Here is a 144,179-nt window from a genome sequence, read left to right as displayed (position 1 = left end):
GGGCATTGCTAGGGGTTTGGTAGTATGTTTTGGGTGCGGTTATTATGGCATTTTTACATTGTTTATTGTTAGGGCATCACTTTGGGATTGCAAGTGTGCTCTGGGTGGTAGATATGACATTTATAGGGTGTTGGTAGTTGTTAGGCATTGCTAGGGGTTTGGTAGGGTGTTCGGGGTGGTTGCTATGGGCATTTCTATTGTGTTTGTGGTTATCAGGGCATTGTCACAGGTTTGCTAGTGTGTTTCATGTGGTTGCTAGGCCATTGATAGGTGGTTGTTATGCAATTACAGGGCATTACTAGGATGTTGGTGGCATTAGGGCATGGCATTTGCTAATGTTTTCTAGGGGGTCACAAGGCCACTGTTAGCTGATTTCTATGGTTTCTGAGTGGTTGTTAGGGCATTACTAGGGGGTTGTAGTAGGTTTGGGTGGTTGCTAGGGTGTTTCTAGAGTGTTGGTGGCTATTAGGGCGGTGATTTTGCCAAGTAAGACATGTTTCTGGATCAACATCATTTGATGATCCTCGATCAACATTATTGTTCAAAAATATAGACTTAACCCAACCCCTACCCCTAAACCTAACCCTACCAATAATTTATTCCTAAAATCAGTGGGTAATGATAGCTGATAAGCAAGGGTGTAGAAGCACCTAACCTTGATTGTAAGCCTAAGACAGATATTTCCTGAAAATCTCAATTCTGATTGGTTGATTGGAATGTTGATCCAGGAACATGTTGTACTTGGTGAACGCTCACCTAGGGCATACTTACACAGCCAAGCAAGGTAGCTGACCGGTCTCTCAGCCTGACTAGCCCAAAAGTGCACAAAACTGCTCTCAGACAAACCTGTTTAGGCTGGGAGACCATCAAACAAGCAAACCATGTTAGGCGGGTGTTGTTCATTACATAGTGAAAGTAAAATCCATGGATGAATTAGCTTCCTCAGCTCTTATTTGCATGTGAGCACTTAGGAGCTGGTGGGTTTGTTCTCCAGGGACATATTTCACTGTGAGTGTTGATTTGTGTTATAATGTGTTTGCAGCCCCACAAGAGACATCAGCTAGTCCTTGCTGAGAAGATCAGAAACATGACCCATAATCTCGCACTTTAGCCACCTACAAGCCACGGCTAAGGCATACACTCCACCCACACAGCAAGGACATTTATCACTCCACAACTTTTCCAAAGGGACGATGAATAGATTTAATCTTTGTATATTCACCATTTGCTAATTCCCTTGTTCTACACGGTGTCACTCTACACTCACTATAATGATTTTTCTTTATTATCATCCAGCTTGTATGCCACCTCCACTTTAAGTGAATCTCACAAGGGTACTTTGAGACAAATTGCCAGACATCAAACAGCAATTAAAAGTTTTTATTGAGTTTTTAATTTTATGTTGATGGGAAATGTAGGAAGTTTATTATTGCTGCGTTCCATTCAATTCAGATGTGGGATATTTATACTTGAGATAGCTGACTTACAGGTATATAAAGAAACAAAATAGTTATGCTAGCATTTGTTTTGCAGGTACAGTTATCAGCAGGGAGGCCTCTGTAAACACTGGCTAAAAAGGGTTTTATTATCTTGAAATCTAGGGACTTTGACTCATTGATGCATTTTATTTGTTTAAAGGTTAATGATTATCAGTAATTGTGTACATCCTGAATTCCGCTTTCTTTCATGTGCCAAAATACAAAAAAAAAAAAAAAAAACTGGATGAGAAACTGGCACAACTTGGACCAAGTTGGAAATGTGAACAATAATAAAATAATAAAATAGCATAATGAGAATCCTCTCTGGTTCAAAATGACTGGAACACAACATAAGGGTTAAGAAATGTACAAAAATACAAAAGTAAAGTTATTACCTGCAGTGTTGCTTGCAATTTCAGAAGCATTTAGTAGAGCTGCGTGTGCTGTTGATTTTGACACATTTATTAGCGTGCAGTGCTAACAGGCCTGAAGCTCTTCACTGACCTGTTCTCCATAACACTCAGCAGTAGCCAGCAGCATTGGCGGCACGGATAAAAAGGCATAGTCTGGATAACCAGCTGTATGTTTTAGTCCAGTAACTGAACTATTTATAAACTTTCTACTAGAATCTACTGGCACCATTTTCTGTACTCCTTTTATCATTCAAAAGGAATCTTATAATAGTGTTAAGTGTATATCGCTTAAGGAAGACACAGTGAGTATCCATGTTTACTTTTGATTTCATATTCAGCTGCATTCCAGGAAGCAAATTAATTCAGACAGGAGAACAAATGTTGAAAAAGCATTCTTTCGAAAGGCAAAAAATACAGAAAGAAAGAACAGAGGTGGATTGAAAATTTAATCCCCAAAGAAATGGAAATGAATTTAATTCTTAGATCCTTTAGGTTTTCAATAAACAGACAAGGGAAAACCTGTCTTCAGTGGGATTTGGGATTAGAGACACCCTAATGGAGTGGTTGATTCAAGCAAGAAGAAATCATTGACTCCAGGTTTATCATCAATAAGAGACCTCAGCCACACATCACTGAGATGATAATGAAAGTAGCAGCTGAGGTGAAGATCTGTGAAAGGGCACTTTGTCTAAACAAATTCTTTTATGGATTTAACTTTATGAATAGCTTTATTGCACTGATGCTTAAAGACAAAGCAGATGCTGCTGAAGTCATTCATTGCACTGAGCAAATGTGTTGAAATTAACTAGGCTAATTAGATTAATAAACAAATCTATGAACAAAATGTGAGCAGTGCTTCCGGTGCAAAAACTGCCACCGCAGTGTTGGAATTTTCCACTGTTCAGTGCTTTTTTTAAAAATCACATCTCCTGATATTCTGGAGATAAGAGCTGGGCTTGTTAGGACATTTCTAGGTATTGACTTGTTAAGGCATTACTAGGGGTTTGTTAGTGTGTTTTGGGTGGTTGCTATGGCGTTTCTAAGGTATTGACAGACATTAAGGCATTACTAGGGGTTTGTTAGTGTGTTTTGGGTGGTTGCTATGGCGTTTCTAAGGTATTGACTCTTGTTAAGGCATTACTAGGGGCTTGTTAGTGTGTTTTGGGTGGTTGCTGTGGCGCTTCTAAGGTACTGACTCTTGTTAAGGCATTACTAGGGGTTTGTTAGTGTGTTTTGGGTGGTTGCTATGGCATTTCTAAGGTATTGACTCTTGTTAAGGCATTACTAGGGGTTTGTTAGTGTGTTTTGGGTGGTTGCTATGGCATTTCTAAGGTATTGACTCTTGTTAAGGCATTACTAGGGGTTTGTTAGTGTGTTTTGGGTGGTTGCTATGGCGTTTCTAAGGTATTGACTCTTGTTAAGGCATTACTAGGGGTTTGTTAGTGTGTTTTGGGTGGTTGCTATGGCGTTTCTAAGGTATTGTATGTGTCAAAATGCCAATTTTTGCAAGTATCCTCATAAACACAGTAATTCAGGTCTTAAGTGAAAGCAAACAGCTGAGAAAGAGCTGTACAGTATATTGGATCTGGGTAGCTCTTATAGTGACAGCAGTCTAATATTCCTGCTGTCTGTCATTCAAGTTAATCAAACAGCAAAAGAGAGAAAATCTCTCACTGCTCTTGACTAAATCACTTTTGTAACTTGAATAAGAAGAAAATTTAATTTACACAATGAAGAATATGTAGGTTTTATGCATTTGATTACTTTATAAAATGAAGCCTACAGTATGTAGCATTTCTTATTTATTTGTTCTACTGTATTTTTTTGTCCTATTGCTTAATTAGTTTCTTATTCTTATTTAATTGCTTATTGTTTACTTGTTTTCAGTGAGCTTGAGGTTTTTTTTTTTTTTTTTTCTTGTGATATTGACAATGGTGACAAGAATTATGAAATTGCTAAGGTATCAAAAATTGTCATATCATAAAGGCCTTATTTAAAGCAAAAAAAAATAACTATATTGTGATACATATCGTTACCGTGAAATAAAATTAATCATATTGTAAGATTTTGGTCATATCGCCCACCACTAGTTAGGGCTTTGCTAGTGTGTTCAAGATGTTGCTCTGCCATCAACAAGCAGTTGCTATGATCTGGGTGGTTGCCAAGCTATAGATAGGTGCTTGTTAGGACATTGCATGGGCGTTGGTAATGTGTGTTGGCTGGTTGCTAGGGCTTGATGGTCATTAGGACATCACAAGGGGTTTGCTAATATATCTTGGGTTCTACTCTACCCGGTCTGAGCGGGATTCAAATCAGCATTTTGGGCATAGGAGGCGTGCGTACTAACAAGGACACTAAAGGCCACAGAAACCGGTGTTTCCAGCTTGGGGAGGAGGCCATGCCAGCAAGGAAGCCAAAGACTGCTGCCTGCAGCGTCAGGCACTAGTGTACCTTTTGAGATCTGGGACTGAGGTTTAACTGCACAGCCCTTACTAGCTGGCCTCCAATACACTAGTGTCACTAGGATGTTGTTAGGCAACGTCCCTAGATATTTGTAGGGAGCGTTTTCAATAGAAGTGGAGACAATGTTATTAGTAAGCACCACTAATATGTCCTTCTTATATTTTCTTTTCCTCAGCAGTATTAACAGTGGCATTCCCTGTGGTGCTGTGCTCCCTGCAGGGCTCTCAGAACTGATGAAGGGGTATTAGCATAATTAGCTAAATGTTAGCTGCTAGCCAGAATGATTGTCCCCCAGTTTGGCCGACCAACAGCACCAGTCTCATACAGGCCAAAGGAACGATGAGACAATCTAGAGGAGATGTCGGGGGAGGGGAAGAAGGAGAAAGGAGGAATGGAGGGTTGCATATGGAAGACCTATGAAGGAATTGCTGGAAAGACACTAAAAACAGATAGAAAACGAGTAAGCAAGGAGGACATTGGTAAGGAATGAGTGATCAGAGCGATCAGATGAAGTCAGAGATACAGAGAGAGATTAAGACAGTCAACAGGGGAGAGGCCATCTGTACTCCGAATATCTGGAATTGGTTTTGGGTCTGGAATGTCAGAATAAAGTGTGAATATGGAATGCCTCTGTTTATACAGAGCTTGAGGGTTTTGATTTTATAACTGCATCACTACTTTAATCTCACAATGGGTTTTCGTTCAAAATCCCACAGGGATGCAGTAATCCGCGCATGGCTCCGAGATTTGAGTCTCTAAGCAAAGCTTTTTTCTCTCTATTTATAAATCTCTTAATCTGCACAAAGGGCCCTGTGAGACACACACAAACCAGAGCAGACATGTGTGTGATTCTGTGTATGTTGTGAATAGAGCAGTGTGTTAGCTCTACTTACACACACAGGACATTTGTGGTACACGCCACCTGGATTCAATAAGAAATGAGGGTCATTTGAGTCACAGGTCCTGCTCAAAAGTGGGATCAATAATTTTGTGCGTGTGCTTCCACTTGATGCTCAGAGACAGAAACTGATACATAAAAGCAGAATCAAGGTGACGTTTAGATAGGCCTTGAACTTTTGACCAGACCTAAAGCATTAAAGAGAGAAGCAAACTGAAACCATATCAAATGACAGAACTTTTTGAAATGCAGGTGAAAAATTTAATTATCTACAATTTAGTTGAAATTAATAAAGTAATATTTTGTATTTTATATTTACATTTTTTATTGAAAATGAAGTTCCCTCAAGATTAAACAATTAAAAAGGAAAGTGTTAGATCATTTAAAATAAGAAATGTAATAAAGAGCCGCAATTATGAGAAATTAAGCCATAATTGCAATAAAGTCCCATTATGATAAATATTATCACAATTATGAGATTTTTTTAATATATAAAGTTGCCATTATGAAAATGAAATTATGAATCTGCAATTCCAAGAAATAAAGATACAATTACGAAAAATAGTTATATATAGTACCAATTACAATTATGATAAAAAAAATCAAAATGACAAAAAATACAGGGTAATTACAATTACAATTTTTTAATATATAAAGTTGCCATTATGAAAATGAAATTAATATATAAAGTTGCCATTATGAAAATGAAATTATGATATGTAATCATAATGAACAGTATTAAATCAAATTGTGTGATATAAACGCCACAATTATGGTATTTTCACAATTATGTTTACGTCACAATTGCAAAATATATAGACATAATTATGATAAATACACCTATAATCCCAAGAAATAAAAACAAAATTATGAAAAATAAAGTTGCAAGATATACAGTTACAATTACAAGGTGGAAATATAAGAAATAAATCCGCAATCACTGGAAATAAGGTTGTAATTACAAGAAATATATTCATAATTATGAGAAACAAGATAAAGTATATTATATTGTAAAACACAATTATGAAAAATAATGTTGCATTTACAAGATATATTCATTGTGATATATAAACTCACATTGTGAGATTTAAAGTGCCCCTATTATGGATTTTTGCAAACTACCTTTCATGCAGTTTGTAACACAGCTCTAAGTGAATGAAAAGATCCTACAAAGTTTTAAATCTGAAAGTGCACCGTGTATAAAGTTGTTGTCTCTCAAAGGAATGAGTCGACTCTGAATCATTGAAACGAGTCGTTTTAAAAACTGACCAATCACCGCAGATCAGCGAGGGGTTTGGAAAAATGAATCGTTGAGCGAATCGTTTGGGAGTCGCTGAGCAAGTAAGGTAAAAAAATAAATGCATATTATAAGACAAATAAGGTAATTTTTGACCTTGCATGCATGTCAACCTGTTACTCATAATAGGGGCACTTTAAAGTCACACTTAGTATATAAAGATATAAAGGTGCAATTATGATAAACAAATTCATGATTATGAGAAATTGATTTAAGTTTAAAGTTGCAGTTGTAAGGTATAAAGCATTACAAGGCATACAAACTTACAGTAATGTGGCATTACCATTATTGCAGTCTTAGCTATGTGACATGCATTTTCTTGCAAATCAGTTCTGTAAAGAACATAAATGTTAATATAGGGTGATGCTCAGTCCATGGCTCATTGAAAGTGTTGCCAGTGGGCTGGGTTTCTCTGTCAGTTTGCAAAGCCTGAACAAGCTGTTGCATTTTTCCCCCCCAGACTAAGATCAGGACACATTTTGATCATTCTAGGCTAAAAATATCAATTTTTTCCCCCAACCCTTTGCACATATTAGCTTATGCTATCAGCTCAATATGCGATTTGACTGTCTGACTGAACAGATTACTCATTTTATATAACCATGTCAGAAGTGGTGAGATCAGTCTCATTGTCTAAGTAGCGAACAAGAGGAGTTAATATGCAGGCTTTTATTTACATGCGCATATACACATATGCTTTGATCATAAATGGTGCAAAAACAGTCATGTCCTACTATGTTGCAACTAACTTTTCAGTCCTAAAATGCGAACAAACTGCTCAATCATCCAGTTTTCACAAATATCATCCTGTGTTTCTTTGTCTATCAATTCTCTGCTACACAGAAAGCTGGCAAACATCTTGATCTTGTGTTTACAAGAAGTTGCCCCTCCCCTCCAGTCACTGTGACCCTTCATGTCGGCAATGTTTTAAATCAGTCCCACACTCTCTCCCACTCACCACCTGCCCTTTTCCTCCAGAGCCGTGAGAGAATTTCACATGCTCTCTTCATGTCTTCAACCATAACCTCACTTCTCTCTTATGAATGTGTAGGATTATGGTTTATACAAGGACTATAGATTATTACTGCTTTAGTTTCTTCCAAAGACTGACTTCCTCACTCAAATGTAAATATTCTGTCTCTATTGTAAGAAAAAAGTGATAATGAGAGACTCTTTGTTAGAATGCATGAGCTAACTCCCCCCAAAAAAACATCACAGGATGAACCTATTTTGAAAAATTCCATTTCAAATTTCCATTTCAAGTAGTACTATAAAAAAGTTTTTTTTTTTTAATTTACATGGTTTTCGCCCAAACCACACACACACACACGCACACACACACACACACACACACACACACACACACACACACACACACACACACACACACACACACACACACACACACACGCACACACACACAGAATAAATAAATAAATACAAAAAAGTCTGTGAAAAAATGTAGTATCGCTTGGTTTCTATATCAGCTGTGGGCCAATCCCATTCACAATGAATGCTCATTAGATTGAATAAGTGCTTCTCATGTATATGTAATATAAAATAAATGTACAAGGAGAGACTAATTGTCAATGTTTAGAACCAGAAATGTGACCCTGGACCACAAAACCAGTCTTAAGTCGCTGGGGTATATTTGTAGCAATAGCCAAAATACATTGTATGGGTCAAAATTATAGATTTTTCTTTTATGCCAAAAATCATTAGGATATAAATGAAGTAAAGATCATGTTCCATGAAAATATTTAGTACATTTCCTACTGTAAATATCTTAAAACTTAATTTTTGATAAGTAATATGCATTGCTAAGAACTTCATTTGGACAACTTTAAAGGCAATTTTCTTAATATTTTGATTTTGTTGCATCCTCAGATTCCAGATTTTCAAATATTGTATCTCAGCCTATCCTAACAAACCATACATCAATGGAAAGCTTATTTATTCAGCTTTCAGATGATGTACTAATATCAATTTTGAAAAATTGACCCAAAGAATGGCACCACTGAAAAAGGGTAACTGAGAGATTTGTTCGATTTCCAGGCTGGCAAATGTTTCACCAACCCCTAGCTGAGAATCACAGTAAAGTCTTTAGACTCCCTCCTGATATAATACAGAAGCCACATGCACCAGACTGCCCTTGGTGAAAGCCAAACCCAAAAACAACATTCAATTTCAGTGTAGTGCTCAGAATTCCAAATATTCCAAATCAATTCCATTTACTTCCTACACAGCAAATTTTCTTAAAGCATAAGTTGTCTTTCTCAAAACTACATCAGTACGTTACTTTTTCATTTAATGAACACATTGGCCAACTGACATCTCTACTTGGAAATTTGAGGATGTATTAATAATTTGTATCCATGTTTGAACAACACTGGAATGAAATGAGGGCAAGATTTTATACTTTAAACTAAAAATGGTGTCTTTTATATTTAGTCATGTTCAGGCATGGTGAGAGCAGTAGGTGGTTCCCCCCCAGAAGATTGATGGAGCTGACACACTCCCACCCCCTCACAGGACAACTTAAAGCAAGCAACACGGTAGACGCCAAGGATTGCAATGGTGGGGACTAGAAGCTTCAATAAGACCATTTCTGCACCCTTGGTTGCACTACTCGTCATGAATGTCCCCTTACAGTGTACTGGGTTAGATCCAAGTAGGTCTGCATTTAAAGTATACCCAAGGTTATGAATATACTGCGGTTCTCCTTGATTATACCATCCTCAATCCAGAACTAATTCCTGTCCGGAAGCAACTTCTAAAAATATTGCAAAGGACCAGAGCCTGAAGGGGATGCTGTCAAAGGTAATGGCATTCATAACTGGAATCTCATGATCCTGTATGTCCTACTTGGCATGAAAATGATATGGCCCAGATGGCCACCTTCTCTTTTGGTGCAACTATTACGAAATCCCCCTGTCGGACTATCAGCAACTTTTGCATACAACTTGGTGATATATTAAAAATTTAAAACAAGGGTTTCGACTGTGTTACCCAACATTCCGTGACAAAAGAGAAATATAAAGACTCCCATTTCTTTGAAAATATTGGTATATCAATGTCAGTGTGAACAAATGGATCATGCTTTAAGTGCCAAGAGGACACCAGTTTTCTGGATGTGTGAAAACTGTATTTGCTCACTGTACTTATCTCATCCACCATTGGGGAGCCCCTATCACATTCACTCAGATCAGGGTACAACGGAAGTAGGCATCTTAAGCAAATTTTTTGGAAGGCATCTTAAGCTAATGGACACTGACTGGTCATTCCATTCAGGTCAAGTAGAATGAATAGTCATTAAATAGAAACTGAAAAAAAAAAACCCACAAGGAGGGTATTCCTTGACCTTCTAACAACCCCATTGTCCTAGACATCATCAGGGTCACTACAGTTAAAGAAACACCAGTTTAAGTATGTGGGCACCACAAAAAGAATCCCTTGGGGGCAGGGGAAGGGGTCGGTATCACACTGCATGAATTTAGGCCCAATGTTTGTGGAAATCAATGACAAATACCCCAAACTGAAGGCAAATTAGTGCTTGTTCACGCAAGTGACAATCACATAGTGTGTTATCAAAGACATAGTCTGAGAAATGCACCGACGCCCATGAGATATTTGGCATGCTAAGGCCTGGGACACACTAGATGTTCAAATCGTATCTGATTTTAAAACAATGGGAGACCACAGACATGAAGACAGTTTTAACCATGAGATCAAATGGGACTAGAGAAGAAAAACATATGGAGGATAATCAACGTTGTCAACTATTTCTCCTAGCAAGCATTCTGTTAAACAAAATAGAAAAAAAAAATATGCGTGATGTTCTTTCTCGGCACTCTACTTTTGTAGAATGTTTGTGGCTGCCAAGTTTAAGCAACGAAAACATCAGTACGCGTGACTTCTGCAAGCAACCATTCTCTCCTTCATATTCTTCTTTGTTTATTTTTCATTGCAAATCAGTGTAGAGACAACTTGGATTGCAAGCTTTTTGCAGGCTGCCATTTTTGATCACGTGATTTTACATTATTACGCATTAATTCTCGCGCATGTTTGATTTTGAAACATAGTATGTAGACAATGCAGAGATGTCGGCAATTCTTTCTGTTGAGAAACTGTGTAAAGTGTGTCCCCTGTCCCCGATCCATTGTGTAGTGTGCACACAACAGTAACTAGTTGGAACCCCACACTGTCATGCTGTGTGAGAAAAGCAACAATCTGATGACTTTGAAAATCGTGTAGTGTGAACCCGGCATTACCCTGCTTACAACATATAAGGAGGTCTATAAACCCTGGAGAAAGTTTAATTTGCATTTTCAACAGTCCCAATCCTCCCCAACTTCAGTTTTACTCACGGACACTAAGTTCTTCTTTTTTAATCAACCTCTTGAGCCAAGAATGGCATGTGACTAATCATATGATTGTCTAAAGAAATTGTTTCTGGAACTGAGATGATTGCTAACGGATAGCTCCCTCCAGGTTTATTAGACCTCCTTAGTTAAGGGTAACTTCAAGAGCATCAGTCCTGATGCCTGAGGGGACAGTTGTCCAAGACAGATGTTAAAGATACCCAAGAGAACATTGGTCATTTTGGCCTCACATTTCTTTAAACCTGAAACCTGAAAGCTAAGCTACAACTGTATAGGAACCTCTGCAATTAACCAAAGCCTCGGGATTGGTGAAACACTGTGAGATTGTGAGAGGTTAAGGCTCAGGCCTGGTAACCGGAAGGTTACAGATTTCAGTCCTATTAGAAGTGTGTCATGAGTCATCACAGTTGTGCCCTTGAACACAACACTTAACCCCAAGTTGCTCCAGAAGGACTGTCCCTGTAATCTGTTGTGCTGTATTATGGCCATAGAATGTGACAGCAATGGAAATAAATTCCACTGCTCCTGGTTGTGCTGTGATAAATAAAGATTGTATTTGATTCATTCTTCCTAAATGATGCCCTTGTGGCTAGATAAGCACAATGCATGTGACACACAGCCTCAAAGAGGCATTTTTAATTTAAATAAAAGGAACATAAAACATTAAATAGAAAAAAAAAATGTCCAGAGAGAATCCCTTAACACTACCTTTTTGGATCTGCAAGAACACACAACCTGGACTTTAGGAACATCTGTTGACCTCGACTACACCCTTCTCTGCACTCTCCAACCTTAAATCACATACTATATACTCCCCATGGATACTTTATTTTAGGGATTTATGGTTATTTTATTTGTGAAGCCTCTCTTAGGCCTGCCAATGCATCTGTATTTTTTTTTTCCTCAGTCAGCCACAGCTCACTAAAAATCATTAAATTTCACAGCACTTCAGACCTAGATTCAGAGTTCCCACACCATATTAACAATGAATTTTCATGACTGTGTCATGATTTTTTAGCTGCTTGTGATGACTTGGCAAAGATTTTTTGAAGCTGGCATTAAACCCGACTGCACATCCATATTGTGACTTATGTTTGAGTGAAACAGATTATCAGAAAATATATATATTTATTTTTTTAAAGTAGGACAAAACTTTATTTTACCCATTGGGTATTGATTGGAGTGTTAAAAGTGAGCATTGCATATCGTAATGGAGGCAGATGAATGCAACTGGCTTAACTATAGCACAGCCTTGCATACGTCAGCAGAGAAATCAGTCATATCACAAAAATATTAAGTCATAACATTTATAGAAATATATAAATCTGCAAAGGTATATAAATATAAATGCATGGATGGATCTCAACCAGATATATATTAAGAAAATAACCAGTGTTACTTTTAATTTCATTCCAACTTTAAAATCATGTTACAGAGACTGCACTCACATACAACAATTTCAAGTCGATTAAATATTTTAGAGCCGACAACAGTAATAAAATTATTACTCAGAGTAGAAATATCAGTGGTCTTTTATTCATTTTAATGACTTTTAAATAATTACTTTCCAGGCCTAAAAATGACCATTTTCAAATTTTCTGATATTTGGAGGTCTCCAGTTGCTGGAACTGTGTATATTTTCTAAGAGGTTATCCAGGAATTAATCCAAACAAAATCTACTAAAAACTGATTACATAAAAACAAAAAAAACTTACTCTCTTATTATAACTATCAACAAATTGTCAAAGTATGGAACAAAAAAGTAATTATCATGCAGAAACACAACAAGATCCATATCACACCAAACGTCTCTCCCACTAGTGTCCTCCTCCTCTCCATCACTCCATTCCTATCCTCCTGCTCCCTCCCCTGCATCTCTCTATCCCTGTCCTCTGACAAGCCCAGACTGGGGAGACGCTCAGATTGGTGTGAAATCGATATTTAATGGGACCATGCGTGTATGTGTGTGTAGGATTGATGTTGTGTGTCTCAGAGGATTTTAGAGGCTAAGCGTATGTCAGGGGAGATATTTATTGTGCATGCGCGCGCGTACGTCGTTAAGCTCAGATTGGTGTGAAATTGTGGTTTAATGGACAGGAAATGGTGTGTGTTATTTTTGGAGCAGACCTCTCTCATCGCCTCAGAAACTAATGAGCCACAGTCTCTCCAGGAGACCAAATGCACACACACCAACAGCGAACGGTTACACACACCTCAAAACTACACACTCATTTATCATTTACAAACACAGACGTACAGCCAATCCCCCCCATCCCTTACTTATCTCGCACATATAAACACCAAAACAGCATTTTAGTAACAGTGTCAGTCTATGAAGACACATTCAATTTCTTAGACGCAAATATGCATTCTGTTACACATTTGTAAGTCAGATAAGTCAAGCGATTCACGCAGCATCATCCCACAATCTCGTGTTAACATGCAAGGATGAATCTGTATACATATGCAGGTAAGCAGGACACCCGAGTTGGACCAGGAGGTGTCAAACAAAATGTAGCTTTTCTGCTGCTTGGTTGTACAAGTCATGACAGTGAAAGAGAGAGAGAAAGAGAGAGAGAGAGAAAGAGAGAGAGAAAGAGAGAGAGAGAGAGAGAGAGATTTCCAGCTGGACCGTGGAATCTGGCATAGGACTAGACAGAATCAAGGTGACCCGATGCCACAGGGTGCAAGCACACAAACACACACAGAGTCACTCAAACTCATCTATTGACTTTGACAAAAAAAACAACACTCATATATATGCCAACCACCAGCTAAAAGTGGCATAATTTAAACAGTAATCTCTGACAAATTTATCAGTAAGCCTTAAACACAAACTAGGGCTGTGCAGAACTAAATAAAATCGCAATATGGCTTACTGTAGCATGATTATCAAATTGCAAAATCTGCGATGCAAATACATATGTGCATGTTTAGGCACTGTGTTCATTTACACACAAGCAGCTCATGATTCAGTGTGTTCAGCGTCTTAGAGCAGCTCAGTTGGTAGTAAATGCTGCTCTATGCAAACTCATCTCGGCCTGTGCTCTGAGTTTGGGTCATTTATAATGTGCATTTGGGAACACAACATGTGCCATCCATCTTTCCACACTTATCAACAAATGAGACATTTTTTGGGTTAGTATTGTAATTTTACTGTTGTATTGTAAAATAAAGAAAATAAAAATTAAAAAATATAAATTATTTTAAAAAATAAAATAAAAATTATTTTAAGTGAAATATAAAAAAAATATTTCTTTAGTTGAATACAGTAATTTTATTTAGTAATAATAGTCATCATAATAATGGTAGTCAATAAGAATATTATAATTCTTCTTATAATATATATATATATATATATATATATATATATTATATTACAATATATATTACAATCACAATAAACTATAATAGTATTATCATATTAAACGTCATACTAATATATATATATATTTTATTATTATTATTGTTGGCCAAATTGTGAAGCCATACAAAGAAGTAAAGCAAACCTGGAGCTTTTTTCCCCCCACATTTAATCTTGAAGGGATAGTTCACCCAAAAATGAAAATTCTGTCATTAATTACTCACCCTCGTCTCTTTCCAACCCTGTAAGACCTTCGTTCATCTTCGGAACACAAATTAAGATATTTCTGAGGAAATCTGAGAGCTTTCTGACCCGGCATAGACAGCAACAGAACTACTATGTTTAAGGCCCAGAAACATAGTAAGGACATCGTTAAAACAGTCCAGTGGTTCAACCCTAATTTAATGAAGCGAGAAGAATTCTTTTGTGTGCAAAGAAAACAAATAATGACTTCATGCAACAATTTCTTCCATTACGTTTCAGTCTATGACGTGCGTTCACAAGAGTACCACGACACATTTGTAGTTGCATTTCTGTCTATGCAGGGTCAGAAAGCTCTTGGATTTCATCAAAAAAATCTTAATTTGTGTTCTGAAGATGAACGAAGGTCTTACGAGTTTAGAACAAAATGAGGGTGAGTCATTAATGATAGAATTTTCATTTTTTGGTGAACTATCCCTTTAATAACCTAACACTTACAATAGAATTTAAAGACCAGTCATAAATCTTGTTCATGTACTCATGTGTTTTTAAGTATTTCCCTTGGACACTTTATTTTATGATTATTTTATTTCAAATAAACCTTCTGATTCCACATCCATTGTGTCTGTCTGTGCTCATCCCGATACAGCTCATTCAAAATCATTATATTGCATTAGTGTCTAGTCCTACATGTACATTCAGGGTACCCAGAACATTTGACCAATCAATTTTCATGATTTTTCCAGCCAGTTATTTTTAGCTGATGAAATATTTCAGAGCTGATCATATTGAAAACGTACTCATGATGGAAATTTCCATAACTCTTTAATACTATTATCTTCCTTGACTTTTCTGGGTCTGGAAAATACGATCTTTAAATTCCCAGGTATTCCACGACTGTGGAAACACTGCAGATTAGTTACCCATAAACACAACTTGCACAAAACGCTCCTACACAGGCCAAGCAAACACTCAAAAAGACACTATTTAAAATTTTATTTCAGCCTTTGCAGTAAATCTTAATAGTACGCAAACTATAAGAAAACCAATCACATGAAGGCATGAACCAATCCCATGTGCTCTCAGTTAAAGTGCTCTATGCAGTAGGCATGAACGAATGGGTCATGCCTTCTCTCTCCTTAAATGACCTCGCTCTCGTGGCGTTCCAGGGCAGGAGGCAGTGTGACACCACAAGGACCCTCAAAGTGATATCTGTTGGTGAGAAACACATCTCAAATAAACCACACGCAGGTGTTCAATTTGTTTTGTGAAGTGTACCGTTCAGTGTTTGCTCAAATGCGACAGCGAGAGACGTCACTTGGAGTCTGTGCGTGTGTGGAGGCTTGTGCGCAATAGAGCAGCTATGCGTTATCCCTTTGAATGGGCTGACTGAGAGGCATCTCTGTGACTCATGTAAAGTGATAGTTTGTGTATTTGTATCTTACTTAAAGCGCATAGTAGCAGGTGTGCACTCCATGTTGAATTCAGCTACAGGCACTCCTCTACCTGCCACCTGAGGAGCAAACATGGCTGCTGGGTAAACTATGGAGGAGGTGCCCACCTAGAGACAAGAAAACAATGTGACAAACACAGAATACAGTTGGAAGTGACAAATTCTTCACATAAAGCTGTCAACAAAAATGCATCTGTATGAGGGATTGACAATATTATGTTGGCAGACATTTATGCAGCTACCTTCTCAGTCACAGACCTCACAAACCTACATTTAAAATGGTATAAATATGTTAACCAGTATAATTTTTTAATAATATTGTAAGAGTATTGTTTATGGTGCTGTTATGCCAGGGTTTCCTCCAATGCTGATTCTCTAGAGCCACAGTGTAAAAAACATAAATCCCATTTACTCGAATTGTGAATGTAATTTTGCAGGCTGAATTGAATGTGATGTGATAAAAGACTGGATACCTTGTGAGATGCACGAAAAAACTTACATCTCCAGTGGAGTTCAATTCATGAACGAATTACCCATTTGAGCAGCTTCTTTAAGTGATTCATTTTAATGTGAATTTTGGATTTCATCAAAATAAGGCATTATAAACAGCTTGCAGCCTAAGTTCTAGAATAGGCCTATTCTTAAAATCCTTTCTAGATAGTCAGCTCACTTGGTTCTGTATTAGTGTTTTATGCATTAATTTGCTATCACTCACCACTAAGCAGAGATCACATTTTTCCAGCTCCTGCTCCACAGCGGTGAGAATATCTGAATCCAGAGTCTCTCCGAACCAAACCACATGAGGCCTCAGCAATCCATTACAGCCACTTCTGTCACACCTATCAACATAAAGTAGAAAACTAACATCTTGAACATGTAATATTAAACACGTGGATATATGCTGCCCACTGCTGGAGAAAAAGTGTTCCTATTCTCAAGTTATTTCTGTATTGATCTTTATATATATTTTTAATTTCCCCATGAAGTCCAGTTATAAGGGTTGTTGGGGTTTTTTTTGCACCAAAGCAGCCCCAATTTTGTATTACATGACTACCCTCCTACCTCTCTAAATTATACAGCCTTACAGTATGTTTACAGTAAAGCAGACCAGAGGTATGCATTCCAGCAGCATCTGATTAGATTTGTTTCAGCACAGGACATAATTCCTGATATGTTGGCAGTAATGGGCAATGTTTGGAAGAGTTGTATTTACACATTGTAAAAGTAACTTTTTTTAATAATGCAACATACACCACAATTTTTTATTTATTTTTTTCAACAAAAAAATTAAAAAAAATGAAAAAATGTTCACCAAGGCTGTACTTATTTGATCTAAAATGCAGTAAAAACTGTAATACTGTGAAACGTTATTACAATTCAAAATCACTGTTTTATTTTAATATACAGTTTTTAAAAATTATATTTATTCGTGTGATGCAATGCTGAATTTGCAGCTGTCACCACTCCAGTCTTCAGTGTCACATGATCCTTCAGGAATCATCCTGATATGTGTACAGCATAACACTGGTGCACAATAAACATTTCTTATTGTTATCAATGTTGAAAATAGTTGAAAACTTTAACAATATAAACTAAACAGTAAAACATTTATCAGAAATCTCTGAAAAATATAGTAATAATAAAAAAGTTTAAAAGAACAGCATTTTTTTTCCATAACAATGTAAACATCTTTACTGTCACTTCCGATCACTTTAATGTGTCCTCGCTGAATAGAAGCATTCGTTACTTTTAAACCCCCGAACACTGTAGTGTAGGTCTCAGTTCCTTGCAAACTGTTTAAACAGTTTAAAAATCTGATTCTGCACAAAAATCTGCACAGAACTACAGCATGCAGAACTTTAATAAACTGTGTTTATTAAATATGTTGGCAAATTTCATAACGGAACAGCACCCGGTAAAATAGCTGCATTTAACAAAGTACTGCAATTTCTGACTAATCACAGTCTACTGATCTGCAACAAAGCCCAAACTCACAAACCTGGGCAGGTGCTCCACTGGTATTCTGGCATCCTTGGCACCGGGGTCAGGCTCTCTGAGAAGTGAAAAAAGAAAGAGAAAAGCAAATACAGAAAGTGCATTCTCTTGTGGTTTAAATATTTGATGAAATAATGGTGATGTGTTTGCATGAGCTTTTACCCTTTCCCCTCCAGAGCAGGACAGATTGGACTCTTGTGGTTGGCTTTGACTTCTCCACAGCTCATGCAGCGGGATTTAAACAGACTTCCTAGAGAGAAAGAGAGAAGAGAGAGATCAGTTGAAGGGAATAACCTCAATTTGAAGGTATGACTGTATGGAAAGATGGGACAAAAGCCCCACCAACCAAAAAGATGCCCTATCAATTTCATTTCTGTTAATCAGATGTCAACCAACTATTAATGTACTGTAATGGTGTCCTGGTTTGAGTAGCTGTTGTCTCACCGTGAATTTCATAGACATGTTCAGAACCAGCACGATGGTGCAGTTCATCGATGTTCTGAGTGATGATCACAACAGAGCGCCCCTGCTTGCTGAGACGGGACTCACACTCCGCTATAGCCAGGTGGGCTGGGTTTGGCATCTTACTGCGCATAACCTGAAAAATTAAATACAATATGAAAAATTAAAATGAACTAAGATGCTATTGGGATGCAACCAAACATTTTTTTTGTTTTGTTTAATTATTCTTAATTGTTTAACTGCAACCCCTGTGTTTAAATATATAACAACATTTCAAAATGTAATAATAATCATCTTTATGTAGTAGTTTTTAAAATTATTTGCATTTATTTCTAATTTTTTAAGTTTTTTTTTTTTTTTTTTTTTTTTTTTTTTTTTCAGTTACAGGTAACCCTGTGGATGCTGTGTGAATTTTAGTCTCAGAAATAAACAGTGACGTTCTTTCAGATTCCTTACTGCAATTCTAAGGAAGAAAAAGTAGCAGTAGAAGAAAAGTAGTAGTAGTCTCATTAAAGTATTAACATTGCATTGCGGGCATTTATGTTATACTTTACCAAATTGATAAATATATCACTGAAAGAAACAAATGCCATTATGATACTGATAACCATTTAGTCAGTAATGTATAACCCACCTCACGCCTGTAATGGTAAAATTCCCAAACTAAAGAAGGATCTCGAGAGAAAGCTTCAGGGGTTGCCAAATCCTAAAGGACAAAGAGAAGAAAAGAGAGACTCCTGTTAATGTGCGTTAATGTAATGTACATGTGGTGTGAAACTAAGAACTTGAAGAATTACGACAGAAAAGTATTAGAGTACTATTTATAATAAAATGATCTCTATACATTCTATATATATTAAAGATTATTAATATTTAATATTAATATATTACATTTATTATTATTATTATTAATGTTTGCTTGCTTAGATGTCTTGTGACTACAAGTATTTATATGCTCTGTTACAGGTGGCCTGACAAATTTGATCAGAGCTGTCAAATACAATAGATGTTGAAAGTTTACACTCTTTATTTACAATGCAAAATGTAAACTATGTTTTACAGGCCCATTTGTATATAATTCTGAATCATAAATTAAAGAAAAGTTATGTAGTATAATATACAACTGGTACCCTGCTGTAAATTTTGCTGTAATTCTGCTGTAACGATGTTATGTTCTGCCAAGTACTACATAAATCAGGGGTTTTCAAACAGGTCTGTGAAAAATATGAGATATATTTTTTAAAGCTGTCAAATTTAACTTTAAGATATTAATGAAATCTGTTTAAAGGGATACTACACCCCAAAATGAAACTTTTTGTCATTAATCACTTACCCCCATGTTGTTCCAAACCCGTAAAAGCTCCATTCGTCTTCGGGACACATTTTAAGATATTTTGGATGAAAACCGGGAGGCTTGTGACTGTCCCATAGACTGCCAAGTAAATAACAGTGTCAAGGTCCAGAAAAGGTATGAAAGTCGTCGTCAGAAAACTCCATCTGCCATCAGATGTGTAATCTGGGTTATATGAAGCGACGGGAACACTTTTTGTAAGCGAAGAAAACTAAAATAACTTTATTCAATAATTCTCCCTATTACTGTATGCTGTGTATGCTCTTTTGTGTCATCCGTGCCACAAGGATGCGCTGTTTCTACATGTATTAAATTTGATTTGAAATAAAACAGCGCATCCTTGTGGCGCGGCTGATACAGAAGAGCATACACAGCATACGGTGATATGGAGAGACACAGAGGAGACTGTTGACAAAGGAATTATTGAATAAAGTCGTTATTTTTGTTTTCTTCGCTTACAAAAAGTGTTCCCGTCGCTTCATGTAACCCAGATTGCACGTCTGATGGCAGATGGAGTATTCTGACGACGACTTTCATACCTTTTATGGACCTTGACACTGTTATTTACTTGGCAGACTATGGGACAGTCTCAAGCCTCCAGGTTTTCATCCAAAATATCTTAAATTTTGTTCCGAAGACGAACAGAGCTTTTACAGGTTTGGAACGACATGGGGGTAAGTGATTAATGACAAAATTTTAGTTCTGAGGTGCAGTATCCCTTTAATGTACATTCACATTCTGCCTTTATTTATCAACAGAAGGGATCATCATCACAAAGGGGTTGTCATATTTGGGTCCTAGCATCAAAAAGTTTGAAAAACCTTGGTATAAGTCCTATTTTGAAACTAAGATCAGATAGTAAAAAATGTATGATGTGTATACAATATGTGTTACCTGTGCCTGCCATTTCCTCCAGTAGCCCCCCTGTCCTCTAAAGGTTGGTACTCCACTCTCTGCACTCACTCCAGCCCCCGTAATGATAGCAATGTGCTTGGCTTTAGCAAAATCCTCACGAAACTCTGTTAAATCTGCAAAATTAAACAAATTGCAAACCATTTAATTCACAGGCCATCCACTGCCATACATACACAGTGAAGACGGTCTTAAAAGTGTTTTACTTGAGCTTGGTCTAGCCATCTTTGGAGCGCTCCAGTTCAGTCTGACTGCCGCACAGAGGTGAAAGGTCAGCTCCCTACACACCAACTGCCGCACAATCATTGAGGGTTAAATGTCACTCTGCACAGCAAGAAAATCAGAAAAAAAAAATATACATATAAACAACCCGAAATGAAGCGTACTCACCAGCAGACACACACAGAATCAGAGAATAAGATTAAAGCACTTCCTCTTTCTGTACAGAGATGTTCCTTTGCTAGAAAAGGAGGCGTGTCCAGGAAGTAGTCTGACAGGTTGGGGAATTCTGGAATGATATCCTTCTTCTATTCATAATCACACAAAGCATCAAAAACTGTATTAGTTATAATAAATATCCTTTGTGCAGCTTTAAAAAAAAAAAAAAGAAAGAAAAGAAAAATACTATATATAAAGTATAAGTACATTGTTAAATTAAAAGTTTAATCCATTTACATGCAATTTAGAAATATGAAAACATAAAACACTAAATGTGTGTGTGGGGGGGGGGGGGGTAAACGACTTTTACATATGCACTTAAGGAAATGACTGAGCATAAAATCTGACTCATATGGGTCACTGCTGTCATGCATTAAGTTTCCATGTCCACAATACATTTTAAAAGTTTTGTTTACATTTGTTTTATAACAATATAATAATTAAGTGAACTTACAGTATGAGTGAATTTGAAATATTGTAAATACAAAGCTGTTTCAAACCAGATATGTTTTGGGAATATTTTGCATAATTTTTATTGGGAATATGGTTGTACTTGTAATAATGTCACAGTTGTCAACGTGTTTATTTGATGTAGTTCCTTAATAAAACTACACAACCGTAATCAGTTTTTTTTTTTTTTTTTTTTTTTTTTTTACAGTAAAAACATAAGAGGAATGAGTCTGACCCTCATGCACGAGACTCGTGGCACTATTGCAGGATCACAGGAACATGAAAAGAGGACAGTACTGAGATGGTGCAATAAAGTAAAACTTTAATAAACATATGTGGACCTTGAAGGACCTTGTAAAATGACCACAGGTGTGCAGAGACTCAAGTTAAAGTGCACAATAGTTCCCTGCTCTCGAATAAGCGTATTGACTCATTTGTAATTTGAAAAACACTTGATAGGTCAAACATGGACAACAAAGCAGCAGTAGCGTTACATGTGCAATACATGCTGATGCTTTGCCACATGACTATGAACACACAGCTAATCAGCTATCTAACAGAATGAAAGGAAAGTAACAGCTACCTCCGTGTGTTGTGCTGACTTCTGTCACACAGATTGTGTAGATTTAGTCCAGCAGAGCAGATGAAATATTTATTACATCTACTTGCTGTCAGTGGAAGAGGGTGCACTCCCATCGGCTTTGAGACAAAATTGCACGCACAACAAGAACCATGAGACGACAAAAGTTTACGTTAACTTTTATATTAGAAACCTTAGAGGGGCGTTGGGTGGCTCAGAAAACTGAAGCATCCACTGAGTCACATTCAAATCTCTGAACACATTTTGAGTTACTGATGATAATTGTGCACCATAAAGTATGAAATATTAAATAAATTCATTTAAAGGATTGTTATCTGAGAAACAAGCAGTCTTACTCACCACAGTAATTTCTATAAAATCACATTTGAAAAATCTGATCCAGTAATCACATTCGACTGTGAATGGTGCATCCTCACCGTTGATGAGAAAAGTAACACACATCACGAGTCTATGTGCTTCTTCAGCGTCGACCAGAACAATAATTTGCAGCTGAATAACGGCACTAATAAACTTTAATATCCTATGAATCTATATTAAAAGGGTGAATATTTTAAATATGACAATTGTTATTTACACACATAATACTTGACCAATAAGAGAAAACGTCTGAGCCACTAAACCCCGCCCATTTTATACCTTTCATTCTAAAATGCTTTTGAGAAGAACACGCTGATAGTGAACACTGGTCCAGACAGCCGGTCACGTGCGACCTCTAGCGTGGAGAACATAATACTGTCAGTATCACAATTAAAAATGCAGCAGAAATATGTAGACTTTTTTTTTTAATGTTGCATAATTTATTTACACACACCCTTAATGTTTGTGTACATATTACATTACAAATATCCACGCCCTCTTTGTCTCCCAAAGTGCTAAAAAATGATCCAGAAACATCTTATGAAACATGTGATTATGCACGCATTCATCCAGTGGGCAGGAACAGACATGCACTGGGACAACATCATCCCCGGGGTTGGTCTTTCCAGAAGCTTTGCTTACGTACTCGAAGCTGTGAATCACTCTTCTGATGTAAAGATGAAAATATTCATTACAAAACAACAACAAAGATTCAATGGCTTAATTAAAGCATGTGACTCGTCTGAAACATAACCAGAGTGACACACAAACTGTACACTACGGACTCCTCCCATTACAACCTCATATACAGACAATAGTGGGAGGCACAAGCAAACGCCATACTCTCTCCACAAAGCAGCTGTACAGTCTGTCTTTTACCTTACTGTAAAAGATGGCAGAGGAAGAAGCTGGTATTTTCGTCAACCAGGAGCAGTTCAGCTGTCCCATCTGTATGGACCTCCTGCGGGACCCCGTCACCATTCCTTGCGGACACAACTACTGTATGGAGTGCATTAAGAGCTACTGGGAGCAGAAGAACCAGAAGAAGTTGTGCAGCTGTCCAGAGTGCAGACAGACCTTCTCCCCGAGACCTGCGCTCAACAAAAACACACTGTTTGCTGAAGTTGTTGAGAAACTGAGACAGACTGGAATGCGTTCCCCCATCATCCCTGGAGCTATGGATGATGAAGTCATTGCAAAAGAAAAGCAGGACCTCGTCATCTTCTGTAAGGTGTGTCTGACTTCTCTTCTGACTTTAAATGTGATGATAAAACTTCATGACAACTAAGCATAGTAACACAAATAAAAAAAAATAAATTAAAAGCCTTATATAACAAATTAAGCAGGATTATACAACAAACAAATAATGAAACATCTAAACAATAAAAATAGAAAAAATAAATAAAACAATAAAAAAAAAAAATATAAATGGCAGAAGTACATTATACATTTTATAAATTAAGTTTTAAATGATTTAACATAGATTCAATTATTAAATTGATAAAAAAAAAAAGATATAATGTGTGTGTTATTATATCACAGTAAAAAAAAAAGTCCTTGAATATAATTTTTGAATACATTTTTCAAGGTAAATGTTGTATTGTTTAGGGTTTCTATTTTTAAAAATATGATAAATTATTAATTTCTAAGTATCAATATTTTTGGGGGATGTCACACAATGACATCACTGCTTTTTTTCCTAATAGATAATAATTCTAATAAATAATAATAATAATGATATATCGGGCTTTTTTTTTTTTTTTTTTTTTTTTTTTTTTTTTTTCTGATTTTTAATATGTCTCAAAAAATATCACAATTAATTTTAATCAGAAATAAAAAACATGCTCACCACAGAAGAAATGTTGAAAACATAAAATAGTACTAGTGGTACTAGTAAAACTGGTACTTTATGGCTCACAAAGGCTGTGGAATAAATCAACTAGGAAAAACTAGATGAGATCTAGTAGTACTTGTAATGATGAAAAAAAAAGGAAAAAAAAAACCTGGATGACCCTGATAAAGGTTTGAAAGCCAAAACATGTTGGTATGTTTAAATGTATAATTCAATTCTCATCACATGTGCTGCTGGATTTTTATTTTTTTTTTCTTTTAAATATATGTTTCTTCATGTATTAATCCTCTGGTCTGCAGCAAGAGCTTAAGCAGTCACAGAGGAGATGCCAACAGGTCATAAAGGAGCGCGAGACGGAGCTACAGGATCTGAGTCACGCCGTCCTCTCTCTCAGGGTGAGTCTATTACTGCCAGGAGGTGGACAAGTGGAATAGTGTGGGTCAACTTCTGATCCTTATTAGACCCGTTATACACAGAGAGGTCCTTGGAGTCATCACTTCTCTGGTTCTATCTGTTGTATAACAGAGCTCTGCCCAGGCAGCAGTGGAGGATACGGAGAAGATCTTCAGTGAGCTCATTCAGTCCATTGAGGCACTGTGTTTTGAGGTGACAGAGATGATCAAAGCAAAGGAGCAGATGGAATTAGACGAGGCACATGGATTTATGGAGAAACTAGAGCAGGAGATCGCAGTGTTCAAGAGGAGAGATGCTGAATACGACACGCTTGCACACCTTGATGATAAAACTCAGTTCCTGAAGGTAGCGTCAGTGCTTCTGGACACCAAAGTACATGTCATTTGTGATTTTGGTCTAAGAGAGTTTATTTCATTATATTCCTCAGAGCTATGAAGAACTTTGTGGTCAGCCGGAGTTGGTGACCTCTCCTGCAGTTCTAGTCAATCCAGACTTCTCCTTTGAGATGGTGTCAAGAAAACTCACATATCTGTGTGAGGACATTAAAGATCTGTGCAAGAAGAAATGGGAGAAATTGTCAAAAAAAGGTAAGTCATCATCTGAATATGTTTGGAATAGCATGCTAATAAACATTTCAGTGTGAAATATTCCAGGTTAATAATTGCATTACTTTAATAGTACCGAATTTCACAGTAGGACTTCTCTTGTGTATAACTGGTTAATAACAGCTTTATAATAAACAAGAGAAGTAAATTACATGTTAGCAACATTCTGCTGTTTCACAGTAATTTGGCAGAAAATAACCCAATATGCATTTATTTCACAGCAAATTTTTGACATAATTTTATGTAATACTGTAAATTCATGGCAAATTTTACAGTGCATTTCATCGTGATTAAAGAATCACATTCTGATTCATTGTTATTGGATAATATTGCCATGCTTTTTTATTTTGCAAAATTAAATGATAAACCACTGAATTAAAAACTAGGGCTGGGCAATGATTAATCATGATTAATCGCATCCAAAATAAAAGTTTTTGTGTACATAATATATGTGTGTGTACTGTGTATATTTATTATGTATATATAAATTAACACACATACTGTATACTGTATGTGTGTCTTTACATATACATAATAAATATACACAGTACACACACATATATAAACAAAAAGAAAAGTATTTTTTGCATACCAAGGTTGCATTTATTTAATTAAAAATCCAAAAAACTCAACAATCAATACTTCAATAATAAATCAATAATAAAAAAAAGAAAATAATCCTTATTTCCGAGATGGCAAATGGAAACCACTCACAAGTGATGAGGTCATGTGACAATGTTTAATATATCTATATATTAACATGAAATACGTTTTCGCATACTATTGTTTGAAATGTGTTTGACTTACTATTTTTCAAAGAACTGTCAGAATTCATACAGTATTCAATAAATACATGCAAGTATTCCAAATACTATTAAACATTAAAAGAAATTAAAATAAATAAAGTATAAATATTTAAAATGTTTGCACTGTTCCTATTTTGTCTTATTAGTGACAAACCTGAAGTTTATTCCTACACCTGAACCTAAAATCAGAGAGCAGTTTTTGGAATGTGAGTAACACACACACACACACACACACACACACACACAATCAAATGTGCAACAGAAATCAATACAACTGACAACAGAATTACTGTCTGTTAATCCACGTCTTGTGTCTCTGGATTTCAGATTCGGGTCCCCTGACTCTAGACCAGAACACGGCTCACAGAAACCTCAGTGTTTCCTCAGAGACTGGCGAGGTGACATGCAGCAAAACCTCTCTATCCGTTCCTGACCACCCAGAGAGGTTTGACAGCTATCACCAGGTCCTGTGCAGGGAGAGCGTGTCCGGCCGATGTTACTTCGAGGCAGAGTGGAGCGGGAAGGGTCCCGTGCACATCGCCGTGTCTTATGAGGACATCAGCAGGAAAGGAAAGAGCACCCTGTGTGCATTTGGACACAACGCCCAGTCCTGGAGTCTGGTGTGCTCTGAGGATACATATGCATTCTGGCACAATGGACGGGAAACTAAGATTCCCAAAATGCAGTGGGCTCGCAGGACTGGCGTTTATGTTGACTTCTCTGCAGGAATTTTGGCGTTTTACAGCATCACAGACTCAATGAATCTCATCTACAGAATTCGGACTGCATTCTCTCAACCGCTCTGTCCTGGATTCAGAATTAACACCGGGTCCAGTATGAGACTTTGTTATCCACTTTAATGGCATGAAATGGAGATTATTCAGTTCCTGAGCAGTTGAAACTTAAGAAATGAAGTATGAGAGGTCAGGCTCTATTGGTTAACATTAGTCAATTACATTAGTTAACATTAGCTAACAATAAGAGTACTTCTACAGCTTAGTTAATGTTAATTTCATAATTTACTAATATAATATTAAAATCAAAAGTTGTATCTATTAAGATTATTTAATGGACCTGAGGTAACATGGACTAACAAAGAAAATCTGTATTTTTGTATTTGTATATATCTGTATTATAATGTAATAAATACTGTAACAAACGCTCATTAATGTTAGTTAATATTAGTTAACATGAACTAATGTTACTAATTGTAAAGTTTTACATAAATGACCAACACACTCTCATGGCAATTCGTAACATTTTGGGTAATTCATATCCTCTCATTTGAATGTTTTCATACGACCTGCTTATGTCCCACTGATAGATTAGGGGTAAACCTTCATGGTTAGATTTTTTTTTTTTTTATCACAAATATCTGTACAAATCACATCATACAAATTCATACTAAATTGCCACCACATAACATAGTTACTTTTTCTCTGCAAATGTTAAATTTGGCAGGTTGTGCTAACTGAAAAAACTTTCTTTTTAAGAGCAGGTCATATGGTAATTTAAAGTGTCCTAATATTGTGTTGGAGGCCCCTACAACAGGTTTAAATGCTCTGTTAACATGCTTGGATACAGCACTCTGTGAACAGCCAGCTTCTTTGGCAATGAATGTTTGTGGCTTACCCTCCTCGTGAAGGGTGTCAATGATTGTCTTCTGGACAACTGTCGGATCAGCAGTCTTCCCCATTAATTGTGTAGCCTAGTGAACCAAACTGAGAGAACATTTTGAAGGCTCAGGAAAACCTTCGCAGGTGTTTTGAGTTGATTAGCTGATTGGCATGACACCATATTCTAATTTGTTGAGATCTAAAACACAGCTTTACTCAAAATAAGATCCAAAACCATCACAATTAAAATAACCAAATACTTAAACTACTTCACTCTGTGTGCATTGAATTTACTTAATACACGAGTTTCACAATTTGAGTTGAATTACTGAAATAAATGAACTTTTCCACAACATTCTAATTTATTGAGATACACCTGTAATAAAGGTTCCAAAAGGACGATTTCGTAGCAGTGCCATTAAAGGACCATTTTTGGTTCTCCAAAGTAAGCAGAAACAGATCCTAAAATAAACAACCATACAGTAAGCAATATATATATAATAAATTATATATATAATATATATATATATATATAAAGAAACTTTAGTTCAATTGAAAGATTCAATGGATTTTTTCCACTATAAAGAAACTTTAGTTCAATGGAAAGATTCAATGGATGTCATTGGTTCTTCATGGAGCCATCAATGCAAATAAAGAATCAACATATAACATTGCAAACTATACCCTTGATAAATATCATTTTCATAAAAAACCAACCATAACAAAAAAAGAAAAAATAAATTTACAAAATGCTCTTATTTTAGTGCTTTTGTAGTTTTTTGTACTATATATACACACACACACACACACACACACACACACACACACACACACACACACACTTATATATGTATATATATATATATATATATATATATACATATATATATATATATATATATACATATATATACACACATAAAAAGTACACTTGACACTTTTAGACACCAGTAAAATATTGAATTTCATATCCAAAAACATTTAACATTTACAATTGGGGCCTGTTATAAGCAAAAAACCTACAAATACAAACACACTTTTATAAATTTATTTGAAAAACAAAAAACATTCAACCCATTTCCATACATTACACAACAGAACTTAACTGCAACAGCTTTACATTCAACACAGATTCAGACATTATTCCTCATTCTTGAAGGTGGTGTAATTTCTTCACAAATGGAATTGCAAAAATAACTGTTTTCAAACAGACAAACAAAACAACCCAAACAAATAATAGTTCAACCAGACAAACAGATAGTCATTCACACAATAGTTCAACCAATGTTGCTGTGCCAGGCTGGTTGTTTTCACATTTACGTTCACTGTGCTGTTTAATATAAAGAAATGACACACTTTTTCAGTTTTACATAAAGAGATGCAGAATAAATTGCAATTACCTTTTATTCAGGCAGAAAACCTGGTAATGCAACATTTATTTCATCTTCTACTTCATTTACATACAGTGCCGTGAAAAACTTTTTGCCCCCATCCTCTTTTATTTTTTTACATATTTGTCACAATTAAAAGATTCAGATCATCAAACAATTTTTAATATTACACAAAGATAATGCAAGTAAATACAAAATGCAGTTTTTAAATTATGATTTAATTTATTAAGGGAAAAAAGCTGTCCAAACCTACCTGACCCTAAGTGAAAAATTAATTGCCCCCTCCTGTTAAATCATGAAAGAACTGTGATTAACCACATTATTTTAGAAAGCGGAGTTAAATTTAAAGCTGAGTTAAACCTGTCTGACAAAGTGATGCATGCTTAAAGAGCAACACATCATGCCGCGATCTAAAGAAATTCAACAACAGATGAGAAACAAAATAGTAGAAATGTATCTGTCTGGAAAGAGTTATAAAACCATTTCTAAGGCTTTGGGACTCCAGCGATCCACGGTCAGAGAGCCATTATCTACAAATGGAGAAAACTTGGAACAGTGGTGAACCTTCCCAGGAGTGGCCAGTCTACCAAAATTACTCCAAGAGCGCAACGACGACTCATCCAGGAGGTCATAAAAGAACCCAGAACAACATCTAAAGAACTGCAGGCCTCACTTGCCTCAATTAAGGTCAGTTTTCATGATTCAACAATAAGAAAGAGACTTGGCAAAAACGGCCTCCATGGGAGAGGTCCAAGACAAAAGCCACTGCTGACCAAAAAGAGCACAAAGGCTCCTCTCACATTTGCCAAAAAATATCTTGATTATACCCAAGACTTTTGGGCAAATATTCTGTGGACTGATGAGACAAAAACTTTTTGGAAGGTGTGTGTCCCATTACTTCTGGTGTAAAACCAACACAGCATTTCATAAAAAGAACATCATAGCAACAGTCAAACACGGTGGAGGTAGTGTGATGGTCTGGGGCTGCTTTGCAGGTTCAGGACCTGGACTTCTTGCCATAATTGATGAAACCATGAATTCTGCAGTCTATCAGAAAATCCTGAAGGAGAATGTCCAGCCATCAGTGCACTTGAGTTATGCAGCAGGACAATGATCCCAAACACACCAGCAAGTTCACCTCTGAATGGCTCAAGAAAAACAAAATTAAGGTTTTGGAGTGGCCAAGTCTGAATCTAATTGAGATGTTGTGGCATGACCTTAAACACTCTATTCATGCTCAAAAACCATCAAATGTGGCTGAATTTTAAAGAATTCTGAAAAGAAGAGTGGGCCAAAATTCCTCCACAGCGATGTGAGACTCATTACCAGTTATCACAAACACTTGATTGCTGCAAAGGGTGGCACATCCAGTTATTAGATTTAGGGGGCAATTAATTTTTCACGTAATGCCAGGCAGGTTTGGACAGCTTTTTTCCCTTAATAAATTAAATCATTATTTAAAAACTTAAAAAATAAATAAATAAATAAAAACGGCCGGTGGCAAACACTTTTTCACAGCACTGTATGCAGAGAGGAATGAAACCTCAGCTAAAAATTGATGGAACTTCAATAACACAGTATTAAGCACAAATCTATGCATTTCATTCTTTTGACCATACGCTTTACTAGATGATATTTTAAGTTAAATATAGTAAATATAACCATTAACAGAGTCCCTGGCTGCCGGTTCATTTGCATTGATAAAATGTAGTCAATCCCTAATTGCAGGGACAAACCCAAAGCCTCACCAGCATCTAACTGGACACAGGCATACAGTATTAAAACTGAAAGATCTCTCCATTCAAGGCACTGTAACTGTAACTGATATGAATATACATAAATATGACAGACAGACAGCAGAATGTGTAAGACAACTGAAAACAGAAGCTACATTCCAAAGTAAGGTGTCACCATTATAACAAAGGTGCTTTATATCTGATAATTTTATATGACTAACACATAAGTTAGGCACATCACATGTGTTTGACAAATAAAATGACTGCGAAGCATACAATGTGTCATGTACACCCAGGTAGTCCGGTTTGTTGTTGCTGAACATCTGCAAAAGACTCAACAGGCCAAACAGGACATAAACTGGTTTATGTTGAATCTGTCACAACAAAGGTCAGTTTGATGGATTCAGATAGAGTACATCTGTAAATGTGTCTTACCAGTATATTTGAATAACATAATGCCATTAATTTAAAATATTGAACATAATTCATGACCCAGGCTAACATAAATATTCTGTACAAAAGTTTGGGGTGTGTAATATTTTTCATTTTTGAAACATCTTCTATTATGCTCAATAAAGCTGCATTTATTTGATTTAAAAGTGCAACAAAAAAAACTATTTAAAATAAATGTTTTCTATTTTAATGTATTTAAAAATTTTATTTATTCCAGTGAATGCTCACATGATCCTTTAGAAATCATTCTAATATGCTGATTTAGTGCTTTAGAAACCGTGATTGTTTTTCCAGACTTCTCTTATTAATAAAAAAGTTCAAAAGAACAGCTTTTATCTCCCATAAATATGTTTTGCAACATTATAAATGTGTTTATATTAGTGCTGTCAAACGATTAATCTCATCCAAAATAAAAGTTTTTGTTTACATAATATATGTGTGTGCTGTGTATATTTATAATGTATATGTATATAAAGACACAAACATACAGCATATATTTTGAAAATATTTACATGTATTTACGTATATATATTTAAATTAATATAAATTATAAATATCATATATAAATATATTAAATACATAAACTTAACATTTTTCTTAAATATATACATGCATGTGTGTGTATTTATATATACAAAATAAATATACACAGTACACACACATATATTATGTAATCAAAAACTTTTATTGTGGATGTGATTAATAACAATTAATCATTTAACAGCACTAGTTTAGTCATTTTGATAATTTGCTTCCTTGTGGAATAAAAGCAGTAATTTCTTAAAGAATAAAAAACAACAACAAAAAAAACTGACCCTAAACTTTTTAACAAAAGTATATATTTATAGTGTGAATAACAGTAATAGTGTGAATTATATATATATCTAACATTATCTAATATTATCTTTACACATTTGATATAATATTATATATTAATCAAAAATTTATACATTGTCAATACTATATTAACTGAGTGGACACCTCTGTATCCAGTGCACTAATTAAACACTACACTGTATACATTGTCAATCAGTATAAAACAAGAATATGTGTTTGTGAGTCATTAAAAATATTTGTATAACATGCACAACTCCATTCTGTGGTGCAACTGGTGCTTGGTGCATTTAATTTAACCTCCATTTCAACAAACAGCAACAGAATTCTAAATCTACACCCAGATGAGAGCATAATTAGCATTTTCATCCCTGTTAAAATGTGGAAGTGCACTTATAATGAGATATTGTGTGCGTACGTATCGATACATTCACACCCAATTCAGAAGAACAGGGTGAGGCTAACCGTTGAAACAGAGAAATCAAATAATTTGACAACTTTATGAAAGAGAAAGGTTGCCTTCATTGAGAAAACAGAAAAAATGTGCCATAATTTCTAGAACGTCAAGAAAAGTTTTCAAAATATCCCTTCCACTTCCCATTTTTGTTCATTTAAACTTTCTCAACCATGCAAAGTGTAACATTGTATCATTTAAATATGCACAGCCATTATCTGTAACATTAACAAAAAATATTCTCTATACATCATATGTCTAAACTAAAACTAGCACAACAAAGATTGAAAACAATCCATAATAATAATAACCAGATTTGTCAGGAGGTAATCCAGTACCTGAGAGCAAGTCATCGCTGCCAGAGTCACACAGACGTTAACCACAGGTTTGCATTGCATTGTGGGAGCATAACTCCAGTATGTTGCAGTAAGGTGATCAGAGTGTGGTGAGGTTTTCTGCCAGGTAATATAAGCTGTATCCATTACATACGATACAGCAGAGGTTACAAAGTGAGGACAGCAGGTGATACAGCCACAGCCGACCACTCAGCTTTTTATACTTGGGGTCTGTCTCACAGAGCTTGGCGTACGCTTCCCGATTGGACGAGAGTCCGATGTCCTGACCCAATCCACAGGCCTGCTCAATCAGATCAAATTCATCCATGACATCATATCCCATCTCACCAAACCAAACCACATTCAATTCACCCACACCAAAACAAAACAAAAAAAAAAAATAAATATCAAAAAAAAAAAAAAAAAAAAAAAAACAGAAAGTCTGTTACCTTACATAAAGGTGAAAACGTTAGTTCGTCCAAAAGTCATACTCTTTTTACTCTTGTGTTGTTTCAAAACTGTATGGCTTTCTTTCCCCCATTTAACAAAAAAAAAAAAAAAACTAATTTGATGAATCTGTTGGTTACATTTTTCCATGCAATTATAATTAATGTGGACTGGAGCTTACAAGCAAGGGTTTAAAGTTAAAAACATATTGATGAACTTTATTTGATAGATTGGACTGGTGGATTATTTGTGGATTATTATGTTTTTATCAGCTGTTTGGACTCTCATTCTGACGGCACCCATTCATTGCAAAAAATCCTCTGAAGATCAAGCGATCAAATCTAAGACCAAAGGGGAAGTCGTGGCCTAGTGGTTAGAGAGTTTGACTCCTAACCCTAAGGTTGTGGGTTCGAGTCTCAGGCCAGCAATACCACGACTGAGGTGCCCTTGAGCAAGGCACCGAACCTCTAACCGCTCCCTGGGCACCACAGCATAAATGGCTGCCCACTGCTCCAGGTGTGTGTTCACGGTGTGTGTGTGTGTTCACTGCTGTGTGTGTGTGCACTTTGGATGGGTTAAATGCAGAGCACGAATTCTGAGTATGGGTCACCATTCTTGGCTGTATGTCACATCACTTTCACATTTCTTCAAATCTGTTTAAGATGAAGTAACAAACTCATCTACATCTTGGATGGCTAGAGGGTGAGTAAAATATTTAGCAAATTTAAATTTTTTGCATGAACTACTTCTTCAAAATTTGTGCATTCATAAGAGAAGTAGAGATGCTCAATTCATAAAGTCTTTTTTTTTTAATATGATTAAAAAATCAGTTCAACCCACTGATTCAAAGATTCATTCACACTGGTTGTCAGCTCACATAAAGCTGAAGGGAAGTTGTTTAGGGATGTCTCTCACCCGAAAACTATCATATGACTTCAGAAGATTTTATAAACTGCTCAAGTCATATGGACCGCTCAAGTCCAAATTTTTTAAAATAGCGATTTGGAATGACATGATGGTCGTTCGTAATTTTTGGATCTTTCCACCATATCTGGGAACAATACAGTATGTTCTGAATACCTGGAAGGCCTCTTTGTCATCCAGCATGTTACTAGGATGGTACATGGCAAAGATGGCGAGGTTGAAGAAAGCGCAGGCTGAGCCGATATGCAGGTAAAACGGGAAGAGCCGGCTCTGGATGAAGCCAAACGTGTGTCGGTTTAGATTGTTGTCCATTACAAAGCCTGAAAAAAAAGAAAGAAAAAAATTAAGTTAACCTTAAAGGACTTTGGATATCATTACACATTATAGTAGTTTCACATATAAACTATCCTTGTGAAAAAGAAGTACACTTTAGCAAACTTTAAGAAATAAAATACTTTAAAAGAATATACTTTACTAAAACTAATATTCTCAGACATTTAACTGCATGTCATTACAATTAAATAAATGCATCAGTTTCAATTTATATTAAATGTAATTAGCTGAACTTTAGAGTGCATTTATGAGTCTGACAAGCATTTGTTAAACTAAAATATACTTTATTGTCAATTCTGTTGAAATGTGTGTCATACTTAAATATATTTGTAATTTCAAATTTGTATTGATGAAGTTGCAATTTAGTACAATTAATATATGCACTTTAAATGTAAAACAGTTCAAATTATCATGAAGAAATTTACATGTGCTTTAGTATGTTAGTCAATGCATCTAAAAACGTGTATACTTCAAGCCATGATTAAACATTATTAAAACATTAAAATGGACTTTAAAGTAAAACCTAAACTTAAAAAAAAAAAGTTTATAAAAAAAATAAATAAACAAACCAAATCTATAAAATATTCAAATTCACCATAAAAATGCAAAAGATTTGAGGTAACCTACACTACAATCATTCTATTAATGATCTATCACCAGTGAAATGCAAAGAAAAACAGTGACCACACCTACCTGCTATGAAGGTGACCCATATCTGCATTCCCCAGAAGGTGGAGATAAACATGAGGTGAAGGAGTTTGGCAGTGACGGGAGGCTCTCGGTCTGTAGACATTGTCACAGGCACACTATCGTCTTTCACCTCCCTCACTCCCTGACACTATGCTGTTTAAAGGTGTGACACAAAAATGACATCAGCCTTATTGTTCTTAAATCACACAAGATTTATGTAAGACTTAGAAGTTATGTACTTGATGTGATGCACAGTACAAAACAAACCCTGCCTTATAAACAAAAGAGGTAGAGGCAATCACCTTTCACCCACATGACTAACAGGGCATACCATAATGGAACAAACCTCCTTAAATAAGAGCTTCCACCTAATATAAATCATAACAGGCACAAGACAAATGGAGAATACTCCTATTGAAAAGTATTTTTTTTTAATCTGTCACAATCATGTTCCAAACCAATAATGCAACCAAGACAAACCTGAGTAAGAACTAGCTCCTAAACTAAAAAATATATATTTTACATTCATTGATATGCATTACACAAATCAAAATATAAACAAGATATGCATTACACAAATCAAAATATAAACATAATCACTATATAGGCTAGAAGTAATAATAAAAAAAAAACAGTCTTAAAAAAAAAAGTTAAGCGATTTATGACCAGTGCACCTTCTGTACAACAAATTTGGTCTAATATATAAAATGGGTGTAATATTTCAGTGCAAGCATCTCAGTCAAATACAATTTACGTAATGAGTAAAACCTTGGCAACCCTGACCCCTGTCACTTCCATTGTATGGAAAAATGTGCCAAGAAAGTGAAATATAACAGTGACTGTCAGTCTAACTAACATTTTCTGTGCTCCACATTAGAAATAAAGTCATACAAGACAGGAGGGTTAAAATAATATAATATAATATAATATAATATAATAACACATTTTTGGGTGAACTGTCACTTTAAGAATCGTAAGCGAACTACTCTGATTCACTACTAACGCCAGAATGTGTGGGCTGTGTCTCGAAACATACTACGCTGCCTACATTAGACTGCATCTATGGCTCATTCTGAGTACGCACGCGCTGTCTATGTAGGCAGCTCACTAGTTCAGATACAGCCATGGTGTCCAAACCTCCAAAGCTTCCGGTTAAGCACAGCAACTCAACAACGGAGGAAAAGTCTTTTCTATTTGAATTGGCACCAACTTCCAGTAGAGACAGACAAGCTCTCGTAGCACGTCATTTCTGTTGCGTCGTGTGAAAGCTACACCTGGGTTATGAAAGACTGGATATCATTACTGCTACATGCTGTCTCCATGATGTAGATCTACTTACCGTACGATCACCCGTGACTGTGTAAAACGTCGATGGCAGGCTGCGCGTCACGGCCAGCAGCAACACCATAAATGTACGACAAAGGAGGAACCGGTGTGCAGGCGTAGTAACTCTGGGAACGGTGGGCGGGGTTTGGTTTATGCGCACTCGGCATTCAAAGCGGGCGGAGTGGTTGGGTGGGCGTGGTTTGCGTATGTTGTCGCATTTGTTGGTGGGCGTGGTTTTAAACACTGGTGGGCGTGCTGTGTGTAGATAGGTTTTCTTGATTACGGTAATTACTGTTGAATGAAAATTTGTTTCTTGTACATTTACAAACATGCACACACACACACACACACACACACACACACGTTGAACCGTTTAACTTTTCAAATGGGGAACAAAACTAATTTATTGTTTTATATACAGCTGCTATTTATAAATGCAATGCATATAACCTAATCCTAACACTTCTTAACTGAACCTGCAATATTTATACTCATTAGATACAGAGCATAAAGGGTGTGAATTAGCAAAATCAGTGACAATAATATAAAGTAGAAGAACTAAAGTATAGCCTATGTTATGAAATTCCATAATTTTACCAAGAAAAAGACACTTTTTACCTGCGTCCCAATTTTTATATAAAAATTGTTTAGTTCTACTTTTTCTAAAAATACAGCAAACTCAGTAATACTGTGAAGTATTTTTACAATTTAAAATAACTGTTTTCTATTTGAATATATTTCACACTATAATTTATTTCTGTGACACAAAGCTGAATTTTCAGCATTATTAATCTTCAGTGTCGCATGATCCTTCAGAAAATATTCTAATATGCTGATTTGCTGTTTAAGAAACTTTTATTATTATTATTATTATTATTATTATTATTATTATTATTATTATTATCAATATTTAAAACAGCTGAGTACTTTTCTTTTTTCAAGATTCTTTGATGAATAGAAAGATCCAAAGGTCAGCATTTATCTGAAATAAAAAGCTTTTGTAACATTAATATACACTATACCTTTCAAAAGTGACGATAAAGATGTTTATAATGTTACAAAAGATTTCTATTTCAGATAAATGCTGTTCTTTTGAACTGTCTATTCATCAAAGAAACCTAAAAGTCTACTCAGCTGTTTTCAACATAATAATAATAATAATAATAACAATAATAATAAATGAGCTGCAAATCAGAAAATTAAAGCAATTTCTGAAGGATCATGACTGAAGAAATGATGCTAAAACTAAAACGTTGAAATCATAGAAATAAATGACATTTTAAAATATATTAAAATATAAAGCAGTTCTTTTAAATAGTAAAAATATTTCACAATATTATTGCTTCTTGGTGTATTTTGGATCAAATAAATGAAGAAGAGACTTATTTAAAAAACATTAAAAATCTTACTGTTCAAAATCTTTTGACTGACACATACTATTACTACAACTAGTAGTGGTATTACAATAATGAAAACACTTGATTATTTTTTTGACAAATATTTGAATAATTTTTGTGCAAAACATCTGATATGTCAGCAGCTGTTCACCACAACAAAGGACCAGTTAACTGATAAAGTTCTTAATTATAGCTGACTGTAAATATTCCCAGAAAATAATCACAGCATCCACTCTCACTGTGGCTTTATATGGCATGTTCAAACTCGTGGATTAATTAGTGCTCAACATGTCAGTGGTTGGTATTTAATGGGTGTGAACGAGCAAAGGACAGGCTAATTCTCTTGGGAGCTTTCTTCACTATTGTCTCACTGCTTTGATGAACAATTGTTCAGGGCATAAGATTGCAGCAATTACTATGTGCAACCAAAGGAGAACAACATCAGTGATTCCTAAAATCACTAGGAACTTCAAGCAAACATTTGTGAGTGGGTTTGTAAATGTGTAGCGTAATAGAAAAGAAAACTTTGTATATTATCTGTGATACACAAATCTCTATGTTGTCTATGGAGAAGCTTAGGGGGCACAAAACAGACATCTCTAGCCCGTCAAACTGAAGGAACCTACAGTACAGTAACCTAGAGAAACAAATTTCATTTTATGAAATAATTTGCTTGTGCCTCTGGAAGGGCAACAAACATGTTTTTTTAGACCTAAAATACTAACCTATGTAAGTGCTAATACTAATGACATGCTCATGTTCCTACAAAATATCAAGTTTCTTCTTATGCAGAAGAAAGCTGTCAATTTCACAGGCACCAGAAAGAAATGATATGAATGTAGCAGTCACTAGAGTGAGACATTGCTGCGCTTGAGGGGCCCCTGCAGCGGAGGAAATTTTATATATATATATAAAATTTGTATGGTTTAGTTTTTAGGGGATATTAATAATGTTGCCAAAAAGAGAAACCCAAAAAGAGAAAAATGTTCTCTTGAAGTAAGGATGTCAATTAATATGACAAGGAGATGACTGCTGAACAAGGTGTTATCATAATGTGACAGCATCACGTTACAGGGAGAGACTGGGAGCCCTTATTGTTTATCTGGAGCAGACGGGTGTTTGTTTTCCATAATGTATGTTCCTCTGCCATAAATCCACTCAACCCAACCAATACACATTAAGCACCACCACAAAAAGCAGGAAAACTTTCCAAAAGCTCCATTATTAGAGGTTCACTGAATATGATCAAAGCCAAATTCACTGTAAGAGACAGCACAGCAATCTGTAGAGTTAAATTATTAATTTTAATGGGTATGTTGAGACTGCTAATTGTAAGACATCCATACACTTTCAGTACAGTGAAAATACAAATATATTGTGAACACAGTATAAAAGGGCAAAAACACATTCTGAAGGCCACAAATACAGTATAGTTATTGTTTTGTTCATAGACCTAAAATAACCTAATCTATGTAACCAACAATAACAGTAACTGTACTAATGACAAAAGTAAATCCATAATTATCACAAATACTGGGCTTTCTAATAAAACTTGGTACTTTATGGGTCTAAAGATTCCCAAATACATTCCCAAATTGTGCCTTGCTTATTTAAGAAGTGCCCTAATGATTTTAGTAGATAAAATATCCCTTTGAATACACCTCAAAAATAAATGACTGTTGAGGGAGGCAACATTCACAATGTAGGAAAATAGAGAATATCTCGCCAAATATTGTTGTTTTTTTTAAATAATCATTGGTGACTCTTTTATTAAAAAATTAAATCAATTATATATAATGCTTAACAGATTATTATGCAAAGTACTCTAAAATAGTTTCATTTATAGTTTATTTATTCACATTTGAATGTACACAAACTGTCTGTTAAGTATTATATATTGTGTTTTAATGAATCTAAGCATGTATTAAACCTTAGGAATAATAAGGGCCTTTTGTCTTAAACATAGATATATGACAAGGGGGTTGAAAGTTTAGCTGGTGCTCCTTCATGAAATATGAATATTTGCCCAATGTGTTCATTTACTTCAACAAAAGGGAAGTATGTTTTTTTTTTCAGCTGTTCTACTGTTTGTTTGGATTCAGTGTCTCGCGTTCTTGCAGATTTTGTCATAGACTTCTGGAAATGCATCTTCACAGTTGAGTTGCTTTCTGAGTTTATGATACAATGTGCCATCGAACATTTCCCAGAATTCTTGTCGTTCCATATATACATCAGCATACAGCATCTGGAATCTAGAAATGGAAGGAAGGACTTGTGTTATACGATACCCTCCAGTATTACTTTTTCACAGATCATTTTATTGAATTTTATAAACAGGTTTTTGAACTTATGCGGTTCTATTAAACAATGGAAAGATGAGAAGTCATAACTGACCCATGTACGTCTCTGACAAACTTCTCCAGCTGCCGTGTGGAGGATCTGGCCTCAAAGTGTTTGACTTTGGGCTCCCCGTACGCTCCGATATCAACATACAGTTCATCTTCATCTCCTTTCGGATGCACCATTCCTGGCTGGTTGGGCAGCACGAAGGGACAAAGCCACAGAGGATACACCTACAGCACACACATAACCATCAACAAATCTATGCACTACAGTGTACATCCAATCACTTTTTTTAAACAGCAATATTGTGAAATATAATTACAATTAAAAATAACGATTTTCTATTTTAATAGATTTAAATATGTCATTTATTCAAAGCTGAATTACTCCAGTATTCATTGTCACAAGACGCTTCATTCTAAAATGCTGATTTGCAGCTCAAGAAACATTTTTTTCTTCTTATTACTGTTGTTAAAAACAATTGTACTGCTTCATATTTTTTTGTAGAAACTGTTACATTTTGTCAGGATCTTGAATAGAAAGTTCAAAAGAAGAGAAATTATTTGAAATAAAAAAAAATTGTAAGATAATGTCTTTTCTGCCACTTTTGATCAATTTAATGCATCCTTGCTGAATAAAACCAATACTTTCAAATTTTTAATGTTTGATATATTGGTAATACTGATATACTGGTAATATATAGACATTGTTCTGATTTGGCTGCTCTAGAGCTGCTCAGTTTGTAGTCATAAAACCTGGAAGAGAGTTAGCTTTTCAAGTCATGCGTTCCCCCAAGAATTTCTAATGGGTTTTCAGAATAGCAGCTGTCGATTTCTGAGCAAAATAAGGTCTGTGGTGAACATTACTGGAACAGACCGACACATTTTGTTCTACAGTAAAAGACATTTTGATGCCTGCTTTCACTTGAAATTAATATACAACTCCTTACTGAAGCTTTAGTATGGTTTGAAATAATAATGTAACATTTAATTATAATTAAGAAATGCATTAATATATTTTTAAAGTGCCCCTATTATGGGTAATGAAAGGTTCATATTTTGGTTTTGAGAGTCCCCAACAAAAAGTTGACATGCATGCAAGCTCAAAAAACACTTTCATTGTCTTATAATATGCCTTTATTTTTACCTTACTTGCTCAACGATTCCCAAACGATTCGCTTAATGATTCATTTTTCTAAACCCCTCCTTTGCATGATGCTAATCTGCAGTGATCGGTCCGATTGGTCTCATTTTCATTTTATAATGCCTGCAATGCCTGATAAAGCAGCTTTGTGAGCGCAGTGCTACTTTGTGTACAGCGTTACTGGGGAAACCGCTATTTTTACAGCTCCAAAAGCAGCACCTAGTGGCAAAGAATGAATTTGCGTTTTCGTTCTGACCAACTCGAAAAGACCAACAAGTGGCCGGGCAATATGCTAATGTTTCATGTTGACGTCAACATGAAACGGCTTGGGATTCGTTTTAAAAACGACTTGTTACAATGATTCAGAGTCAAATCTTTCTTTTAAGAGACAATAACTTTATACATGGTGCACTTTCAGATTTAAAATTTTGCAGGATGTTTTCATTCACTTAGAGCTGTGTTACACACTGCATGAAAGGTAATTTTCAAAAATCCATAATGGGGCACTTTAAAAATAAAAAACGTAAACAAAACTGTATAAATTTATGGTATTAGCTATCAGTTCTCGGCTAAGGTGTGTATATCTGTGTGTGTTTGGATGTCTCACATGTATGTCCTCGTGGAAGCGTAGGATGGCACTCTTGATGTGCTTCATAGGGACCAGCATGTCCTGCACCACGTGGTGCTGCTCGTATAGTTTGCGGATGGTCTCTCCCTGAGTCAGCTTCAGTAGAGAGATCTTTGGAGGAACCATCCAGCCAAACACATACCTGAACAATGGATTATTCCCAAATGGAATGATGTCCTGAAAAACAGACAAGGAATGATGGATGTAAAATAATATGAAATGGATAAGGAGAACAAGATATAGAAAAAGATGACAGAAAAGAAATGACCAATCAATATGTTCAGTAATTAAAGGAAGTATATGTTCATGTTCAGAAAAGTCATGTTTTACAGTCAAAGACACTCCTTCTGACCTTGTCCATCTTTAGCTTTAGCTGCATAATTTATTATGAATAATATTAGACTAGTCCTGCCTCTCAACAGACATTGCACACTTCCTGTAGCTAATGGATGGCTTTAGTGGATATAATGCATCAAAACTGTGTATGCTGAAACTGAGTATGTTTGAGAGTGAAAGAGAAGGGTTGAGAGAGAGAGAGAGAGAGAGAGAGAGAGAGAAACTTGGCTTGATTATGATGGAAGAGAAGGATAATAGTCTTCACTATAACTATGCATTATGGGACAAGTGAAAAATGCTATAGCTAATGGAACCATAAAGGAGGACGTGCATTTCTGACTAAGTGTCTCAAAGTCTTGATACACTTTAAGTGTACACCACAAACCAAAAGCCAAATTGAAAGTTAAAACTTGTAACAGGCTTTCTCAATAAGAGTCTGATATTAATAATATAAGATACAATCCCTAGAGATCCAATTATAATACAACACTAATCATACAGCAAAATGTTAGCATAACTGTGGAGATCATAATCGAATACTAAACAGTGGTTTACAGTGGACTAGAATAAATAAAATGGTTGTATTATGGGATACTCGTTGGAAACTAAAATGGATAAAGGAATAATAAAGACAATTATGAAAATTTTGCAAAAATGATAATATATGTAAAGGTAGAGCGGTCCCAAAAAAAATGATTTAGACATTTGAGCTTTATTTAAAAAAAAATAAAAAATAAATAAATAAAAAGTCATTCCATTATATAAAACAAAAACCAAATGACACTTATTAGAGAAAAACATATATTTAGGCAAAACATTTCAAAACAGAAGTTTGTTTTTTGGATTTAAATTATAAAACAATAAGATACACTACCATTCAGAAGTTTGTTAAATTTATAAAAAAAAGTGACAGTAAAGCCATTTATAATGTTTCAAAGGATTTCTGTTTCAAATAAATGCTGCTCTGTTGAACTTTCTACTCTTTGAAGAATCCTAAATAAAAGAAAAATATTAAAAACAGGAACATACCATGCTTTAAAATATACTAAATTAAAGAAAAAAAAGTGTAAATTTAAACTGTAACATTTCACAAAATTACTGTATTTTTGAAAATAAAATAAAAAAAATAAACACAGCCCTGGTGAGCATAAGAGACTTTTAGAAACAATAAAAAAATCATATAACCACAAACTTTTAAATGGTTGTGTATGTTGTGTAAAAAGAATAATTGCTGTAAATCAAGTTAATGTGATTCTCTAAACAACTATGTGAACATTTTTGAAATATGACACTATACAGCCACTGAAAATCAGAGTGTCTGTCATTTCTTAAAAAAAAAAAAAAAAAACAAAATACAAATACATAAAATAAAAAAATGAAGAAAATAACCAGCATCATTTGTGTTGTTGAGTGAAATTTTCCAGAGTAATTTACTTGTAATTCCCAGAAGATGCTGCGGGTGTGTCTGTGGTAATAGTGCCGGAGAGGAATGTACTCCACTGCAACACGGTTCTGCTTCAGGAAACCCTCCACATGTCGAAAGAACCACGGCTTGAAATAGTAACCTATACAGTTAGTCTAAGAGACAGAGAAAAACAGAGACAAAATGAAACACTATGATAACACAGTGGTATTCAATTGTAGATAAACATGCACAAGTGCTACTGGAAACGTTGGCACCTCAATGGCCCAACTAGTAGCAACTGGGCCAAAGAAATAGTAAAGCAATCAGATTTGCATTACAGATATTCATTATCACCTTGTCAGGCTCTGCATGATCTGTCATGGTGCCCGTCATAATCACAGCCTCGTCCCGAGAGTACTGCAGTCCCTCCACAAACTGGTTCTCCTTATTGGCTGATTCCTCTGCAAACTTCTTGCAGATAGCATCTAGGCCACGTACAGGTTCGTAGCAAAGCTTTACCCATTTGCGAGCTGGGATTATTCGGATCTCTGCCGCAACCAGGAACCCCAGAGTACCGCAGGACCAGGGAACGGCATAGAAGAGGTCAGAGTTTTCTTTCTGTGAGCAAATTTGAAAACATTTGTTTTAACATGTCTTTATTTGTTTGACATCATCTGTAACGACGCCCTCACCTCAGTGCAGCGGACCAGACTACCATCAGCCAACACCAGCTCAAAAGCCACACAGATGTGCTGAAACAGGCCATAGATGTGAGATGAAGACTCAATGCCTGTTCCCATGACCAGCCCACCTGAACACAACATGAGACATTTATGATAAACAGTTTCTTGATGGGGAAGACCTCCATCACAGTAAATGACCAAAAATGCCTTTATAATATAACTGAATGAAATATTCGATATTACTTTTAATATTATACTACTGTTTAAAGGTTTTTTTAAAAAAAATGTTTTTGAAAATTATATATTACAATTCATATTAACTTTTATCTAATAAACATTAATATTTAAATGAACTGTTTTCTATTTTAGTGCATTTTAAATGGTGCCGTCAAACGATTAATCGTGATTAATTGCATCCAAAATAAAAGTTTTTGTTTACAAACTACATTGCTGTGAAAAGGTTATTGCCGTTTCTGTTTTTTTTTTTTTTTTTTTTGCATATGTCAAACTTAAAAGATTCAGATCATCAAACAAATGTTAATATTACACAAAGATAATCCAAGTAAATACAAAATGCCATTTTTAAATGATGATTTCATTTATTAAGGGAAAAAAGCTGTCCAAACCTACCCGGCCCTATGTGAAAAATGAATTGCCCCCTCCTGTTAAATCATGAAAGAACTGTGATTAACCACATTATTTTAGAAAGCTGATTTAAATTTCACTAGCCACACCCAGACCTGATTACTGCCACACCTGATGAATCAAGAAATCAATTAAAGGGGTGCTATTATGCTTTTTCACTTTAATGTTGCTTTTTGAGCATAAAAAAGATCTGCAAAGTTACAAAAGTTCGAAGTCCAATTCAAAAGGAGATATTTTATTTCAGAAATCACTTTTCAAAAACTACAACGAATGACTCGTTTGGACTACAACGCATATTTTTCGGGATTTGTGATATCATAAATATCGAGGAATGGGACGAGACCTGGTTGAGCTGCACTAGAGAAGGCAACGTGGCAACGTGTTATCACTATGTCGGAGACACGCTAGCTTTCCCAAGACAGACAAGCTTAGAGTGGTTACAATCATCCAGGTTTAAATCGCACTCAAATTGATTTGATTTTGACGCAATATTTACACTGAAGCTGGCAGGTGGATATAGTAAGAGGCATGAGATTTCTGTACCAGGCGCGGGGTGCTGCCAATCACAGCACACACTGGCCCAGCTAACCAATCACAGCACACACTGGCCCAGCTTAGGCCCAGCTAACCGATCACAGAGCACACTGGCCCAGCTAACCGATCACAGCGCACACTGGCCCAGCTAACCGATCACAGCGCACACTGGCCCAGCTAACCGATCACAGAGCACACTGGCCCAGCTAACCGATCACAGCGCACACTGGCCCAGCTAACCGATCACAGCGCACACTGGCCCAGCTAACCGATCACAGCGCAAACTGGCCCAGCTAACCGATCACAGCGCAAACTGGCCCAGCTAACCGATCACAGCGCACACTGGCCCAGCTAACCGATCACAGCGCACACTGGCCCAGCTAACCGATCACAGCGCAAACTGGCCCAGCTAACCGATCACAGCGCAAACTGGCCCAGCTAACCGATCACAGCGCACACTGGCCCAGCTAACCGATCACAGCGCACACTGGCCCAGCTAACCGATCACAGCGCACACTGGCCCAGCTAACCGATCACAGCGCACACTGGCCCAGCTAACCGATCACAGCGCACACTGGCCCAGCTAACCGATCACAGCGCACACTGGCCCAGCTAACCGATCACAGCGCACACTGGCCCAGCTAACCGATCACAGCACATTTCGTATTTCAGAAGGCGGGCCTCATTTGATACAGGAACTATTCGAGCCGTTCATGCCAGACTGAGGAGAGACGTGTTGTAATAATGTAAAATATGTAAAAATAATGTTTTTCAAACAACCTAGTGTGAGAGCCTGTTCTAGTACACCACCAAAACACAAATCAAGACAAAATCAAGACCTTGTAAAAGAGCATAATAGGATCCCTTTAAATAGAACCTGTTTGACAAAGTGAAGCATGCTTAAAGAGCAACACATCATGCCGCGATCTAAAGAAATTCAGGAACAGATGAGAAACAAAATAGTTGACTAACTGAGACTTGAGCACTTGTACACCGTTGTGTATCACTGTCTGTAAGTCGCTTTGGATAAAAAAGCGTCTGCTAAATGATTATAAAGGCCAGTCTACCAAAATTACTCCAAGAGCGCAGGCTTTGGGACTCCAGCGAACCACAGTCAGAACCATTATCTACAAATGGAGAAAACTTGAAACAGTGGTGAACCTACCCAGGAAGGGCCAGTCTACCAAAATTACTCCAAGAGCGCAACGACGACTCATCCAGGAGGTCATAAAAGAACCCAGAACAACATCGAAAGAACTGCAGGCCTCACTTGCCTCAATTAAGGTCAGTGTTCATGAAAAACAGCATCCATGGGAGAGGTCCAAGGCAAAAGCCATTGCTGACCAAAAAGAGCACAAAGCCTCCGCTCACATTTGCCAAAAAATATATTGATTATACCCAAGACTTTTGGGCAAATATTCTGTGGACTGATGAGACAAAACTTTTTGGAAGGTGTGTGTCCCATTACTTCTGGCATAAAACCAACACAGCATTTCATAAAAAGAACATCATAGCAACAGTCAAACATGGTGGAGGTAGTGTGATGGTCTGGGGCTGCTTTGCAGGTTCAGGACCTGGATGACTTGCCATAAAAGATGGAACCATGAATTCTGCAATCTATCAGAAAATCCTGAAGGAGAATATCCAGCCATCAGTTTGTGACCTTAAGCTCAAGTGCACTTGAGTTATGCAGCAGGACAATGATCCCAAACACACCAGCAAGAAAAACAAAATTAAGGTTTTGGAGTGGCCAAGTCAAAGTCCGGACTTAATCAGATTGAGTATGCTGTGGCATTCACCTTAAAAACTCCATGTGGCATGCTTCTGAAAACCAGAGTCCAAAATGTGGCGATGTGCTGATTAAAAGAATATCTGAAACAGAAGAGTGCAAAGTGGCAGTTTTTAGATTTAGGGGGCAATTACTTTTTCACTTAGTGCCAGGCAGGTTTGGACAGCTTTTTTCCCTTAATAAATGAAATAATTATTTCAGAAGTGCATTTTGTATTTACTAAAATAAAAAAAATATATATATAATATAACAGGATGGGGGCAAAAAAACTTTTTCACAGCACAGTATGTTTATTTTTATGTATATATAAATACACACACATATAGTCTAAATTTATATATGTCTCTCTCTATATATATATATTATATTTTATATTATATATAAAACTTTTATTTTGGATGCGATTAATCGTATATTTTTCTTAAATATATGCAAGCATGTGTTTGTATTTCTATATACGTAATAAATATACACAGTACACACTCGTATATTATCTAAACAAAAACTTTTATTTTGGATGCGATTAATCGTGATTATTGTTTGATAGCACTAATTTTAAAATATAATTTATTCCTATGATGGCAAAGCTGAATTTTCAGCATCATTACTCCAATCTTCAGTGTCACATGATCCTTCAGAAATCATTCTAATATGCTGATCTACTAGTCAAGAAACATTTCTTATTATCATCAAATGATGAAAAAGTTGTGGTGTGGAACATTTAACAAAACAGTATTTGTTTCAAATTCTTTCTTTTTGTGTGTGTGTAATAGTATTCAATGGCACAGTATTAGTATCTATAAATAAAAACACACACACACACACTTAACTTTGTAACTGTATAGTATATTGAACCATGAACTATATATTCATATATTATTCCCGCTCAGCTCAAAACAAATAACTATAAACAACATGTTAACACTTAGTGCAGATTTTACTACCAAAATATGGGACATATTTCTTTAAAAATATCCATATTTTGTAGTTGGGGTCACTTGGGATCTGCTAATATGAGTAACATTTTTAATAGACTAAAATATCTTCTCTATGTTTACCCATTACATTAATAAAACACAATAATCTTAAATAGTTCTCCACAAGAATTTTTTTTTTTGCTTTATTTTTAAGCTTAAAAAAAAAAAAAAAAAAAAAAAAAAATAAGGCAAATGAGCGATAAAATGGAATTGTCAAAAACCAAAACAGTCAATCTTATTAGAGATAAGTGCCAACTGAGCGATAAAAGCCAAAGGTCAAAAGTCCAAATAACTGACCTTTGATTATAGACGCATTCTAAACTGCTTTTAGGAATGGTTTTGTTTAAAACGATCGCTTTCAAACAGTGCTTACATTATCAAAGATATAGGAATCAATACATGTGGCCAGAAATATCTCCTATCTTTCAACACTTCACAAACACAACACACCTTTCCAATGTCTTATTACTAAGTACTGTGTCTCTACAGAATTACAAATGAATTTGAAGGAGAGTCCGTGTAAAACATTTCTCCACTGATGAGCACTCTTTTCTGAGATCTATAAACACTTTCAGCAATAGGACCCGTATCCGCCCTAATCTAATCTGTTTTACTGAAACAGGGACAATGCTCATCCATAACCTAATTACAAGCAGCCTCTGATGCACCACACACAGCATATAATATTGATCAGGAGAGAATGTTATGCTCCATTTAAAGAAAGCGAATATCTGCAAGTGCTCAGAGACATTAAACAAATCCCTTGTGGTGCATGCGGAAAGAAAGGGAGAGATTATACATGTCAGAGATGACTTACAGTCTTTATAGAAATGGAGAGAAGTGTTACTGTGTGCTGAATAGAAAATGTTCAAATGCATCTAGACGCCACATAAATAAGAGTTTGCTGTAATCTGAGACTTGGTAACAAACAAGCATACCTATGCTTAACACACAGATGCAGAAGAAAAAAAATATATGTGAACCCTTTATGTGTATGTGTGTTACTGAAATTATGCAGGAATCCATAGAATGTCCAAAGGTTCACATACTTTCACCTGCAAATTTTACAATAATTGAAATAGTAAGTTAATATTCAGATTTACTATCTTACAGAAAATGTACCACGGAGCCACTTCCTCAAATGCAAAGTAAGTTGTTTTGGACAAAACATCCAGTGAATGATGCAGGAATAATTAAATACTTGTTTATTCGTTTCTCTTGTAAAACCTACCAACTGTGAGGTCGTCGAGTTCAGGCAGCACAGGCAGGGTCCAGCCAATAGAGTTGAGCAGAGCAGTCACCTGACCCATGTTAGCTAAGGGTTCCACACGTACCACCTGGAAAAAATAACAAAAGTTTGATTTGTTGTTTATGATAATTGTACATTTCCTCACTTTGCATTGTATGTTTCTATCAGCTATTTGGACTCTCATTCTGACGGCACCCATTCACTGCAGAGGATCCATTGCTGAGCAAGTGATGTAATGCTACATTTCTCCAAATCTGTTCACATAAAGAAACAAACTCATCTACATCTCGGATGGCCTGAGTGAGAAAATGTTCAGCAAATGTGCATTTCTGGTGAACTATTCCTTTAACTTTAAATGAGGAGAAGAGATTTAAAAAAATAATATCTGGAAACAGCCACCTGCCGTTCTGTGTCCACCTCCAGAATGTCCATCATGTTAATCATGATGTTCTTGTGCGTCTTCTTGTATTTTCCCACCCTGAGAGATACAGTCAGCCATCCTGGACGACCTGTGCACATATGTTTCTTCCCTCCCTCTTTTTTCCATTCTCGCACCTGAAAAATTTAAATGGTCACATTTTATTAAAACCAGATTGCATCGAGGTCTCATCAAATTTATACATTCATATTTTTTTAACACAGATTCATCCAAACCATAATAAAATTACCGAAAACAATTGTAATTGTTTTAGTTAAAACAATAACCACACTGATGCACCTGTCATGGTAGGGGGCGTGTCAGTAACTTTTCGCCACGCCCCTTCTTTCACCTACCCCATAACTTGCAGAGGCTGCCAGCTACCTTTGTACCATCAATTATTTTTATTTTTTATCAGAATTTCTTTGAAGAGGCACCGCCTACATTTTATAGATCAAGCCGTTTGCACATTTAATGTTTTTTTTTTTTTTTTTTTTCATGCATGTTCATTAATATTACATGTATTTCTAACTCGTATGCATAATGAATTATCATCAATACCAAAGACTATATTCAAAGATATACTTGAAGGGACCTTTGGCAATACTAAAGTGTATTAAATAATAAGTTATTCAAGAAAGTATGTAACATAAAAGCATTCTGCTAGAAGTTTTGCAGGTACCTGTCTCTGAATATCTCTGACTCGCTGGTCGTGCTGCTTGGGCGCTGAGCACATCTTGAAGATGATCCACGCGCGCAGGTAATAGTACACATCAAAGATGACGGATAAGGGGAGCAGAAAGAGGCAAACGAAGATCCATCTCTGGTGTACTATCACGTACTCCAAGCCCTTCACCTTAATCCATACCAAAAACAAGACAACTAACCCACCCAAATATAACAACGGATCCATTCCGACAGCTTTTTAAAGCACGAATCGCCTAATTACAATGCAATTTAAAAACGCATGGAGCTTGTGGCTGGCTTTTGACTTAACAGACGCTTTTTATTTGTATTCTCAGCGGACGAGCATAAAACCACATGCATTAACACTGTCTGATAAACTGCTATTAAATGCGATTTCTCGTATTCCCTGTGCGCGCACTTTCCCCACTTGCCTACACTATTTGTCATCTATAGCCTATATTGCACGCTGTTTAGGAACTTGCCCAGGTGGTCTAAGCACCGCCCCCAGCATGCGATGATTGGCCAGTAGCGTGTCAAATCAGATGACACCAGCGGTTGCGTATCATCTCTTCAGCCAATCACAAGAAAGAAACACCGTCACACCATTGACTCAGTGAGATGTGTTCATTATCATACAGTCGTTGAGAAATGAGGCGACTTGTGATAGCAGTACAGTTATAGGCATACATTTCAGTTTAAAAGATTATTCCAATACTCCGATACTACAATTTAAAAGATTATTCCAGTACTATAATGTAAAACTTATATAATATTCTTACCTGGGTTTAGTTGAGGGTTTTATCATAGTGGTTTCTGAGTAAAAATAAATTATATAGTTAATATTAATGGAAGACTAACACCTTTTGGTTCATACAACGTTAATTTTTTGCTTAAAAAAAAAAAAAAACATGAACCATAATAGACTGCTTAGGTGGAGATCTGTGATTGCTGGAATATTTTTGTTCTACAACATTATACACAGTCACACGTGAACTTTGAAGTTTCTATGTTCATGTGAAAGCTGCTAAAAAGGATTAACTACCACAGAGTTCACCTGCTTGACTGCTTTGACTTGGTAACAAGTTAGCAATTTCATAGCAAAAGAAAACCCAAGTCACTGTGCTTAATTTATGTTGTAGAACAAAACGTGAAAATCCCTTCAAGTAGGTTCATCAAACATTAAAGGGGTCCAAAAATTTTGTCATCATTTACTCATCCTTAAATTGCTCCAAACCTGTACGATTTTATTTCTTTGGCTGAGCACAAAAGAAGATATTTTGAAGAATGTGTATAACCAAACAGTCTATTGGCCAGTACCAATAGCCTTTTCATAGTTGTAGCCTAGTGGTTAGAGAGTTTGACTCCTAACCCTAAGGTTGTGGTTTCGAGTCTCGGGCCGGCAATACCACGACTGAGGTGTCCTTGAGCAAGGCACCGAACCCCCAACTACTCCCCGGGCGCCGCAGCAAAAATGGCTGCCCACTGCTCCGAGTGTGTGTTCACGGTGTGTGTGTGTTCACTTTGGATGGGTTAAATGCAGAGCACGAATTCTGAGTATGGGTCACCATATACTTGGCTGTATGTCACGTCACTTTTTTCACTTTCATATAGTCCTTCATATAGTCCTCCAATAGTACTTCCATACTATGGAAGTCAGTGGCTACATTTCCGAATTTTCCATTTTACGGCAATATTTTCCAACATTCTTCAAAATATTTTATTTTGTTTTCAACAGATGAGAGAAACTCATACAGGTTTGGAACAACTTGAGGGTGAGTAAATGATGACAAGCACATTTTTTATCGCTTTATTTTACAAAATAATAATAATAATAATAATAAAAATAGATAAAAAAATCTAAAAGCTCTATGAAATTTGTGAACAATATGCTTTCTACATCTTGACGTCATCATGACTGAGCAGCATGAAGGGTTAACCGGCAAAAGTGATAAAGGCTACTATGTATTTATCAACTGGATTTTCATTCAAACCTGTCCATATCTTGGGGGAAATCTATTTTAAAAAGGTTAGGGATCGCCATGTAGCTACAACAAATAGGCTTATGTCTGCTTATAGGCTATGTCTTTTTGTTGGGAATCATTTTCAAATTCATGCCAATAAGCATCTGGCCTACAGACGGCTCTGGGGTGGGGCATGAACTCTAATGATGCTCTTATAATGATAGAGGAGTTTGACAGCAGAGCAGCTGCGCTCATTTGACAGCATGGACTAAACGTGATGCGCGTGAACAGCAGATCACCTCTACGATCGAGTGCATGTTACATTTGTGTAATGCACATTATGTCCTTTTTTACTACAAGTGCCTAAATCAAGACATTGGGTAATGTGAAGGCATTATCAGTCATAAAATGCGCACAGGATATGCAATTTCCTTTAGAAGTGAACCAATGCAGACAAGTCCCCGTGTGAGGAACTTGATTCGCCCTGGAGTCTCCATATCATCTTGAAGCTGTACGATGCGCGCGGAACTTTCCAGATAAGTCAATGTTATGAATTTACATTATGCCGTCACTACATCATGGCGCTATTTTTATTGGAGTATTTTTAATAGTCACCGGTGGTTCCTCCGCGTTTCTAACTTCTAATCAAAGTCGCCTGCAGGCGTTCAGCATGTGCTGTGTGGTGCTCGGGGCGGTGATGCTCATATTAGGGATCTTCTGGGCGATGAACGGCAAGAGAAACCCGGTGCCTTATAATGAAGAGTACAGCCACGACTTCAGTCAAGCCCTGTTCACCCCACCGCCCGGAAACCACTTCCCCGAGTCCCAGTCCGTCTTTCTGCACGGGTAAGTGGGGGATCGCATCATAAATTCACATATAAATGTCTCCGTTGATGATTCTGATAAGATGAAGTAAAGAAAAAATCATTGTCCGAGCAATTTGGAGTTGAGTCGTAGAGTTTCCATTCAGAAGTGCATTAAGCTATAGCCTTTATCAGGATCAATCTAGAGTTATTAGCAGAGGGACTCGACAACTCATAAAAATAAATAAATAACGTTTTGTGTTATTTTAGTTGCCATAAATGTGCTAACATCCACTCAGGTAACTATAAAATTGCAATTTCAAGATATATTTAATTTACAAGTAGGCTATAGATAAACAGATAGGCAGAGAGTAGAATTACTCATGAAATTGCAATTTTATACGTAACTTTTACTTTTTATATTGTACTTTTTAAATTGTAAACATATTTTTATGCACTTTAAAGTAATTATATATATATATATATATATATATATATATATATATATATATATATATATATATATATATATATATAGTCCGTCTAAAAATGCAATTTTATGTTTTGATTATATAAAATTTAATTTATATGTTTTGAGTAATTCTATTATTGTAGAATTACTCATGAAATGCCATTTTATGCAGGCTACTTTAAACTAGCTATATTGTACTTTTTAAATTCTATGAGTAATTTTATGTACATATAGTAGAATTACTTCTAATTTATATAATTGCCATATTATATTATTATATATATATATATATATATATATATATATATATATATAGGCACTTTTGACTCAAAATATCTCATCTTGATGTTGTATATTGTTCTTATTCCAACACCCATGAATCCAGCCTAATCTCTCTGAACTCAAACTCCATCTCACATTTTATCACAGGTCGTATAATGCCATGTTATACATTACATTAAAAATAATTGAAATAAATATAAACATTTTTCAACATATTTTCAACATAAAATAAAAGAACAGACCTGATGTACCATAAAAAAGAGTTAATTTACCAAAAAGTAGCCCACAGATGCATGCATTTTCATGCAGCTTTTTTTATTTGACTGTAATAGATAGGAGCAAACATTGAGATAATTTTACTTTTCCACCCATAACCCAAATCCCTCTGGATTTACGCCATCTCTCTTTCCTTTCCCCCTCTCTTTCACCATCAGATGTCATTAAAAATCACTTAGAGGAGAAGCCTAAGAACCGTTGCTGCACCTCTGCACTGCTATCTGATACTCAAAGGCCCTCTAGTGTTGATAAACAGCTCATACCAGCTTACATTCAGATTCTGCTTCCCCAGGCCCAGCACACTTATTAAAAATAATAATCTGTGATTGTGTTTTGAAGGACTTTGCAAAGGCGATGTGTATATGGTGAAGATTTGGATTATCCCCCGATGGAGCCAACCTGTTTTAGCCCTACCAGTCGGGGTCGGCCACCTCACTGGGACATGGAACCTCCCCCGCCTTATGAGGTGGCCATCAAAACCACTAGGAGCTCCACGCACCTGAGACGCAGCTACTCAGACACACAGCTGCTCACTGAACCTCTGTTTGGACGCTCACGGGAGATTAGTTTTGAAGTGTGACATCTGAGCCACGTTCATCTCTTGAGACCCAAACTAAGGAGCTGAATAGCCACCCTAAGTATTCGCAAACAAGTGTTGATGAGGCTTCAAAACAGGCATTGACAATCCACAGCTCGTCAAGTCGAGGGGGTGTTTTGTGCCTCTTGAGATGGTTCTGGTCTTAAACATGTGTTTACAGCATTTATTTCAGACAGATATGTAGAATACTGTGCTTTTTCTCAAATAAAATGCATTATAAATAAAAAAAAAATCTATAATCAAGCTGTTGGAAATAAGTGGTTAATATCTCATTAAACAAAATGCAATGCATTTTTTTTTTTAAAGAAGGCTTTAATTTTAGTTAGACGTACCAATTCATACCGTTTCAAGTCATCTCAGTAATATCTCAAATTCTATCTATTCTAGTCTATACTTGTGAGAATGTGAAAAAAAATTAGCTTCTGCATAGAAGTGTATTCAGTTCTGTAGTCAAGTGAATCTGTCAAAGCTAGTGAATCACAAAGATGTCAAAATAAATTACAATTAAATTTATTGTTTAATTATTATTATATTATATTGTATAATAAAAGCCATTCACAACTATAATTAAATGTAATTAATTACAAGAAAAAATTCACAATTGATACATTTTACCAAAGTATTCCAAATCAAAAATAAATTTACAGTACCTCCTTTTGCACTTAAATGCATTTGCAGCTGATTTGCTGTCCTGCAACTGTAATTTGCATGATATTCCAACACTTTTGAAAAAAATATCAGACAACAGGTTCGATTAATAACGAAGAAAAGTGTTTAATTTGTGTATTTATCCATTTTTTAGACTCTCAGGGTGAAACGTGTTTAATGTCAAGAATAATTTCGTGGCATATATGAGCGCACGATTTTGACTCAAAAAGCGCATGGTCAGGTTACTGTAGAGATCTGGCCAGAGAGATGATTTATGCATAAAGCACATATTGTGGTGGCTGATAATGGGAGCACATCTCTGAGAAAACCACAAAGCATTACTGAGTTTAATGATGAACTAATGCTCTGTTAATATTGTTTGGAACACTATAAACATTACATTCCCAGCCACTGCTTCCTCTGACTCATCCATTACAATGATATTCTTCTTTTAACAAGGGCACTTCTGGGTATTCTTTACATTTTATAAATATTCTGTGTGTTTTCTTTGAACTGCAATGAATAATCTACCGAGGGCTATTGACATCAGTTCTGTTTGCATGCTAGACATTTATTTGAGATGATGTACGTTCTTTTATTATTATTATTTAAATCTTAACTAAAGGATAAACAAGACTCACACTTTTCTTTTCTGCAGAGGTATGTCCTTCTCAGTGTTTGGAAGTGAGTGAGGTGCCCCTGATGTTATGCAGAAGAATTAATCTGAGACCATTGCAGAGTTTCTGAGACTTTTCAATGACTGCTCATCAAAGGGTTAACAGTGAGCAGGACGGGTGCAATGACGCAACGTTTTTGTTTTTACATTAACTTATTAAACTGTTCTAAATATTGGCTAATGTTGTGGCAGTACAGTGTGGCTTCATCAGTTTTATCGTGAAAAAAAGCATGTGTGCATTGAATAAAGCTGTGTATTGTATCAGGAATCTCTAAACTTAATAATATCAAATTCTGTCACTTTGCCCTAGCAGCCAAATGATCCGTTCTTGGACTGGTTTAGTGAACCGGCTCACCTGAATCATTGAAAAGATTCACTTCAAAAGAACGATTCATTAACGGATCGGTCGTCGCTCTGAAGTGGCACCAACCCCCGCCCATAAACTCTGCCACTTCCTCCTCATGTTTAAATGCCAGCAGAGACTCAAACAGATCGACAGACACCGATGGCTGTTGGGAATAATTTGACTTTCCATAAGGATTCTCTAAGGAAATGACTATCTGAGTGGCGATTTCCGTCGTAAAGTAAAGAGCTTGCTGACAATTATTATCCCCGTTGAGTAGCCTATTCAGTAGAGATAAGATAAGACCGTTCATTAGAAGAAACACTTACACTCATCCACTGATGGTCAACATCAAAACAAACGCGCGTCGGACTGCGTCAACCCGACCAGGTAATGCATTTACAATGACGACGTGAATAGCATGATTTTTGTTACATATTCAGTCACAGTGTTAAATCTTAAAATTCGACTATAATAATTGTAACGACATTTAAATACCATTTATGTATTGTATTTAATATGGATAAGACGGTATTAGGTTGATACAGTATTCATACATTACACTGTAATAATGCAAGTATTAGGCTACCTTGTCTTAAAGACATATTTTGCCTCATTTAAACTTTAAACTTACTTTTTTTAGCGCAACTAATGTAGTCATTTTGCTTATGTCGTATTTCTGACTTCTGAACAATTTATTTATGTTACCACATGAAGCATTTAGCTTAATGAAGGTTATTAGATATCTTATGAGCAATTGGATTTATATTGAAGCATGCTGCAATATGTCCTAATATGCTTTAAGATGTTTTAATATGTAAAAAACATCTTTTCTGTCTTGGGTGCAAGTGTAACATTAACTTATTTATGCTGCTCTGTGTGTAGGATGGTCTCTGGTCTCTTTCTGGGATCTGCGAGGATATGAACTGACGCCGGGGCTGGACTGTCCTTTGTGCTGTGCCCTGCGCAACACAACTTGAAGCACATGCTCAGACTATCATACACACATGCACAGTGATACGTGTGGTGTTACAAGAGCAGAAAACAACCTGTCTACTAGTGATGGCATAGCCAGAAGAAACAACATGTCCTTCCAGCACAGATGGCAAGTTTCATTGGGGATCTTGCTTGTGATCGCAGGCCTGGTGCTCTTTATGACAATAAATATGTACATTATTTTCATTAGCATGCCTTTAGTGTGTCTGGGCCTTTTTATTCTCATCCGTGCCGTCTGCATGGTCATTAAATCCAGTCATGTAGCTGTGCCGGGTCACTTCCTTCTACACCCGCGAACAGGCACCCGTTACACCCACCATCAAGCCATTGCAGTGCAAAGGTAAGAAGCAAATGCTGTACTATTTTTGTGCATAAATATCATTATGAGGCTAATTTATGAGTGCAATTAAAGAGATCCAAGGGTTTAGCCAGAGTTGTGGCAACTCTATACAAACACGATGAGTGTCATGGAGTATGTAAAAGTCAAATCAAGTGTCTGGAACACTATAAAATAAACAGAGAGACTAAAAGCTGGAATAGACTGCATGACTTTTAAAATCAGAACAGATTTTAATATTTGCACGCTGGTTCTGACTTTTGGCAATGAGCACTGATTTGTCCAGACTGCAAATTGAGGCAAAAATCATAGAGCGTATTCCAAGTTTTATACGTGGACAACATCAAAAACAGAACAGAACATAAATAATAAGGAATTTTGAGAGGATGCGTTCTTGACATGCACTCTTTTCTTTGTTTGTTTTGTTATAAATCTATAAATGCATTCAAAAATACATTTAAAATATGATTCACACATACATACAATGTCTCATTTTCTATGATAAACATGTTTTAAATTCCTGAGTTGCAATTAATTTTGATATTTGGAGGCAAATAGAAAATGTCAGGGTGATACAGTTGTTTTCACAATGAAGGGGGAAAAAAATCCTCATTAAAAGGATAAAATTCTTGAAAATAAAACAATCTTTTTTTAGTGATTCTATGTATACACAGTACGTACTTTATAAAATGTTTCCATAAAATGAAATCATGTGGTGCAACCAAAATGCAGAAAACCCATAAAACAGGAAATGGCATCATAGAATGGACCCCCTGCTGTCCCTGACCTAAATAAGTTGCATTGCTAAATACGTTTTTTTTTTTTTTTAAGCATTAGTTAGGAGTCATTAAATGATTGGTTTTACTTAAGTATGAGCAATAGTAATAGTTTTCTTTCACACTCACTAGTACTAGTAACATCAGTCGTGAAACTGAATATATACACTCAGTATATCTCTGGCTTTCAGTTTATAAAAATATGCAAACTAAGATGGTGCTCTGTCTCTTTTTTGGCCCACTCTAAGTTTGAAAGCCAAAGTTAAGCAGAAGTAACAGATGTTCTGATTACAGAAGTAGGTCAGCAGTGAAAACAGTGAGAGTCTGCAGTGTTAGATGGTAGACATGGCGAGTCTGCACCCTGTCCATGAACTAATTCATGTCACCACCATTTATTTTCATAGCACAAAAGCCTGATGTAATAGCTGGAAGGATGATCATTTTCCTCTATCCAATATGTCTATGAGATCTGGTTTGAGAAAAAATATATCATCAGATTCATACTTCTAATCTTCAGCTTTATCTATTTAGTCTGTTTTAATTTATATTTTATTTGGTATTTTTCTTATTCCAGTTTAATATACAAAGACAAATGTGTGTCGCTATCAAAACATAGCTCATTGTTTGTTAGGCACTTCTGCAATTTGTTTGGTGTGTTTAGTGTTGCAGGAATTACACACTTCAGCTTTAAATTAGATGTTAGCTAGTCATTCTGTGATGCCCAGCTCAACGCAACAGTGTTTTTATGTCAATTACAGTAATTAGTTTAAGAGTTTAAACCGACTCCCTTTAGTCAAATCAGTCAGAAACATTTTTAAATGTTTCAATGCCTGACAAAATGCAATTGTGTCATGTAATTAATGGAGAAGCTGAGAGAAAATGTTAAGTAATGTTTACAGACCAAGTGGAGACTGAACAGCTGCTGGGCGCCAGATTCTTTCAGTGTTCCATGTCTGAGGGAAACGAGAGACAGAGAGGGAGAGAGAGAAAGGGCCCATTGCCATTTAAACACTAGTAAGGTGCTGGTACTTCATAATGAGCTTAGTTTATATTCAGATCTATTTATGTTTTATTTTCTTTTTGTTTGGAGAATCGTGCTGGATCAAAGAATCAAAGGGGGCAAAGCAGTTCATACTGACCACATGATCAGGAGTATAAATGTTAACAGAAAGCAGTCAGCATTGTACACTAGCCCAGAAAGAATGAGGAGGGAGGGAACGAGAGAAAGAGAGACAAGATTTTTTTGTTTCTTGCAACATGCTGAAGCCATCAAATCAGTGCCTAGGGGTCCCCCCTTCTCCCCACCCCTGTCTTTTTGGCAACTGAAGTACAGTCTTTTTAAGGGAATAATGCTCTTTCGTTTAAAAAAAAAAACACACTAGCAAGCACACACTATGTGAGATAAACATTGTCTGTATAATTCCTAATAGTTCAGAGACTAAACCGGTATGACATCATTTTGAACAAAATCAGACCAACACGAAGTTCGCTTGGAGTTTGTTTGGGAAGTTTAAAGCAGTTTGCCAAAGCAAACATTTCTGAAAGCTGGTAAACACTTTCAAACCACCATTGGTCAGTGGCGATCATGTAATAGGTAGATGTGGCTCTGGGGCTCCACAAAAGTCAGCTGAAGTTGTAATTCTGATTGAAAGTGAGTGACACTGACACTGTCTTGAATGATTGATACTATAAAGCTGCTTGCTTTAAAGCAATCTATTGTATAAAGTGCGGACTACAGTAAATAAATGTGATGAAATTGCAGAGCTGGTGCAAACATACCCACTGCTATTATCAGATGCTTTCCTAACTGCTGTTTTCTCATCTCTGTCAGTTTTGTTGTGCATTTATTTTGTTATTGACGGAAAGCACTCAGCACATATTTACATATGCATCTAAGCGGTTTGGTTGCCGCTGAGATTTTTGCTAAGAGTATACCAATGCAAAGGTATTTCAAATTTTGACCAAGTCCAAAAAAGTGTGTCCATCCATCATAAGAAGTACTCCACACGGCTCCGGGGGATTTGTAAAGAAAAATGTCGGAGGATTTCGATATACAGTAAGCCAAGAGGAGACTGGTTTTCCTTTGTTATTAACAAAACTTGGTTCTCACGGGACTAGCATATTCTCACCAGAGCTTACGCTACACCTACATCATCTGCTGGAACAGGACTCTCTAGTGAAAGCGTGTAGAACATTTAGCAGAAGCTAGAGATTACTGTTTATAAAGTTTTAAATATGTATATTTTTCATACACAAACAGATTGCTTAGCTTCAGAAGGCCTTTATTAATCCCCCGGAGCCATGTGGAGCAATTTTTATGATGGATGGAGGCACTTTTTTGAACTTTAAAATCTCAACCCATTCACTGCAATTATAAAGCATTTTTTCAATTAACTCTGTATTTGTCTGAAAAAATAAACTCATATACACTTAGGATGAGTTGAGGGTGAGTAAATCATGGGTTAATTTTCATTTTGGGGTGAGCTATCCCTTAAAATGTCCAGTTGAGTTGCGATTATTTCACATATTCAAACTATATGTACACATAGTCACTGCTGTTCTCATTTCCCCAGGAGGCTGGATCGCATCCGGAGGGCTACGGCAGAGGAGCACAGTCCAGTCCAAGTGCCTCCCACCTCACACATCGGTCCACAGAGCCAACCTGCAACCCCTCCCCCCTGGCAAATGGAGCCGCCGCCGTCTTATGAGACTGTTATGAAGACCACTACACCAGTAAACCAAGTATAACCACTGGTTTGACTGTAGACACCGACTCGTTATGATTGAAAAGTTGGTTTAATTGGGGGTGCACGGATATTAAATATCTGTCAGTCACAGTTAAGCCAGTAATTATTTTAGTTTTATGGCTGATAACTGATAAATGGCCATATTAAACTCTGTTCTACAGAAATAAATAAATACTTTAAATGCTACAACTGAATGTTGGCATCAGAACAGCGATGGGATGAAAGACAGATATTTTTAAATTTTTGCAGTATGAGAGGTGAATATTTATCCATAACTTTCATTTTTTAGATCTGCAACAAAAAAAGTTGTATTTGAATGTAAAAAACAAAGTAACATTTGTATGCATGAATTCACACAGCAACAGATTATGCACTTAAAGGGTTATATCTTTTTATATCTCCATCCCTTGTTATTGAAATACAGACTGCGAAAGTAATCCGAAATTAAAAGGGAAACAAGTCCACAAGTTCATATGCACTATTTAATGATAAATGGGAAAAAGTACTTTTTTTATTGTGCAGCTCTATTTCTCTATCTCTAATCTGTTAAAAAAAAAAATGCTAGAGTGCCTTAAGTGACAAGAAAGACTTTTGTAATTTTGTAATAACATGGACTTATCAGTCTAACCTCTAAATGAGTTTCCTATCTTGTTATAGAGGTGTACTGAAATGAACATTTTAGCTGATCTGATAATATTTTTTTTTAGTTTTGAAGCTGATAAAAGTCCAGATCTCTGCATGCTACAAATGACACCAAGTGTCAGAAACAGTGGAACTGTTTTTAAAATGGGAAGAAAAAACTTTCTTATTTCTTATATAAGTACAATCATTTGTAGGCTAATTCTGTGAACTATCACTGATAACATGACTTGCATCACTATAATCCTATTTCTCACTTTCAATAGTTTCAAAAATGAGTTACCATTGAAGGTTGATGGTTTTTAAAGTTATTTGCTTTCATTTGTTTTATTGTATTTCTCACAATAAACACAGAAGCAGTGTTACTAAAATAAATACCAGCCACAGTGATGAAATATGCATTCCTACATTGTGATAAAAAAGAATGAAAAGGAAACGTGTTAATATCTGTCTAAAGGGTTTTTCTTAAGTTAGACAAAGGGAATGAACATATTAATTTTAAGGGAAAATATAAGATTAATTTAAAAACACTATTATTATTTAATATTACACATACACTACCATTACAGTTTTGGGTCTGTAAGATTTCAGAAATGGTAAAAACAGTAATATTATTAAATACTATTACAAATTATAACAGTTTTTGTAATTAATTCCTGCAATAATAAAGCTGAATTTTCAGCAGCCATTATTCCAGCCTTCAGGGTCACATGATCCTTCAGAAATTATTCTAATAGGCTGATCTGGTGCTCAAGAAACATTTATATTTGTATCACTGTTGAAAACAGTCAAGCTGCTAAATATGTTTGTGAAAACCATCAATAAAATACATGTAAATGTCTTTACTTCTTTTATAATTTTTAAAGTCCCTGCTATATAAAATAATTACTTTCTTTAAAAAAAAAAAAATAAAAAATAAATTATATTAATAAATCACTTACCCCAAACTTGAATGGTGGTGTTTATTACTGGGGTTGGTGGGACTCTAAACATGAAGTCAATCTGAACAGAACATGAAGGTTAAAATGCTAGGTTATGATTGTAATGCCACTGAGTACCTCTTATTGTAACCAAATATTGAATTGTGCCTTGATTTCTACTCACTAATTTTTTTCCCCTAATGACCATAATAGGTTTTTTTGAGAAAGATTTAGACATTTCCTAATGTATTTTCTTTCTTTTCTTCTCTTTTTTGTAATGGTAGGCCTACATTATATTGTAAAATATGGGATTGAAAAAATTGTGCCTCTCTCCAGATTGCCACTTTCATTGTCACTTTAACAGGCCTACCAGAAACTATTATCACATCTGTTTCCCGTGTGTGTTTTATTAATTCTATATCACACAATGCTGCACAAGTGTGTTTTCAGTGATGTTTTGTCATCATTTTGTCAGTATATTACTATCACCTGTGCATATAAATACCAATACACTGTATGATACAAAAACTGTATGGTTGATTTGTATTTGTAACCAATATTGATATATCAAACCAAAAGTTTTGTGTGTTCTTGTGCTTTATTTCTCTTTACTATATCATTAAGATGCCAGTATTCCTGGAAATAAATGTAGTAAGATTGCTCAAGCCAATGCAACCTTTACCTGGGGGAAGGTCACCTGACTTAGGCCCATTACAGGTTCAATGATCCGGATCTTGGTTCTCTACTGGCCCTGTGTCCTGTCACTCACTCCTGCCCTTCACCTCTATGAGGACACATTCATAAAGCTCCACACGCTCGCCGGTACTTTCCTTTGTGAACTTAATAAACCTGCTGGACTTTTTGCCATGGCAGAGAACAAGCCGTACCGCTATGGGCTCATCGTTCTGGGGATGGCGTTCGTGGCTATGGGTCTGTTCATGATTTCTGTAGAGAAGCCACAGGTGTTTGCCACGTTCTGTGCTGCGGGAGTGATAATGGTGGTCACTGGGTCTGTCTGGTCAGTGTGTCAGTGTTACCCCAGGGTGAGGAAAGAGGCTGTTCCTACCGTTTACTAATGGATCTATTTAATGTTTTATTGTCAAGGCATAATATCAGATCTTAGGTTATTGATACTCAAAGTTAGAGTTTGCACTGTGTTACATTCGAGTGTTTCACTCGTCCTACAGGTGACTGTTATAGTGCCAGATAAGGAGGAACTCTGTGGGGCTGAAAAACAGGACTTGAGTGCTGGAAGTTCAGATGAAAAAAGGTAGAGTGATTTAAAATTATAAAAAATTTCAGTATAAGAAAAATCTGATCAATTGCATATTAAGATTTTATTTTATTTTTTTAAAGCATACATTTGCCGATGGGAAACATAAACTTAATTCAAGAATTATTGTCTATTTTGTGTGAAATGGCTTTAAATGTGGTCTTCTATTAAATTTATATTGTAAAAATAAACAAACAAAAAGAAACTTTTTATTTTTTTTTTTGGCAACAAGGCATTTACAAAGCTATATAAGGATGTTCTAAATAAACAGAATTTTTTTTTTTTTTTTTTTTTTTTTTTTTTTTAATTGAATGGATAATTTACTTTAATTGTAAAGATAATGCAAACGGTCGTCTCCATCACCCTCCATTCATTCATCCAGTCTAATTCAATCCCTTCTTTCTCTTTCTGTCGTTACACTGGGGTCTGTGTGTTTTCTGAGAGCCCATCAAGACTCGTTACTTTCCTATTTCACTCCCTCTGTAACTGGGTTCAGCAGTTGGCTAATTGAATCTTACCAGCCAGAGAATGTAATTACTCTGAAAATGATGAGATTACTTTTGGTTAAAATCTTTGAGACAAGGGTTCAACCTTACAACTCAACGGCCTCTAAGATTCTCTCTCTCTCTCTCTCTCTCTCTCTCTCTCTCTCTCTCTCTCTCTCTCTCTCTCAGCATTATCATCACTATTTGATGTAAATTACATTAATAATCCTGAGTTTTAGAAAGCAGTCTACAAAATAATAATAAAAAAAAAAAAATAAATAAAAATGAAGCAACTGGCATCACTATATTAAAGATCTTCTCTATCATCAAATGTTCCACCATGACTGACATTTACACTGGTTTTTTGCCTTTGTTGCAACATGACTAGATTTCTGAACACTGAGGACATTACTTATTTGAGTCAAAATATCTCATTTGTTATTTTCTATTAATTACAAAAAAAAAAAAAAAAAAAAACTTAAAACTTATAAAAAATAAAGCAGTTCAAAACAATATTATAACAAAAAAAAATCAAAACAAAAAAAAAAAAAACTATAGTCCTTGTAAAAAGCAAGCAGTTCAAAACAATATTATATTATGACAAAATTATGACTTTACAAAAACATATTACAAAAATAAAGCAAAATAAATATGAGAAGATCTAATAAATTAAACCTTATTTAACATATATTTTTAACATACCCCTGTATGTTACAGTTACGTAACACTTTTTTATTTTTATTACATTTTTGTTCCTGAAACCCAACCTTCTGTTGGGATCAGTATAATCCTTATTTTTATTTTTTTTAATTTATCTATTTTGTTTTGGAATCAAAGGTTTCCTAATCTTACTAAAAATTTTGAACACCACCAGTAACTGACAATTTGACCCAGATCAAACCAAGATTTTATGATCTCAACCAATTTCAGGATTCCCCCCCCCCTTTTTTGAACTACCCACTTTCAATATTTGATCAAATCTGATAGCACAAATCCGATCAGATTACTTCTGAACAACTGACCCCACAGGGTCATGCCATTTCAACAGGATTTCAGCATTTCAGGTCATGTCAAAGGGATAGTCCACTCAAAAATGAAAACTGGCTGTTCATTTACTTACCCTCAGGTGATGCATTTGACTTTTCCTTTAGCAGAACAGTAAAGAAGATAATTAAATTAAGCCACTGCCCATTTTTAATCACAAAATACAAGTCAACTGCTTCCGTCATTTGAGAGAGAGAGAGAAAAGAGTAAAAAAAAAATCAAGCAACACAAAATTAGCTCCTGACAATATATTGAGGTTTTAAGTGAAAGGTTTAGTCTGTGCAGGAAACTGAACATTATTAACAACATTAAAACCATGCAAATCGAACACAGTGGTAACCCATACACAGTGCTGGGTGGTAAATGATTACATATATCCACATTACAAAATCAGATTCCAAAAATTAAGTTCTTGTTATTAGATTATGTTACATTTTAAAATGCTTCTAATCAGATTACAATTACTTTTTGTATTACATGATTACATATACACATTTATTCTATCAACAAGAAAGGTGAAAAAATAATTAGCAGTCAGATTATATTACCTAAAATGTGTAATGTAATGGATTACATTACTGACTACAATTTCCATCATGTAATTTGTCAAGTACCCAGCACTGACTATACAACCACAGATGGTAAACCTTTTTATACTATAAACCATAGTTTCTGTTACATAGTCTAGATGGTATAAATCACGTTTTAGTGCAAGTTTACAAGTCAACAAAAACTTTTGAATTTCCTAACATTAAAAAGAAATACAATAATATCAAAGCACTGAAACTGGGTCAGTTTTGAAAACAATGTTTGATGTTCTGTTATTAACAGAATCACCCAGAACAAACTCTATCAACCATAGCAACACCATAGCAAGAGCCTAGCAACCACCCAGAATATCCTAGCAACCAACTAGCAACACTTCAGCAAACATCTAGAACATCTAACTGACCAAACCATTTACGTTTCTGAAACAAAACTTTACAACATGCCAGCATAAATTTGTCTTTCAACCTTTTCAATCTAATAATTAGTTTGTTCTAACAGTTTTTCTTTTATCAACTGCTTACACACATTTTCAAACTTTGCACACAAATCCATAGAGACATAGAGAATTATTCATTGTGTTTTACAAAAAGTGTTTTATGAAATTGAAAACTGATTCAAAGGCCGAGAATTAGTGAATGGTTTAAAACAGGGGCGGATCTAGAAAACCACTGGTTTTGCAGATTTGGTGTGTGGTTCTAGTGTTTGAGTGTCAGGTTTCAGAAATTGTAAAGTAAAGATTTTGTGTGTAAGCAGTTGAAAAAAAACCTTACAATTCAAATACACAGATGACTTTTCTGCCCAGTGAACACTGAGATCAACAACACTGTAACAAAAAGCACTTAATTATTTTTGCAGCTCAATGTCTATTACAGTATACATAAATTAAATTACAGATACAGTTATGTAATTCAGCAATTAACTTTTGGGGAAAAAAAGAATTTTCATTTAACTATTGTAATGTAGTCATGCAAGTAGATGAAAAGCACTAGAAAAGTTCAAATACTAAAGAATTGTATAAACTTGGTATGCACCACAATACAGTACAGAAAAAAAATAAAAAAAATAAAATAGCATCCTCTGCACATTTGGCCTAATTTCATTACAGTATACAGTACTAGCAGTTTCTTGGTCTCCCAACACAAGACTACACTTCGGATTAGTGTGTCATCAGTTTTGCTACCTAATGTTTAACTTATTGTTAAACTTTTTGAGAAATGTGTCTTTTTTTGAAAACTGAATGGTTTGTGTGTGTGTGTTTATTATGTGATAATTCTGGGCAGGCACAGCTTTTTCTTAGCGTGCCACCCCGGTAGATCCGCCCCTGTATAATAGACATTGAAATGCTGTAGTATAGGCTATAAATCTCACAATTATTTCCTGTCACAGTCCAACGAAACCAATAAGAGCTCCCTTGGCTGGCTTCTGTGATGATGAAGTAGAAATATCGGCAGATCCAAAACACCACACGGAGAACAAACGCGGTGAGCGTGTCATCGTCCTGCACACATGTCGAAGTTCTCCCAGTGTTCTGGCCTGCTCCGGCTCTCCACTGATGGACAGAAGAACTCCACGACCAGACCCCAGCAGAGAGATGTACTATGGGAAAGTAGAGGACTCGTGTTTCTACACATCTGAGCTGGAGAGTGAATAACTACTGCTGATCCTAATGTCCAAATCACCATCTACATCTGACATACAAGATTTGACACCTATGTAGTCGAACATATTCTAAATAACTTGTAAAATAACAAAACTGCATGTAATTTATGTGCCACTGCCATCACTTTTTACATTAGGCTGATAAGTGTGTGAATGTCACAAGATCTGGCCATGACTTTGTCAAAAGCATATGATAACAGAATTGTTCAACTCTCAGGGAAATAAAGCTGGGAAAGGTTTAAGCATTAGGTGATGAAATACTTGTGACCTTGACTCGTGTCACCATGCAGACCAGAGGACACTGAAAAAGGAACTTTTTTATATGTGTTTGTGGTGCTCCTTCCTTTACATTTGAGACAGCACAATAATTATAGTTATAATATAAATATAGTTATAATTATATGTTTTTAGATTATTTAAATATATTATTTGAAAAGTTCTATTACTTTAATGTGTAAAAGTGATTAATTGTTGAGTCAGTTCTAGATATTTTTAGTCATGTAAAAATGCATGTTGCAACAGGCCTACTGTGAATCTCAGCCACAAATTATGTAGAAGTATCACACACTCAAGCTAGTTCTGTCATTTATGGAAGTGCATTTTAGAGTTATCCAGGTAAACAAATACAATGTTTTAATACTTTTCGACTTGTTTTCAAAAATTATCCCCAATTTGTTGGTCCTACTTCTTCCTCCCTCCCATTCATTATACATAAAGTAACTTACTTCAGTCAACAAACAATATTTAATTCAATATATATCCATCCAAACAAACAAAAACAACAATCTGTAGTGCATTTTAGAGTTATCCAGGTAAACAAATACAATGTACTACTAATGAATAAATACTTTCAGATTCACTCAAGTTTATATATCTAAATAAATAAATAAATAAATAAAAAATACCTACCTACCTACTTACCCCTCATGTTTATATGATCCACAGAAATTTTTTTAGTTTTTGAACATGCTGAATAAATCTTTTCTTTTCTGCAATTTGATTCCTACAGTATGCAAAACCTGACACACACACACACACACACACACACACACACACACACACACACACACACACACACACACACAGAGAGAGAGAGAGGTGTAAACATTAAAAAGCAGGTATATTAATCAAGCATTATGCCCAAGCCTCTGGCATGTGATTTGCATAATCAGATCGTTTACAAACAGGTGTAGCACGTCATATGACACCGAATAAGGGATTACATCATCGCTGCTTCAGTAAAGGTTTACCTGTACTTTTGACAGCCCTTGATTCTTGCATTTTTCACACCAATCTCAATAATTCTTGAATAATAAAACAAGTTACATAACTGCAAAAAAAGTTATGTAATAATTATTGTAATATTATCATTATATTATGGGCACATTTAAATTTTTCCCTACAAAATGCGTTTTTTACTTCACTTGACACTGTCAGATACAAAACCAGCCAACTGCTTTGACCATAAATGTAGACTGTAATATGTTTTGCAGGTTTATTTCGACTCTTTGAACAATACCACTATTTGGCCAACAGAGGACGACGTGAATCTGTTTTTATACAGTCCATCTATGGTTTTTGGTCAAAGTGATACCATATCAATATTTAATAATAATAATATCATTAGAAGACCTCAATTTATAATATAATATAATATAATATAATATAATATAATATAATATAATATAATATAATATAATAAAGTATTTGTTATAAATATAAATAACATATTGTTTTACTTTACTATTTACATTCTAATTGTTCATTTATTAGTGATTTATTATGTAAAATACTGTACATACAACTGTGTAATGAATTGCATTTTATTCTTCCCTGGAACAGACCAAAATGGTCTCAGTTGGTTTAAGGTAGTCTGTTACTGGCCCAAGCTGGTTTAGTTATTTTTGCAGGTAGATTTTAAACATTTAATGTCCAAAACATATTGGCAACCATTAAGGTCATTTAATTCCGTGACGTGTGTTTTCTTACAGGACAGGATTTACTCTGAAGATCCGTTTGGTCTGAGCGGCCAGCTGCTAAAGGTTTGGCCACAGCAATGTTGAGCTGCTCCAGTTTCTCACAAAACGGAGCAAGAGCTAGTGAAAGAGTGGAGGTGATAGCAAAGAATGTTCACTGAGAGTGCTAAAAAAAAAAAAAGTTATTTCCTTTCTGACAGGAGAGAGATGGGCAGAAAGTGGGAAGGGAGGGCATGGTGTGTTCGCTGTAGAGCACTGCTGCACAGGCCATAAAGCTCAGTGCCAGATGTTAGAGTCCCCAGAAAGGCGTGGATGCAGAATGTCCTCCAGACCACCAGCTGACAGGAGACAGATGGTTTCACACTGCAGCGTTTCTCATAAACTCAGGAAATTATCATTAATTGATGGAATGTTCTGGGTTCAGGGGAAGTTAAAAGTCTGTTGGGTTTTGGTCAATTACCAGACAATAATCTGAAAATGTCCATAATAAAGTTTTTTTTTTTTTAATATAAAAAAAGTTATTAATAATAAAAGATTTGGTTCATAAAATGAATATTAATAAAATAATATTTTATTTGGACGTTAATAGCTTTTTTAATTTTTGTGAACACTTTACTGAGCTTTTGTTTTGAAATAGTTCAACCCTCAGGTCATCCAAGATGGGTTTGTTTTTTCATCAGAACAGATTTGGAGAAATTTAGCATTATATCACTTGCTCACAAAATGGATCCTCTGCAGTGAATGGGTGCCGTCAGAATGAGAGTCCAAACAGCTGTTAAAACATCTCAATAATCCACACTACTCCAGTCCATCAATTAACATCATGTGAAGTAAAAAGCTGTGTTTGTTGGAAACAAATCTACCAATGAGGCATTTTAACTTTAACCCATTGCTCCTGGCCAGAATACAAGTCCATAATGTATAATAATAATGCTTCCTTTAGTGAAAAGTCTGTTTTAGACTGTTTTCACTACAGATTTCTCTCCTGATTCAGATGAAATGACTTTTCACTGGAGAAAGCACTAATACTGATAGAGAGTTAAAAAAATCTTGATGATGGATTTGTTTCTTACAAACGCAGGTTTCTGCTTCACAAGATGGTAATTGATGGACTTGTTTGGAATATTGTGATATTTTTATCAGCTGTTTGGGATCTCATTCTGACAGCACCCATTCACTGCAGAGAATCCACTGGTGAGCAAGTGATGTAATGCTACATTTCTACAATTGGAAGAAACAAACTCATCTAGCTCTCACATGACCTGATGGTGAGTAAATGTTCAATTTTGGATAAACTATTTCTTTAATTCACTTAATGAGTGAAGTTTCTGTTGTCGCTGCTGCTGAAAATGAATCTGAATTAAGTTCTCTATGCTAAACAAGACAACTTGTTTTTTTTTTCTCGTTGTATATTTATGTACACAACTGTCATCTTTCCCTGCAGGATGCATTTCTTCCTCTTCCTCTGGAGATACATCAGACTCTGAATGACCTCTACATGGCATCCGCAGGACCTGCTAAAAGGGGTGTAACGTCATACGCCTCCTGCTGCCACACATCCTCTCTGGCGTGCCGGCTAAAAGAACATGACTTTACGGGTCTCAGCAAGCAGGTGACTTTCGCTGCTAAAAAGAACATTATTTTGTGTATTTGGTGTAATGAAATGTTTAAGGTTCAAAAAATGCATTATTTTCCACATACTGTACATTATTGTTTCTCCTCTATGCCCCGCCTTTCTGAAATGCGTAGATTTTTACAAAGCTCATCGTTCTGAAAAGCAAGGTGTTCTCTGATTGGCCAGCTATCCAGTGTGATGTGATTGTCCGAATGCCAGAAGCGTGTGACGGAAATGTTACGCCCCTTGCCACACCGTGATGCGTGGCCACTGCGGTGTGTTCCAAATGGAATATATCGCCCTCTGAAAAGGCACTTCGGATTGAAAACAATCATGGCCGCCATATCGAAGGGTCGTTCCAAACAGAAGAGCTCAAAACTGGCCACTTCAAATGGCCCTTCAGAATGAAGGATTTTGAAGGGTACAACTGATGGACACTTCGGGTTCCCATGATCCTCTGCGCAGATTCTTTGCATGATGACGCCGCCTCTGTGTGGGCATGTGATGATGACGCAGAAGGGCACTTCAAGAAACAAGTTGTTTGGTCCCTTACAGCCTTCAACCCTTCGAAGTTCTCACTCCGGAGGGTAAACCCTTTGAAGGGATTAGCGCATAGGGATGAGCCCTTCCGAATGGAACACCGGCGCTACAAGACAAAACCAATAAAACCCATTACAAATGAGCCATTTGTTGCATCCAGTGGGAACATAATTACGGATTATAATGACTTAAACTGTGTTTTTACAAGTTGCATTGCACCACGCCGCGAAAACATAAAACCATGTTGGCATTTGTGATCGGAGAAATGCCAAACGACAAACACTACTCTACAGTGTTTAAAACGCGCGTTTTAATCATCAGTGGAAAATCCTTTACATATGTAAACATACTTACAGACTCTGAGTCAGAAACCGACACTAGTCTTCTGTCCCAGAATCAGAAAACAGTCCTCCATAAAATGTGCTGCACACACTCGAATATTTGGGTGGAACTGTTCTGGAACAGTGTTGTAAATACAACTTAACCACTGATTTCTAGTTGTGTCCTCTATTAGAAGGCAAAACAAAGTAGTCTCGCTTTCACAACGAAACACAGCGTCTCCACAACATGGCAGCGGCGGCAACAGCGAGAATAAAAGTTACACCTTCTTTCTTTGCGTGAACATTTCGGCGGTGTTATGCAAATATTCCCACATCGTGATGTGGACACGTGGGGGCATTTAAATGAGGCATTTTAGGAGGGCGTGGTCAACTCTTAACTTTTATAAAGAATATCTATATCTCCTTGGTATTTTCATTAAGCTTATCGGTGTGGATCAAAATGTCTTAAACAAAACAAATAGAAAGTAAACCTAAAAAATCATAACATGAAACCCACAAATCCTGAATCTGTTTTACAACTGTGGATTCATCAAAACATGATTTGGTGTATCTGAGCAACTTTAACCTGCATCTATCTTTCAGTTGAAGGTTTCATGTGAAGACTCGTGGACACTGACAGGCTGTCAGGGTCTGTTGCATGGTTCTGTCGTTCGTGGGGCATTTGCTTTGGGAAACACCTGTGTAGTTCATACATCTGGAGGAGATATAGGAGCTGCCGCCATCGCCACCTGCTGCAGGCACTGCCTGTCCCACAAGCCGTCTGACCACTTTTGCTAAAAGTTACATTTAACAGTAGTAAAGCGAGCATTAGATGACAGTTAACTATAAAAACAGAGAAAATAAGCATGTACGAAATATAGAATATTAGTCAATATATTTAAAATATGTAGCAATACTGCTTAATAAAAAAAAAAAAAAAAAAAAATCTACAATATCGGTAACCGATATTATAGAATAGATGATACCACTTTGATTTTTACGGGACCAGCACTTATCATTTTTATGTTTACACACATTCTCAATTGAAACAGGTATATTTTCACTTTTTCTGGCAAGAGCATTATCTCCTATTATGCATGTGCACAGTGTATAAGAGTGTAATTCTTTTTATAAATGTGAATTTTTATTATGCAGACTTTATGACAACTTCATGTAATGGTCTACTTCAGACTTGGCACATACAAAATCACACAGTCTGAAAAGTTGTGCATTCCAGTTTTTCCTTTTTATATCAAATGTTTTCATTGTCAAACTCTGATGTACAAATTAAAATGTGGTTTTAACATGCATTAACAGATTCCTTTACACATCATACACACTCGCAGCAGAAAAGAATCAAAGAATCACCAGTTATTAAAAACTCTTTAAGCATCTTTAACCCTGTCCTGACACCCAACTTAAAAATCACAGATCTACCGAGCGGTTGGTACAGCATCTACAGGTGTAGGAAAGGTGAAAAAATATGGATTGCAGGGAGGAGGATCAGATTTGTGGATAGATTTAACACACCCTGTTCACTCAAGTACACCATATTTTTAAAGAAGACTACAGCACTGGTTATAAACCGTAACCCCACCATATCTTACAGGCTCCTTTAGTGAAAACCTAAGTAGGCAGTTAAGCTGAAATTAGTGTGATATCTTTGCAAATGTGCACATTTCAGCAAAATAATAAAGATGCCTTATGTTTAGTCACTGAATGAATTGATGAATTCTCTCCTCTATTGTAACTGAACCATGTGCCTTGAAACATTTCAAAATAATCCTCCAGTTATCCTAAAACCTGTCTAACTAATCGTCCCAAACACTTACCACATCTGCTGCAGTGAATTAGCAGTGAACCATTTACTGATTCAAAGCATGAAGGCAGTTGTGAGTACTGCAGTGTTTTGCTGACTATTAGAGGCCAAAACTAAGAGAAAGAGACAAAAAGTCACCAGCCTTAACAGGATTTCTGGTTTTAACCAGGCCTTTGGGCTGACCAGTCTTGAGTTTAGTTGCCTCAAGGTACTATATCAGCAAACCAGGTTGGCCACGTTGAACCAATTTAAGATGGTCTGATAGTCTAGAGTTTACGTGCCCAAAACTCTCCAAAAACCAGCTGACTCCATTATCTTAAACCAGTCTAAGCTGGCTTGCTTTTCTGATCAGGCTGGTCTGTTGGCTGGTATTAAATGTTTTTGGACACTAAACCACCTAAACACAATGTAGCCGGGCTGAGACACCAGCATACACCAGCAAATCCACTTAGAATGGTTTAAGATTTGTTCTATAAACCAGCTTCTCTCAGTGGTTACAGCCAGTTTATGCAGTTCTTTTCCAGCAATAAAGTCTCTCACACGTACAAACATGCACAGAAGCGTGTGAAAGTTGCAAAGAGCAAGGGACTGAGGTAAAAAGCAGCACTAATGTTTGTGTGAGGTGGCATTGAGGTCCTTCCGCTGTAAACATTTAAGCAATGTCACTAAGTGTTCTAGTCTAAATACAAAATGAGCAGCAAGCGGCAGCTGAATCACCCTGCAGACTCCTTGAAAGCAGGACATCACAGGCTCGGCTCAAACAAGTGATCGTGACGCATGAGACACCGCCTGTGTCCTCATATGGCACTCTGAGTTGAGCGCGGCCGAGCCATCTGAGTATTCGTGTGTGCGTTGTTATTGTAATGTCGAGTGGGTTCAGGCATTTGTGTAGCACGATGTGTCCACTGGTTTGTCTCAAGGCGAGGACGCGAGCGGCGTAGGGGAGGAGTCGAGTAAAGGCACTGTACTACTGTGTGAGAACTTTCCTGTCCCTCCAACAACCTCCGTCTTTCTCTTTCCCCTCCCCCTTCACCCCCTTCACACCCCATCCTCGCCTTGTCATCCGATTTGCATTGCGTAAGGCAGACTGAGCGGAAAAGATGCAGATAAACAAACAAAAAAAGGACAAATTTGGCAAAATAAACCCTGAAAAGTGTCTTCATGTCCACAGATCTTAATACCAAAGCAGCACGAGACAACATCAAAACAGATGTACAGAAAGAAATGAGACAGTTTTTCAATGACAAACTCTGCTGATTGTGGCACTCATTGTCTTTCAGGAAGAAGAAAAGCTCGTTGGACAGTAGCGTCTCTGTGTGTTGCATATGTGTCTCCGGACGCATCTGCTGATGCAATGTGTCTTCCGCCGTAAGGTCCATCCTCAATGTCCAACATCATATTTCTGTCTAGCACTTGCGTAAACAGCTTGTCTCTTTTGCTGCATGCTGTTCCTATCCAAGAACCTCAATGGACAGAGAGCAGCGAGGGACGTCCGTTATTGTCTCCACGTGATGAATTTCTCACAAACTGAATTCAAATATAAAGTGCTTTAAAAAAATACCAGCAAGAAAAAGGAAAAACGTTGTGATTATTTGACTCTCAGAGACTTGGCAAGTTCTTCTTTTTTTCGAATAAATTTGAGGCACCTCTCAAACAGATCCACAAAAAATAAAGAAAATCAGTAAAGGATTCTTAAAAATATTATTTTACATTTGAAATTACACTTATGGAACACATCTTTACATTTCTCATGAATATTATCTACTTACATTGGCAAATATACGCTGACTGCTTTTAAAACACCCGGTCTGGCACCATAGTAGTAGTTCGGCATAAAAACGCCAAGGAAACGAACGCCTTCGTTTTTATTAAGTCCAACTGGTCTGACAGAACTCATCAAGCCAGACGAAACATCGAAATAACTTGCAAGACCTGAACTCTAATTTAATCCAGCCAAGTTTTAACCAACAGAAAAAAAAAAAAAAAAAAAAAAAAAAAAACATATTCGCCTCTGTTCACTTTTCGGGCGAGGCGGACCGAAGAGTGAACGCTCTGACCGGCCCTTTGGCTGCTACTGGTCCCTCCATTTCCAGTCTCTAGAAGATCAAATGCAGTTTTCTGATTGTCTGTTTAGAGCCACAACATCTCTCTGTCGGAGGAAACTTTTTCTGTGTTGTTTTGTTGTGTAAAAACAATGAGAAGCGTTATGGATCCACATCTTCTAGATCACTTCGAGAATCGCCCAACATCATGGGGGATTCAGATCCCTGAGAGAAAGAGAGGTGGAAATGGTAAAAGAGTAAATGTAATGCTTTATTAAACACTAGTGTATTTTATTATGTAATGTAACTGATAATGGACTGCTGAATTAATGACAGACAGAGCTCTACCTGTCTGAGGCTTCTGTCTGAGTTCTCATTGGCTGGGCTGCCATCTGATCCATTACTGCTGCCGGACTGCTCCTTCTCGTTCAGTAAAGCTGTGGCATAAGCTAAAGTGTCCTAAACACAAAAACCAGCATTCACTAAACTTCACTCAGCAGTTCACATGCTATCCTAATGACTCCATTAACCATTTAAACCATTTATTTAAAGATACACATCTTGTACATTTTAAGACAAAATACAAGCTTAAAATCATTAGCCGGGTTTCCATCTAAAGTTGCGAATTTAACTTATTTCGCAAAATTGGAATATCGCACAAAACATTTGCGAACAAGCACCGTTTCCATTCCAACGAGTCAAAGAGAACAAAATCGCCACTTCCCTGATAAACATGCACTATACATCACTAAGAAAAGTAGGAGAAGCTATTGAATATAATAATTTTACTATATAATACATTACCTGCACCTCAGAACGAGCAGACAAAACACAATGAATGCAGTTATTGCTTTCGGAGGTGGATGCTGTTGTTTGGGAACGCAGTCGTTTAACAATTCTGGCAGGCAATTATACAGAAATACTCTGACGACAGACTTTGCTCGGGCATTTTCGAATGACCATGTAACAACATTTCAAATGCTGTGGAACAAGATCGGTCTGCTGGTTAGTCAGGATTTACTGTCACACAGTGCAAATTCACATTACTTTTTTCATGCACTTGGAGGAATTTTTTCGCAAAATGCATTTCCATCTCCCATTATTCACATTATCCCTTTTTCGCACAAGTAAAAAAAAACGAATTATGGCATTTTTATTCGAAATTCACTTGATTCTGATGCGATACTTCAAAATGCGCATAAAAACAGGGTGATGGAAACCCAGCTATTGTAATAAGCTATTAATGTTGAAATTTCAAGTTTGAGAAATATATAAATGTAAAGAATAAACTTGTGTGAAGAATTGTGAGTGCAGTACCTGTGCTGAGATGGTGCGCTGGAAGGTTTTAGCTGTGGACGTCTCATTCGATACATTACTCTGAGGTGTCCAGTAGTGCTCAGACATCTGAAAGACAGGAGAACGGGAATTCAACAATGGATGCTATTGTGTGTGTGTGTGTGTGTGTGTGTGTGTGTGTGTGTGTGTGTGTGTGTATCTGTGGTCTCTTGCCTTCTTCTGAAGCCACTGCACTGCCCAACTCCAATGTCCTGAGAGCTCTTTAAAATAGTCCTTAGCTGGAGAACATCTAAAAGAAACACATTGTTTACATTTAACATCACTTCTGCCAGAAACACGGATATTGGAAGCAGAAAATATTAGACAGTATTTATTCCGATTTCAAATAGCAATTTAATAAATAGCACTAAAGTTACCAATCTTTTCTACTGTACATTAAAATGTTTTTCTTCAAGTGGAATTATTGTTTAAAAATAAGAAAAATAGTAGACATTTAATATATCAGGCATGTAATTTCAGGCACTGGCTTAACATAACAACAATACGGATGCACAAATATAAAAATTCTGTCCGTTACTGATAATTATGTTTTCATTATACACGATAACTGGTAAATGCCTGATAATCAAATTCAATACTTTTTTCTCTAAATGAAGGAAAAGTAATACTAGTGCTGTCAAATGATTAAACACGTCCAAAATAAAAGTTTGTTTACATAATATGTGTGTGTATAATGTGTAGATTTATTATGTATATATAAATTCAAACACATGCATGTATATATTTAAGAAAAATATGTTATGTATATATGTTTGATATATTTACATATAATATACAATAAAAGAATTTAAATATATACATGTAAATATTTAAAAATATTTACTGTATGTGTGTGTATTTATATATACATAATAAATATACACAGTACACACACATATATTAAGTAAACAAAAACATTTATTTTGGATGCGATTAATCGTTTGACAGCACTACTTAAAACTAAACTGCTAGAAAGGCAAGTGAATTCAACATCACAATCCCAATTATGAAAGCATGAAAATCAACACTTATTCTGAGATTTGTTATAGATTACATTTAATAGTGTTATTAATTTAACGTTAAATGTTAAACATTTAAAAGTGTTAGATGACAGAAAAGGTAAATGTAAAATTAGAGGAAATTAGCATAAACATTTTAAATATCCAATATTGACAGATACAATATATCAAAAAATATATTTAATATAATATATTGACAGAGTCAATATGTTAAAAAATATTGTCTGATAACCAAAATGGCTCTATTATATCATATATCCCTAAAACACAATACTATTATATAGAATTACATTCATCTATGTTAATACCCATATTGAGTGAATATTCCTAATTTGATGCCAGTGCTCTACACTCACTTCTGTGCCAGCGTGACCAGGAACTTCACACACTGATAGCAGCGACTGCTGTCCACGTTGTTGCTCTGATGCATCAAAGCTGTGAAAGAACGAGAATCACATATTAGCACAAATTAACTGAATCTTACAAACACTCCCACAGATAGATCCAAATTATATACAGTAGTTCTTACCCAAAAGGCCCTTTTCAGATTCAAATGCATATTTGAGCCTCTGAGACTGCAGAGGGTCCTCTATCATCTGACAGGTCAAAGGAAGAGTGGCGTTACATGATTCTAAACTATAACAATAAACTGTTTTCAAGACAGCACATGGCCATCACTCACCAGGATCTCTAGGAGCATCTGAAAAACGTTCTTCAGTTCGTGAGGAGGAGCCGTTTCCAGATGGTTCTACAAGTCACACCAACATGTCATCAAGAAACATTGTTGTAAGTTTATTTTAACACAAACGCAGGCAGGGATCAACTCAACAACTATATTTCTGCTGAGATTACTTTGGGTTGCATAATTGTATTTTTGTACAGTATATGATATTTTTTCGCTTTACACAATATACGTACAAATGTTATACAACTATATATTTTCCTATAAATATAAGTACAATAAAATAATAAATAATTAATTATAACTGCAAATAAATAACATTTAAATAATTCATTATTAAAAACAAAGTATCAATACATTTTATTTATTCTAATTAGAATTTAAAATGTCAGGGTACTGACCTTGAGTAAGTGTAGGACTCCCAGTGAGAAAGGTTCATTACAGAATGAGCAATATGTGATCATCTCTATGAGAAACGACAATGGGCCGGACAATTCGCGCATGGCAAACATCACCTGAAAGACATGTGACTCAATCAGTAGTGTGCAATACAGACAGACAGAGACAGCAGTGAGAGAATAAGAGGCAGCACTACCTCCATGAGATACCCCTGGCCTTCAGCTTTGAAGAGCAGTGTGTTGATGTCTGGATGTAGAGGCAGGAGGGGTGAAGATGGAGCCACCAGTCCTGAGGAAGCATGCTTGAACACTCCTTGAGCTGAACACATGACAACAGTATTCACATATTACTCTTACTTCACTCACATTTCTAAACATACAGAAGACTGCACTAATAAATGAATGCTTTATTCAACTTTGCTGGTTATATTAAAATTTCTATTTTTTTATGTAAACTACCATTCAAATATTTGTGGTCAGTAAGATTTGATAAAAAAATACAGTAGAAACAATAATGTGAAATATTATTAGAATTTAAAATAATTTGCATTATGTGTCACAAGATCCTTCAGAAATAATGCTCAAGAAACATTCCTGCTTATTACCAATACTGAAAACAAATGTACTGATTAATATGTTTGTTCAGTTTCAGTATTCTTTTATGAATATAAAGTTCAGAAGAGCAGCGTTTGTTTGAAAGATAAATCTTTTGTAACATTCTAAATGTTTTACTGTCACTTTTGATCAAATTAACACATCCTTTCTGAATAAAAGTATTAATTTCTTTCACAAAAAACCCATATCAATTATAAAATGTATTAAAAAGTATTATCTTTTTGCCTCGTTTTCATTGTTCTGTGAAAAAGCAAAAAACAAACAAAAAAAAACAACAACCAAAAAAAACCTCAAATATGTGGAAAAAAGTATTTTCTTTTTAGTACACATTAGAATTTGATTTCGTTTGCAAACTACAATTTCCATTTTTTTGTTTACTTGTTTTTTGTCAGTAAGTTTTTATGCCCTTATAATAGTTTTCATTACTGATAATAACTTTGGTGTGTGTTCAGAAATCGTGTGTTCTCACCCTCCATCCTCTGAGACGTGAGGTCTGTTTGCAGCACGATCAGGGCCAGAGTGTTGTGAAGATGCAGGAACTCTCGAGCCTGTGCCGAACTCCAGCGCCGGTGCTGAAACACAAAACCAGCAGAACATTCAACGGTGTAGGTCAACATGTGCACCTAAAGGGACAGTTCACCAAAAAATTAAAGTTCTGTTATCATTTACACACCCTCATGTTATTCCAAACCAACATAAATCAACTAAACGAAAACTTTACCAACCGTAAACCCCAATATTCAAAAGCCGTAGAACACTGCAGTACCTGGTTGTTTAAACATTAAAATACCAACATACCAAAAACATCAAAAAATCTTCTATCACATACAACAGACAAAACTAATACAGGTTTGAAAGGACATGAGGGTGAGTAAATGGTGACAAGAGTTTCATTTTTGGGTGGACTATCTCTTTAAGCAAGCAGTAAACCCCAATATTCAAAAGCCGTAGAACACTGCAGTACCTGGTTGTTTTGCCGGTTGGGTCCCAGAAGGAAGACGAGCATCCGACGATAAGCAGAATGTTTTAGCAGCAGCTGACACGGCCCACAGCCCTAAAACAAATCATCAGTGAATAACTGTTCCATAGGTTCTATGTGTTGCTTCAGAAGACAGAATATCAGTTGTATGGGCCACTTTTATGGTACTTTTTTTTTTTTTTTTTTTGGACCTTACTATCTATTTTCTTAATGGACATCAGTGAGTGACATCATTATTCTCACCTTCTGAGCAAAGTTACTGAAGAGGCTGAAGTACTGAGAGCAGTTCTTGCAGTTATCCGGGATGTCCTTATCCAATAAAGAGAGCAGCATGTCCAAAAGACAGTCCAACCCAGCATCCTGGAAGTACAAAGCGCTCTCCAGTGTCTTCTCCAGGATGGTGGCCACCACGATACGGACCTCCCGCACACTGCATTCCAACAGACAGATCCTACAGAGAGAGAAAAACATGTCCTTCATGAGGTTCATCCATTAACAATGTTAATTCAGTTGACTTTCAACCAGTTTTTGCATGAACATGTGGTAGGAGACGCTGGATGTTGGTGTATCTGAGCTGGTGGGGAGGTCTGTGGAAACTTTCCCTGCAGAGCCAGCTCTACCCAGGGCGAAACGTTTTTATGAAATTACGGCTCCAGGTTTCTATTGATAAGGGAAACTATTTGTTTTGCTGAAAGTGTGTCAAAGCTGGATCATAAAACCATCGGGAAAATTCCCTGGCTTCTGCTGAGGTGTTGCATGATAATCGAGGCAGCCCTAACATTCGATACGAACCAGCCAATCGTGTTGCAGGGCACAACGGCCCTCCTTACTCCCAATCCGGAGTACCTTTAGTCATGCTAGATCGCTCTTACATGCTCTACACATTAACATCCCTGTACTGGCCCATATTTCAGGTTGACACAAAGCAGCTGTAGCTGTACCCCACATATGCTATTGATTTTCAATGCTATGATTATGACCACACACACTTACACTCACACAAACAAGGGTGTTCACGATAGTTGGCTTTGGGGGAACAGGGCACTAGCTAAAACAAAAGTGTTTGTTTAGTTGTTATGGTAGAAACCAGTTCAAGTTAAATGTACAGTGGCCTCAAAACATATTTGAATAATTATGGATACTTAAATGCTACTTGGTTTGATATTTTGCAAATTTAAGTGTCCTATACTTTTTGGTGTCAGAGATCAGATGTGCTAAAACATTAGTCACATTTAAATGCAGACTCAAAACTCATCTGTTTAGCTGTGCATTTATTGAATGAGCACTGTGCAATGTCCGAACTGATTGCATTATATTTTATATATAATCATTTTCTATTTTTAACTGTTCGATTTTAAACCTTTTAAATCAATTTTTAAATCATTTTCAAAGGATTTAAATTCCTTGTTTTATTGTTGTGATTATTTTTATTATTATTTTCTTTTCTTTTATGTAAAGCACTTTGAATTACCATTGTGTATGAAATGTGCTATATAAATAAACTTGCCTTGCCTATTAAATTTACACAAGTGATTTAGTCAAGAGCAGTGAGAGATTTTCTCTCTTCTGTTGTTTGATTAATATGAATGACAGACAGCAGGAATTTTAGACTGCTGTCACTTTAAGAGCTACCCATTTAATCGTGTCTACAGGTATATCTCCTGCCCTTAATAGATATAAAGCTGTATAAAGATATATGTGTTTCATGTCTGTGTGCCAATAGTCTGGTTAATTTTACTATTTACTAGCCAGTGGCGATTTTATTGGCAATGTGTGCATAGAGGGTTGGATGTGATGCTCACTTGATGATCTCCCGCCCTTCAGGTGCCACCAGGTACTGGACCATCCATTGACACGCCTCGCTACTCTTGGACAACAAAACCTCCACGGTAGCGATCCACTCCTCTGTGTCCACCCTGAGAGAGAAGACGTCAGAGTTCCCACACTGATTAAATAAACCGATAAAAGCCACAACTGGGAGACTTGTTTAATGAGATATTGACTTTTTTTATTATTAAGATTTTGCTCATATTTTATGCACGTTCACAGTGCATTACAAATGAAGTTTATTTTAAAGGATCAATTCCAATTAATAAATAAATGTTTAAAAAAACATTTCTTCATTATTTAAAAAATATTTAATTTCAATTAAATATAGTCTTTTTTTCCACCACTAGTTCTTGTCTTTGTAATAGCTGAACAATAATAACACTGTGTGAACGGGCCTTGAGTTTAAGTATTGTAAACAAATGCATCATCCCACCTGAGTTTCTTTTTGGTACGCAGGTACGTGTGGAAGAGGAACAGGACAGCCAGCTGCAGGCTGGTTTTAGCCATGGCCTGATATGATGGATGCTTTAACTTTGTCTGAAAAACAGTATAAAGGTAAAATGTGAGTACAGGAGATATAGAGCACTTATAAAAGAGGCTGAACGCTCAGAGCTTACCGCGTTGACAGAAGCCAGAGACAGTGTGAAGTTGAAGTAATCACTGTTGTAAACGTCCCTGTTCTTCATGAACTTCAGATTTTCATCTCTCACCATCTATGCATCACAAAAAAAAAAAAAAAAAAAACTTTTTTTTTGAGAAAACAACAAAATGTCTGAAACACTATGAATAATATAATTACAGTTTCAGTATAGTATGATGCTGTCAGACCTGGAACATTTGAATTGCAATGCATGAAAAGGCCTTAAAATCTCTACCTGATAGATCCTAGCAGGCATCTTTTCCACAAACAGACCCTTCTTCTCTCCTTTCTTGACCAAGCGTGTGAGCAGGGTGAGGCGGTCATTGTTGGCCCTGGGTGGCCGTGGGGAGGACTGCGGTGAGATCTCCGGAGATGACGGGGCTGACCTGAGGTGAAGGATTATAAACATTAATAAGTGTATCCATATTAAAATGTTCATGCAGGAAATAAAACGCTGACTCACAGTGAGAGATCCTCTGCCTCCTGTCTCATGATGCTGACTCGACTCTTTTTGGGCAGAACGGGGGAGTTCTGGTCACTGATGCGCTGGTAGAACAGCATATAGGCGTTCCAGTAGCGCCGCCGCACATCTGGGTAGGGGTTAGCTATAGCATGTGAATACAGTGGCAAAACGTTAATATAATATAGCCATAAGTGATAATGAAAATGACAATGTGACATTTAATCTATGTAAGACTAAGTTAAGATAAAAATACTGGTACAAATAAATAAATAAATAAATCACCGGTCAATAACAGTGAAACCAGTTCATGATTACCACAGTAAAAAATATTATTCTAACAAATAAATAAATAAATTAAAATAAACATAAATAGGCCTCAGTTTGAGTTCATGTAAAAGTCAAATTATTATTTTACTGACTTGGGGGTGAAGTAATTTATATGCATTTAAGGAAATATTAATAACTTACATTGGTCATAAACTTTGGGTCTGTACTCTCCTCCGAAACACTCATACTCCAGAGTCTCATCGTTCATGTCAAACTCTTCCACGACATTGTCATTAAACTTATACCAGCGTCCTCGTGAACTACCCCTAAAAGAAAATAAAGCATTAAAAATTGCATGTTACAGACATTGCTTAGCTCTGCTTGGACACCCAAACATTCCTTCTTTCCCTCAAAAAACGCACCAGTTTAAAGCACCATCACGCTGCCAAGCATCTGGGACAGTTTAAAGCTCTCATAAAAACACTCTTGCCAAAAACAGAAGCACGCCCCCCCAGGGACCCATAAATACACATACATACATACACACAGAGGGGCAAAAGACCTCCCAGAAACATGTTTTAGATATTATAGGTTTGCTGAAGTGTGTATTATATATAGACTGTGCGTTATGGAAATAGACTCTGCAGCAGGGGAGGCAAGGGGGTAGTGTCTGCTCAAAAAATTGGATGAGAAAATAATCGATATTACAAAAATGAAACAACGCTAACATTACTAGTAAATATAACATTAAAAGTATAAAACTCACTCGTTGTTATAAAGTAACACTGTCCAACAGCGACACCCACAGGTAAAGTTACAACAGAGACCCCTTAGCATGCCGTTCCTTTACAACCCAGTACAAGCACTTTGACCTAAAATGTTTATTTGAAGTACTAACTAAAAAGTTAGGATTTCAATAACTGAACAACATATCAACATGTTTACAGTCCTCTGATGTAGGTTAAAGCTCACATGACATGGAGAAAAACAACTTGGAATAGTTTTAGCATGTTAATGGATATGATGATGTTAGTGTGTTTGGTCTTGGTGGATTATATCTGCCACACGCTCCTGCTGCTGCAGAGCAAATATGGACTTGCTAATGTCAATGAATATACAGACATGCGTTGTGAACATGTAAGATCTGATGCTGCAAGAATAAAGACACATAAATCCCATAGCAGGTCTAGACAGGTGGAGCTGGGGATGTGGAGGTTTTCAGCAGCAGAGGCCAATGAACCTGTGTCATGCAGTAAATTATGTGATTAGTAGCAGACTGCATGTAAAGGATCTATCAGCCTAGAGTTTCATAACTAAAGTAGATACAGTATTTATCAACTCATAAATCCCAGTTTGGAAAATCATGGTGTAACTTATAAGGCCTGATAAGAAGAGGTGTGCTACCATCTTCCAAGTCATCAAACTCTCACCATTAACTTGGGACAGCAAGTAAACACCTAGCAACCACCCCGAATACCCCAGAAACACGTTAACAGACACTCTCTCTTGCCATCTCACCGGCGGTCTTTGATGAATGAGTAATAGTGTCCTGCGTGGGCCTGTCCGCTGTGGACCACCACTCCCACCAGTTCATAGTTCTCAGAGATGGTGACCTTCTTCCGAGGTGATCCCCCTGATCCAGCCTCGCCCCCTCTCCCGTTCTCTCCATGATCAGCACTTGAATCCTGACGGGCCATTCCTGACACCGTGTACGGCTCCATGTTCAGCACCCAGGGGAACTAAAAGTGAACACAAATTAGTGAAGTATATGCAAATCAATTGTATATTACTATTCAAAAGTTTAAGGTTGGTAAGATTTTGTTTTTAAATGAGCAAGAATATATTAAATTAAACAAAAGTAAGATTTTTGGTGAGTTATTAGTTGCAGGCCAACACTACATAACATATGAACTTAAACAGAGCTGACACTGCATATAAACTTACTCTGATCTGCTCATCGTATTTGATGGACCGGCCACTTTCCCAGTCAAAGCCAAATCGCATGAGGTGGATGACCAGCACGCTGGGCAGAGACTTTATACAGGTCCGCTTCACAGTGGTCCGCTGCAACACAGAATGTGTGAGTACAAAGTATAGCTGTATTTCCCTTTAGTTCTTTAGGAATGAAAACACATCAGACTGTACCTTCTCTTTACATTTCTCGCAGTAATAAGCATTGCTGCCATCCAGGACTTCTCCTCTGACAAACTGATCGAGAGAGATCTCCAGACTCTGACAGGACGTCACCCCCAAGTTCAGAGCCATGAACGTCTCCTCACGCTCATACCTACAAAGCAAACCCAAAAACAAACTCAAGGTAATGTTATAAAGAAGTCATGGGTTTGGAATGATATTTGAGTGAGTAAACAATGAGCTGATCCTTTAAGGCTTACCTGTGTGGGCAGTCTTTGCATATCTTCTGATCAGAGAAAATGCCCTGGAATGTGTTCTTGAAGATCTGCTCTCGACCGATTTTCTATAAGGGTGAAAATGAGGAGAATTGAAGACACACTTCAGACTGTGTATGAGCACTTGAGTATGCAAGGGACTTCAGGTGAGCTGTACCTTTAGATGTTCATCAAGCTGATCCACCAGACTGGTGAAGAACTCATAAGCATCCTGCTGTTCTCGCACGTATAATTCTTTATTCCACATCTTAAATATCTGCATCAAGACCAACCAAGTGATGAGAACAATGAAGTACTTAATTTTCATTAAGTGAAATTAAAAATAAACAATTAAATAAAATAAAATATCTAATATAAAAAAAACTAAAATATAATAGCCCTATGAAATCCGTTTAATTTTTTCCTAAATTCCGTTTAATTTTTTTCTAATGTTTAGGGCCCTATGAAATCAGTTTTATTTTTTCCTAAATTCCGTTTTTTCCGCTTTCATTTTTCTGGATTTGTTTTTTTCCCGTTTAAATTTTTCCAACTCCTTTTTAATAGTTAAATTAAATTTTAGTAATCAAAAAGCATATCTAATGAATTAAAATCATGAAACTTATACATTTCCACATCAATTTATTAAAAGTTTAACAAAAATTACATATTTAGGGCTCTATGAAATGTTTTATTTTTTATTGTTACCAAATTCTGTGTTTTAGCATGTCTAATTATTTGAATGAATAAAACAACTTAATTTATAAAAAAAATCTTAAAGTAGCCATATGAATTTTTTTGTGTATTTACATTTTTCTGGTTCTCAAATTAAGGCATAAAACATTAATTTCATTTATCTTTTAATTACTGAAAATTAAGCAAACTTTATTTTTTGGCAAACAAATGGGATTTACTATTACATTTAAAACATGGAAGAAATGTTGTGTGATTATTCCTTTAAAAAAAATGTTTGTATCCTTTTAGTAGTAGTAGTAGTAGTAGTAGTAGTAGTATGCTATGTAAACTCTACTGAAAAACAGTAATAGTCACAATGTCTTCAAATCAAACCGGACTTTAATTTTGACGGGTTGCCGTTAATACCTTTACAGTTCTGTGTATGTGATATGACACTAGTTTTACTCGAATCAAACGGTCAAATGCTCTTGAAGTGACTCAGAGCAGTTCTGGAGATGTTGCTCATGTGTTAAAGTCCTCATTTAGTGAGGCGGCAGATGCTGAAATCACCGCGAGCGTCACGCACGCTTCAGTATATGTGTAGTAGATGAAACCACGCTTCAGCGCCATTCATTAATAGAGACACGCAGAACATGCTGGATTCATATGTAAATCATCTTTTGTGGCTTAATATTTACAGATACTAGTCCATATCGCGATTTAATTTAAGTGTAATGACCTACTCTTGATTAATTCATTCAAAATGTCATAAATTCCGTGACATTCCACGTTAAACTGTGAATTCTGTTTTTATGACTGGATTCCGCGATTCCTTCCGCGTTTTTCGCATTGCGGAAATCATAGGGCCCGCATTGCGAATCATAGTACTCTATTGTTGTACTTTTATATGTATATATATATATATATATATATATATATATATATATATATATATATATGTATACATATATATATATATATATATGTATCATATATATATATATATATATATGTATATATATATATATATATATATATATATATGTATATATATATATATATATATATATATATATATATATATTATTATATATATATATATATATATATATATATATATATATATATATATATATATATATATATATATATATATATATATATATATATAAGTACAACAATATAAGTAGAGTGCATTTGCACACTCTATTGTTGTACTATATATATATATATATATATATAGTACAACATAGAGTGCATTTTTAATATCCATAACTTTCATTTAAGCATCTAAATTTGTTATTTTTTTTTTCTTAAATTCTCTGGAGTATCTAATAAACTACAGATAAATTAAATGTTGTATTTAAACAGGTTTTTCACCTGACTTAAGAAATTTTTCTTTAGTATTTTATACATTTGGTAGCATCTATTCCAAATTCAGTTCACTGTGTGCATATCAATAGTTCCAGACATATCATAACAGTGGATCTCACCTTCCAGAAGTTTTCAGGTATGTAGTACTGTAGTTTGCTCTCCATCAGGTGACCAAACAGAGACTGTACCTGACAGAACACACTCTCCTCTGGGTTTTCAATGTCATCTTCAATTGACAAGACAGCCTACAACACACACAAGGTTGAAATTGTTACTGAAACCTATTATAAAGACAAACACCTTAAAAAATGTATTAAAATAGAAATTAAATGAATAAATAATAAAAAAAAGTAGGTTAAAATATTAGTATAATAGTCTAATGTCAGTAATATACTACCACATAAACATTTTTTATTATAATCAATGTTGAAAACTCTTTACTGCTTAATATTTTGGTGGAAACTATTACTTGTTTTTACTATTACAGGATTTTTTAATGAACAGAACTGATTTAAAACCAACAATACTTTGACACATAAATGTATTTTCTGTCCTTTTGATCAATTTAACGTGTCCTTGCTGAATAATAGTGTTATCTAAAAAAAAATCTAAAACTTTTTAATGGCAGTTTACATAATTATATATATATATATATATATATATATATATATATATATATATATATATATATATATATATATATGAGACCTTGTAAAAGTTCATAAACTATAAATGTAGGGAACAATAGGATAAAACAACTAAATAGAATTGCAATGCAAATAACTTCAGTTTCAATATTTTCAAAACTGGTCTGATTTATATATCAGTAAATATTGGATTCATTCACTGCAGTATTGTTGAGTATGATGTTTTTAATTGTGTAACATGCGTCATCATAGGTAGAAGGAAAAAATGTGTGCTAATGTTTTTAAGAAAATATACTAAAACTAATCAAAAACTAAACAAAAAATACATTTTCAAATATGAAAAAAATGACATTTTAAAACAAACTAGGTCGTTCTAACACAAAAAGCAATACAGCAATTGATACTCCCTTGATCCAGTTCACTCCTATTACTTCAAGGTTAGGACGTCACCTAGTGGAGAGAATGTGTGCTAAACCTACACTAGTGATAAAAGAGCAACATTTACCTCAGGCAAACCAGGCTGCATGTAGAGCTGCTGGAACACTGCATTCATATAACAGGTCGCACCTCCGTTCTTCAGTCCAACAAACCCAGACACAGAGCGACTGTCTACAGGAGGAAGATACTGACAACACACACACACACACACACACACAATGAGACAGGAATGAATGCAAGTACATCTGTTGGAAGTTCTTCTAGCATAATTCATTTCCTCCAAGAGATTTAAGGACTCACATCAAACTCTTTGGTGAGAGACGGGTCAGACTGGTGGTGCATGGACAGCAGTTCTTTAGTGATGAGCTGCAGATCAGTAAGAGAGCTGTCGGCCAACATGACCAGCACCTCGTACGCCGCCAGACGACTGCCGACCGTGCTGCACCTGAGACACAGACACAATTACTAAAGCTAGCTGAAGCAACTTGCTTATCAATGTGTTTAAATGAAAGCATTTCCTCTTACTTTGGGTGAAAGTCGTGGATAGATGCTGTAGTGCTAGATGAGCTGTCACTGTTCAGGATGATACGAGACGCTCTGAACAGGAAGTCGTCCAACAGCTGCTGGATCAGAGAAGGACCTGCAGCACATTAACAAGAAGATTTGTTTACTTTACATCCGGATCTCCATATGCATATCACGCTGTCATATTTATCTGAAAAGTGGCTGACCGAACTGCTCTTTCTCACTGCCGCAGAGGGACAGCAGGGTTTTAATGAGGCGCAGGTGTCCGGCCAGCAGGATGTTGTCAGCCTCGCTTGTCTCCAGCTCGTTGGTCCAAGTGGGCTCGAAATTATCAAGCCAGCTGATCTCGTCCTCCAGCATAGCCGCAGGACCGATCTGAAGCTGCTCCATTTCTGATGCTGAGAACATGAAACATATAAGGCTGAGCTTTTCTAAGGGATTGCACGAGACTAAAGCAAGTGACACTTCCAAGGTGCTGTATGTAAGATTTTGACTCTACTAATGCATAAAAATATCATAATATGTTTGCAGATATTTAAGAAACATGCTAAGTTAACATACTTGTTTATCTGAAAAACAATGTTACAGTCAGTTATTCTCCTTTGAAAATGTGCGTTCCGGGCTGGAATGTAGGAATTTGTTTTGGTTTGTGAAACCCGCCCACTACCAGTTTACCCAATTGTATTTCGGAAACCCAGGTTGCCAGTTGGTGGAAAACACAGCGTATTTCATTTAGTTCATTGTCAAGTGTGCTCGTTCCTGTTTGTGTTGTCAATCTGGCAACCTGCCTGTGTCAAGCCTGAGGAGGAGGGGCCGGATGAAAAACCCTCTCCAATATTTTGAATTTGGACTGCAATACCTAGTTCAACCACTCTGTGTCAATCCTACATACAGCACTTTTATAACTTACATAGTGGGAACAAAACAGGATTGAACAAATGGCTCAGTGAACTGTTAAGCTGACGTTAATAAAATATTGATAATCTCATATAAATATTGATCAAGCTTTTTATTTAATGCTTCATTCATTTTCAATATTTGCAACCCTGTTACCATAATCAAGAATATAGATTATAAATTATGTAACTGGTCTTTTCTAGTAATAAACAAATGCCTTAAACCAAGCAATCATTCAAGAGGGACTATCAAGTCTGGGACTAAGTGTTGATTAAGTAGTTGAAGAAGGAAAAAAAAAAAACAGAATGGTCGAGAGGATATATATATATATATATATATATATATATATATATTTTGTATACAATATACATGGGTAACATATATTTAAATACCGATAACATTACAGTCATATTGTTTGTTGAATGTTATTATTTTTTCAACAGGGCTGAAAGTAAACAAAAATGTGGGACAAAATGTTGAATGTTATTATTTTTTCAACAGGGCTGAAAGTAAACAAAAATGTGGGACAAAATGTTTTCGCAATTAAATTAGTTAATAATTACAATTAACTTTCACTACAATGAACTACAATTATTATAATCAAAATTATGGGATAACTGTGAATAATCAGAAAATAAATATTGGGAGACCAAAGCATCTTATTCATGAAAACTGACATTTATATGATAAACTTAATTTGACAATAAGGCAGAACACTCACTGGTCAGGTCATCCAGTAGTTGGCAACGCAGGTCAAAATACTCGGTGCATTGTGAAAGCATCCTAAAAACACCATCATCAGTTGATTTTAGTAGATATTCAGAATTGCACAGCATTTTTAAAGTATAGACAGTGTTTTAATTACTTTGTGGGCCTGATACAGTAAGAATATCATTTAGGTCTCATTTGCCATTATACACTTAGAGAAATAAGATTTCTAAAAGGTCTCCTAAGAGACAAAGAATCATGTGTTTAGTGTGTCTGACCTTTGGTTAACACCCCTCATGATGCTGGTAGGGGACCAGAGAGGAAGTTGGGCTGTCAGAACCACCTTCAGCAGGAAGAGGTTGGGCTTCTGGAGGTCAGGGTACGCAGAGGTGTCCGACTGACTGAGAGTGTACAGCTGATCACACGCCACGCGTCGGATCTGTGAACAGAGGAGATCAGATGTTTGGACTCAGAAGTCACAGTTAAGAGACAAGTTAATTTGTACATACACTGACCTCTCCACTGGACGACCCCAGCAGAATATCGATGATGAAATCATTCACAGAAGGCAGAGTGTAAAATGAAGCTTGAAAAAGAACAGGGAACAAAGTGATTGTGTAAGTGTTTTGATTTTTGCTGACTTTATTTCACATCCTGGTGTTTATTTTCTTACATAGCTGTTGGCAGCGTAGCTGAAGGCATGTGACGAGTAAAGAGAGCGCTTCTCGTGCAATAATAGTGTCTTTGATAGACACACACAGCTGTTTGACACATATCCCAGCCTGCAATGTGGTGACCTCTCCCTCACTGCTCGAGCTGCAGTTACTTCCTGCAACACACACGAGCACAAACATTTAGACGCATAAGTCCGACTAGAAGACAGACTATAGTGTTGTTTAGAGTCTCACCTGTGCTGCTGACCCTGCTGCGGACACCCAGAGGAAGAAGCGAGTTGGTCGTCTCTCTGATTGGCTGGCTGCTGCCAACAAGGTCCAGTCGGCCTGCAGCTGCCGCCCAGGTGAGCCTCATGAAACACGTCACTGTGGATGTGAAGTCCCCCACCTCCATTGTCTGAGATGACAAACCAGTGAAGTCAGATAGGGTTGGAAATAAATCACTTTTTAAAGCATCGGATGTTCTCTCGCACCTGTATAGCGACACGGGCGGCTGGCATGATTTCTTCCACTCTGATGGAGGATCTGTCAGACATGGACACCTGCCTGTAGGAGGACTTCTCTGGAGTTCCACAGACGGAGAGCTGTCGGCCGCTCTGCCGCCCGGCGTTACGGAACGGCCGAGAGGACAGAGTGTCCAGACCTTCCTTGCTCAACTCCTCGTCGAGCACACTAGGCATAGCCTGCCCTACCAGCAGGAACCTGCAGGGGGAGACAAAGAGCAAGTCCTTCAACAAAGGCTAAAGTCAGAAGAATGACATGACCTAAAAATAAAAATCTAGTTTAATTGAACAATTTACCTCGATTGCGATTATTGAACAATTAGGGATGTAATGATTCACTCAACTCTCGTTTCAAGATTTTGATTTCACGATTCGATTTTCTCACATTTTTTTTTTTTGACAAAATGAGATCCGAAGACATTATACAATAAATGAAAAGGTGTCATTTTATTAGGCTATTGCTGTACATTTCTTTGTGAAATTGAAATATAATAAAGCTAAATTGAAATTTTAAAACAAACCCCAAATCGAACAAGTTACACAAATAAGAGATACAGAGATACATTCTTATAAGCTCCTACTCCCATTGTATCGTGATTCGTTTAGCATCTCAAGCGATTTGAATCGATTTTCAACCAGCTCGCGGTACATCATTACGTCCCTATGAACGATTATAGTTCAATATAGTCCATAGTTTCATAGTTCAATAAAGGTCTGTACTGTAAATAAACAACTATTTTTTTTTTCCTAATGAAAGAGTGTATTTCTTAGCTTTCATTTTTGCAAACAAAATAAATGAATATTACCATGTCAAAAGTAGAAAATAACCAGCATCTCTTGCAAACAAAATACATTTTATATAGTGTCATGTGAAAAGTACAAAATAACTTGTATCTCTTCTTAATTAATATTATTTTAAATTACGCAATGTGAAAAGTAGAAAAAAATAGAAGCATTCTCCTATTCATTTTGTTCATAAAAAGATGTATATGCTTATCTAGAAGTTTTCACAATAGTCTTAGGCTTACATTGACGCATTTTAAACTGAAATCATGACTGTTTTATATTCTAGGGGTGTGAATCGGCACTGGTTTCACGATTCAATTCGATTACGATTATCATGTCAACGATTCGATTCAATTCGATATCACGACGCGTCACAATGCATCATATTTTGTGCATTTGTATTAAATTAAAAAGGAGGCTACTTTTTAAAATAATTATGCTAATTAATTTATTAATCAATCAATATATTAATTATTGTTAAGAATTAAAAGTAAATATATAGCTTCAACACATACAAGCAAATACAAGTAATAAAGTGGGGGGAAGACAATCACAAGTGATAAACAAAAAGACCTTTCAGCATCTGGGAGGGCTTTAAGTATCGAAAGTTTACAGATAATCATAGTTATGGGTTTTTCTTTTTTCTCAGCATTACTACCATTTGATTATTACTGATGAGATCATAGACGCTGGCAGCTTTAATAGACTGCATTCACATTAATGCACAGATCTATTTTTACTCATATCAGATGTTTTGTTCTGTTCTGAAAACATAACTGACTGTATTGTGTTTACATCAATTTCATATCATAAAAGTAGATGTAAGTGCATTTAACCGCAGCCGCGAGCTTCAGAATGATGAAATGAAAGCATATCTAAAGTAAAAGACTAAAATTACAGTGAGTGGAAGCACTGTCAAGCAATGCGCACGTGTCTCGCAGCGCATATTCTGTGCAATGAAGCCCGCCGCATTTGTCTCTAGCACACACACACACATTCTGTAGGAAAATAAAGAGTACATTTTTAATACTCGCGTGACATGCGCGTATGCAAATGATGTCATATGCTATAATCGATTATGGTCTATTACTGCATTGATGCAGAATCGTCCACGTCCGCATCGTGATGCATCGATTAATTTCAACACCCCTATTATATTCTGAAATATTATTAATACATTTCTTATGAACCATGGAAATATGGCAAAAAGTCTATGGGATGTTATCAAAGACACGTTTTAATTTTCATCTGCATCAATAAATGACCCAAACAGAACACAATGGTCTTTAAAGCAATATTATTATGCTGCTCATCACTTGGAGTGCTGAATCCAGTGAACAAAACAGAGAAACAAGGAAAGAGAAGACAGCCAGACTGATAAATGAGACTGCACCTGGCCAGCTGCAGGCAGATGGAGTAGACTCCTTGTCTGGTCTCGTAGTCCACCTCAGAGGGGATAGAGTCTCTCTGCATGACGTTAACCACCAGACTGAGACAGAGAGAGACAGAGTATGCACCGCTGAGATTATTAATGATTAAAATACACAGCCACATTACGACTGCAGAATTAGCAACATGAGGACCCGTGTGAAAGCGGGAAGAAAGCAGACGGCTACCTGAGACCTCCCGCTTTGAGGAAGTTCTCACAGAAAGATTTGACACTGGTCTTTGCCATTTCATCATCAGATGTGGGCATCAGCTTGGAGCTCAACACCTGTAAGGAGGAGAGGGGTCAGGTGTGTGAATATAGAAAAAGCCTAAAAATGATTGTTCTCGCAACAAATGGTTTTATTTAAAAATTCATTTTTGCAAACCCTGTTACAAAAATGTGGGAATTTATATACATTGATATTTATTTCATGGCAATAAATATAAATAAATAGATAATATTATATACACTACCATTCAAAAGTTTATGTTTTAATATATTTTAAAATGTAATTTATTCCTGTGATGCAAAGCTGAATTTTCAGCAGCAATTACTGTCCATTTAGTGTGACATGATGTTTTACAAACCATTTTAATACCCTTATTTGCTGGTCAAGAAAAAATACACTTATTATTAATGTTCAAAACAGTTGTGCTGCTTAATATTTTTGAGGAAACTGGGATGTATATGTAGAAATAGGTAACAAGGTCGAAAATTAAGGTTTCAATCATCTAGATAGTTTGGGATCAAATGTTGGTTTGTAATTTTTGATAAACTGTTTTCTAATTACAACTTTGGTAACAGTTTGATCAAGAAAAATGATTTCAATACCTCCAGGTTATAGAGAACTCTGAATGTAGACATGCCAGGGGCAGATGAACGAAACAGAGACTCCAGGATGGACGCGGCACTCTGCTGGTGCTGCTGTTTACTGGACAGAGATGGAGACTTCGAGGCTTGAGAACCAGAACCCAGTGTAAACAGAGTTTTCTGATGGAAGAGAGAGAAATAGAGAGTTATACAATGATCAGAAACATAAATTTAACTAGGTAGAAAAAAGCTGAACTTGCTATCTAATCTTGAACTGACACATTTATGCACTTTTCTCCAAGTTAAAGAGTGGCTTTCAGGTACCTGGTGACTCCAGACACTGGACTCTTTTGGCACAAAGTTATCGAGAGCGTCCTGCACCTCTGGGTCAGTCGGGATAAGCAGCAACAACTTCCTGACACGCAAAGTTATTCTGGACAGGCACAAGGTGGCCACACAGTTATTACAAGTCAAAATGAAATCACAAAATACACACAACATACGCCCGCAAAGTGAAAGGAAAAATCAATCACTAAATGAATAAAGAAAAAATAGGTTTACCTGGGTTCCTCCAAATTGGCGAGCTGATAAAGCATCTCAAAGACATTACACACCAACGCCATGACCACACCAGGAAGAGATTTCTCCTGCAATCACACACATGAAGATAGTTAAGTAAAATGATGAGGATAATAACTTATGATTTGAGATAAACTACTGGTCAGATTGGGTTTTGTCTTTTTTTTTTTCTTTTGTAACAAAAACTGTTGTACTATTTCAAATAGATGCTGTTCTTTGAACTTTTTATTCATCAAAGAATCCAAAACGTTTTAAACAGCACAACTGTTTTCAACAAAAAGCACGAAATTAGCATATTAGAATGATTTTAATATTACTGTTTTTCATGCATTTATAATGAAAATAAATACAGCTTTGGTGAGCATAAGAGACAAAAGCAAAAAATCTAATAGAGCCTAAACTTTTGAAGGGTATACTGTGTATTACCTACAAAAAGGCATAAGCCCAGTTAAAGAACCCACTGCACCTGCACAATTGTGTCAGTGAGTTGTCAGTCCAGTGAGTGAATGTACTGTACCTGCTCCAAGGCATACGCGGAGTTAAAGACCCCACTGCTGCTGGAGCTGGCGGAGGCGGAGCTGTCCGCTGAACTGCCTGATGGAGTGCCTGTTCCTGAGCTCTTCACCGTCAGACTCTGCTCATCAGAGAAACCCAGCTGATTCAACAGCTTCTGGTCACGATTCATTGTCAGCTAGAATTAAGAAAGAATCCATAATACAAACAAAAATAGGTTAATATGAAGAGCTTGTTTAATAGTAAAGTTTTATAAAAATGCTTAAAATATTATTTTTTATTTTTTTTAAAAACGAAACATTTGAAAGTTTTGAAGTTCAGACTTCTGTAGGCAGTTATTTCAAAATGCCAAATTATTGGCCATTTTAGAAACAAATCTTTTAACTAAAACTTAAACCAAAACTTATACTATTAAAAAAAAAAAAAAAAAAAAAAAAAACATTTTTGTTAGTGGAAATAACGATAAAATAAAATAAAATAAAATAAAATATAAATATTAGATTAAAAACAAACAAAAAAATTTGAAATGTTGCTCTGGCAACAAAATGAAGTTAAAGTACTAAAATAATTTAATTCAAATTAAACTGATATAAGGATCAATGAAAACAATTTGGAAATATATTTAATAGGGGTGTAACGGTACACAAACATGACGGTTCGGTATGGTTTTGGTACAGCAGGAGGAAAATATACTAAACATAAATTAAGTTTTTTTTATTAAAAAAAAATTTTTTATTAATTTTATAATAATATATTAAAATAGTTTTTTTTTTTTATTACAGAACAAGTTGCTCTTTCTTTAAATTAATTCAATCATAATTAAAAATGTCTTTAAATCTACCTCATAAAATAAAAAATAACAAAAACAAAATCTATAGGTCTAAACATCTACCTCAGCTTTAATTAGAAAAAAAAAATTGTATGCAAATATGTAAATTCAATGCAGTTTTTAAATTAACTTCTAAATTATAGGCTACAATTTCTATGTGTTGTTGAAATATAATTATTAATACAGTGGCTGTCACAACTTGTTTCATAAAACATTTATTTAAATGTACATTAAAAGATTAAGATTACACTAACAAGTAAAGTAAAATATAGTAGTTGGTTATGTAGACTAGTCTAATATTTCGCGAGATGCTCATTTCTCTGGTGAACTGACGAGCCGTGGACACTGATGACTTGCCTGAGGTAAATAAAATGCTACGTGACATTTTGTTTACATCTCTCCGTGAGTGAAACACTGATGTGCGATTACATGAGGCATGAGATGTTAATTCATCTTTATTTCACGTTAAAACTAGAAATAAAGAAGAAGGGATGATCAGAATTGAGGCGTTTACAGCAATCTGTCTCGTCAAAGAGCGGCAAAAAGGCATTTATTGTTTGAATTTCCTGAAAAAATTGAATGATTTGTTCGTTACACATGTTCGTACCACACCGAAAATTTTCGGTATGAATACATGTACCGTTACACCCCTAATATTTAAAAAACAAAACCTAATAAAATTACAAAGATAATTCAGATCAATAAAAACTACAATAGCATACAAAAACACTAAAATAACAATGGTCAGTAGTCATTATCAATAAATAAAATCATCTCTCTCTATAACAAGGAAAACTAGTCATTATCAATAAATAAAATCACAACTTAAAAACTATTACATTTTTGTTTGATGAACAAGACCTGAAATAAAAAAATTATAAGGAAATACTATATATATATTATCATATAAATAAAATATATATATATGATTAAATGAAAATTAGACATCTTACCTTGAAACAAATTTAATTAGTTTACTGTAAAAAAAAAAAGAACTACTTTACTGTAATAAAACTAAAATAAAAAAACAAAAACAAATTGAAACTATTTGGAAATATTTAAATATCTAATAAAAACGACAAAAGCATATGACAGAATTACTAAAAAATAAACGAAAATTAAAATAAAAACATAAAAATAAAAGCGTATTCAAAATATTAATAAAAACGAAAATAGTACAAAACACCAAAATAACACTGGTAACAATAAGCAATACAAATAAAGAATGCTTATTGTTAATTATAATTAGAAATCGGTCGGAGAACCAAGGCTCCACATGCGTTCATAATAGCTGCCACATTCTCACCGAGTGCTGTAGGAGTGTTTGGCACCTGTGCGCCGCTCAGATATGACTGCGACCTATCACAGTAAGTGTTTGACTCACCATGCTGTCATTGGCAAATATCTGCACATTGTCCACCGGACAGCTGAGCTGCTCGGCTATCTTCCATCTGATGCTGCCTATGGTCTCGTTGCTGTGGGCCTGCACACATTCACATCAACACAAACACATAAGGGCCGTTTCGATTCATCCATTCAAATCAGACACAGCAAATTCCAGTCAGTTGAGTCACGATCACCCAATAGACTGTTGTTTATTAATATCACATTTGGTTTCTCACGCCGAACCTCCACCTGCTATTTATCAATGCTCCTCTATTCTCCAAACAGGGACAAGGTATATCAAATCTTCTATTTATATCAACCCTGTTTACAGTCTGTCATAAGAACTGCAAGAAGTGTGTGTGTGTGTGCGTGTGCGTGTGCGAGAGATGTTACCTCCAAGGTGAATGTGTCTTTGGTAGATTCGTAAGTGATGTGAAGTGTAACAGGATGGCCGTGGAAAGACGCTCCATGAGGTAGAATAGTTCGAGGAACAGAATACAGGTCCTGAAACAGATCCAGCGGCACAACAGTCAATACCATGTGACCTGGAAACTCATTTTCCATTTCAAACCAGTGTGACGATATAATAATTTATTATGTATATATAAATGCACACACATACAGTATATATTTTGACAATATTTTCACATATATATTTATATTCATATAAATTATATTATATATAAATTACATAATAAAAATATACAGTATACGCACATATATTATGAGAACAAAAACTATAATTTAGGATGCGATTAATCATTTGACAGCCCTAATTAAAACAGTTAGTAGTTATTTTAAATTCTAGTAAAAAAAAATAGTGTATATTAAATAATTAAGATATCAATAACAGGAATATAATCTAATGTGTATGTTTTTATATTACATATAATATATTAGAATTATTACTAAAACATGTAAAACATGTAAGTATGCATTATTAAAATATATAAAATTATACATTGAAAAAAAAAAATATATATATAAATATTTATATATATATATATATATATATATATATATATATATATATATATATAGATATATATATATATATATTATATATATATATATATATATATATATATTTCTCCTGCTTACTAACAAGCAATTGGACCACTTTCCTGAGGTAAATGTAACATTAGATAAGCTCCTGCATTTTTCACAGCAATACATCTGCCCTTTCAAATCATTTTTCCATGAATAAGCATTTCAATGAATTGACAAATGAATTTCAGCAATACACTAGTGAGCTTCATATTACATGATTTACTCAAATTCATAGATTAGACAAAAGTGCTACGGTCCAAAAGCACTTCTTGCACCACATGTCTGTCAATAACCGACCAATTAGCATCTGTTAGACTGAACGGGTGTCAAAATGTCTGCCTCTCTCTCTGAATGTGCGCAGGAATCAGCACCGTATCAGATCTCTTTTGCTGTGTTCTGGTATGATTATTCCTGAGTGCACTAAATGGCGTGACAGACTCTATGCCAGATTTCAGCATGGAACTGAACAGCTGGAGAAACGGGGAGATGGTGAATGTTGCAGTCAACCAATGATCAGACTTCATCATTCCACAGCTGCGAGTCTGACAACTACCTAACACATTAAGAGAATTAATTAGCAAAGTCTGTCGTTAAATGATGTTGCTACATTTGACTTTTACAGCTTGCTGGTTCCTTCGCTGAGACTGACTGATGCTCTCACACAGAGATCAACTGTAAGTCATTTAAGATAAGTATTAATGCATTAGTCATAGGAGGTTGAATACAAGATGAATTTGAGCAAATAAAGATTTGTGCTCCGATATGCAAAGCAGTGGAATAACTGACTGTCTGTGTGTGCGTGTGCACTGGTTTGGGTGGTTTATGGGGACACAGATTTGTTTAATGATATGGGTATGACAGAGGTATTACAATGTGATGTGGTTTATGTCTGCCTATGTCCCAGTAATTCAAAAGTCTTACAAAACATACTAAATGGTGTTTTTCTGAACATCTAAAAATGACAAAATAACAAAATAAAGTTTTCTGTAAAGGATAGGTTTAGGTGTTATGGTTTAGGTATTATGCCTATGGAGAGTCCCTGTAAACCACAAAAACCAACGTGTGTGTGTGTGTTTGTGTGTATATATATATATAAATAAATAAATAAATAAATAAATATATATATATATATATATTATATATATATATATATTATATATAATATATATATATATATATATAGGCTCTCACCTCTATTGTGATGACATAACGCTCTGCCAATAACAGAAGTCTCTCAATGATCACTAGTTTACTGGACCTAAGGACAGAGATGGTTATGAACTTCAATAAATTTTCAAGTAATACATATCAATCTTGATATAAAATGACATCAGTCTTGATATTAATGACATCAAACTCTTTCTGAACAACCTTCAGATCAATTAAGACTTTAATGTTCCATAACACCAATGCAACTAAAGGACAAAGTATTAAATGTGGGATTAATGAGTTGATAAAGATAAAATAATAATAATAATAATAATAATAAAAAAAAAAAAAATAAAAAAAAAACAAAATAAAAAAAAAAAAAAAAATAAAAAAAAAAATAAAATAAAAATATATATATAACAAAAACATAAAAAACAAACAGAATAGAACAATAAACAGAAATTAATACAACAAAATAAAAATAATTAGAAGACAATAGAACACAAAAAAACAATACAAACAACAAAACAAAAACAGAATAGATCAAAGAAATCAATACAACAAAACAAAAACAAACAGAATAGAACACAAAAAATAAAATAAAATTAATACAACAAAAAAACAACAACAAAAAACAGAATAGAACACTAAAAACTAAAATAAATACAACAAAAATATAAAAACAGAATAACACAAACACAAAAAATGAATACAACAAAAAACAACAAAACAAAATACAAGACAAAAAGGAAAAAAATCAATAAAACAATACAATAAAACAAAACAGAAGGCAAAACAAAAATCAATACAACAAAAAAGCAACAAAACAAACAAAACAATATCTGTACATAGTCCCTTCTGTTCTAGCTTTGGTACGGTTTAAGTTTAATAAAAGTAATGTAAAAGTGCTTTACTTAAGCCAATGAAAATGCAGCCAACAACATCAGCTGGATCTCATCAACTGATCTGAAAGCTGCTCAACTGGCCTCAAACTAGTCCTCATACCTGGATGGAGACTGCACTGATGTGGCCACCGTTGGCATAGCAGTGGCTGTCAGCATCTTTGTTGCCCGGGTAACAGCATGTGTGAGGGTTGGGCCGCCCAGCGCAGAGCTAGCAGCCTGTGTGTGATGTAAGAATGAATTTTATCACAATCATCATCACAAGGAGGGGGAAAAAAAAAATGTGACAGTGTAACACTCACCTCCAATCTCTTATAGCAGTCAGCAATGAATTTCTTATGAAGAGATACTGAGTCCTGCAAAAAAATACACAAAGAAACAGAGAAAATGTTAATTAACACCAAATTTTGAAATAGCAACACTCAAAAAATGAAGTTTTGACTGTTTACCTTCTTCATTTTGGGGTTGAGGTTAATGTAGCTGTAAGTAATGATAAGCTGTATGGCTTCATTAGCGATGTCCTCGTCTGGAGATTCCATCGCGATCCTCCAGATGAAGTCCATCCCAGCCAGATCCAATCGCTCCACACACTGAGAGACACAATCATATGTTTTCACCGGTCAAGACGGGATTTTCTGACCAATTTCATTGAGAACAAGCAGGAATCTCATACCAGTTGTGTTCCCTGCCGTTTGAGACGGTGGTCACTGAGGTTCACATTCTCAAAAAAGGTCTTGAAGAGGTTAAACCCTGTAAAACATTGATGAAAGACCACAGAAAACTCACACACTCATAGTACCCCTTTATGCAACTTCACCCTACAGTGCTAACAAGGCCTTTTTTTTCTGTGGTAAATTTAGCACAGTAAGCGCAGTGGTTTCCTGCAGATGTACAGGAGACGTGCAATACTTCAATGTGCTATAATGTGGAAATACTGTGGTTTTTAATTGGAAGCAGTGAGTGAACTCTGTGGCTGAGCTTTTACCGTTCATAGTGATCTCATAAGGCTCCAGCTTGAGGATCTTCTCTTTAAAGAGCTGCTGTTGAACGTCACTCTCTAGATCATGCTGTCCCTTAGTGAACCATTCGAAACACATCTACAGCAAAGTTGAACACCATCAAAACTACATACTTTGTCACAATAACAAAAAATCAGCAGTTAGTGAGTATTTGCAACACCAGTTTTTACACCCCGGAACTGAAAAGTCATTAAACACTACATTTCATAAGTTGGTAAAAAACACACAAAAAAAAAACACAATGGCATTTAAACTTCAATCCAAAGCATGTGTGGCTTGTGCCGCTTTTCTTTTTAAGGACAATGATTAAACAGCATAATTGCATGCAAAAAACAAAAAACAAAAAAAAAACAATAAAAAAACCAAACAAACAATAGAAACAAAGCAAAAAATACAAATAAAAACCAAACCAAACCAAAAAAACAAAACTAAACAAAACCACACCTCTCGATCCAGCTCGCACACATCCATGCCGGACACCAAGCATTCCCAGATCTCTTTGGCTCTATTCCAGACCAGGTACAGACTGGCCTCTTGCAGGAAGAATGCAAGGAACTTCAAATGACTCTCCAAATACTGGAAAAATGTGAGGGAAAAAAAATAAAAAAAATCAAAAAAGCAACATCAGAAAAAAAAAAAAAAAAAAAACTACTTCTCTTTTTTCATTCTTACCAAATGTGAGGCAAAACATGAGTCACTTTGGTAGTCTACAAATATATTTTTGTACTGTGCAAATTTTTGGGTCAAACAGCAATATGATTAATCTTTATATCAGAGGAAATGAGTAGACTTTGTTTACACTATCTTACTTCACTAGAAACTAAAAGTCAACCACCTTTTTTGGGTGTTGTAGATCAGCGGTTCTCATTTCCAGTCCTCGTGCACATTTTGTATGTTTCTCTTATGGCTTCAGACGTTTGTTCTATTCGAACGTAAGTGCCCTGCGAAGTGGACATCACAGGATATTCCGCCATTTAGAAGCGAAGGTATACGTTCCATTCAAAGTGCATTGAAGTGTGCGAGACGTCAATTTAAATTGTATTTATTTACCAATGTATATGATGTCATACTTGTCCGTGTGTGAAAACGTTGCGCAGCGCAAATCCGTGAATGTTAAGGTAACTTCAAAAGATTTCCCCTGCTCAGGGAGTAGGGAGCAATGAACACTGTGTAGGGACCATGTCAATGGGAACACAGTTCATGTACGGAGCTCACTCCTATCGAGCTGATTATCTGAATCAGGTGTGTTAACAAAGAGAGACATAGAAAATATGCAGAGCTGGGGGTGCGAGGACTGGAATTGAGAACCGCTGTTGTAGATGACCAGAAGAATGCATATTTTATTTGCTACATGTCTGTGAACCGCTAGAGAAAAAAAAATGTAATACCATATTTTATTGTTATTATTATTATTATTATTATTTTCCAAATATGTACCAAAACCGTCAAGGTTCATAGTAGGCTACTGTTTTTTTTAATAATAATCAAACATTTTATCTAACAAAACTTAGATTTGCTCTGCTTTACATTATTTGAAATTAAGCTCCTTTCACATCTTAGTAATTGTTATCGGCAAACTCTATTTTTGACTGAGCTGTAATATAAACAATGATTAAATTCGTCGTATCACAAAGAGATAATGGACTTGTGGCAGCGCACCTCCTGATAGGAGTACCGCCCATCAACCAGCGTGGACCCAGATAGACCATTGGATCCAGCGACGGACACGGCCAAGCGATGACATGACACCAGAGAGCCAGTGATCAGCTTCACTATCTCAAAGTTCTTCTTCAGGTCCTGGATTATACTCTGATGGAGGACACAACATAAAGTATAATCCAAAGCCATTTAAAGCATGAAAAATGAGGTTCATAGTTTATGTAGCACCACTTGCATGAAAAAAATGAACAGGCCAGATGTTTCGTCTGAACACTGTCTACACGCACCTTGTCCTGTTTCTGGTAGGTCTGTTTGATAAAAGACCGTGTAATCTCGTGAAGCTGCCGCAAGGCTGGAACCACCCACACTGTCTGAGGGTTAGTCAGCTGAGACGACTACAATACAAGCACAAAAACACAGATATAAACACAGAAACATCAACCATAACACACATGGTTCATTCATGGAATACGGTAATCTCCATCTGGGTCAATGACGTATAAATATGTCCACAACTTTCATATGATTTATTAACGTTTATTCCATTTTCAAGAAAAGTTTATATTTAATGACTCTAAAAATGTCATGTGGTACAACCAAAGTAACAAATAATGAACAAAGTGAATAAATAAAAAAAGTTACAAAATTAAAACATTTACTAAAATATAAATTTAAGTTTTCGAGGGGTCGCACCACATGACATTTTACAACCTGAATTAAACTTGTCTTGTCATAAAATGGTCAACTTATCATATATTTTGAGAGACTTCTTGACCTTGAGTCATGAGGGTCTGGGATCCACTCTGATATAATTTTTTTTCTCTCTCTGTGTGTTGGTTGCACCATAAGACATATGTCTTCTATTAATAAAGCCTTTTTCTTAATTTTGATATCAGGACAGTTGTATCTGCCTGACATTTTTGACTACAAAAATATCATAATGAATTTGAATTAAAAAAAGGCATTTTTAAGTTATTATATGTGCAAACTACATAATTTACTTATTTTTCATGAATGAACAGGAAGAAGAAATTAACATCACGTCATTGACCCATCAACAACCCAGGCATTGGTTAGAGTCACTGATTTCCAAAAGTTTCAAATAATCCAACAAAAGATTGAAGCCAACAGTCAAAAAGTCATTAGTTTTTCCAATAGGTATTTGGTTGTGAAGATCAAACCCTCAGAAGTGCCCGTTGTAAATCACACATATCTTTACAGTCCGTCCCAGTGAATCAAGTGGCAATCATCATTTTGCAAATCAAATTCTGTTCATGAGAGATTCAGGCTGAGTTATGATTGGTCAGTGTTATGAACTAAAGGGGTGGGTCTTCTCTTACTTTAGCCAATGAGCTCGGTTTCTTCTTGCCCCAGGTGCCAGTAAGAAAAGAGACCTGTGTCTCGCTGGAAGGAGAATCCTCCTGTATTTGCATCTGAAGACATAAACTTTCAGTATTCAGTGAGCGCCACTAAGAGTTTATGCGGCAGACGCTGCACCCAAATCACATCAGAGGCTGAAGCGCAAAGATTGAGCAAAGTGAATGCCTGTGTGCATGTATGTGTGTGTGTGTGTGTGTGTGTGAGAGAGAGAGATGATGCAAGCTGAAACTAGACTGCCAAAAATATACATCTAGTGCCAGAGACAGAACAACACCTTTATACTCCCAGAATAGCTCTTAATATAAACTGCTGCAGAGATTCTAGCCTGAAAAAGAGGCCAGGAAGCTCAAAAATGTGTGTCATTTTGTTGCTGTGTGAGTATGTGTGCATATTTTGTGTTTATGGTCCATAATCTTCTGAATATGGATCTTCAGGAAGGAGCACAAAGCAGATGGAGTAGTACAGGAGATGTGTGTAAGAGTGAGGGACCCTCACTCCAATTCAGACCACCAGAAGCAAGCCAGACAGTGAATTTCCATAATGACAGAACAACAAATAATAGTGACATCAGATAAAATGAATCATGTTCATGTTGGTTATTTATCTATATCCGTTTATACACTACAGATGAATTGTGATAGAAGATTGTGGTTTATGGGAATTATGAAATCAGCTCACCTTCTTGATGTCCTCGATGCATTTGATGATGTAGTTCCTCTTGATGGTTTCTTTGACGGCGTATGCGTCGCTGAGGATGGTGAGGTGTTCTTCCAGGGCCTGCTGCACTAGAGTGGTAGGAAGAGTGGGGAGATGCGCCAACTCCCATAACACCTCCAACACCTAAAAAACAAACGCCACAAAAAACACAAGATACTGTGATTTTACATCAAAATAATTCACAAGTCTAGTGTCAATTTTTTTTGTCATGCTCTCTCTCTCATTTGAGATTTATAGCTCACAAAAGCTGCATTTATTTGATTAAAAATACAGTAAAAACAGTCATATTGTGCACATAATTACAATTTAAAATTATGTTAAGATTGTATAACTATGCAATATAAACGTAAAAAAAATATTCTAATATATTACAATATTATTATATAATTAATCACCGTTCTAATATTAACTAAAATAACAATAATGAGGTGATTTGGGTTTCAAAAATAGCGTGAATTAAATATTTAAATATTATATGAAGTATTTTAATATTCTAAATATTATGTTCATATATTTATACCCTGAACAGTGTTTTTTTTCAAGATTCATATATATTTTATGTTTATATTCCTCTTGTATTTTTTATACATTTAATGATTAAATGCAAATAAATGATCTCTTGAGGTTAAATAATTAATAAAATCATTTTCCCTCAATTATTCAGCGACCAATATTTGACAATCATCTGATTATTTCAGAAACAAAAAAAAAAAATCATTACAGTGCAAACTTTCACCAGCTTCAGCAGTTCTACATCAATCACTAGCTGTCACATTTCAGCGTTGTAGCTTATTAGCAGCTAGACCGGTTCAAAGCCGGACTTTCAGTTCAGTTTTAGTTGAGACAGAAATATACATCCAGTTTCATAAATACATATGAATGGCACATGCCTTTCCTGTGGTTGCCTCAGAGCGAGCCTCCCTGCCGATCCGTCCAATCAGACTCAGAAGCTTCTGTCTCACGCGATCACTCTCCACCTCCCAGCTCTGGAAACACACAAGGCACAGTCAGAAACAGCTCATAAAGATGAAAGAGTCCAGAGGAAGACAGACAACAGTCAAGACCTTCTGTATGAGGACGAAGAGATGGCTGAGCTGGTCAAAGTTGAACTTGACGGCGGCAGCGGCGATGATGGTGTGGATGTTCTCTATCACAGTGGAGGACTGACCAGCCTGCACATAAAATATGATGCATGTCAACATGGTTCACTTTGGTTTTTGGACTGCAGTAACGTTACCCATTTAAACCGCAAGCTGTCAGCAATTCATACTGCACTTTTAAGCTTTTATTTTGACAAAAACAGCAGTAGAGCTTATATTTTAAAGGAAAAGTCCAGCTTCAGTGAAAACAGGCTTACAAAAATGCATCTCACTACAAATCTAGTGAAATGCTATAATCATCTGCCACGAAAATAAAGCATAACTGGTGGCCGTTGGATTCCCAAACACGCGCTAAACTCACAGCACATGCAATAAACGAGTTCAATGCATTCACTGAGAACTGAGGCGCGGAGAACACCGGATCACGAGCTGATCGCCTGAACAATGTGTGCACATCACTTTGAAATGTGCAGCAAATACAGACTTGATGAAGGGATTTAGCCATATCGTGCTTTCGGTTTTATTTCGTTTGACAGCATAATGGACCAAACCACAACTTTAAAGACCTTTTTTGTTAGAATAAGAAGTAAAAATATTAGTGCTGTCAATCGATTAAAAAAAATTAACAAATTAATTGCACATTTATTCCCTATTAATCCCAACTAACATTAAAGTTTTTAAATATACTTTTATATTGCAATAATTTCACATTCAATCTTCAAATTAATGTCACAGTTTATTTGTAATATTGGTTTAATGCCATCTTTTTTAAAGTGATTCCAATAATATTTCAATAAAAAAAAAAACGGTGAACAGTGCGCATCTGAAGTGTCTCTGCAGGAAATAATGCATTATTTATTGCCTCTAAGATATCGTCCAAATTCTATTATCATATATATATATACGTATATCCCTCATATATATATCATATATATATATATATATATAGATATATATTATATAATATATATATATATATATATATATATATATATATATATATATGGTCGGTTTTTTTTTTATAAATTTTTTTTGTTTGGTTTTTTTATAAATATTATACAATACAAACAAACAAACAAAAACAAACAATCGAACAAATAAATAAATAAATAAATATACATACATACATACATAGAGAGCATTCTGTGCAGTATATTTCTTAGAAACAATATGTCAGAAATTCACGCAGTTTTGAAGGAGATGTGATTTGAATATCTTTCAAGAATATCGCTCACCTGTATTTTCCATATTTTGGAGAGTTCATCCAACGAGAGCTTACTGCCTAACAGTTCAATGATTCCCTTTATTCTGTCACAATACTGGGCCTGGTCAATGTTTCCTACATCACAGAGAGAGAGACAGAAAAAATATTTTATTTATTATTATTTTATTTTTTAATAAAAACAGGTTACACTTTATTTTAAGGTGTCCTTGTTACAGCGTAATTATACATTTAAATACTAAATTTAAATTACTCAGTAATATTACTGAGTTACTTGCATGTAATTATGCATAATTTATTTTTATTACAATAGTAAGAACATGTAACGTGTAACAAGGACACCTTAAAATAAAGTGTTACCTAAAACCATTATTATAATACAGCACTGGATGCAATAAAAATACTCCTAAAATAAGAGACTAGCTCCATTATAAACCCACTGATGTAAAAACATCAAAGTTTTCCATCTAATTTACTAAAATTTTAAATCACAGAGATCTAAAAAAAAAAAAAAAAAAAAAAAAAAAAAAAAACTTTTTTTCCCTTTATTACCCTCAACTTTAGAATGGGCACTTTTGTAAACCAAAAGTCTAGCTTGATTTATTTAATTATTTATTTTTGAAATTTGTAAAATCACAGCAACCCAATACTAAGGCACCCTCCAAAAAAATCCTTATGAACATTAAATACATCAAACATGGTTTCTTTCATTACACAAAACAGAACAGAGTCCATTGAGAAAAATAAGAAAGAAAGCACAAGTGAAAGACAAAGCTATCAAAAAAGGCTAAAACAGGAGAGCAAGCACAAGTGAAAGACAAAGCTATCAAAAAAGGCTAAGTGAAAAATAAAAGTAAAACAAAAAGAAAGCAAAAGGAAGAGTGCAAAGAGAAAGTAAACCAAACTAAGGCATTAAAGTGAAAGAGAGGAGCAAAAGAGAAAGTGAAGGGGGAAAAACAGAAAGTGTCAAGAGAAATGCAAACAGAACAAAGAGAGAAGAGACTGAGGCGAATACAGACAACTGAATAAAGAGATGACACAAATGAGTGGGTGAGGTGAAAAGGCTTCAAGCACAAAGCAACAGTTTGAGATTCTGGCTTCTGAACACTTTGAACACATAGATGATTCGCTCAAAGTGAAAGTGTGAGCATCCATATACACAACACACATTCATGTACTGCCTTTGGTTTCCAATCCAAAAATATTAATAGATTTGTCATTCAAACTGGCTTTTATTTAGTCATCATCTGTTTTTCGTCGGTGAAAAACTTTTGTGGATGAAAATTGTGACAAACATTATTTGTTCATAAAATTAAATTAAATATTGCTGCTTTAAATGCTCAAGTGCACTGTTTTGAATGCGAAATTATGTCTGGGGTTGGGTGATAAATTATTAATATCGTGATCAAAATTTTCATATCAGTCAATATTGATAATCATTATTTATTTATTTCAAGTTTAAAGGCAGATTTTTGTTCCTAAGTGAAATTTCGAAGAAACCAGACGGTTAATTGTGGTTTTAAACTACTCTTTATTATTTATTATATAATTCTTTGCACTTTTCCAGTCATTTTTCCTTAACAAAATAAATATCTTAATAAAAAAAAATTATTTCTTAGCTTCTGCATGTTCTAACGAGTAATATTGTTTAAAATCATCGAACAGGTTTGTGTTTTTCGTCTCAGAAAAAAGCACATTTGACAGTAGCTTGAGTTAGGATGCAAAAGTACATTTATGTTTATTGCCAAAAACAGTAAAAAATTTGTATTATTTCCCATGTTGGTAAACCTATATGAAAGTAAATGACTAACAGATCCAATTGAATGTTTATATGTCAAACTGAATCAGAGACTGTCTTACCTTCCAAAGCTATTGACAGAACTGAGTTTTCTACAAGCCAGTCCAGGAGTCGGTCTGTGTCAATGGCGTTCTTCACAGTCTTGGAAACTGTGCTTTCCTCAATGAGTTTCGTGACCTATCGGAGCACAAAGCCGTCAACATGAGGGAAGAACTCAGGCGTGAACTTTAAGCTACAGAGCACTAATATGTCGAAAAGAATTTGAACCTCTTTGAGGGAGTTCATCTTGGCACTGAAGTGGGGCGTCTTGAGCATTCGAAGAAGGATGTCCAGCCTAAGGTCATCCACGACGTTCACCAGCTCCCGCTGGAAACGCATGCAGAGGAGCTTAATGGCCGACAAGAGCTCTGGAATACTCACCAAACGCTTTAGAGAGAAAGAGACATACATAAAAACAACAAGGGTGAGTTAAAATCTCTCAAACATTACAGAAATTTTAAACAGAATGATATTTGAATCATTTAAAACATGGTACTTAATCCAGATGAAAAATGCAAAAACAATGCATATAAACAACACTAAATTTTGTAAATAATTTTCATTCTTGAGGATTACGTAATTTTTTGTTTCTCTCTGAAAAAAAACAAACAAACAAACACTGAGTGTACTTTTTTATTTATGAGGGTACAAAATGGTTTGTGTGTTTAAAAAAAAAATGTTTTAAAACATTTATATTAAAACATAAAAATTGTAAATAGTTCCATTAAATATGCATCTACGTTTAAACTATTTACAAATTTCAGCTCTAAAGTTATGAAACTCTAAAACTATCCCACCAAAATGAATGAAGAAATGCATGCAGGTGCCTTACCTTGTCTTTCAGGTCTTTCTCCTCCAGGTTCTGCACATATGTTATCATCTTATGGATGACTGGGTCCAGCATGGGCTACAAAATACAACAAAACCAACCACTTCAAGCTGAAGGTCACATTGCAGAATACCCTTGAAATTTCTCTGGTAACTGCTGTTCAAAAACACGTTGATTCAAATGTATTCTTTATGAGTCAATACCACATATTAAAGCGATGTCTTTTACCAGCTAAATCTGATTATATAAACAAAATATATATGGTTCAACTACTGTACATGTAACAGGAAAGTACTGAATAATGTCAGCTGCTCATTAGACCAAAGTAAACCCAGACAGGGTGATCAAGAGCCCATATTAAGCAGATCTTAACACGCTACTTTCCAAATAAGTAGAAAAATAGAAATGAAATGTTGTATATATACTAGTTCATTTATTTCTAGAACACCTAGCTTATTTAAATTTGACTAGTTCATTTAGATTCTGAGATGGTAGTTTTTAGAATCAAGTATTCCAGGGTAAACACCTAGCTTATTTAAATTTGAATACAAAATTAAAAAAAAAACAAACACAAAACAACAAACGTGTCAACCTTATTAGCGACTTGAACACATAACTTCAAACCAGTCAGAATTAAGTATTCAAGGGTAACAAAACTTGAACAGATGAACCGTGAAAACACTGACCTGCACCAGGCTGGAGTTGAGGTATTCTGCACACACTCCCAGCGGCTGAACCAGAGCTGATACACACTGAGGAAACACACATACATTCTACTATGAATGTTAACTCAAAAACAAATTGGTATAAAAAAAAAATAATAATTTCCCAGCTAAAAGCATAATGTTTCTCTAAGCTGGAGATGTGCCTTGCTCAAGGGCACCTCAGTCGTGGTATTGCCGGTCCGAGACTCGAACCCCACAACCTTAGGGGTTAGGAGTAAAACTCTCTAACCACTAGGCCACGACTTCCCTAGTAAGCAAACTCTTAAAGGAACAGTTTGACAAAAAAATAAATAAAACTCTGCCATCATTACTCACCATCATGTTGCTTCAAACCTGTATGACTTGCTTTCGTGAGTGGATCGGCTGTCATTGTGTGGAAGAGAGCCATGAGAAGATTCTTTAAAATTTCAGCATACAGGTTTGGAAAGACATGAGGGTCAGAGCATGAGCAAACGATGACAGATTTTTCATTTTTAGGTAAACTGTTCCTTTAATGGCACCCGATTAAAGAGTGAAAAACAAAATCAGGGATTTTTATACAACATTTACACAGCATCTCTCCACAGGCATACATCTCTTTAGAGATACACGCCAGCGCTGATGAATCACTCCTCTGTTCAGCATCAAATGACTTCTCATCCATTGGAGAGAGTGAATGAATTAGTCCAGTCAGTGGAGGAGAGGAGACAGCATCCATCTCTTGTTTTCTCACTTTAATTGACTCTTACCCTCACTACAAATTAAATGGTTACTGTAGCAGGGAATCCCTTTTTGTTTGAGATTAAAACATAGCTGGCGATGAACCAGCAGAGTTTCCTTTACGTGGCCACAGCAGGTTGTGTGTGTCCCTGAAAAGAATTCCTGCCCCTACGCTTGCCTCCAACTTCCTGTTCCTGTGTTAAGGCCATTAATATGCAAATCCTAAATCAAAGCATCGTTTCCCTGTCGCCAGCTCGGTCTCTCAGCCCTGGCACCCAGATCATGCTAATGCCCACCTTCAAAAGACAAGCGGGCGGAACCAAAAACAAGGCGGCTTCACAGCTCCAGGAGAAGGGGGAGCATTTACACGCTCGTACTAAAGAAGGAGCGGACACCTCGTCTGCTAAAAATAATGAAGCAGTCAAACATTTTTTTATTTTTTTTGACATTTCTGAGTTAGAGATTAGACAAGACAAGAGATTAGAGGAGATTAGACCTTTTTTTTGTTTGTTTTTTGGTCTTCTTAAACAAACATAAACAACGCTGATAGTAGAAAACTTTATACCAAAACAAAAAAATCTAAGACCCCCCACAAAACTACCCAAAACAAACAAACCAAAAAAAACAAAAAACAAAAAAACAAAAAACAAAAAAAAAAAATCACCTAAAACAAACAAAACAAAATCTAAGCACAACAAACAAACACAAAACTAAACAAAACTCATCAAAACAAAAACCAAAGCCAAACCAAACAAAAACATGAGATGACAGACACGTTTGATAAAAAAAAAGAGAAAAAAGAGAATTTGTTTTTAATTAGCACAACTAATTTCTATAAATTAAGAAAAAAAAAGATTTTTACTAGATTATATATATGAAAAAAATATCTAGATAAATCTAGATAAACTTGTTTATCAAATTAATTGACTCACAATCAACTTGTGTCGGTTGTTTAACAACTTATTTGTCATCCCATGTCTCTCTATCTTCTGTGTTTATCTATCCATCCGTCTGACCCTTTTTACATTTTTACATTTATGCATTTAGCAGACTCTTTAAAAGTGACTTACAGTACATTCACACTGACATTTTTTACCTAAAATGTGTTCCCTGGGAATCGAACCCACAACCTTTTGCGCTGCTAATGCAATGCTCTACCACTGAGCCACAGGACCCTATAAAACATTAGTTGGTATTTGAGAGCTGTGGTTGATTTTTTTTGCCATTATCCCACTAATTCAATTTTTTATATTTTTCAGACAACCACATTACATCAAAGGGCTCGATGTGAAATAGAGTTTGAAATCAATTGTGTTAGTGCATATCTTAATAGCTTTTGTTTTTCCAGCCATATGAATGTGGCATCTCATGTTCTCTCTCATCCCCCTGCTCTCGTCTCTTTCTCACTGTCTGCTGTGAGTAGGATGCTCTCTGTGATGGTAATAAACACCCTGAGCTCTTTAGCACAAGTGCTATAATAGAATCTGCCCTCGTTCAACTCGCTCTCTCTCTTTCAGCATCTCACACATACTGCCTCTCTTCATCCAGACACCACTACTTCACTCTCTTCCTCTGATGGATTATCCATGAATTATCCATTCATTTCTCTGCAATTGCATTATGCTTAACCCAAAGATAGCCTGTCCTGCTCGTATCCAAGATATCTAAACTTGAAGCATGTACCAAGCTTACAACCGACCAACATCTCTTTTTCATTTAAAGTGTGGTAAAAGGTTATTTTTTTGCATTTTTAAAATTTTTTAAAGTTTCTTTTTTCTTTAAATTGCAATTTAGTTTTAGTCCACTCCATTAGTTTAAGAAACAAAAATAAAAATAAGAGAAACAACGTTTTAGCTCAGTAATTACTGCCGCTTGATTCTAAACTGAATATAAGTCCAGAAATCCATTACGGAAACAACGTTTAAGAGTAATCATTTGATTCTAAAGCAATAATTCTGTCGAACACTGTTCCTTAGGCATATGCCATAAATAAAAATAACAATTCTACTCTACATCAGTAACATTCAAACTCTCCCATTTTTATTGGCCTTAGGCATATGCCATAAATAAAAATAACAATTCTACTCTACATCAGTAACATTCAAAGACGTCCAGAGTGCACATTCTTACTCCAATCTCTATCTCTTCCTGGTGGAGCTTGCACTGAATTGCTGTGATAAAAAATACCAAACTGCAGATATAAGCCAGAGACATATTCAGAGTCATTGAACACCACATACATTTATATATAAAAAAAATAAAAAATAAAATAAGATTAAAGGGATACACAGAAATCAAATCACCCTCATGTCGGGAAGTTCACAACGATTTTTTAGCTCAGTAGCCCTTACTGCCACTTGATGTCTAATACTGAATATAATAAAAACAGCTTCAAAGTCGTCATTCACATCAGAGGGTCCGTTAGAATTTTAAAGCATCGAAATCATTTTGGTCCAAAAATATCAAAAGGGATGCACCAACAACATCCGGTTGGCGAACGACACTCGATGTAAGCTTCTTGAACCAGTTCACCAAATCGAACTGAATTATTTTAAAACGGTACGCGTCAACAATAAGCTCTCCACAAATGACTTTTTAACTTTTTTAACATGGCTGACACTCCTCTGAGTTCAGGCATCCCAGAGTAATTCATTTACTCAACAGTACACTGAAAAGCCAGATAACAACGAAACATTGACTCGTTCTCGAGTCAAGAACCGTTCAGTCTGACGGGACGCGTCCGATTCGAGAACCGAGGAGCTGATGATACTGCGCATGCGTGAAGCACTGACACAGCGCGCGTCTGCCCTGGTTCTTTTGGTGATTGATTCTGAACTGATTCTGTGCTAATGTTATGAGCGCGGTTAAACCGAAGGCTTGAATCAAGGGCAATCATCGCCAATGAAGTCATTACGTCGAGCGCAAAAGAACTGGTGAACCGTTTTCGGCAACCGGTTTTATTGATCAAACTGTCCGAAAGAACCGGTTCGCGGAGAACTATCACTACCGGTGATCCGAAAACCGATGCAACCGTTCTTGACTCGAGAACGAGTTGTTTTCGTTATCTGGCTCGGGGTCAGTCAGTGTACTGTTTGAGTAAATGAATTACTCCGGGAAATTGGTTTATTTTGAACTCAGAGGGAGTGTCACCATGTTAAAAAAGTTAAAAGCTTAAGTCATTGGGTGGATTAATTGTTGACGCGAACCGTTTCAAACGATTCAGTTCGATTTGGTGAACTGGTTTCAAGAAGTCCGGTTACATCGAGTGATTCGTTCGCGAACCGGATATCACTATTCCGTAGTTTTTGATATTTTTGGACCAAATGTATTTTTCGATGCCTTCAAAAAATTCTAACGGACCCTCTGTGTCACATGGACTACTTTGAATGTTTTTATTACCTTTCTGGACGTGGACAGTATACTGTACATACATTCTCAATGGAGGGGACAGAAAGCTCTCGGAAATCTAAAATATCTAAAATAATCTTATACTGTGTTCCGAAGTAAATAAAAAAAATACGATTAATAATAATTCCTTCTATCTGTGTGTTTTACTTAAATTCTTACCCGATTCACTAAGTCCACCATTAATAATAATTCCTTCTATCTGTGTGTTTTACTTAAATTCTTACCCGATTCACTAAGTCCACCAGCCAGCCATGAGGTTCCTAGACCAATCAGAACACAGAACATAAATGTAATGCAGTGTAGAATTTTTTGTTGTTGTTGTTGTTGTTTCTTTGCAAGTTACATAATTTTATCTTAATAGAATATACTAAACTTTGTGGTGTAAAAACATGAATGTCTCCTTATTTCTGTGCAGTTAAAGAGGTCAATATGATGATGCTAAAAAGAACATTATTTTGTGTATTTGGTGTAATGCAATGTGTTTACATAGTTTAAGATTCAAAAAAACACATTATTTTCAATATTTCATTCAATATTGTTGCTCCTCTCTGCACCGCCTTTCCGAAAAGCGCAGTGGGCTCTGATTGGCCAGCTATCCAGTGTGATGTGATTGGCCGAATACCTGAAGTGTGTGACAGAAATGTTACGTCCCTTACCATATTTAGAAACACACAGCAGCAACAATACTACAGCGAGAATAAAAAAAAACACCTTCTTTCTATGTGTAAACATTTGGACAGTGTTATGCAAATCCTCCAACACAGTGACGTAGATTGGTGGGGGCGTGTTTGAATAAAGGGTTTTCTTATCTATGCACGAACAAGAGTGCTGGAACCTACTAAACCAGCTTTTCTGAAAGCGATGACTGTCTAGTCAACTGTCAAGCCAAAAGCACACGTACGCACCCACACGTGTGTATTTGCAGTACCTTCTGGTAGTTGGAGCTGGGAGAAACAGCGAACATGTTGTCCTCTCCAAACACTTCTGCCCAGTTCCTCTGACTGGCCTTCATACGATTCTTAAAGTGATACTCGTTATCAGGGTTAAAAGCCTGTCAATAAAACAGTACAGGGAAACATGTTTAGCCCAAGACGGCCTGACATAGGTCCATATTCACAAAATATTTGCAATGATTATGTTGGTGATATAAAATTGCACAACTCTCGAAAGATTGATAGTTCAGCCACGCTGTTCCAAACCTGTATAGTTTCTTCCTTCTGTTGAACACAAAAGAAGGTATTTCAAAGAATGTTGGTTACCAAACAGTTGTTGGTCCCCATTGACTTTTATAGTATTCTTTCCCCCTCCATTCTATGGAAGTCAATGGCTACCAGCAACTGTTTGTTGCCAAACACTTTTCGAAATATCTTCTGTGTTAACAGGTTTGGAATAACTTAAAGGTGAGTAAATTATGACAGAATTTGTAGGTGAACTATCCCTTTAATATGTTTTTTAAATTTTATCATTAAATATATAAGTATATATACATAGAGATAAATATTTTATAGTATACATAAAACATTTATGCATTATGTATGTATTGTATTAAGAATAAATGTCATGTATGCACATATGCATACATTATTTTATGAAAAAAATGCTTGTTTCATATAAATTTAATGATTTTTTTAAATAAAATATTTCATTTAATATATAGTTATTTGGTGAAAATTTAGTGACATTTATTTTTACTAAAAGAATTTATCTAGAACTATTTTAGATACTTTTTTTTTATTTACTTTTTTAAACTTCCTGTTTTACTTCTCACATTAAAGTTCATGACTTTATTTGGCCACAATAACTGTTTGGTTAAAATCTTAATTTGCTAAAAATGCTAATTTCTGGTAAAACCATAAATGTTAATATTATATAGATAGAAGGGCAAACACATAAGGAATATTGCCAAAAATATATAATTTTTTTTGTTGTATCATTCAGTTTTAGTCTGACGTTTTGTAGTAGGCAACCACAATTACTAGTGTAATAGCAAAAGGGCATGTGTACCATAGTGAGAACTCCCAAGAGGCCAATGGGTATCGGATCCTGTTTGACTCTCTCTGCGACCAGATCCACCAGCAGCATCAACAAGATGCACACACCAACATCAATCCCCCACCCCCACACCTCAACCGCACTGGATGTCAGCAACAACAACAAAAACCCAAAACACCAAAAATATCAAAACTCAACACTTTCTTTTTTCAACACGAGATTTTTTTAATCTCGCCATTTCTAACAATTTATTACAAACACCTGATAGTGTGTAAGAGCTAATGCGTTTACATGCCTGCTTATCCAAACACACACACACACAAACCTTTTTGAAGGCTTCAGGCATGCAGCGGTCAATGAACCTCTTACAGTTCTCATCTGCATCAGCCAGGCCTACAAAGAAATAAAATTTCAGATGTGACGTTTCCTTCTAGAGTACACATTAAATCATGTACATAAAAAACCATCAGAACTCACCCAGTCTGGCCAGGCAGGTGGAGGCGATGAGGCACTTGCCGAGTGATTCCTCTCTCTTGTACGGGATGGACCAGTGATCAGTGAACACTCGGCTCTCCAGCTCATACAGATTAGTGGTGGGAAACTCCATACTGTTCCCAGAACAGTTCCCGTTCTCATCATTAGTCCTCTATAAGAGACAGAAAAAGACAGGAAATTAGAGGGTTATGTGAGGATTTAGGAAAAGAAACAATGCCTAAATGTTATTGAATTTGTGGAAATTTGCGACCAACCAGCAAACCAGAACAAAGCCGCATTAATGAAGGCTATTGGCTCGAACGGCATCCAGAGGCATGGTCGTGATCTAACATTTCCCAGTTAACCTATTATTCCTCTAATAAACAAAGCTTTTATACAACACTTGTCATAATAAATGTGTTTCTGTGGCTCAGTGGTAGAGCACTGCGCTAGCCACGCAAAAGGTTGTGGGTTCAATTCCCAGGGAACACACATACTGTTAAAAAAATGTGTAGCCTGAATGCACTGTAAGTCGCTTTGGATAAAAGCGTTTGCTAAATGCATAAATGTGAATAATCAGAGCTCATAATTTGTAAATAAATAATTGCTAGATTAAAAACAGCAATTAATTGGTCGCTGTGACCGACACTGACAATACATTTTCCCGGAGCATTCAATTGATGTCACTAAACGGTGACGCCGAGCATCGTTCACAAGTTTCTGCATGGACCTAACTACGGCACAGGTTCTTAAGCCCTGGGACGAAATGGGATATTAATAGGATGGGATGCTAATAGGCCTAACATAAAAATAACAATTTGTTTTCATTAAAAAAAAAATAAAAATACGTTATAAGAAATATATCTGATTTAAATAATTAAAATAACGGATTTAAAACAGAAGTGTGGCGGCGCTCCATAAATTCATGGAAAGAAAAGGATTTTTGCGGATTATATCTTATTCGCACATTCTGTTTGTTTGCTTTATTTTACAAGAGCGCAAACACTCTTTCTTAATATATAATATTCAAAAAATAAATTAAAAACTTAAAAAAAAAAAATCTTATACGTCTCAGCTGTTTAGATCGCGCCAGAGCCTCGCGCAAACGTACACTATAAATAGACCGTAGTATACCGGTAAAAAACTTAGCCTACATCACAGTCTGTTCATAATCAAAATAAAATAGTCAACCAAACATTTAAAAGGTTACAATGGTCATTTTAAACAGACCGTAGTATACCGGTTCACTCTGCTGTTATTTTTTTTATAAGTGAAGAAAACAAAAATAATGAGTTTATTCAATAATTCCTTTGTCAATGGTCATTATTTTTGTTTTCTTCGCTTACAAAAAGTGTTCCTGTCGCTTCATATATCCCAGATTGCATGTCTGATGGCAGATGCAGTATTCTGACGATGACTTTTCATACCTTTTATGGACCTTGACACTGTTATTTACTTGGCAGTCTATGGGACAGTCTCAAGCCTCCAGGTTTTCATCCAAAATATCTTAAATTGTGTTCCGAAGTAAGGATATGTAAATGTAAAGATTTTAAGATTCTCAAGTTGGTAAACTAATTAATTAATAAGGGGGAAAAAGGTAGATCAAGAATCGGATCGTGACTCCCAGAATCAGATTCGGATCGGACTGGATCGTGAGGTGACTAAAGAATCCCACCTCTATTACTGAGTGACCGCACATCCCCAACTCCTCCATATTGTGGACATCTAGCCTAGAGAAACCTTATGGGTTTGTCCCAGAAGTGCCGCATCTCTGTGACACATGCTGGGACGGCTGGTATCAGCTGCTTGACTGGGGAAATGCGTGACGGCAGCCTCTTCCCATCATCAGCGTACATGCTGCAGCAGATTACTGTGCAACTGAGGACTCTGCAAACAGGAAACACTTCTGCCAGGGGAATATTAGTATACAAGGCATATGTTTGCCCTTGAGTGAGAGGAATAAGTGAATGTGCAATCACGTCTGGAAAGACAGCACAACATCACAGTGAAAGTCACCTTCACTCTTTCTGTTCCACAGGGGAATGTCAGATGTCTATGCCATTCCCAAAGTCCGGAAATCAGTGATTTTCAAAGTCAGAAAGGGAAATTGGGATCCGTTTTCCAAATAGGGATTACTAGCAAATGCCTCATTGTGGGCAGGGTCTAAGTTTAAGGGTTAAATTAAGCTCCTTCTGACCTGACTGAACTTCAGCTGTTACTATTTACTTATTAAAGAGCCATTATTATGCAGATTTAACACTAAACTGAGCTTAAACTGAGAGGAGCAACTGTGACAGAGATGTTTCATTGATTCTGAGGAGCTTTAGGCTTTGACTAGACTTCATTGTGTGATATGAATGATGACAAGGCACACTCACGCAGGAACTTAAACCATCTGACCAAGCACAATGGCATATCTGGGACATAAAGTCAGCTTTAAATGCCACTCTTGCTTTCCACAGGCAGATGTTGTAGATCAATTTCATATTTCAAGAATAGCCTCTTCACAACTAAACTGTTCAACAAGTAATGTCTTAATCATCACAAATCTGTGCTAAATGAACTTTTTGCATTTCTCTTCATTAATATTTGGTCAGTATAGATTGTCCAATATACAATTCAGTACAGTAATCATACTCTTTCTTATCTGTAGCAAAACTACACCAACCACAGGCACAGTCTTGTGCCAATAATATACTAATCTAATCTAAAATGGTTTCCATTTACACAGATGTATCTCTAAGTTAGACTATGCTGACTACCTAGCATGTAATATCATACAAACAAGGTAGAGACGGCTGTAAAAAATAAATACAACAAATAAAAAAAAACCACATCAAAACAAAAGAAATCAAATTTGCCTAATATAAAGACGACACATTAGCAAAAATGTGGTCATGACATGAGAAATCAAATTTGCCTAGATCTTTTGGCATATAAGAAGTCTTTGTACCATTAAAACATCCTGCAAGTTTCATAGCTTAAAGCATCCTCCTCATTATAAACAAAGCATTTGTTTGATCAAGCTCCAAAAACGTCTCGTTTTGGATCCGAGGAGCAAGGTGATGTCACCACGCCGCAATCATCATAAAAAACACCTCCACAACAACAAAACAACAAATAATCGTCATCTTCTCACTATAAGCCCCACCCAGTGGCGTTCAGCGGCTAACAGCTTGACACTTGATCACGCTGAATGTGAGTGTCGCTTCTAGGGATGCGCGGTATACCGATACTGGAAAAATACCGGTATCTATTATATTTCAAACGATACGATATTATAATTTTGCTCAATTCAGTATTTCATGGGCTGCTATTCCGGAGTTCACCTGTAGGTGGCAGTGCTTCCCAAATTGATGCGAAACCGGTAAACCTGAAGAACAATGCCATGGTTCAAACAGATGAAACTCTAATGCGCACGAAACTAATAAATACAGAGAACAGTAGAAGTGAAATATGGCATTACTTTGCATACAAAACAGATGATAAAGGTGAAAGAACTGACCATAGGAATTAACACACAAATTTAATTTCTAAGCATTTGTCGTGTGCTCATCGCAGTGTAAGAATAGTTTATTTTTTAATGGCATCCCAAATCATGTCAGAGGATTGTTCGGAGAATTTTGTTTTATAAATGAGGCACAGTGTCATGGAGAGTTCACAAAAACAATCGTTGAAAGATGAAGTGGTATTAGAACTGACTGCAGCTGCATCACAAACCGTAAGTAAATGATTTAATTAAACTTTGTCAGGAAATTACAGCTGTTGTTTTTTTAAGTTGACAAAACACTCACATGCAATAGTGAGGGGGCGTTACTGTTTCCTATGCAATGACGTTAGCCAATCACAACAGTGGCCAATTACTGAGAAGCCTTAAATGACACACCCCATAAAAACAGGTCATTTTAGAGAGAGGTTCAGAATAAGGTTTGGAAATAATCTTTTTTTTTTTTTCATTTATTTTTTGTTTTGTTTTTTGTTCAAAAAACTTTTAACATTATACGTATACCTCAAGAAACATATAAAAAAAAAATCCTTGTCATGACCTCTTTAAACTTTCAGGCAAAAAAGTGACAAACGCCTATAGTAAAGCGATGTATGATGCAAGGCTACACACACAAACACGTGACGTGTGTATACATATATATATATGAGTTTTTTCTACAGTTAAATGTCTTATTTCACATCCTATTGTTTGAGAAATGACAGATGGACGTTTGTTTGCAGTGGAAATGAGGTATAAATAAGTCACAATGACAGATGTCATTAAGGTTGTTAAGGTTTGAGTTTACAGCGGAGTTGTTATGAGAGTTATCTACATGATCTCATTACAATCTCTGCAACAGAAGAAACATTAAACTGCTCTGGAGGAGCGATTGATTCGTGAAAGATCAGTGCGTTTCAGCTGATGGAGTCTGACAGCTTCTGTGTTCAGGAGAAACAAGACGTGGTGAGCAGGGTGAGAGGAGAGGCAGCGCTGGGAAAGCAAAAGAGAGGCAACAGGAACAAATGACTTATTATGTTCGATGGTGAAGGAAACCACCATCTGCACTGTGAGGACCTCGGAAGAGAGAGAGACAGAAATAGAGACCACAGAAGTCGAGCTGGGGCTTATTTTAACATTCTGATAACATAAATGTGTTTACTAAAAATATAAATACGTCTGTATCTGGAAAAAAATATTCTTATCTTAATATTTCAAGTCTGTTCTAAGTTGGAAAATATGCAAATTACAACCCACATAAGCTCCATTTGCATAGATTTACAGTACATGTTATGACGTAACTCTCTTGTGATCTATATTTGTCAATGTTAATTAAAATGATGACAGGAAAATGTGCGACTGACTGATTTGTCGCATACATGTCGATATGCACACTTTTGCCTGCTAAATTAAATTGAAAGCCTCCTCCGGGAACTGTGTGAAAAAATAACCCATGTAAATGGCAAGGAAGTGATGTTTGTTGAAATTTAACCAACTAAGACATCTTCATATTACGATTACACCACAGTGACATTTAAAAGGTTTTCATTTCTGAAGTGTTCATTTGGGGTCATTAAGATTTTTTTTAAAGAAATGAATGCGTGTTCATCGAGAAAAATAGATCACAAGAGAAGATCACAAAAGATAACAAAAGATTTATATTTCCAATAAATGCTGTTGCTGTTCTTGAACTTTCTATTCATTGAGGAATTCTGATAAATAACTTTGATAATAATAATAAATGTTTCTTGATCACAAAATCATATGAAGGATCATATATATTTGAAGGATCATTTCTGAAGGATCATGTGACACTGTGACTGGAGATATGCAGGTATTAAATATCTAATATTATATAATATCCTTACACTAAAAAATAGTTCCTGACAGAAACAGTAAATGGCAAGAGAATGTAACATGCCTCATCTTATAGAGCTCAACAGAGAATAGGAATTCTTCTTATCTGCTGTGTCATTTATTTTGTTAACACCATATATGATATTTCCTCACACACATACATCTGCTTATCTCTCAGCATAAGCAAAGGTCTGTTTTCTGTCTTTTAGTTTTAAAACAGACCGATTCACAGAACAGCGCGAGTTTGCAAGCGTCATTACAGTGTAAACTGATGGACATACAGAACCTTAAACAAAAAACTAATAAATACAGTAATATTCCCTCCTCACTTCACTAACAATCTGGGGCCAGACTCACTAAACATTTTAAAGAAAAAAAATTCTTCTTAACTTCCGTTTTCTTATTATTTTTTAACTTAAGAAAAAAGTTACGAATATTTTGTATTCCCAAAAATCCATCTTAAGAATATTTTTATCTTTTTTCTTAAGATTGTTCTGAAAAGAACCTTCTTAAAAATCATCGTAAATAACTTCTTAAATTTAGGACGGCCCCAGACTTGTCTTAAATCCAAAATGGTAAGAATTATTTAATGAATTTATTGGGTATTTTCGAATTAATTGTTATATTTAAGCATTACAACAACAGCTACATATAATACATAGTAGGGCTAGGGATGTGCACAAGTTTTCTGAAGTGACAGCGATGACTGTTAATGTAAACATGATCGGTCATTATGATTAGCCTATGTGTGATGCTACTTTTTGTTGACTTCAAAATTCAGTAGCAACTCTAAAACGAGTCAGATAGGGAGCTTTAATTGAACACTTTCATTTTAGCTTATAAATACGACATAATCTTTGGCAGTATTCAGCGCATATGAATGCACAGGACACATTTGCTGTAGAAGCGCGGACACACATACCGGAAGCGTTCACTCAGAACACAGCACAAAAATTAATAAAACATATCGCTGCAGACAGGCTATTTTTAAAGTAAAACGTGAAATAACACGCTGCATTAAAAACATGAAGCTGAGCGCCAGACAAAGTCATGACGAAAATAGTGTGCGTTCTTATTATGATTATTAGAGTAATCTGCGCAAAAAGACAATAGAGTTTATCAGTGCATCATGTATTCATTCAGAAAACAGCTGTTATTTTCTTCTTAAGAAAAACATTAAGATGTTCTGAAGAACACATTTGAGAACTTATTCAGAATTACAAGAATTATTATTAAGTCCTGCATACTTGTGTACTGTTCTTAAAGGTCAAGAATCACATTCTGTCTAGCATAAGGGTGCCTGTGATTATGGAAATAAACATGTGAGTATGTAACTGGACACTTGTATTGTCCTAGTCCGCATTTCAATTTTACTGGCATCGATGGAAATAATAATAATTTTGCTGTGCAAACATTCTGTGCCCATTTAGAAGCCTTCTAGGTCATTTGTCCAATTTGTAATATGAATGTTTCAAACAAACTCAGTGAATCTAGGGTTGGCGTGTTGTTCATGTGCAATGATTTAAAGAGACGAGAGAGAGTTTGTGTTGTCAGGAGGCCTCTGGCCTTTGGGGCAATATAAGGTCACATGGCACATTCCAAATCTGTTGCCATGGTACGATCGGGGTGAGGTGTGTGCGTAGGGCCCACTGCCTGATAAACACACAGCCTCAGAGGGTTCAATCCTCCCTATGTGTGAGCTAATTGGTCATATGCCTGTATGGCATCGGTGTTAAGGTGTTTGTTGCTTAATAACTAGAATGCTGTTCTCTATTCCTAATGCACCTCTGCAACTCTGCAAGTGATCCTGCAAGTTGTGATTTGAGCAAGATGTTTGTTGCAGTTGTTGTTCCCCACTGCATTGCGCAGTGCTGGGCGGAGCGGCTGGGTAACTAGAGACCCCGTGTGTGTACCAGTACCCTCCAGACCAGCCCTGCCAGCTCTATTTATAGTCCTGATACATGGCGCCTGCAACCTGTGACATACAAGACCAGGGGTAAACAAAGCAGCCAGGCATCTGAATCTTTCCAAAAAAAGTGCTTCGTAATTGCATCACAAAAATGGGGCTCTATGAAATCAGTTTTATTTTTACCAAATTTTGTTTTATTCCATCTAATTATGTGTTTTCTGTTTGATTTTTCCCTTTAGATTCTGTTTCAATGGTTGAAATAAATGTTAATAATCAAAAAAGGATGTCTAATCAACTTTAAAACTTATTTATTTTATAAATTATAGTGCCCAAAGAAATATATTTTATTGTGTTTAAAGATTCTGTTACGTGTTTTAATTAAAGAATTCATCTCATATTTTGGCAAACAAAGTACATGTGTCATTGCACTCTCGTGAATGTGCAGCGGAAAGAAGAAATGCTTGAATTAAGTCATTATTTTTGTTTTATAAAACAAATACGTAGCTTCATAAAATTCCGGCTGAACCACTGATGTCACATGGACTATTTTAATGATGTCCTTGCTACCTTTCTGGGCCTTGAACATGTCAGGAGAGGTGCGTTGCGCAAGGGTCAGAAAGCTCTAATTTTATCAAAATATCTTACAGATGATGAACTAAGGTCTTGCAGTTTTAACGACATGAGGGTGAGTAATTAATTACAGATTCACATCCTTTAACTAAGAACCTATAACACCAAAACACTTTAAAAAAAAACTAAATACCAAACCTAAGACCAAACCTCTGATGGAAATCACACATTACATTACATACGTATATCGTTAAATGTCCAAAAATTGGCTATATCTATTGCTGTCAAAATGCTATTTCGTATTACTAGTATACAGCAAACAGCAGACCGTTCGCTGAATACATTCGTAACAAAACACTGCTGCATGTTGCTAGGAGACTCGCAATACTTCTGCTGTGATCTTTGTTCGGAACTTTATATATATATATATATATATAATATATATATATATATATATATATAGTCAATATTGTGTCTAAAATGTAACGTTTACGTGACTACTTAGCTAACTCAAATCAATGTAACATCTGCAATCGTAAGAATATTTAGCAATTATCTCCGTAAATAAAAAAAAACTCAACACACAAAATCTTTTAAACATTCTGAATTTTACCTCAGAATGTTTCTTCTGTGAGTTTCTTTATGTGTCTTTTGCTCATTTCATACACTTATTTATGTTTGATTTCTCCATAAATTCTTTTACAAAGAGCGCAAGTCTAAACAGAAATACAATCAATATCAAATATATGTAATTAATCACACCAACCACAATCAAACAACACAACATTTTTTTTACAAAATTACATTGAAGACATTATACAGTAAATGAAAATATGTCCTTTTATATTAGGCTATTGCTGCACATTTCTTTGTGAAACTGAAATATTACAAAACTAAATTGAAATTTTAAAACATACCCTAAATTAAACAAGAAGGCCTAAGTTACACAAATAAAGGAAATCTGATAATACGAATAAACTAAGGCTTTGTCTGTGCTCTTTCCATTTAAAATCATGATCCAAACAAAGATGCAGCGTACATGCAGCATGAGCAGTTTTTAATCTAAATTAGATTGTATAATTTCGAAATTTGAAGCAAAAACAGAATGATGTGACTTTGGTTTTGTGATAAAACATATCGGAAAGAAACAGCAGACGAGCTGAATGAGACGCAAATTCAATCTCTACCAGCAGGTGGCGCTTATGAACAGCAATGATACAGCGTTTCCTGGGTTACCGCTGTAAACAAAGCAGAGCTGCTTATAAACTCTACTTTAATATGCATCGCTCAGAGACAAGATGAAATGAAAATACCACATACATTTTTTAAAAGATAGTCAAATCCACTCAAACACACACTCAAATAAACTTCTTAACCAATGTCAACCCAAAATATTTTGGCATCTGATTTGAATCGATTTTCAACCAGCTTGCAGTTAATCATTACATCCCTTATCAATTATCAAGCGCTGTATACTTGCATTAACCCATTTTAAACTAGCTAGGAGGCTGGGCAGCTAACTGTAGCATGCAGTAACTACAGCGGGGGACAAATCTGTCTGTCCAGTGATTGTAAACAGTCAAGGTCCGTCGTCAGACTGGAGAAATTTTTGCATAATTGGAACTGAAAATATTTAAGACCCATCGAATCTAAATTTAAAACATTTTAAGACTCTTTAAGGCCTTTTATTAGGAAATCTTTAAGACTTTTTAAGACTTAAGGACCCGCGGCTAACCTGTTTAAATTAAAACATTGATGAATAATTGTGTGTCATTCCCAAATTAAACTTTTATTTTGTCGGAGTGTCGTGAAAACATGAGTTTCTGTCTGTATCTAACAATAGATTTTATTCAATGAAATTACAAAACGCTTGCAAAATAACTCTCAGAGCAGCTCTGGAGATGAACTTCGTGTGTTTATGTACCCATTTAGTGAGACAGCAGACACTAAAAACAAAAATTACAAACATGGCTTGAACTGAATGGCTAGGCCCTGTATAACATTTCTACCCTATTATCATAGCCATATTTCTTCATATTATGTCTGAAAGACGACTACAGGTTATGCTTTGTTTTATTCAGTCATTGTAAACACATGCAAAAAGAAAAGAAAAAATTCAGATAATTTTTACCAAATTGATATTTTATATTCACCATGAAATCAAAATTGACAATTCTTCTTATTTTATGGAATATTTCTGTTTATTATAACAGACACATCCATGCACATCAGTAGGCTACTTTTTGAATTCATGCACCCTTATAATCTTAAATAAAAACATTAACATCTCCTTCTTGCAACAACGTTTCTTCTCTGATGATGTGCTCACTGGTCGCAGCAATTAACAAATGACAAAGATTCAATGATTCAGTCAATTACCAACGGACAAAAGTTCCACCCTATATTTTTTCTAGTTTGAGAAGCCGTGTAACTCAGATATTAGCCTACATCACAATAAGAAAGAAAAGTTAATATATTCAGATGAGATACAAGATGAAGCAAAACCATTTATATAGATATACTTTGAAATTGTGAATGCATCTGCTGCTGCAGGAAAACAACACGATCTAAGTTATCCTGAACATGAGACATGCTTTATATGAACTATAATAATTACTATGTTCAGATGAGTGAAACTGTGTTCCTCCTGCCTCTTAGCAATTAACATTTAACTTGTTTTTCCTTCTCATTTTTTTTTCTTCTCACAAATTCTGATTGTAAAAAGCAATTGTTTGTGGTTTGTAATGTAGATATTTCAAACCCTTTTTGCACATAACGTATAGCACAGATGCATTCTCTATATTTGTTTTCACAGCGTTTAATTCGAGTTATCCGATTGATTGATTAATTAATTGAAAAAATAATAAGATTAGATTATGCCATAAACAGGTTGCATCCGAAAAGGAAAGCACTTCAAATTTCTTCCACTACATGCAGCATCATCATAAACTGCAGTATGAAGAGTAGGGCTTAGGGCTGTTCAATTGTCGATTATTCCCCTGAAATTGTAATTCCGATTATTAATTCTGATTATCACAATTTACACTGAATGATGTTTATACCATTGTTTGATGCAACTGCGTGCTGTATTTTTACTAATCAGACTCGTTTCGGATTGGTTTCTTCTTTAAATTATAAAAGAATATAAATATGGATGGTATTATAATGTTGTACTAAAACTAAAACAATGGAAAAACCCTTAAGATAACATGTAGAAAGAAAAAAGCGTATCTTAAGCGTGCAGAATAACATAAGTGGACTTTGAATGATTAAATTGCCGCTTTGAACGATTAGGTAATTTGTAATTATGGCATCCATAATTGTAATCGCGATTACAAATTCGATTAATTGTACAGTAGTGGTCGACCGATACATAGCAAAGGCCGATATATCGGCCGATATTTGGCATTTTTCAAATATCGGCATCGGCCGATAAGTTTTTCTGCTTGGCCGATGTGTTTGTTTAAATATTTAAAACATATTTAAATGGCTCTTTCATACAGGCTGAAGTCAGATCTGACTGCACTGAGCCACAGGGTGATTTATAATCACAGCACTTAGTTTTCATCTCTGACTGCGGTTGACCAACAGGTCAAAGAATCCATGAGGAAATCAGTGAAAGAAACACTGCAACAGTTGGGCAATATATCAGACTCAGTGACCTCATATCAGACAAGCTTTACACATAACTAATACTGTTTATCCCAGGGTTTCTGCAGGTTTTACAAAAGTAAATGTAAAAGTTTTTAAGATTTAAGTAATGCAGCAATGCTTTAAAGTTTGAAAATGCAACTTCCAACATGTCTCTATTACTTTTTAATTTTTTTATTAGAATAAAAAATAAAAATGTATGGCTTTTTGTCATCCACTGACTAGTCAATGAAAATATCTTTTACTGTACCTTCTGATCACACTGCAAAAATCAACGTAATTTATTGGAAAAACAAGTTTTCATAACCCGTTGGCAATATTTGCTTGTTTTAAACATAAATGTTGTTACACCTTTCAGAAAACAGGACTTAAAGACATTTTAATGTTAAGGATATTTCGATAATTGTATTGAGTAAAATAATCATTTTTTTGAAGCACATGCAACATTTAATGCCATCATGTCATGATTTTCTGTTTCAATTCAAGACCTTTTTAGTCCTCAATTTGTGGAATAGTGAATTAAGATCTCGTTAAAACCCGCCAGAAAGCTTGTATCATAATCCAGACAAATAATAATTTGAGACCTGTGGGAATGCAGACTCCAAGCACAATAGCACACAAAAGTGAATTCATATTCACATGCTAATAAACAGCAGCTCCTCACAGTCTGTTTGATTTAACCCAGTGATCCTGTTCAATATTAGCTTCACTGCAGGGATAATATAACAGATGACATGCTGTAGTCTAATGACACCCGATGGTTCAACAAACTCACATGAGAATCATCAGCCACACGTTTTCCTAACAGTTAGTAAGACAGACATTAGTTTAATAATTGATCAAGAGGAAGCACTGACCATTGGCTGAACCCTTCCCTATCAACACGCAAATAAAAGCAAAGTAAACTCTAACAAGTCATGCGTTTAAATGCAATCTACGACACCCATCCCCCAAGACCCTTCAACTTCTGCTGAATTCATTCGTAGCCTGCTAACGCATGCATAAAGAACGCAATGTTAAGAAATAATATCTTGACATCCTCGTCAGGTGTCGCAAGCGCATGCACAACAGGTAATGCATGCTTATGCAGACGCGATAAAGGCGTGCGCGCGCCTTTCCCTCCGGTTTTTGACAGCCCCGGTGGTTCCGCCTCAAGCAGCCGTGCGAATGATCCCAAATGCATGCGTTTCATAATCATACCTCACTTTCCACGACATCGTGATACGCAGGCGGAGGATCAAACCCTCCGGTGCCCGTGCGCCCGCTGCTCTCGCCGTCTCCGCTGAGGCCGGAGCCCGGGGAAGGGCCGCTTTCCATCGGCTCGTAGCCGTATCCGAGTCCCGGGCTTTCGTTGGTGAGCAGCGCGACAGCCTCGTTGATGTCGTTTTTGGCCAAGCGCAGGGCTTTCCGGATGGCCACCGGGTCTGGGAAGCCCATGCATAACAGCGTGGTCATGTGCTGCTCCTCCTCTGTCTCCATCATGGAAGTATGTCGATGATCCGGGCTTCAGGAAGGGGGCACACAGCACAGGCATCCGGCTGTGCACGCCGCCATGTTTACAGTCGCTGGTGCTGCTGGTATCCCGTCAGAGGCAGAGCGCAGCGGGCTGAGAGCGGGCCACGCCAAGCCTGTGAAGCGGGCGACGACAATGGATCGCTAGATGGGTGTAGACGGGAATACTTTTCAAAATAAAGGCCAAATAAAAAAAAAAACCGCATTCATGCTACTACTACTACACATAAATGACACTAGAAGTAAAATGCATGTATATAAAAACTAATGATATCTAAAAAGAAAACAATACAAGTAAATTAATAATACAAAAAGTAAATACATATATGTATGTATAATACATGTATTTATATTATTTATATTGACTTATATGTATAATAATTTTCACACACATATGAACGATCCCTGATCATTCATATGTGTGTGAAAATTATTAAAATATGACTCAATATGTACTATATAATAAATAGTACACTTTTTACAATAATATAATACAAAAGTATTATATAATGTATTTTAAAGCAGTTTATTTATTGATTAGTTATTTATTAGTTTATTTTATCAGCTTATTGTGCATCACATGAATGGGTTTGAATTTAATTTAATTTAAAATGAATTATCTCGACTCTCTCTCTCTCTCTCTCTCTCTCTCTCTCTCTCTCTCTCTCTCTCTCTCTCTCTCTATATATATATATATATATATATAGCATTTAGAATCCACACAAAATGCACAAAAATACATGAAAAAAATCTTTATTATTTTGAAATCACTCGGCCGGAAGCTCGTTATTCTTTGCTTCACTCTTTTTAAATTGGCAGCCCCACCCATATCTGTATATGAAACATGTGTTTTTTTAATCTACACTTTATTAATTATAATCCTTAATGATACACCTTTAGATTTCACATCTCGTATTTAGGAACTGTATCTGACATGCTTGTCAAAAAGAGTATAAAATCTGACTACTTCATCCTTTTTAACATATTCAAGTAACGCTTAATTAAAAAAATATATATCATATCAGTTTCGTTTCACCAGATTTAAAAAACGATTCGGTTTTATTTCCCTGCATAAGAAAAAAAGACAGAAACGAGGAGTCACGTGAAACTGGTTGGTCATGTGATCATGTGATGTGAAAATGGCAGCCACGGGGGACGAGGCCGCGGCGATGGAGAGCATCAGTAAAGCACCGGTTCCCCCGACCGATCTCACCCTCACCGCCGAACCCGAGCACAAGACAGATGCGACAGAGAACCAAAAAGCCAAAAGACCCAGTAATAACAGTAAGCTGTTTTGTAAACAGATCAGTCTGTGTGCAAGTCACTGCATCTACTACGATTCTGTCAGCTTCGTGCTGCTATTGGTCCTGTTGTGTTTGTGGTTTATTTTTGAGTTAATGCAACCTGTTCTGGAGTATTGGACTTGTCCTGTTTCCAAAGAGAATGATGCGTTTTGTGAACATTTGTAACTAGACTGTCTGTGTCTCAAAACCCAGTAAGCTTTCTACCTAGTTTGCACTTTTGGGCATCAAATACATTTAGGTAGGCAGCTCACTAGTTTTCGGGACGCTAAAAGTGTCTGCTGTCTGTAACAGATGACGGAGGAGTGGAGACGGCGGAGGAGGCCACTGAACCCGCTGAACCTGATATCAATGCGCTCTGCAGAGACATGTTTGACAAAATGTCAGTTTTCTTACAGGGAGAGCTCACCGGTAATGATCATAAAAGAACAATAATTAATATAGCTCTCTCTCTTTTAATTTATATATAGACTTTGTGTGTAATTTTTGTTCTGTTTCCTCAGCGACCTGTGAGGACTACAAACTCCTGGAGAACATGAACAAACTCACCAGTCTGAAGTACATGGAGATGAAGGACATATCCATCAACATCAGCCGCAATCTACAAGATCTCAACCAGAAGTGTGAGAAACGGGGCAGCAATATAGAAAACTAGTTAACACGGTGTTCAAAGTACACTTATCTTAGTGTTTTTATTAGTGCTGTCCAACGATTAATCGTATCCAAAATAAAAGTTTTTGTGTACACAATATATGCATGTGTACTGTGTATATTTATTATGTATATATAAATACACACACACGCATGTATATATTTCAGAAAAATATGTTGTTTATATATTAAATATATTTATATATAACATAATTTATATGTATATAAATATAACTTTGATTTTGAATGCGATTAATTGCGATAAATCGTTTGACAGCACTAGTTTTAATAACATTGTGATTGGCTAGAAAGTGAGTATTAAAGCCATAAATTGATCATCTTAAATTATGTTCTCATTTTTGGCTTTAGATGCCAGTTTGCAGCCTTATCTGGATCAGATTAACCAGATCGAGGAGCAGGTTACGGCTCTGGAACAGGCTGCTTATAAACTAGACACCTATTCAAAGAAACTGGGTGAGTACAAAAACCAGCAACTCCGTGGAAAACACTGGGAGCTTTTTCTTTTTTTTATGGTTTAGTTCATATTGATTTAATAAAATATTATGAAGGACACCATTAGTTTCGTCTGAGCTGTGAATCATTTTGATTGAACCTACCCTAAACATACTGAAAACAAAAGGTGAGTTGATTGCATGACAGTAGGTTGCTGCAATGTCCCAAAGTTAGCGTCATCCTGATTCCTTTGACAAAAAACAAAAACAAAAAAGTAGGATTTTTCCATTGGAATTTGGATTATTGCCGAAAATAAGCTCTGTGACCAACAAAAGTTTATGATTCTTGCACATTTTGTTCATCATGATAATCTTCACAAATCAACCACTTTTACCAATTCAGAAGTCTTAATACAATCAACAGAAGCTCAACATAGGACCAGCTCGCAAGAGCACGACTATAAACTCAGTAAGGCTATAAAAGTGGACTAGTATGTAGATAAGTTTAACTCTTCGATTTGATTAATTAATGTTACCAATTGTTTTTTTTTTTTTTTCAAGACAACACACACACACACACACACACACAGGTGGTTATTACTGGTGTATTTTACATTGTAGAATAAAACATGAAAATATATTGAGCTTGTGTTCACCACAGACCTTATTTCAAGCATTTAACTAAACACCCAGTCAAAAAAAACATTGACTTCAGGATGATGGAACCAGAAGAAAATGCAATATTTCTGGGTTTTGCAAAAACAAAAACGTCATCCCTGCTGCACTCTTTGAAGAGCCACGTCTGCCCTGTCTGGAGGAGAGAATCATGATGCAACACAACTAGTTGTTTTCTAATCACAATCAATACAGCCGTCTGTTCTGTTGGCGCCCACTTCAGATGAACAAGACCCACAATTTCTATTTATGTTGTGCTGTGTGGCTACTTTTATTACCATTTTACTTTTGCAGTTGATCTGAAATCAGATATTTAATCATGTATGATTGAAAAGTACTGTATTTGTTGTAATGTTAAATAAATTGACCATCATTCAAAGTCAGCTTATGATATTTTGAGTTTTTTTGGCCTACTAATTTAATGAAATCATTAGTTTCTTTATATGTAGGTCTGTAGACACAGTTACAGCAATACTCAGATTATGTGTAAGAGCTCTATGAAATGTAGAGACTGGACCTCTTGAAAAACGAAGTACCCCTGAATGAATCACTGAACAGTTGATTCAATGGACATTAGATGGTGCTATAAGACCAAATAAATGCTCAGGTTTCTCTTTTGTCATAGCAGTGAGCTCATTTTGTGAGACTAGTATAATACTGTGATGTTTAACTGAACTACTCTCAGTATTTTGTATTTCTCTTGTGTAATTGTTTGTGTGTTTATTCACAGAGGCCAAGTTTAAGAAACTGGAGAAGCGGTGAAAATGACTAGGAACTCCTTCAAAGTAAAATAAGTCTCTCAGAGATTTGTGTTTGTTTTATGCACTAAACAATCTTCAGACCGATATCACATACACTGTGGCAGTGTCATAGTCTCTGAGTATGGATTGTGCAGCAAGTAACCTTAGGTACATAATATTGAGTGCTCATTTATTGATCAGACGCTACACAGGCTAGACCGCGAAGGGCAGGAGTGTAGAGTTTGACATGCTTTCTGATCAACTCCTGATTTCAAAATGCACATTTAAGATTCAAAAAGGCATGAATACAGATAAACCTGTACATTGGATTTAAAATTGCTTGTTACAGTATATGTTGTTAAAGATGATTTACACATTAATCTTCCTAATTTATTTATGTTTGCAGTTGAAAAAGCAAATTTTCAGTTGAAAAAGCAAATGTTTGGTTGAACATTTGTATTTTTAATTATTTTCAAAATCTTAACTAACCTAACTAAAATGTAATTTTGTGAACCTTTGGAATAATAATAATAATAATAATAAAAAAAGTGTGAAGTGAATATTATTACATATTTTAATATGGTGCAGTTAACAAACATACCTCACATTTAACACACCTTAAATTACTTTTTATACTGCTTCATCAGCTGCTGTTAGGTGATACAGTCATGCAAACGAACAAATGCAGCTGTTCTTATGTATTGTATAATACTTATGAGTTGGTGTGATTCAAACCTCTCTCTTCATGTCCACCAGAGGGCATATGAAGCCCACACATAGTCTGACTCCCCCTTTAACCTGAATTTGACTGTAAGCCCCAGTGATAGATCCAGAGCCATGTATGGTGAGGCGCTCATCCACAGAGATCGTGGCCAATGTATCATATGTTCAGGCTCCAATGTCAGGATACCAAAATAATCAGCATGGGTCCGTTTCATTGACTTTATAGACAGTGTAACAGTCTATAACCATTACTGTATTGACCCACATTCTTTTAATAACTTTACTATTCTGTAGTGTCTTATTTAATATGAAAAATTTAACAGTACACAATATGATATCAGGTCTTTGGCATTTTTGATATTTTCGTAATTTGAAGTAGTCTAAAAGAACAAACCAAATTTGTCTCATTCTCACTTTGATTTTGACCACACACACACTTGCTGTTTATAACGTCACAATGTTATTCTTACTCCCTTGATACATTTGCTCTTTAAACTTAAACACACTTGACACAAAAACAACATTGAGCCAATATAAAGACCATCTCTACTTGCTGATAACAGGTTTTCTTTATCTTTTAAAAAAATGAGCTGTCCTTCACTTTACAGTTATGCAGCTAAAAGAACTTCTTTTCGAAAAAAAAAAATAAAAATAAAAAAATATATATATATGTTGGTTTGTATGACTGAAAACTAGACTATGTAACTATGTAAAAATCTTAACTAACCTAAATGTCAATTTGTGGACTTTTGGAATAAAAAAAAATATCTGGAAAAAATCACACAGTTCTGACATTTTTTCTCTTAATTGCAAGTTTATATTTCACAATTCTGACTTTTTCTCAGAATTTATATGTCATGCCTCTGTCTTTTCTTATGTATATATCTTAATTCTGACTTTTTTTTCTGAGAATTTCAAGTTTGCGGTTCTGACTTTTTTATCTGAATTTGTGAGGTAACAACTAACAAAAAGTTAGAATTGTGAGATAATTGTTTATTTAATTGTAATTCAGTTACTATCAGTTCTTCTTCAGTCTGAAGTTACTCATCTATTCCTCAGAGATCAGTTTACTGGAAATGTGCATGTAGCTGGCAGAGGGGTCTGTGGAAATCTTTGTGTGTAAGCCTCACACACGTCTAATGCTATGCTGTGAGTATGTTATGTTTACAGTAATTAGATCCCGGAATGCTGCTTATAGCACTTACATGAAAGGAAAAGTAACTTAGCACAATGACTCATTAATCAACACTTCCCCCAGTCCACGGGGCTTGTACAGCAGGGTTTATACTGTTAGTGGGCTTCAGTGATGAGAGATGCTCATTGGTTAGTCCCCCCCCCACCCTCGGCGACTCTGTTTCTCCAGTGCTTATATGTAAAACAAGCTTAGTTTCGAACACAGAGCATGTTTTTTTACAAACATCTGGCATATATCTATGATTACAGTCATATTTTGTTCATCACGAGTTGCTGTGTTTGCTGTCTGAACTGGGTGCTACACCCTCCTAAATCCCGGGCAGAGCAGCAGAGGTCATGGATACAGCCATTTGTATGCATGTGGATATAGTGCTTAATCACATTTTTTGACAAGACTAATTATGAGCCCCTGTTCGAGTGGGTAATTAGTGTTGAGTGGCGCTAATGTTCTAGTTGCCTCCGGGGCTTTTAAGTCCGCTAACGTGTTTTAACCTACACACTTTGAATTACTGCCAACACTGGGTTTCTGGCATTATTCAGGACCAGCACATTGAGTAATAGGCCTACTTTTTTTTTTTTTTTTAAAGGTATGTTTTATACATAAGGTTTAGCACACGATATATTATGACAGGCAGGAACATTTTAGTGATACAGCTCCAAAAATTATGCATTTGTACTGTTAAGGATATATATCACACAAGCACTGCTGACAGATTAGACCAACTGTGCAGTTGCGAATGTGATATTGCTTTAACAAAACAGTACATTAAACAAGTTAATATTGAGTAACTTACATTTTAGGCAAACAACTGCTCCATCAATGAAAATAGTCACAGCACAATCAACACAAAGTGGTTGCATTTCTGAATGAATCAGTTAAGTGAATGAATCAATGACACTCAGTCACTTGTTTATTGTTCCTCAAAGCATTGTTGCTGAACGAATCGACTGAGTTCACGATTCAGTGATTAACCAATAAAGACTGTGTCTATATCTGAATATGCTACTAAATAAGAAAAAAAATAAAAAAATAAATCACATTCTGGATTAAGTACATACTACACACATTCATACTACACAGAACATACTTTTTAATGGTCACAAAGTAATTACTTCATAATAAGAATTAATTTGAATGAATCAGTTGAAATGAAGTTGTTAAAAGAATAGTTTGAGTTGAAGATTCAATGATTCACTCATAAAGACACTGGCTGAATTTGGAAAAGATAGAGACGAAATACAGAAATAGGTAGTAGAGTAGTATGCTGTTCCAAATTCAGTCACTTGATTGTTCCTGAAAGACGTCAGTGAGTTGAATTTGTTATTCAATTAATCGCTCTTAAGGACAGTCACTTGCTGCCACCTACTGGCATAACAATGTAACCCGCAAAAATATTTAACCAGTTACTGATTGGTTGGAGGCAGATCTCAAGAATGAAAACTTGCAGTTAATTGTAAAGAGATGTGGAAGATCAAGTTGTGACATGTTAATTGAAAATTACGTCAAAAAAAAAAAAAAAAAAGTTGCAAAATGAAACATATGCATGGATGATCCCTTCATAATAAGATTAATAACCTTCGTCCATCGATTCAGGAGGTAAAAAACATGAATTTAAAGAACAGTTTGAGGGATTATTATTAATTTTTTTTTTTTTGAACAAAAGTATAAACCACTATTATACAGCTTAATGTGTCTAAAACAAACACTGGCAAGCGCATTGATACAAACTGTGAAAAGTCAAGACTTGGTTGCTGTTGGACTGTAAGATCAGAAGTCTTGGAACACAGCTCGACCAACCAAATTTGAGGACCGGAACGAACTGTTGTATAAATGAAGTTCAATGCCAAATCCTAATGTGCTTTCTACTCTCTGTATGAAATATACACTAATTCTGACACCTTCAATGTCATAATACAAAAAAAGGTGAAAAGAGGATTATTTCACTCAAAACATGTGCCAAGGCCAACACAATTCTGTGTCTAAACTTTCTAAGTGTATTTCAGTGAAAGAAAATGGCAATATGTCTAAAAGCAGAGGATCTCTGTGTTGTAAATGGCTCATTGCCCGATTCCACCACAGAAAACACATTAGCGCACCACAAATGTGACATGCATGAACTCCTTCAACCTCAATAGATTTTTCACAGATGGGTTCAGAACAAATACAGAGCTCGTAAAGTCGTGTGGTGTTCACGAATCATTCAGAATCAGTATTCCTGACACACATTATAGAAGATGTGGCGAAAAATAAAGCGTAAACATTCTTCACATTAGGCAGTCATTTTTATTTTTCCTCTTTGAAAAATTTCCTCTCAAAATAATGTTCCAAAAACTGACCACGGCTGTGAAAATGGGGGAAGCTTATTATATGAAAAACAACCAAACCGTGACTACTCAGTGGCTTCTGCCTACCTAATACAAGCAACCAAATATTTTGGTTGTTGTGTACTTACACACATTTGGTTCCCTTTGTCGGCATATGACTCACCATCCGACAGTTGTGTTTAATTTAGGACATGAGTGTGATGCTAACAATATGCTAGCCTTCCTTTCATCAAAAAATTCTTTAGTCATGGGCCATAGCCTTTAACTCCCTTGTGAAAAAGAACTGTGCTTAATTGTATTGTATGTGCACATCTTAAAATAATATATATATATTTAAAAAACTACTTGTAGATAATATAATATGAATCAAATAAAACACCACTCAAGTCTACTTACAGAGAGAACACTTTCATGATTAAGTTTTTAAAAAACTTAGGTTCCCTTTTAAAATGTACACTTTTTAAAAATATAAACGTAAACTATTTGATAATTTTAATTCTAGTGTGTTTTTTTATATAACATTTAAGTTCATTTATTTGAAATGTAGTTGCAACTTAAATACATAAAAATGTCAACAGAAATTCAAATTGAAGTATATTTTAGTATACCACAAACACTACAAACTTTAACCAGATTTCAAATACAACAAATTACATGTAAAAATGTACTTTAGTCCTACTTAAGTGGGTCAAAGAGTTCAGCTAATTGCATTTATTAGGCTATACATTTAAACATTTTCATTTAATTGTAATTTTTTTTTTTTTTTTTTTACGAAATTCTGCGAAAAGAGCAGATTTCTTTATGGCAGCAATAAATGCACATGCAGAGCTATTTACTGTAATTATGGCAGGGAATTCCACTAATTTAAATGGCTTAGTATCTTCTTTTAAAGTATAGCCTATTATTTCCATAAACAGTACTCTTTTCAAAAGTATGCTAAAGTTCTTTTTCACAAGAGCTTCCAAAGCAAGTTGAGCAATCTCTGATATTGAGAACAGGACACAAATTCAAAGAAAACCTCTCAAAACACCCGGAAAAAGTAATGAAGTTCTGAGTAAAAGAAAGAAGTAAATTAAAATTGGCTACACTAGAAACTAGAGCAGATAGCCTTTAACAAAGTACAGAAATTAAGATCCAAGATAGACTTTCTTTGATGAAAAGAAGTGATAAAGAGCTCCTTGGAATTTTGTGGTCGGTGTTTGAATTTGTGGTGAAAGAAATTCCTGGTTTTCCTCTGGGAATGCTGAACCCTATGAGACCACAGAAGACTGCTTGTGCTGAAGTAAATAAACACACATAAATCTAAGTCTTTCCCTTGGGAGCCCGTGAGGAATGTTTTGTTTTTTGCGAGTGAGTGAGAGAAAGCGTGAAATGTGTTCATGTGTAAGAGCTGAGTGATTGGACTGATCTCTTTCATATCTTTATCGGGAATCACAATGAGTGAGAATTTGATAGATAGACTGGAATGTTTTGGATTGGTAGCTTGAACCACTCACAAACATCCTCAGGTGCTGATATCTGCTTCAGAGTCATGGTTATTTAAGATACTTTCTTTAGACAAACTCCTCCAAACTGAGGATCATATTGATGTTTCTTGGATGCTTTGACAGAATAACAGCAGTCACTTATCAATCAATTAATATGCATTAAGTGCATGTAATTTCTTTTCATTATTTGGTAAAACATACAATTGTATTTAAAACTTATATAGGCCTATTCATAATACAAGATGAAGCACTGAAATGCCATTGTAGCTCCTTGGAGTAAATGCCACTTTTAATTTCAAAGGCCTCAGAGTATCCTTCCCCTAGTGCTGACCCACAGCTGGATCCCTTCGGCAGGAGAGAGTGGATTATAGGAGAGGATATTGGGATACTTTAGACCATAACCCAAATGCTCTTCACACTAATAAGAAGCAGACTGCAGTTCTGGTCACTACCCCTTCTTTCCCTTGTCACACACAAGCATGCAAATAACACTACCCTCATCCCATTTGACATACAGTGTTGGGGCTACGGTCTCCACGCTCTGCTGCAGTAAACCCCATCAGAATGGGCTCATAATGCATCCCTCCCACCGGGACAGAGTAATCAAAAACAGCTGCTGTGATTAACTGGTATCCCCCTAACAGCGAAAAACCATTATTTATGCTTTTGCCTTATTACAGGTATATATATATCATTCAATCTCCTTGTCCATGTGTCTCTTGCGCGTGATATCAATTACTCAAGGTTTCCTGTAACTCATACAACTGATAGATGAATAAGCATGCAGGGCAACAGAACATGCAGACAGGCCCGTTCCTGGATGATAGTGACTGAAGGAGACAAATGGATCACACACATACAGCACACACACACATAAACACGGAGGGCAATGGTCACATTGCTTTTGGTTGGCCTAAATACTTTGGACTGCCCAAACTAGTGTCAGGTCTGATAGTGTGTAGCACATGCTCTTACTCATACTTGATACTATGCAGAACAAACTGTTTGCAGATTGGAGATATTTCAACATTAACAATGTCTATGACATAAATGATTTAGTTCATTGAATATTGGAAAATTTAGTTTTGCAACAAGAAACAATGAGAAAAACACACAAATGCTACTTGACAGTGAGTACGCATTAGTGTTTTTAAATAAAATGATTAATTATTTAATTCCTCAATGTATCAGTGTGCTTCAGTGTGAAGCACTCATAATGACAGTCACTTGTTTTATGCCTGAATAAATCGTACTTTTGAACAAATGGGTTTAGTAAATGATTTAGTTAATCAATATTAATTACAATCATTTATTACATTCCTGAATTAATTAATATTTTT

The 144,179-nt window shown here is 35.7% G+C and overlaps 7 protein-coding genes across 10 annotated transcripts; 3 read left to right on the top strand and 4 right to left on the bottom strand.

Annotated features, from left to right (window-relative positions):
• Window positions 1-15,477: 15,477 nt before the first annotated feature.
• sirt5 (sirtuin 5) lies at window positions 15,478-22,547 on the bottom strand. Of its 3 annotated transcripts, none has more exons than XM_042746745.1 (11): window positions 22,498-22,547; window positions 21,060-21,196; window positions 20,876-20,960; window positions 20,652-20,785; window positions 19,041-19,112; window positions 18,389-18,542; window positions 18,107-18,194; window positions 17,949-18,002; window positions 16,665-16,788; window positions 15,942-16,057; window positions 15,478-15,708 (listed from the first exon to the last, which is right to left on the bottom strand). In XM_042746745.1, exons 3-11 carry the CDS (start codon window positions 20,892-20,894, stop codon window positions 15,636-15,638), a joined length of 834 nt encoding a protein of 277 aa, XP_042602679.1. In that variant the 5' UTR covers window positions 20,895-20,960; window positions 21,060-21,196; window positions 22,498-22,547; the 3' UTR covers window positions 15,478-15,635. The 3 variants fall into 3 exon arrangements, with proteins under 3 accessions (XP_042602679.1, XP_042602678.1, XP_042602677.1); XM_042746744.1 differs by lacking the exon at window positions 22,498-22,547 and adding an exon at window positions 22,141-22,361; XM_042746743.1 differs by lacking the exons at window positions 21,060-21,196; window positions 22,498-22,547 and adding an exon at window positions 22,141-22,364 and having other exon boundaries at window positions 20,876-20,993.
• A 556-nt stretch (window positions 22,548-23,103) lies between these two features.
• LOC109106379 (tripartite motif-containing protein 16-like protein) lies at window positions 23,104-27,787 on the top strand. The gene is made up of 6 exons (XM_042746738.1): window positions 23,104-23,746; window positions 24,667-24,762; window positions 24,893-25,126; window positions 25,209-25,368; window positions 26,339-26,398; window positions 26,520-27,787. The coding sequence occupies exons 1-6, from the start codon at window positions 23,408-23,410 to the stop codon at window positions 27,050-27,052; spliced, it is 1,422 nt and encodes a 473-aa protein (XP_042602672.1). The 5' UTR covers window positions 23,104-23,407; the 3' UTR covers window positions 27,053-27,787.
• A 6,319-nt stretch (window positions 27,788-34,106) lies between these two features.
• Window positions 34,107-36,879, bottom strand: LOC109099314 (transmembrane protein 205-like). The gene is made up of 3 exons (XM_042746747.1): window positions 36,745-36,879; window positions 35,409-35,558; window positions 34,107-34,702 (listed from the first exon to the last, which is right to left on the bottom strand). Exons 2-3 carry the CDS (start codon window positions 35,506-35,508, stop codon window positions 34,404-34,406), a joined length of 399 nt encoding a protein of 132 aa, XP_042602681.1. The 5' UTR covers window positions 35,509-35,558; window positions 36,745-36,879; the 3' UTR covers window positions 34,107-34,403.
• Window positions 36,880-39,413: 2,534 nt separating this feature from the next.
• On the bottom strand, window positions 39,414-51,438 carry LOC109056147 (delta(24)-sterol reductase-like). Its single transcript, XM_042746668.1, has 9 exons — window positions 50,961-51,438; window positions 50,260-50,415; window positions 49,843-49,948; window positions 44,676-44,794; window positions 44,338-44,601; window positions 44,013-44,156; window positions 42,222-42,419; window positions 40,523-40,701; window positions 39,414-40,380 (listed from the first exon to the last, which is right to left on the bottom strand). Exons 1-9 carry the CDS (start codon window positions 51,189-51,191, stop codon window positions 40,227-40,229), a joined length of 1,551 nt encoding a protein of 516 aa, XP_042602602.1. The 5' UTR covers window positions 51,192-51,438; the 3' UTR covers window positions 39,414-40,226.
• Window positions 51,439-63,350: 11,912 nt separating this feature from the next.
• LOC109048010 lies at window positions 63,351-69,001 on the top strand. Its single transcript, XM_019065679.2, has 3 exons — window positions 63,351-64,482; window positions 64,627-64,709; window positions 68,177-69,001. Exons 1-3 carry the CDS (start codon window positions 64,162-64,164, stop codon window positions 68,439-68,441), a joined length of 669 nt encoding a protein of 222 aa, XP_018921224.2. The 5' UTR covers window positions 63,351-64,161; the 3' UTR covers window positions 68,442-69,001.
• A 5,126-nt stretch (window positions 69,002-74,127) lies between these two features.
• Window positions 74,128-133,457, bottom strand: LOC109086120 (ubiquitin carboxyl-terminal hydrolase 24-like). Its single transcript, XM_042747039.1, has 68 exons — window positions 132,980-133,457; window positions 120,312-120,480; window positions 120,160-120,227; window positions 119,847-119,990; window positions 118,771-118,893; window positions 118,067-118,102; window positions 117,185-117,203; window positions 116,565-116,611; window positions 113,697-113,762; window positions 113,014-113,088; window positions 112,410-112,568; window positions 112,205-112,319; window positions 110,358-110,461; window positions 109,087-109,194; window positions 108,913-109,008; window positions 107,984-108,145; window positions 107,266-107,358; window positions 106,213-106,320; window positions 105,926-106,075; window positions 104,711-104,842; window positions 104,233-104,344; window positions 103,921-103,997; window positions 103,697-103,837; window positions 103,550-103,603; window positions 103,351-103,466; window positions 102,388-102,454; window positions 100,540-100,650; window positions 100,145-100,243; window positions 97,936-98,109; window positions 97,401-97,486; window positions 97,164-97,272; window positions 96,861-97,019; window positions 96,217-96,314; window positions 95,994-96,089; window positions 93,785-94,013; window positions 93,546-93,708; window positions 93,311-93,466; window positions 93,153-93,223; window positions 92,916-93,076; window positions 92,651-92,712; window positions 91,239-91,430; window positions 91,033-91,147; window positions 90,808-90,952; window positions 90,575-90,694; window positions 89,542-89,667; window positions 87,555-87,653; window positions 87,383-87,465; window positions 87,135-87,276; window positions 86,934-87,053; window positions 86,508-86,728; window positions 85,191-85,315; window positions 84,723-84,864; window positions 84,495-84,645; window positions 84,237-84,332; window positions 84,053-84,156; window positions 83,592-83,705; window positions 82,033-82,240; window positions 81,775-81,864; window positions 81,280-81,382; window positions 80,393-80,514; window positions 80,199-80,312; window positions 79,798-79,863; window positions 79,645-79,711; window positions 79,472-79,550; window positions 78,271-78,346; window positions 78,079-78,165; window positions 77,110-77,220; window positions 74,128-76,986 (listed from the first exon to the last, which is right to left on the bottom strand). Exons 1-68 carry the CDS (start codon window positions 133,259-133,261, stop codon window positions 76,924-76,926), a joined length of 7,878 nt encoding a protein of 2,625 aa, XP_042602973.1. The 5' UTR covers window positions 133,262-133,457; the 3' UTR covers window positions 74,128-76,923.
• A 939-nt stretch (window positions 133,458-134,396) lies between these two features.
• On the top strand, window positions 134,397-137,490 carry LOC109055489 (biogenesis of lysosome-related organelles complex 1 subunit 2-like). 2 transcript variants are annotated; one of them, XM_019072698.2, is made up of 5 exons: window positions 134,397-134,575; window positions 134,887-135,003; window positions 135,096-135,215; window positions 135,613-135,717; window positions 137,101-137,490. In XM_019072698.2, exons 1-5 carry the CDS (start codon window positions 134,431-134,433, stop codon window positions 137,130-137,132), a joined length of 519 nt encoding a protein of 172 aa, XP_018928243.1. In that variant the 5' UTR covers window positions 134,397-134,430; the 3' UTR covers window positions 137,133-137,490. The 2 variants fall into 2 exon arrangements, with proteins under 2 accessions (XP_018928243.1, XP_042602888.1); XM_042746954.1 differs by lacking the exon at window positions 137,101-137,490 and adding an exon at window positions 136,490-136,987.
• The last annotated feature ends 6,689 nt before the right edge of the window (window positions 137,491-144,179 follow it).

Source organism: Cyprinus carpio, chromosome B20, assembly GCF_018340385.1.
Source record: "Cyprinus carpio isolate SPL01 chromosome B20, ASM1834038v1, whole genome shotgun sequence".
NCBI lineage: Eukaryota > Metazoa > Chordata > Actinopteri > Cypriniformes > Cyprinidae > Cyprinus > Cyprinus carpio.
Note: the sequence above shows the minus strand (reverse complement) of the source record. Positions and strands in the feature narration are given on the sequence as shown.

Bases quoted from the DNA above. Each gene is read 5' to 3' on its own strand.
- LOC109086120 (XM_042747039.1), bottom strand. From the start codon at position 133,261: ATGATGGAGACAGAGGAGGAGCAGCACATGACCACGCTGTTATGCATG. The intron at 112,569-113,013 runs GTAAGGCACCTG...TTCTCTCTAAAG, and splicing joins AGAAAGACCTGAAAGACAAG to CGTTTGGTGAGTATTCCAGA. The intron at 103,604-103,696 runs GTAAACAGTCAA...ATTTTTTTGCAG, and splicing joins TCAACCCCAAAATGAAGAAG to GACTCAGTATCTCTTCATAA.
- LOC109106379 (XM_042746738.1), top strand. From the start codon at position 23,408: ATGGCAGAGGAAGAAGCTGGTATTTTCGTCAACCAGGAGCAGTTCAGC. The intron at 25,127-25,208 runs GTAGCGTCAGTG...TATATTCCTCAG, and splicing joins ATAAAACTCAGTTCCTGAAG to AGCTATGAAGAACTTTGTGG. The intron at 26,399-26,519 runs GTGAGTAACACA...TCTGGATTTCAG, and splicing joins CAGAGAGCAGTTTTTGGAAT to ATTCGGGTCCCCTGACTCTA.
- LOC109056147 (XM_042746668.1), bottom strand. From the start codon at position 51,191: ATGGATCCGTTGTTATATTTGGGTGGGTTAGTTGTCTTGTTTTTGGTA. The intron at 44,795-49,842 runs GTAGGTTTTACA...TGTTGTGTTCAG, and splicing joins ACTCGACGACCTCACAGTTG to GTGGGCTGGTCATGGGAACA. The intron at 40,702-42,221 runs GTGAGACATCCA...TGTGTGCTGTAG, and splicing joins GCTTCCACGAGGACATACAT to GTGTATCCTCTGTGGCTTTG.
- LOC109099314 (XM_042746747.1), bottom strand. From the start codon at position 35,508: ATGTCTACAGACCGAGAGCCTCCCGTCACTGCCAAACTCCTTCACCTC. The intron at 34,703-35,408 runs GTAGGTGTGGTC...CTTTTTTTTCAG, and splicing joins ATGGGTCACCTTCATAGCAG to GCTTTGTAATGGACAACAAT.
- LOC109048010 (XM_019065679.2), top strand. From the start codon at position 64,162: ATGATCCGGATCTTGGTTCTCTACTGGCCCTGTGTCCTGTCACTCACT. The intron at 64,483-64,626 runs GTGAGGAAAGAG...CTCGTCCTACAG, and splicing joins TGTGTCAGTGTTACCCCAGG to GTGACTGTTATAGTGCCAGA. The intron at 64,710-68,176 runs GTAGAGTGATTT...TTCCTGTCACAG, and splicing joins GGAAGTTCAGATGAAAAAAG to TCCAACGAAACCAATAAGAG.
- LOC109055489 (XM_042746954.1), top strand. From the start codon at position 134,431: ATGGCAGCCACGGGGGACGAGGCCGCGGCGATGGAGAGCATCAGTAAA. The intron at 135,216-135,612 runs GTGAGAAACGGG...TTTTGGCTTTAG, and splicing joins ACAAGATCTCAACCAGAAGT to ATGCCAGTTTGCAGCCTTAT. The intron at 135,718-136,489 runs GTGAGTACAAAA...CACTCTTTGAAG, and splicing joins CACCTATTCAAAGAAACTGG to AGCCACGTCTGCCCTGTCTG.
- sirt5 (XM_042746743.1), bottom strand. From the start codon at position 20,975: ATGATTGTGCGGCAGTTGGTGTGTAGGGAGCTGACCTTTCACCTCTGT. The intron at 19,113-20,651 runs GTAACACATATT...TTTGTCCTTTAG, and splicing joins GGAGGAAATGGCAGGCACAG to GATTTGGCAACCCCTGAAGC. The intron at 18,003-18,106 runs GTAAAAGCTCAT...TTCACTTCTCAG, and splicing joins CCTGCTCTGGAGGGGAAAGG to AGAGCCTGACCCCGGTGCCA.